This window comes from Drosophila mojavensis, unplaced genomic scaffold (genome assembly GCF_018153725.1).
Source record: "Drosophila mojavensis isolate 15081-1352.22 unplaced genomic scaffold, ASM1815372v1 contig_136, whole genome shotgun sequence".
Classification (NCBI taxonomy): Eukaryota; Metazoa; Arthropoda; class Insecta; order Diptera; family Drosophilidae; genus Drosophila; species Drosophila mojavensis.
The window spans coordinates 29,853,740-29,985,000 of record NW_025318667.1 but is presented as its reverse complement, the minus strand read 5'-3'; the positions used below and the strand labels follow the sequence as shown (position 1 = coordinate 29,985,000).

The 131,261-nt window shown below is 39.7% G+C and overlaps 7 protein-coding genes across 16 annotated transcripts; 2 read left to right on the top strand and 5 right to left on the bottom strand.

The window, feature by feature from the left end:
• Window positions 1-10,866: 10,866 nt before the first annotated feature.
• On the bottom strand, window positions 10,867-65,005 carry LOC6586184 (protein kinase shaggy). 10 transcript variants are annotated; one of them, XM_032733196.2, is made up of 10 exons: window positions 64,763-65,004; window positions 56,932-57,669; window positions 20,406-20,596; window positions 20,235-20,318; window positions 19,163-19,273; window positions 18,849-19,086; window positions 18,592-18,785; window positions 16,732-16,921; window positions 16,224-16,670; window positions 10,867-11,639 (listed from the first exon to the last, which is right to left on the bottom strand). In XM_032733196.2, the coding sequence occupies exons 2-10, from the start codon at window positions 57,014-57,016 to the stop codon at window positions 11,467-11,469; spliced, it is 1,713 nt and encodes a 570-aa protein (XP_032589087.1). In that variant the 5' UTR covers window positions 57,017-57,669; window positions 64,763-65,004; the 3' UTR covers window positions 10,867-11,466. The 10 variants fall into 10 exon arrangements, with proteins under 10 accessions (XP_032589087.1, XP_032589088.1, XP_032589085.1 ...); XM_032733197.2 differs by lacking the exons at window positions 56,932-57,669; window positions 64,763-65,004 and adding exons at window positions 20,875-20,994; window positions 30,401-32,214; XM_044009163.1 differs by lacking the exon at window positions 10,867-11,639 and adding an exon at window positions 15,577-15,956 and having other exon boundaries at window positions 64,763-65,005.
• A 554-nt stretch (window positions 65,006-65,559) lies between these two features.
• LOC6586183 (phosphatidylinositol 4-kinase alpha) lies at window positions 65,560-75,769 on the bottom strand. Its single transcript, XM_002011770.4, has 10 exons — window positions 75,413-75,769; window positions 74,915-75,125; window positions 73,815-74,849; window positions 71,787-72,282; window positions 70,758-71,723; window positions 68,031-69,799; window positions 66,757-67,673; window positions 66,462-66,650; window positions 66,143-66,389; window positions 65,560-66,085 (listed from the first exon to the last, which is right to left on the bottom strand). Exons 1-10 carry the CDS (start codon window positions 75,500-75,502, stop codon window positions 65,700-65,702), a joined length of 6,306 nt encoding a protein of 2,101 aa, XP_002011806.1. The 5' UTR covers window positions 75,503-75,769; the 3' UTR covers window positions 65,560-65,699.
• Window positions 75,770-76,359: 590 nt separating this feature from the next.
• Window positions 76,360-78,380, bottom strand: LOC6586182 (translocon-associated protein subunit alpha). The gene is made up of 3 exons (XM_002011769.4): window positions 78,173-78,380; window positions 77,139-77,858; window positions 76,360-77,066 (listed from the first exon to the last, which is right to left on the bottom strand). The coding sequence occupies exons 1-3, from the start codon at window positions 78,234-78,236 to the stop codon at window positions 76,942-76,944; spliced, it is 909 nt and encodes a 302-aa protein (XP_002011805.1). The 5' UTR covers window positions 78,237-78,380; the 3' UTR covers window positions 76,360-76,941.
• Window positions 78,381-78,889: 509 nt separating this feature from the next.
• Window positions 78,890-79,427, top strand: LOC6586181 (40S ribosomal protein S28). The gene is made up of 2 exons (XM_002011768.4): window positions 78,890-79,204; window positions 79,273-79,427. Exon 1 carries the CDS (start codon window positions 78,976-78,978, stop codon window positions 79,171-79,173), a length of 198 nt encoding a protein of 65 aa, XP_002011804.1. The 5' UTR covers window positions 78,890-78,975; the 3' UTR covers window positions 79,174-79,204; window positions 79,273-79,427.
• LOC6586180 lies at window positions 78,897-80,475 on the bottom strand. Its single transcript, XM_002011767.4, has 3 exons — window positions 80,152-80,475; window positions 80,026-80,097; window positions 78,897-79,961 (listed from the first exon to the last, which is right to left on the bottom strand). Exons 1-3 carry the CDS (start codon window positions 80,325-80,327, stop codon window positions 79,622-79,624), a joined length of 588 nt encoding a protein of 195 aa, XP_002011803.1. The 5' UTR covers window positions 80,328-80,475; the 3' UTR covers window positions 78,897-79,621.
• A 147-nt stretch (window positions 80,476-80,622) lies between these two features.
• On the top strand, window positions 80,623-81,736 carry LOC6586179 (protein CWC15 homolog). The gene is made up of 2 exons (XM_002011766.4): window positions 80,623-80,865; window positions 80,959-81,736. Exons 1-2 carry the CDS (start codon window positions 80,735-80,737, stop codon window positions 81,593-81,595), a joined length of 768 nt encoding a protein of 255 aa, XP_002011802.1. The 5' UTR covers window positions 80,623-80,734; the 3' UTR covers window positions 81,596-81,736.
• Window positions 81,737-99,011: 17,275 nt separating this feature from the next.
• On the bottom strand, window positions 99,012-124,213 carry LOC6586178 (protein lozenge). Its single transcript, XM_032733206.2, has 5 exons — window positions 121,506-124,213; window positions 118,785-119,024; window positions 112,472-112,585; window positions 110,388-110,672; window positions 99,012-100,729 (listed from the first exon to the last, which is right to left on the bottom strand). The coding sequence occupies exons 1-5, from the start codon at window positions 121,894-121,896 to the stop codon at window positions 99,684-99,686; spliced, it is 2,076 nt and encodes a 691-aa protein (XP_032589097.2). The 5' UTR covers window positions 121,897-124,213; the 3' UTR covers window positions 99,012-99,683.
• Between the last annotated feature and the right edge of the window lie 7,048 nt (window positions 124,214-131,261).

Sequence of the window (131,261 nt, the reverse complement as noted above, 5' to 3'; positions counted from 1 at the left end):
TCTTTTATTCAAAATGTCACTTAACCTAGCCGCGTTTCACAAGATTCCACTACGCGCTTAAATTTAAAAGGAACTCTATCACCTTCTCTTCGCGGTCAACCGCTCCTTCTCGCTACTCAATCCCGACCCTCCTCTTCTCGATTCGACTCCCAAAACTCGACTCCAACTGTCTCTTTTCTTGCGCTCGCCCAAAGCGCTCGGCGTCGGCGACGCAACTCTCCGCTCACAACTCTCCACGCAGGGTTGCGCCACCGATCGCCGCTAAATCGTCAGCGCTTTGGGCGGCATTTTCAAATATCAATTCAAATGACAAAATTATATCAAATACTAATTTTTACTTAATTATCACTAACTTAATTCCTAACCGCTACAGCTAAATCTTACCGACTACAAAACTAACCCTAATTAAACCTACTTAATTTACTAACTTAACTCTAAATCTTAATGACTACAAAATAAACTAACTATTTCATAAATTCCGATAACAATTCAATAACAACAAACGTTTCTTCGATTCCAATAAAAATAAACATTTCTTCATTTCAACCCTAAAATAAACATTTCTTCACTCTCTTAATTCCAATTCGCAAATCAACATCTCCTCTCTCTTTCATAAAAAATAAACATTCTTCATTTCAAATAATCGTGAGGCGGTAACTGGGGCGCCGCCTCACAATATAATTCAAAAAATTCTCAAACAAGTCGAAAAAATGCCGAAAAAAATAATAGCACCACTAACCCTTTTCGAGTGAAAATCTGTATTTTTCGCAGATTTGAATATCTTCAAAAGCACTAATTGATGAGATTTGTTGTTTATATATCTATTTTGATTAAAAAATTTTCAGAATTTGTGAAAATTTGCAAAAAAAAAATGGGTCGTGAAGAGCATTACACCACCGAACAACCCAATCTCATCAAAAAGTTGATTTCGGCTCGAAATTCTCACAGGAAAGTTGGTCATTTGATGGGTTGTTCAAATAAAATGATCCCAATGCATTAATACATTTAAAAAATTGATGAAAAGCGCGGATTTCGTTGAGTTCTGACCCAAAATCATGTCACTCGACTCATTTACGAGAGTAAAAGGATCCCTTTAAGTCGGCTACTCAACTGAAAAAAGACCTAAACATATCAGCAATGAACCAAACAGTACGGAAATATTTAAGACATCTTTTAGGGCTAGAATAATGAATAAGATATGGCGGATGCATCTGCGTCCCTGCGGACATGGCGAGTCGGGTAAAGCTGAATGTTCTACAGCTTAGAACAAAAACTCAAGACCTAACGAATAAATTGATTTGTATGGATCGAGCGGTTGTACAGCGCCTGGCCGCAACGTTATTACTTGATTTCTTGGAATGCCGAAAATAAGGAGGCGTCACATACATATCTTCTAACAAACAATAATTTGCATATTGAAGTTTATGGAATTAAAAGTTTCAACTTTATGATATATTATAATATTATTATTTGGACTTTCCCACTCGTACAATTTCCTAGGCAACCATTTTCAAAGGTTTCCCGGTTCAGTTGAGTTTAGTGGTAACTAAAGAATATTAATATAGGTCTTTGGACTGTGTGTAGGCCACTCCAAATACGACTTCTTGTTTGGGATACCCACTTCATCCACACCATCTGGTAGGTGGGTCGTAAAACCTCCACCATATATGTATATGTATATGTCCACTTGTCCGCATCGACAAATTAAGATGATTCCACGTCTGTTCCGATACCACAAAAATAAAACACATTTTATACTCATTTAGTTTTGTAATGTTTATTGTTTTTTATTTTTTAAATAATGTTCTTTTTGTGTTTTCATGTTGTTGATTTTCTTTTTGGTTTTTTTTTTTTTTTTTTTTTTTTTTTTTTTTTTTTTTTTTTTTTTTTGCATTTAGTTTTAGATTTTGTGTTTAAATTTAAATGTTCATGTTAAGCGAAACGCTGAAATTGTTGTTCATATATAATTTCGTAGCTTATCGTAATTTATCATTTTTATTTTTATTTTTCATTTATGTTTATTTTAATTTTGGGGAAGGGATTTACTTAATTTTTTTTGCACTTTGAAAACTTTTTTTATAATTATAAATTAAATTAAGTTGCTTGTTCCATATTTTTAGACAGTGTGTGTGTGTGTGTGTAACTGTTATTTTTTTGTTATTATTATTATTATTATTATAATTTCTTTTGTGTTTGTTGCGAATATTATTGACTAAAAGAAGTTTTATAGATTTTCGCTTAGTTCAACATCCTGTTGAAATGTATATCTTCCCTTTCATAAAGCACACAGAATGCAGTTATGTATGTGTTCAAAAAACAAACAAAAAATGTGGAATTTAGGAATACATACATATATCTAATACATACAATTATAAGTATTTTAGTACGTTCTAGTACATATGCTCAAGCGAAGAGAAAACATTTGTTTGCGTTTGCTACTGGAGCCAGAGTCCGGGGTAAAGAAACAGCATGGGGATATTTCGTACTCTATGTATATATATATATATATATATATATATATTATTTTATATTTATTTTTATATATATATACATATTTATGCATATACTCGTAGGCATTCTCTGGGGACTGTACGTGCTAGTTGTATAGTAATTGCTTTGATCGTTCTAATTATGGTCCAAGGCGCGCGTTCCTTGAGCTGTACGAAAGTTACGTGAGTTTTTGGAATTTTGCGAATATACCACACCTATCGCTTCTTACCGTTTTTTATCATTTTTTTTTATTGTTCTTGTGTTTTGGGTGATTAATTAATTAAAATTAATTTATATATATATTCAATTGCAGCTAAACGTTGATTAATTTTACAATTTATGCATTGTTTTCCTTTTCCTTTTTTGTTGTTTATTTGAGATTCGGTTTTTTTTTAAATTTATATTTTATTTTTTAATTAATTTTAATTTATGTTAATGGGTGGCGTCGCTCGCTAAAAGCGTTTTTATGATATTCCTTTTTGTTTTTGTTTTTAAATAATTATTTTCACTATAATAAAAAACATATATATATATATATATTTGTGTGTGTATGTGTGTGTGTGTGTATATATGTGTGTGTGTTTGTTGTTTGTTTAAATCGACTATTATGCTATGCTTGTTTGTTTATTTTTCTTTTTTTCTTTTCCTTTTTGCTTACAGATGTTCTTGATTTGATCATTATAATCGTATTAAAATGCTAAAGTTGGACTGAAGAACGGTACTAAATAGTTATATAAAGGGCTCTTGGGGCTAATAGGATATCGGAGCTCGGCCAGGGGATTGTTTTACAGTTATTATATTCTATCTTCCGAATGTTTTATTTTTAAAGTATCTCTTAAACGTTTTGCACACATACCCGAAAAGTATTCAGATTGTTGTTGTTGCTGTTGCTTTGAACAACAGCAATAACAATGAAATTAATATTTTCGTTTTCCTTTCTTTGATTTGTTTTTTTGTTCTGCTGTTCTGTTAATCTATAAATATCGTTTACAAGTTTTTTTTTTAGTGGGACAAAAAATTTTTGATTTATTTCACTAAGTTTTCTCATTTGTTTTTTGCTTATAATTTATTACGTTCGCAAATTTTTGTTTGTTTTTGTTTTTCATTTTTTATTTTATTATTTACTATAATGCATAAATTTGTTGTAACACTATTTTGTTTCGTGTGTATGTTTTAATTTATGATATATATATATATATATATATATATATATAAGTTAACACAATCGACCAGCAAAACATAAATGTTCAGATTGATCACGCGCCGTCAGCATGAATGTAGCCGTTCCCAGCGGATATTGCACAACAGCAGCAGTGGCTCCAACGCGCAACAATGTTGTTGCCCGAAGTAATGCGATGCCTCGCGTAAATATGCAATGTCAGCATAATCAGGGTTTAGGGCTAGCTTTGGATATAAGAATTTATGTCACTGTACTTTAGTTGATTTTTGATAATAAAGAACGTCGGTCGTCGCCACGGGATTATTGAAGTCTACTCATTTTGTGCAACACCGCACACTAACATCTAACAACTACAGCAAAAAAGCTTAATTGGCGCCCAACGTGGGGCGAACCCAAAAAAAAAAAAAAAAAAAAAACGAAATTAAAACTTCGATTAAAACAAGCATTCAGTGAGATAAATACCCCACAAGTGCAAAAAAAAAACAGCAAGACAACTAAAACGCATAACCAAAACGAAAAAAGAAAAAAAGAAAGCAGCATTAGACGAAGCAGTACGCAGCGAAGACACCCACCACGAAGCGGCTCATCAGCGAAGAAACACACAACATACAGTCTACTAACATAATATAAGAACATGTGAGTAGAGTGTTCATTGCAAAAAAGAAATTAAGGAGTAAAAACAAATAAAAATACAATTTCAACCTTTAAATATTAATTATTAATAACAAAAAACGCAGCACGCAAAATTCCCTGTCTTTACTTGCCCTATGAGTGATAGTGAAATACAAGATTTAATAACAAATTTTCGAAAAATTTACAACACAGAAAATTTAAAAAATGGCTTTGAATTCAGATCAATTAAAAGCTATAGTAGAAGGCGCAGTCGCAAGCGCTTTAGCTGCTCAAAAAGATAGCTTTGATAGAAAATTAAACGAAATTGAACAACGTATAAATTCAGTACAGGTTAGCGCACCCGAGGTAGAAACTTTCAAGGAGGCAGAAATCAAAATAGGTGTTATTTGCAACGAAACCCTTGACATCATGAAGTCCCTCCCGGACTTTGAAGGAAAAAGCGAAACTTATGTATCTTGGAGAAAGGCTGCGCATATCGCATACAAGGTATATGAGAAATACGATGGTAGCTCAAAGCATTATCAAGCTTTGGGAATATTAAGAAACAAAATTAAGAACGCTGCTGATATGGTACTCTCTTCTTTCGACACTCCTCTAAATTTTAAGGCCATTATAAATCGGTTAGATTTCACGTACTCCGACAAACGACCGATATACTTAATTGAACAGGAGATGTCAACACTCCGCCAAGGAAATTTGACACTACTGCAGTACTACGACGAGGTAGAAAAGAAACTGACTTTACTTATAAATAAGACAATCATGACCTACGACACCACCGTTGCCTCTTCGCTAAATGAGAAATATAGAGCAGACGCCCTGCGAGTATTCATCTCAGGAACCAGGAAGGCCTTAAGTGATGTCCTATTCTCAGCTAGACCAATTGATCTTCCCTCTGCATTGGCATTGGCTCAAGAAGTTGAGTCAAATCATGAACGTTATATGTTCGCCACAAATTTCGCCCGCAGTATAGAAGAAAAAGCGCAGAAGATCGAACAAAGACAGCAAGTCAGAGACAAGACTCTAGCTCAAGACCCAAAACACAACCAACCAGGAAAAAGCCCACACTACAAAAGACCAGAATTCTCACCACGACAAGAACAGGTAGAACCAATGGACGTTGACTCATCTTCTCGCTTCAGACAGGCTACGCAACACCAACAAAACGCGACCTTCTCGAAACAGACTCAGTGGCCAAATCAACAACGACGCACTCAATACGAAAACTACAATAACCAGGGACAGGCAAACAAACGACCAAACAGCGGTAGCGCACGGTTCACAGGACCGAAACAGCAAAGAGTTAACCACCTAGGAACAGAAGATACAGAATACGAGCAGGACAATAGCGAATACCAAGCGATCGCAGAAACCGAGACAGAAGACGTTGACAATGAATTGGACGAATACGACCAGGTCAATTTTTTAGGAATAAATCCCTGCTCCCGTTCATAGAGAGAACGATAGCAGGGAAAACCATAAAGTTGCTAATAGATACCGGAGCCTCAAAGAATTACGTGAGACCATTAAAAGAACTAAAAATATTACGCCGGTAGAAAAACCCTTTCGATTAAAATCAATCCATGGCCACAACGTAGTTGACAAGAAATGCATAATGCACCTTTTAATACCAAGACAACATTTTTCTTATTACCAAACCTCACGACATTCGATGGTATAATCGGACTTGACCTACTAAACCAAACCAACGTTTTATTAGACTTCAAAAATAAGAAACTAACAACAAACTATGGTTCTGAGACCATTAACTTTCTAAAATGCCCAGCCGTAAATTTCACAAGTGTCAAAGAAATAGAAGCCCCTCAGGCTATAACAACGGAATTTCAAACAATGCTCAAAGCCCGAGCAGGAGTATTTGCGGAACCAAATGAAGCGCTTCCGTATAATACAAATGTCATTGCAACTATTAGAACAGAGGACGAGAATCCCATTTATTCAAAATTATATCCATACCCAATGGGCGTATCAGAATTCGTAAACACAGAAACTCAAGATCTGTTAGAAAACGGTATAATACGTCCGTCCCAGTCACCATACAATAACCCCGTGTGGGTTGTAGATAAAAAAAGGTACCGACGAGCAGGGAAGAAAAAAAGAAACGTTTAGTTATAGACTTCAGAAAACTAAACAAAAAGACAATAGATGACAAATACCCCATTCCCAATATAGCCTCCATTTTATCCAACTTAGGCACAGCAAAGTACTTTACAACACTAGATTTAAAATCCGGATTCCACCAGATTTTACTTGCCGAAAAAGATAGAGAAAAAACAGCCTTTTCTGTAGGAAGCGGAAAGTATGAGTTCTGCAGGCTCCCTTTTGGCTTGAAAAATGCACCTAGTATTTTTCAGAGAGCCATTGACGATGTGCTCAGAGAGCAAATTGGAAAATCTTGTTATGTTTACGTAGACGACGTAATCATTTTTTCTGAAAATATGGAAAGCCATGTCAAGCATATCGCCTGGGTCCTAGATAAACTATACGAGGCCAACATGAGAGTTTCACCAGAAAAGTCGCACTTTTTCAAAGAAAGTGTAGAATACCTAGGTTTCGTAGTCTCAAGTAATGGTATAAAAGACATGTCCAAGTAAAGTTGAAGCGATTCGTAACTATGAAGTACCAACAACTTTGTTTAACGTCAGATCATTCCTTGGGTTGGCAAGCTACTATAGGTGTTTCATCAAGGACTTCGCGTCTATAGCAAAACCTATAAGCGACATCTTAAAAGGCCAAAATGGCAAAGTGAGCGCCGGACAATCCAAAAAAATTCCAGTAAAATTTGACGAGAGTCAACATGCGGCATTCGAGAAGCTAAAAGAGGTTCTTGCATCCGAAAATGTAATGTTGCTCTACCCTGACTACAAGAAGCCGTTTGATTTAACAACGGACGCTTCATCCTCTGGTCTTGGGGCAGTTCTGTCACAAGGTGGAAAACCAATCACCATGATATCAAGAACATTAAAGGATAGAGAGCTTATCTTTGCAACAAATGAGAGGGAACTACTTGCAATAGTTTGGGCTTTAAAAAACCTCCGAAATTATCTATATGGGGTAAAAAATTTAAATATCTTTACGGACCATCAGCCTCTGACGTTTGCAGTATCCGACCGAAACCCGAACGCAAAAATCAGGCGTTGGAAAGCTTTTATAGATGAATATAACGCAAACATCTATTACAAGCCAGGGAAGGAGAACTACGTTGCGGACGCACTGTCACGGCATAATATTCATGCCCTAGAGGACGATGTACAGTCAGACAGAGCCACAATTCACAGCGAAATATCGCTCACATACACCATAGACACAACAGACAAACCAATCAACTGTTTCCAAAACCAAATTATAATAGAAGAAAATAATATAGCCTCTGATCGTACAGTTATCCTATTTGGTAAGAAAATCCGACATACAATTCATTTCTCAAACAGAGACTCGTTAATCAAAAGAGTTTGCGATGTAGTCAAAAAAGATGTCGTAAATGCAATCCATTGCGAGTTACCAATATTAGCATTCATACAACATAAACTAATAGAAACTTTTCCAACAACAACATTTCGATATACAAAGTACATAGTAAATGACATTTTTGATAAAAACGAACAGAAAGAAATAATTGCAACAGAACACAATCGGGCTCACAGAGCAGCCCAAGAAAATGTGAAGCAGATTTTACAAGACTATTTTTTTCCGAAAATGACAAAATTAACGAACGAAGTTGTTTCAAATTGTAAAATTTGTAAAACAGCTAAGTACAATCGTCACCCACAAAAACAAATACTTGGAGAAACACCCATACCTTCCTATGTGGGCGAAATACTACACATAGACATATACTCAACCAATAAAAAATACTTCCTTACGTGCATAGATAAATTTTCAAAATTTGCAATTGTTCAACCCATCGCTTCAAGGACAATAATTGACATACAATCAGCAATTTTACAACTTGTAAATTTTTACCGGCATACCAAGACGATCTATTGCGATAACGAGCCCTCCATAAAGTCCGAAACAATAAAATCTCTGCTAAACAATCAATATAACATTCAAATCGTAAATGCCCCACCACTCCATAGTACATCAAACGGACAAGTCGAGAGATTCCATAGCACCCTCGGTGACATTGCAAGATGCCTAACAGCTCAAAGGAAAATTACTGACACTGTTGAAACGATACTTCAAGCAACTATCGAATATAACAATACAATTCACTCAGTAACGGACAAACGACCAATCGATATAATCCACTCATCCTCCCCAGAACTCGAAATAGAGATAGGAAATAAAATTCAAAAGGCACAACAACTCCTAACAAATAGAGTAAACGAAACAAGACACAATAGACAATTCCAAATAGGCGACACAGTTTTGGAAAAAACAAACAGACGCTTAGGGAACAAACTGACACCACTATACAACGAAGGCAAAATTGACGCAGACTTGGGGACAACAGTCTTAATAAAAGGGAGGGTGGTCCATAAGGACAATCTAAGATAGGCAAAACATTAAATTCCCTTTTTTATCTTTTTAGGATTTGGACTATACTTCTTTTTGCTACAACGATAACAGCGAAATTGACTGACTATACTAACATGGACTACATACCGATCTTGGACGGATACGTAACCATTTGGACGGATTTCCAATACTTGAAGCACTCAACCAACCTTACCCTATACTCAGAAATAGTAAAAAATACGAAAGAATTAGCAAACCATTTCCCCCGATCACATATGAGAATGTTATTAGACGCAGACATACAACATATAGAAACATTAATAGCTACAGTAAATGTCCACCATAGACATGCTAGGAGTATCAATATGCTAGGCACCGTTCTAAAGGTCGTAGCTGGCACGCCAGACCATGATGATTTCGAGAAACTAAAATTTACACAGAATGAACTTGTAGAGTCAGAAAATAGGCAGATAACCATAAACACAAAAATGCAGGAACAAATTAATAAGCTAACTGACACCGTAAACCTCCTAGTAAAAAACACAAAAGTAAAACAAGTAGACACAGAGCATTTATATGAAACGCTGCTAACAAGAAATAGAATAATTATCTCAGAGTTAAAAACCTTAATACTATCAGTAACACTTGCAAAGGTTGGAATTGTAAACCCCTCCATTTTGGATTCCACTGATTTAAAAAACATTGTTAATGAACACTCTATAAATATCACTATTACTGACTTAATGGAAGTATCTCAAATTAAAGTTTTGTTAAGCGAAAATTTTCTACATTTCATTATAAGATATCCTAAGCCTAGCATAGTATGTAAAAAATTAACCGTATACCCTGTCCAACACAACGGCATCATAATAAATTTCGCCGAAGACTACAATTTAGCTGACTGTGGAAATCATGTAATATCAATAGGAAATTGTAGTACAGCCCTCACAATAACGTTCTGCAAGAAGTCACCCTACACAACATGCGCTCAACAGCTACACTCAGGTGACACCGCACATTGTTCAACTCGGCCCAGCCACCTCGAACCTCTAACCATAGTCGACGATGGAGTAATCATCATCAACGACGGAGCAGCTACAGTCAACGAGCAGATGGTAAAAGGGACGTTCCTCCTTACCTTTGACGACAAGATAAAGGTAAACAACACCGTATACCAAAACCAAAAAAACTACGTGAGGAAATCCCCGGGACCAGCGGTATCTGCGCTCTTAAATATAACAGACCACCAAGAGATACCAAGCCTGCCATACCTGCAGAAGATAAGCATAAAAAATCTGCGGGATATTGCTCAACTAGAGGAAGGGCTAGTAAGAAGGCCAATAGTATCTGGGCTAACCGTGGCCATCCTTTTACTCTCCTGCTACGCTTCGATGAAACTCTATCAAAGACATCAGAGGAACAAACGTCAACGTGATCTTCAAACATTAATTAACAGTTTCAAGAAAGCCGAGGACGTCATTCATCTAAGTGGGGGAGGAGTTAACACAATCGACCAGCAAAACATAAATGTTCAGATTGATCACGCGCCGTCAGCATGAATGTAGCCGTTCCCAGCGGATATTGCACAACAGCAGCAGTGGCTCCAACGCGCAACAATGTTGTTGCCCGAAGTAATGCGATGCCTCGCGTAAATATGCAATGTCAGCATAATCAGGGTTTAGGGCTAGCTTTGGATATAAGAATTTATGTCACTGTACTTTAGTTGATTTTTGATAATAAAGAACGTCGGTCGTCGCCACGGGATTATTGAAGTCTACTCATTTTGTGCAACACCGCACACTAACATCTAACAACTACAGCAAAAAAGCTTAATTTATATATATATATATATATATATATATATATATATATATATATATATATATATATATATATATATATATATATATATGTATATATATTAACATATTATATTTGTATTCCTTTCATTTTTAATAATACATATTTATTATATATACGTTTAGTTAGGCATTTGCTTTGTGTTTTCTTTAATTTTTGTGGAGTTTTTGGGTTTTATTTTATTTTTTTGTTTGTTAAAGATTATGCTAAATTTTTGGTTTTTGTATTTTTGTTTCGCCCAATGTACAAGCCATCATATACGCATACAACATACATACAGACATACCTGCATGCAATCACGCACACACAACCACACACGCATAAGCACGTGTGATCCAGGAGATGAAAGCAAAGAAACGCTTGTGGTTTAAGGAAGCTTGCGATAGATCACAGTGGAATGCATGAATACGTACATACATACATGCATATATATATACATATATTCATATGTATGTTTATAAGCTGCACGCATGCAAGTGTTCAGTGCTTCTGCTAGCCATACATGTATTATGTATGTATGTATGTACATATTCATAAATATTTAATTCAATCCTTTGCGTGTTGAATGAATAATTTTTGCAGGTCTTATATGGATGTATGTACCAATGCACATGTGTGTGTGCGTATGTGTGCATGTGTGCAAGTGTGTATACGTGTGAAGTTGAAAATTAAATAATTTTGAATTTACTTAAACCCCCAATTTTCATAAGGGCTAACGAACAAAAATGTTAATAACAGTTTACTGTAAACAACATTTACATTAATGAAGAGCCGCCGACGCCGCCGTCACCGTCGCTGCTACCTGTGCTGCTGCTGCTAGTGCGCTAACCCGATGTGCCGGCTGACGCGGTCAACGCCTGTTCAGGCTCTGCTGCTGCGTCGTTGCCGCCACTACCGCTGCCGTTGCTGCTGCCACCACCACCACCCTCGTCACCTGCAGCGCTAGCCTCGGCGTCGCCGTTGCCGCTGCTGTTAAAGGCGCTATTCGACTGTGAATCTGTGAAATTCGTTGGCAAAAAAAAAATACAAAAGTAGACAAAATGTATTGCTGTAAATTGCTGTTGTTGTTCTTGTTGCCGACGCTGTTATTAACAGCTGCCAATTACAGGATAAACACTATGGAACGGGAAATACTTATATGAAAATACGTTAGGTAACACAGAGAGGAGAAAGATAAAATGAAAGAGCATTAAGAACGAGCATATATGGATGTTCACAAGCATGCAAAATTCGGCGCCTGCACGGCATGGAACCAGATACCAACCAACCGACCGACCGACCGGGTGGTCAACCACCCAACCACACACACCCACTAGCAACAACAAGAACGAATAAAATGTACAAATCAAATGAAGAAAAATAAGGTGAGTTCATTTATATGGTTTTTTTTCTGTTTTTTTTTTTTTTTTTTTAATTTTTATTATTTTTTTTTTATATTTGTTTTTGTGTTTGTTTTTGTCTGTTTCAGCATTTTTGTAATTTTGCTCAGTGTTCTCCCATATTCTTTTATGATCATCATCATAATTATTATCATTATTATCATTATCATTATTATTATTTCATTTAATTTATATTTATTAACAAATTTCCTTTTTCTTGTTCTTTTTTGTCTATGCATTTAACCATGGATATTGTTGGCTTTACATTTGTTATACATGTATACATAACGGTTTGTGTGTGTCTCTATATGTATGTTGCTGTTATTTTATTCAAATTAATATTAACTTTTTACTTTTTAATGCTGCAGCTCTTCTACTTCTTATTTGTGTATGTGTGTATGTGCCTAAAGTACTAGGAAATTTAACTTGTTTGTGTGTACGGCTTTCAATTGATGTATGTATGCATACTATATTTATTAATTATAATTAGTTTAAAGTAGCTTTTCGTAAACTATTTTAATAAATATACGTTTTTTACATTTCGCACTTGAATTTAATAATTGTTCAGGATACAAAAAAAAAATGGTAGCTATATGAAATTAGTTAAGCTGGTTATCGATATTTTTATCGTTATCGGTATTGGTATCATTGTTTTCTGCTTCTGTTCAATCTTGCAACTAATTGTCATCTTATATTTCAACTCAAATATCGGATATATCTATATAGGAATAGATAGTACACATATATGTAATGTATTATTATTATGTATTTTTATCTACATATTGCAACTAAACCAGCGATACGAGTACAGTCATATATAGTGTTTTTTTATGTATGTATGCAACAATATATGTGAGTGTGAGTGTATCTCAATATTATTTTCTAAAGCATATACAAACACATCTACACCTGAGTTGGCCAAAAGTCTACATTCAAGCGCCCAATTCTGGTGAGTCTATAAACCAATCAGGAAATTTCCCTAAATCAGAATCTGCATTTCAATCTAAATTTAGTCACGAATATACAAATGTTAGGAAATTCAAACTCCGAATTCGTACTAGATCTACACTCCATATATTTATTTGATATTTTAGACTCAATTTGGATTTTTTTTCAGTACGCATATTGCATCTAGACTCATTGCATTGCATCGCCTTGCACTTGGAAGAGACCATTGTCCGCCTCATAAATAACGTATTCTGCCAACTGTTCTCATCGATAATATTTTTAATATATTTTGGATTTAATAAAAATTAAATTTTTACATAAAAATGTTTATTTATGCTGTATTTGTGTAATATGTTTATTTAATTTTTTTTTTTTTTTTTTTTTTTTAGTAATTTTCTAAATTTAATATACATACATTTATTGTAGAATTGTTAAATATATATATATATATATATATATATATATATATATATATATATATACATTTTTTGTTTTTATTTCACTCAATGCTCGCTGCTTTCTTGTTTTATGTATTACAAAATAAAAATTTTTTAATTAAAATAATTTATTTATTTTATATATACATATATATTTATATATTGTATATATAATGCGATTCACAAAAAAAGGTCATAATTAATTAAATAGTTAGATATTTAGATATATGTATGTATATATTGCAAGGCATTCAATTGCTTGCTTCTTACTTTTGTATATATAGTTGAAATATATATATATATATACCGATTTATATGCAGCCAAAGCTTATTTTAAATTTATTTTCATTTCGATTTCAATCGTTTTAATAGTCATTTTTCAATAGAATCAACAAAATTACTCATCATTATATTGTTCAAATAAATAGTTTTCAGTTGGGTTTTTTTATTATTGTTTTTACTACATATTACCATACTACAAAAAAAAAAAAAATAATAATAATAATAATTAAAACAAAAGAAATGTATGAAATTTTATTGAAATTAAATATGCGATGACTTTCGTTAAGTTTACATATACATATATTATACACTTTATATGTGTATATATATGTACGTGCGTGTGCATGTATGTAGGTGTGTATCGGTGTATAGGTATATGTTCCAGAGACTTGTGGTTTCATTTACCGCTGAAAGGCGTCAGTTTTGTCAGTTGTTCAGTTTTAGCCAGCTGATTTATTAAATTGTTCTTTATTAATTAATTAAAAAAAAAAGGTAATTATAATAATAATAATAATAATAATAAAAACAAGCCATTACATTGGCATTTAGCAATGTCATTGCTATTACAGTTATTACTTTAGTTTTTTTTTCTTTTATTTTAAGATTAAAATAAATTTACTTTTATCTATGTAAAATGTTGCGTTACATTTGTTGTTGTTTTTTTTTTTTTTTTCGTTTTTAGTTTTATTTTATTTCTCTCTTTCTTTTTTTGTTTTGTTTAATTGAAGCTGGTTGTTTCTTTATCTCCTCCATCCTCTTCCGTGTTTATGCATGAGTTTTATGTAAGTGTATTATTTACTATTTTTTTATATGCATTTTCCTTCTCTTCTATTCCTTCTGGTTTTGTATTATTATTTTAATTTAAATGATTTTTTTTTTTTGTTTGTTTGCAAATTGCTTTAAATTAATTATGTAATTAATTTAATATAGTGTGTGTGTATGTGTGTGTGTTTATTTGCGTGGATATATGTATCAATGTATATAATTATATTTAATTTTTGCCAGTTGTGTTTGATTTTTGTTTTGTGTTGTTTTTGTTTTTTTTTTTTAATTTTTAATTTCTCTTATTTTTGTGTTCCCACTCTCTCCAACATGTATGTGTGTGGGTGTATGTGTATATCTATGTGTGTGTGCATAGGTTTCTGTGTACTGTGTTGATTGATTATATAAATATATGCATATATATCATACATATGATATATATAATATAGATATATATTGTACATATATTTGCGTATGTTGCTATTGCCCCTATGAATCTGTAAATAAAATAAAAAAGAAACAAAAAAAAAAACGAAAAATATTTTAATAAAATTCAATGAATTTAAATGATACAAACTTATAACAAAATAAATATATATGAAGCTAGCAACATATGAATACAAAAATATATATGTTTGCAGGTCAATTAAAAAGCTAGCACAGGATATACCAAAGATCGAAGGGAACTAGGATAGAAAATACAAGAGCGAAAATTGAGGACGACTTATATTCGGCGTGCCGAGACACATCTGGGTGTTTACCCCAATTCGAAGGAACTTAATAAATTTCAAGTTGAATACAAAATATTTTGAATGAAACACTGCTATGAAAGGTATAGAGAAAACAAGATAGAAGCATGCAAAGTTGACATACATAGAAGCAGACAATGGACTTGGGAGAGGGCGAGATAGAGAGAGATGTCTAAAAATGGATTGTTCGCTCAATCTATGTACTCTGCTATATTGATATATGTGTAATATCCAACTTGCGCTCTATTAATAGACCTCAAGCATAACTAGGAATGAAGCTATCTCCATGCTCATGATAAAAGCAAAATAGAAATGAGAGCTCAAGTTGGAAGTCAATGAAAATAAATGTCAAGCCTGGAGGGCACTCGCTCAGCGGATAAATTGAGATATAACTACTTTAATTCAGAACATCTTCGTTGGATTTAAATTTTGCATTTGGATTTTGGATTTCACTGGATAGCGAATGAAATGTCTCTGTTAGCCAAAGTCGAGCCGAAATGAATTCGAATTTCAACGTTTTTTGGTTAATGCAGCAGTGGTTTGAGTCAATACTGTGTTGCAATACGGTCTCGCATCGAATCGAAGCTTCGATGCAGCCGGCTGCCATACATGTCTGGAATGGGGGTTTCGATATGGTATTGTCTGGTTTGAATTTGATCTTGAGAGGCTTCAGCTGAATGTGAACGGTTCTTGCGTTGGCTCCTCGTCAAGTTTGCTAAATGGAACGATTTAATGAATTTGGGCAAACGATTCTCAGCTAAAAGCAAGCAAACCGAGATTAACACAGAGAGATGAAGATAGAGATATAGGGAGGGGAGAGGGAGAGAGAAACATAAGTAGTGATAGGCTGACAGCTCGTTAGATAGATAGAAATATAGATAGATAGATAAATAGATAGAGAGATAGAAAGACTGATTGATCAATAGATAGATGGATAGATTGATAGAGGCTGATCTATTACTTGCAACAGCGACTCGCGACTTGTGACGCGACACGCGGTGCAGCTGGGCACGCGCCTACTCACCTGTTATGTTAGCGCCACCTGCATTGCTTGTGGCAATTGCGCCGGCTGAAGCGGCAGCTGTTGCAGCGCCACCGCCACCGCCGCCGCCGGAGCCAGCTGCAGCCGCATTCGATTGCTGCGCATTAGGGGCGCCTGCAGCAGCTGTGACAGTTGTGGGATTGCCACTGTTGTTGCTGCTGCTGTTGTTTCCTTGGACGCCGCCAACGTTAGCGGCGCCACCGGCGCCTGTGCCTGCTGCTGCTGATGCGGGCGCCTGCTGCTGCTGCTGTGACTGCGCGGCGCCATCACCGGACGTGCCACTGCCCGCTGAGGAGACGTTGGTCGAGCCACTGGCCGCAGCGCCGGCCGGTCCTCCAGCCGAGGCGCGATTAGCACTGGCTGCGTGTGCTGCGTTCTGCAGATGCTTTGGCAACAACTGTGGCACTAAGCTAGGCTGTATCGAGAGTTCTGCAACAAAACAGAATGGTCACATATCTGCATATATATTCGCATATCCCAGCGCACTCACCATGCTCTGTGAAGTTGAAAAGTGGCGGCATGTCGCGGCCATTGGGCAAGGTGTGATTGCCCTCCATGCGCAGCTCGTCAAAGAACGGATGTGCACAGGCCTTCAGCGGCGTAATGCGGGCGCTGGGCGTGTACTCGAGCAGCTGCGACACCAAGTTGATAGCTTCTGTCGGAGTGCGTATACGGAAAACCTGTGGAATGGCCAGAATCAAATTAGAATGCAATCATCGGCAGCGGCAGCATCACTCAGCTGTCTTCACTTGGGTAGGGGCAGAGTCAGAACAGGACACGGCATTGAAGGGCGACAAAGCGAAAAATAAATATAAATACAAATATACGGATACACATAGAGATATATACATATCTATCCCCGAGGCGGCAGAAACGTGGGACAGAAGGCGAGGCACGTTTAATGGAAAAACAACAATCAAGGCAAGCCAAGCCAAGTCAAACTGAATCAAATCAAACCAAATCAAATCAAATCAATTTAAATTCAATCAATCAACATGTAAGCCATTTACAAACACTTTTACAAATGCGAGCGCCGCGTATGAACTCAAGCTAAAGCCATATACTATATCGATATATCGATTTGACGTGATTCATGAGATTTGGATTTGCTGTATTTTGTAAACTCTTTCAGACTAAACTCAACTTCATTTTAAGCTTTCAAATGCGAATGTAACAGTTGCGGAACTGTTCTAAATGCTATACACATATATAATTGTTATACAACCTAACTATTATGTAATCATTAGCACACTGTCTTACATCATACAAATCCAGTTTGAATTACACCTAGAACTTATAAGCATTCAATTGTTATACAAGCAAACTGTTATACAATTGTTTGGAAACTCTATTACTGGCCCCATAACCATTATAAATGCTCCATATACTATTGTACAAACAAAGGATAATTCAAATGGTTCTAGAACTGACCGAAACACTAAAATACAACTGTTATACTGGCTAACAAATGTTATATAAACTGTTATACTGCTAAGAAAATGTTTTACAATAGATTATGCAAACGTTTCTTGAAAATGCGCTTAACTAATAAGCATATATATATATATATATACAAGCTAAAACTGTTATACGATAGTTAAGATACTATTGAATAGTAACATTAGCCTAATCCAGTAGTAATAGCGCTTGTCTAGAACTAATTTCACTGGTATACATAGGGGATTTGCATCATCGGATTTGAGTACTTTCAAGCGTCAGACGACAGTTATAGAAGTCATGGAATTTATCTTGTGCGTATGCGCGCGTGTGTGTATGCTTTATATGTGGGCATGGCAGTGCGAATTAAAAAGCTATTGTTTCATCGTAATATTCTTAAGCTGATTGTTTTTGTTTTTTTTTTCTTTTGGTTTTAAATTTCGTTCGCTTTTGTTTCGGCTTACTCTCAATTGTTGTTTCTGGTTTAGGGCGTTTGGAAATTGGGTGCGTTCGAGTAGTGACTGCAACGAATTGTTATGTACACTTCAATAACGATTTAAAACACACACCAGAAAGAGACTGATAGATAGAGCGAGAGAGTGAGTGAGTGAGAGATAGGTTAGCGTTAGTTTGAGAGTGAGAGAGAGATAGAGAGAAAGAGAGAGAGAGAGAGAGAGAGCGAGAGCGAGAGCGAGAGAGGGACACAGATAGACGAGAGATAGAGGAGAGAGATGACATTCTGCCATGACATTCTTTCAGTTAGTGACTGAGCAGAGATTATTTAATAGTTGTGGTACGATTTCAGATCTTTCAATAGTGTCGAGACTGTTTAGAGTGAGCATTGGTCGATTGAGGGAATTAGGATATACTATACAATTTATATATATGTATATATACATCTCGGCCGACTTACTTTCTGCCATGGATGACTTTTAATCTGCGGAAACTTGAATTCCGTGTAGTTTGGATTCATTTCGCGTATTTGTTCTCGTGTCGGTGTGCCCAAAACCTTGATCACCTCAACCAACTGATCGACACCAGAATCACCAGGAAATATGGGCTGTCCCAGTAATAATTCGGCCAGCACGCAGCCAGCGCTCCATACGTCTGGAAGCAATCGGAAATTATGTTAGAGATGATTCGAGTATGAATATAAAACAGATATTTTACCGATTTTAGTTGTATAGTTGATGGCGCCAAATATAAGCTCTGGTGCCCGATAATACCGGGAGCAAATGTACGAAACATTCGGCTCACCGTGCAGCAGCTGCTTGGCACTGCCGAAATCGCACAGCTTGAGTACGGCCGTTTCGGGGTCGAGCAGCAGATTCTGCGGCTTGATATCACGATGGCAAATGCCTAGCGAATGGATATATGCCAAGCTTCTGAACAATTGATACATATAGAGCTGCGATAGTCGACAAACGAGAAGGCAGATCAATTAGTTGATAGTTCTCATAAATGTATATTTCTCAAATACTCACCCGAATAAAATTGATTGGTATCGTTTGCTTGGTTTTGGCATATTGACGTGCCACTTTGTATACAGTTTCTGGTATATATTCGAGGACTAAATTCAAAAATACTTCATCGCGCTGCAAGAGGAATGCCAATACATAAGTATTAATCAAAAGTTTATTGGGGCGTTTTGTTAGTTTTTTATTGTAATGATCAGGCGAGCTCCAAGCTGCAAGCGGCGGAAAAGTTTGTTGACGGTTGCAAAATTTGACATCAGCATGCGAAATGTGATGTTCGAGGATCAACGATGGCGATAACGATGACGACTCTTAGAATCGAGTACTTGCATTTAGCAGCACTACGAATATACGCAAGACATATGTAAATGTATATACATATGTATATATATAGCACCTAGCATCTTAAGGAAAGGTGATTTCTCGATTTCGGGGTAATGTTTGGGTTGAAAGTGCGGCATCCGGGGTCAGGGGTCAGAGGTCAGGGTCAACATGCACACACACACTAATCTCTCAAGCTTCTTCTAGCATGCAAACTTTTGCTGCATCTGCAGATATTCTTAGACAAAGAGAGATAAATATATAGAGCGCGGGAGCAAGAGAGATGGGAACGGATAACCAAATATGTAATATGGAATAGAGAGTCAGAGAGATAGACAGAGATAGATAGATAGATATAGAAAGAGAGACAAAGAGCGATAAGCGCATAAGCGCATAAGAGAGTGAACGTTATGAGCGAATCTTTTGAAGAGTTGTCCTCTCTTCATATTCTTATTCTTGTTCGTTTTCTTCTTGTAGTTGCATTTCTTACGTAATACCTGCGGCTTGAGCACAGCGGCTAAAATGCCCAAATCGATGGGAAATTCGGCCAACTAATATCAATCGTCACGATTCGTTCGACATTTATATGTAATATAATAGAAAGAAAATCAATTGAAATATATCATAATAAAGAACATATATATTTATATATAGGAATCGAAAGCCGCAACAACTCTAGCGCAAATCACAGCTGGGAACCCTCAACTCTGATCGTCGTAAATTCTGTTAGATATCCATAGATGAATGTCATATATATTACCTTTTCACCACTCGAATAGAAAAAGTATAAAAGTTTAACAATATTACAATGCTCCAATCTGCGCATTATTTGCAATTCACGATTCTGCAAAAAAAAAAAACAAAGGTGAAGGTTGAGAGTTAATATATGTATATAAATTTGGGATTCGAGCTCGCAAATCGAGCTACTCACCTTAAATCGTCTGTCTTGTAAAACTTTTTTGATTGCAACCAACTCGCCGGTATCGCAGAGCTTCGCCTGAAAGACGACTCCAAAGCTGCCATTTCCTATGACTTTTGTGTCTGTATAGGAAACTTCTTGAACGCGATCGGTGCCTTGGCCAGGTGTAGCAACGACTGTTGTAATTTTGGAACCATCGCGACCTATGAGAGCAGAGAATAAAATCAAAGAGAGGCATAAGTATGAGACGTAAATATTGTCAGAAAAAAACAAATAAACTTTAAATATATCGTATATATTTCTTATGTATATCTATAACATTATATACAATATCATATTAGCCCCATTTTTTTTGGTATAAACAAGCAATAATTATGCATTCAGTTAAATGCCATCATAAACAAATAGTTAGATATGTATATCGTTTACATAGTAGTCGACAAGACAGTGCCAAGTTGTTGAGAGCAAAGCTCAGTAATACCTATTGTCTCCCAGGCGCCCTCAAGTTTCTCCTTGCTTCTATCAACCTCCTTTGGAATGGACAATGCGACGCTATGCTCGGGCCACAAATCATTCAACTTTCCGATTAATTGTTTCATGCCTGTGGCAGGATTAGATCGAATCGCATCAGTTAAGAGATCGTAGCGTTGAGAGAGAGAGATTGATATATAGACAAATTAAGGGCACAGAGTTCAGCACACGAAATGAAAGAGTGGGTGAGCGATAAGCAAAGCCAAAGTGGGAGTGACAGAGAGGATCGAGAATTTGGAATTGGAGAAGGATTTTAGTCATGCAAAACATGAAAAGTGTAAACATTGGCTCATCTCTCTTCTGTCTCTTCGCCTTTGTCTTCCTCTTGTTGTTCTTTATCATTTGTTATCATGCTCATTTGCATATATTATATATATATATATATATATTTATATTTATATATAGATTATATACGCGCGAAACATTTCAGTTCAGCTGCTAAACGTTTTACGTGATCGCGCAAATTGCGATCGCTTCACCTATATATATATGTAAATGTATATATATATATTATCTATTCATTTGATTTTATTTAATTTATAATTAATTTTGGCATTAGCGCAACTTTCGACGGGCGGCAGCTGCTGTACCGCATTACCAGATCGAGACGAGGCGAGAGAGGATGAGGCGAGGCATCAGCTAAAGGTCAACGGTACTGTGCATGAGATGGGCTCGGCCACAGAGGAATGAAGACTGAGATTGGGATTGGGATTGAGATTTAGATCAAGTTGTGGTGGAGGGGGCGAGCGGGAAAACTATATGCGTTTGTACTTGGATCCTTGTACTGCTTGCCGAGCGAGCCAGAGCTGCGCGTCTGTAGCTTCGGCTTCTTGAGGGCAGCCAACAGCGAAGCCGAGGATGAGGAGGCGGCACCAGTTGCAGCTGGCAGCGATGATGGCAGCGTTGCTTTACCGTTTGCTCGACGCCCCTTGCGGCCGTTGGCGGCCAACGCGGGTGAGGATGACGATGTCGTGGATGACGACGACGACGACGACGACGACGATGAGGTGGCGGAGGAGGACGAGTCCGTCGATGCTGCAGTGCTGTTATCACTGCTGTCGCTGTTCTCGCTGGTTTTGGACTTGGTATCGGAATCGTTGGAGTTGCTTGTCGAGTCGCGCTTCTTGTGCGTCGTCTCCACTTTGGCCATGGACGCGGACGATCGTCTCGCTAGACCCGATGATAACAGCGAACTGTTGCCGCCACTGGCGTTCGGCAGCGAGTGGCGTTTAGTCTTCGATTTCGATTTAGTCTTGCATTGAGGCTTACGCGGCGGCATTGGCGTCCAAGGTCGACTGGTGCTAGCGGCCACAGCCGCGGCGGCCTCATGAGCCGCACGTACAGCCTCAATCTCCGACAGCGGCGCATTGTAATAGTGTCTCGATGCTAAGTTCGAATTCGAGCTCGAATTGTTCAGGTCCTTCGGGTCGCCGGCACTAGTTATGGCCGGGGCGCTGCCGGGAGCCGTCTCCCCAGCCCCGTCCGATTCGCTGGCATCATTGACGGCCCGCTTCTTCCTACGCACAACTCGCACCACCTTGCGCAGGCGACTGGACGCCTGAATCTTATCCACTTTGCTCTCAATGATGGCAGCCTGTGAATCGACTCTACTGTCTCTAGGTCTCGAGTGTGTTCGTGGTTAAAGTTTTATTTATTTATTTATATTTATTTTTTTGTTCACTTTCTTGTTGGTTTTTATTTTTATTTATTTTTTGGTCAGGCTTTGGCCTAGTTGTGTTAACAGTGCGCGCGTGTTTTATTTCTGCCCACTTGACCAACTTTTCTCGCGGACGTCTCGCTTGACGTTTAACGCAGACAATTAATCGAGTCGATCGATTCGATCGATCTTCAAATAGAAATGCTCAGCACATAAAAAAAAAAAAAAAAAAAAATATCAAAATCAGTTGAAACGAAAGCAAAATCAGCAACAACTATCAAATAAATAGCAGAAGCAACAGCAGTAGCAGCAGCAGCAGCAGCAGCAGCAACAGCAACAACAGCAACAATTGTCGGCGTTTTATCTTTTAATCATTTATGCAGCTCTAATCACACACACACACAGAAATATATATGCATATATGTGTATCAAGATATATATATATATATATATATTGAATAGAGTCAGTTCCGATTTGATATATATATATAAATATATATGTATGTATATATATACGTATATGGTCGATCGATACGTTAGCTGCGATCCGGCGATGCGATCGCTCGAACTTCCGTTGCACAATTGGCTTAACGCTGCTTTCTTGTTGGCTCGTAGCAAACTTGGCGAGGACGAGCGACAATGACAACGACAACGACAACGCGTTAATGCCAATCGATGCACGATCTGCCAATTCGCCATCCACCATCCACCATCCACACAGAGTCCACAAACCACGATCCACAGTCCAAACAGCTGATTCACTTTGTGGCTTCGAAGCCGCTGAGCGCCGCACGCACGCGACTGCAATGTGTTTTTTTTCTCTCTTCTTCTTTTTTAATTTTTTTTTTATTTTGGCTCAGGCTCATGAAAATTTCATAATTATTTCATTTTAATTTTCCTTTATTTATTTCTGTTGTTGTTTTTGGCATTGCACATTTAATTGCAGGAAAATTGCGAGCATTGCATAGAGATGCCAAAAGAACATGCGAAGACGATAAGACAGGTAGACTAAGACGGGCAGGCAGGCAAACAGACAGACAGACAGACAGAAAGACAGACGGACAGATGGACGGTAAAAAGGTAGCCCAAAGACTTGGACTCTTACGATTCAGGCGGTGCACCGTAGATGGACCATACCGGGCCGATGGACAGACAACGTTGAGCAGCAGCCAAGCGCAGCCAAGCATGCGACAGATGCGAGCCCCGCCCCTCCCCAGCCCCAGGCTGGTCCACGTTAGCTGACAGCTCAATGTAATGGAGAGAGAAAGAGGGAGAGAGGGGGTGGGATTGGGATTGGGGCATAGATAGAAAGCAGCGCTGCACTCAAAGGATATGCCCAAGAAACCAAAAATGAAAAATAATTTATTTCATTATAATGAATCAATTAAAAAAATAATATCAGCAAAAAAGCAAACACACTAAATCATAATCAAACGAGCATGATCGACACTCAGATACTCTGTAATTCGGAGTCTGATTCGAATAGCATTTAAAGAACTTTTTAGGACTTGCCAAAATGGCAAAATGGTTTGCTTACAAATTTATTGGTTAAACATTTGTTAAGATTAACAATAATAAGCAGGTATGCAATTCAATCACACCCCTTCTATATGCAATTTCAATGGGTATCACAATAAAAAGGAGGCCAAGAAAAATGTGTGCATACATTGCCATTGAAATTGTTTTCTCGGTACGAGGCGCCACCAAAAAACACCACAAATTGGCAAACAAAATACATAGATAGACGATATAGGCGATATATATACATATATATATCTAATGTATGTGAACTATTGTCCATCCAGCATTACTATATCTATGCATTTTCAGTGCACCTTCTGTAATTCAATGTCAAAAACCACAATGTTATAATTTCTTTCTTTGCGTTCCAATAAGGTTCTTCTTATTAGTATTGACTTTTTGTTTTTAAAATATATGCAATTTCATTATATACATATATATATTTGCATGTATTATTAGTTTATGATTGTCGACATTTAAAAGTTCTTGGGAATTTATTTGATGTTTCAAAATCAAATTTTTTTTTTTTTTTTTTATATAGTATTTTAGTATGCCATAAAGTATAAATAGAATCGATTTATGATCAAATGAAGTTCGAAACAACAAAATCGATTTCGATTTGGGTAATAAAAGCATAAAAATAGAAATTCTAAGGCGAGTATTTTTAGATCTCCTACGTCTTATAATCGATGTTGTTTGCCAGTGGGAATATTTACTATATGGATCTAGATATAAGCCATAACATAACTGTGTCAATTTATTGATGATAAATCGAAGTGAATGTTTTTCAACCAAATTGTTTTGATTTATGCGAATAAATAAATCAAATTGTTAACCCAAATATTATATATGTACATATATATAATATGCATGAATATATGCGCACTCCCGTTTTAATGCACTGTAAATATTGTAAAACAACACTTAGACCAATTGGGGGTAGCTGGGCGGCAGACCGGGCGGGCTTGGGGCGTTGTCAAAATAGAAAAACAATTTTTCAAGTCTTTGGTTTTTTTCTTTGGCATTTTGTGGGGCGACGAAAACTAATCGATATACAAACACAGTTGGCAACTAGAACTGCGCTCGCGAGACTCAATGCCGGAGGCAGGCGCTGGGTGCTGGGGTGCTGGGGCACTGGGCGAAGGGGCAGGCATTCGGGCTGTGGGGGTGTGTCGATTAACGGTGCCGGGGGTATCGCATGTGCAATGCAAAAGAAATGAAAGAAAGAAAAAACCGCATGACGCAGCAGAAAGAGAGGAAACCACTTCAAAACACAGGGAATAGGAGGAATATATGTATATATATATAAATAGAAAGACAGAGGGAGAGAGAGGGAAAGAGAGTAATAGCAGCGGAGAAGAGAGAGAGGGAAGTGCTTTCACACACACACTCGGATGGTAATAACGTGTCAGAGCCCCGAAACCGAATACTGTAGAGCTACCATGCACAAGTAGCTATCCCCCTCTGCGCTTCCTCCCCTACTCAGTCACAACCCTTTCTTCTGAATATCGCGCTTCGCATGCCTTAATTCAAACGAAATCAGCACAGCTCAGTTAGCAAAAAGATAGGCAGAGGGAGTGGGATGGAGCGGAGGGGAGTGATGGGACCAGCTTTTAGTCGGAGCTATGAATAACATTTAATATTCCATTTGTTACCACATTTATAGAGAATTTATATTAATTTATTAAATGCTTCAACGAAAAAGACAAAGGATATAATGTGTAGCAGTTAGGATATTGATTATAGACCTTGTAAATATTAGATAAGCAATTCACAGCTATAAATATTTATATATCATATGCTTGCCCAATGTTATTCCCTGGATAATATAGTTTTCACAGAGTCTATATAGAATAGTTCGCTTTACCGATTGAGTAGTGGCAAGTAACCGTTATAAATTTATTTTACAGAGCATTAGTCCAAAAACTGCTGAACAGATTTAAGCGAAAGACTTCAATTGGAAATAGCAAAAATATATGAATATATAATTATATATATATAGTTACTATACATTCATACATTAATTTGTTAGTTTAATCTAGAATTTAATTTACGCTTTAAATACATGATATTTATATTTATGATATAATAGAACGTATTACACTGCCGAATATCAATATTCATCATGTCAACAAATTATATTGGCTTGCGAAATGTGACAGACTAAGTATACACCTTCCTGATCTGAACGACACGATGAGTCACTCGATTGGCATTCATGTCCGACTATCTGTTTGCATACTGTTCCGTCCGTATACGCGCAGAGACCTCGTAAACTAGTAGAGCTAAAGACTTCAAAATACAATTTTTATGAATTACGAGTTTGTCATTCTAATCTTCAGACCACCCCTAACATCGATTAGAACTGAATAAGCTTAAGTTGTTTTTTTTTTTTTTAAATAAATATATAAATCAGGGTATAAAAATATATACAGGGTATATCCTAGTCGACCACTCCCGACTCTAGAGCAAAGTCTTCTTTGTTATTGTTTTTCTTTCAATTAATTTTGAGTTTTTTCTTGCTGTCGTTGTTGCATTGTTGTTACTTATACAAAGCAATTTCTAAGCGCATATGGGATTGCTAGGAGCTGCGTCTTTCGGCTCGTTGTCAGGTGAATGTGAGTGACAGCTGAGTGCGGTTAAAAAACCGACACATTTTTGGCAACTGTATTGAGGAGGGGAGGATTTTTTATATATATTTTTACATATATTATATATTTATATATATATATACATATATATATATTTATATCTATCTGTCTGTGTGTGAGAGGATGAAGGCATGCGGTCAGATCACGAGATGTCTCCACCACGGATAAAAACACTTGGCAATCAAGCCCTACACAGCGGAGTCTCTGCATCTCTCTCAGTCTCTCTTTCAACCCCCACTCTCCCCCAGCAGCTAGCCAACCACACGATCTTGCCCTGGCGCAAGCATTGCATACTTTTAGGTGCAGCGCATAAAACCCACGCCAACGAAGCCCCAAAAGTGTGGGCGAACCAAAGCGATTGCATAAAGCGAGGCACATTTCAAGACGAATGCGAATGCGAATGGCAAAAGCAAATTGAAGCCATTTTTTATTTTTATTTTTTTTATAACCGATCGATAAGAATAAGGGAGCACAGAGAGAGAGAGAGAGAGAGAGAGAGAGAGAGAGACTAAAACAAATTTTTGCAGCTTTTGGCACAGTTGCTTGAACAGAGCAGCAACAGATGTAAAATGACATCGGAACAGTTGGATGCAACGCAACAATCAGAAAAGACTTTGCCAATTTTGGCTACTCTAAAGATAAACGCACAAGCAAACTTAGATTGCCGTTACTTTCGAGTATATATCAAAATCAAAATCTAAATCAATTTCTTTCGAACGTAGATCGCCATGCATATGGAGTAAATTATTTATTAGTCTTATTAATGCAAGTCACCTGATGATGACCTAATCAGTCCCTGTCTGTGTCTACAATACTTATTATTAAATATATTAGTTAAACTGTTATTTGAGCTAAACTTAGCTCGAACCGATAGAAACTTACACAAGTCAAGTCTGAGGTGTTTCGGATGTGGGGGTTATATATAGATGGCAGTCTACTGAGGCTCGCAAAATCATCTGTACTATCAATCCCTCTCTCTCTCACTCACTCGTCAGCCCGCACTCCCTGCTCTTCCCTCAGCTGCTTCCGCTTTTGTCCTCTATCAGTCGGCAACAAGCAGTTGCTGTCGGTGTCCAAGCTGATCGCGTTGTTGTTGCTCTTGGCTATTGAGGTTGTCAGGCCCCCCTCAAATTTAAATCACATCGCAAATATCACCCAAAAACAAAAAACAAATTAAAAAGCCAGCAAAACAAGTTGACAAATGTTTTCAACTTGAGCACGGAGCGGCGAAGGCACAGCAACAGCTGGCAAGAAAAGCGCCAGCAGAGACACGCCTCCAGATACATATACTATATGCAGCTTACTATATATACACATATACTATATACATATCGACATTTCTATATGTACTCAGACTGTTGTTTTGCATTATTGTTGGAATAAGTTTTCGGCGCTCGGCGTTCGGCTTTCGGTTTGTCAACAGCAGCGCGTGATTATAAACGGAGCAACAACAACAACAACAACAACAATTAACAGAACAACAGCGACAAAAATGTTAACGAAACATCTACATATAAAGCGCAGTAGTATATATGGCTATATACAAATAATAATCATCATCTTTCGCGACTTGACTCGCTAAACTGATAACCTGAGCACACAGCACTCGTGTCATCCCCTTATCACTCAGAATCTGAAGAGCAACAACAACAGCCACAACAGTAGCTATATAAGTACGTACCGTCGTTATACAAAAGTCAGCTGTTATAAGAGTCTATCTCGCAAGCAATATACATGTCTCGAAAGTTTATATCAATAGACAAGTCTTTCAAATCGTATCACTTCACATATTTACATCTGAATACATATATCCAAATTCTATATTTACTATATAACACTTTAACATTTTATCCATCAATATTTCATGTCTATCAAATATCTCAATTTCCCATATACCCAATTCGGTATTATCTAAAATATATTCTATCTGATTTAGAGCACCTACTCTAAGTAAGTGTTATATAGTGATCAACTGTTATATATGTCTATGTATATTGGCACGGGTCTATCAACTGTTTCGATTTTTCATGAATATTCCAACTTCTTTTATTATATAAAACATCGAATGTTATTTGGAATACGGATTCAATATACTTTCAAGTGTCATACAACGATCAGCTGTTATACATATACCACTTATCATGCACTTCAGTCAGTTCATATAAATAACTGGTTATCAATTAATCCCACGACGATTCTTAATCTAATTAATATATATATTGTGTGGAATATAATCTAACGACGGGACGATAGCAACCAACCAAATAAAACTTAACAGTTTTTAACATATATCCATTATAGACCTGCTGTACAATAAAGCCTGCAACCTCGTGAAGTTCTCTTATATTTATATGCTGTTATACAAGAAAAGTTCATAGCTACAATCATGTCTAAGATAAGGCTTATAATTGCCGTTAAAGTGTATGTTCCATTGCTTGCTTTAATTCCACTTTATACCCCCGTAATGTCTCCCATTTGTTCACCTGAGCATAATAATGCATAGCAATTAACTCATAGCGTTCCATGTTTCATTCACATTCAAAATGCTTTAAAATCCCATCTCAGTTCATTGCGCCATTAACTTTAATGTAATACTTGACATTTAGTTCAGATTTTCAGGCCCATTATAGATTATTTCTACGTATGTATAACATTTCTAATATATATGTATCTACATAGAAATAATTTACAATGAGTCTGAAAATCTGAACTGTTATATCTCATTTATGCTACATCCCACTGATCCAATTCAGTCCATTCTATTTAATTTTAATCCATGTTACATCACTTATTCTACTAAACGAAAGCTTACTCTCGTAGGATCTCTTCTTCTTAAAGGCAATGACTTTTCAAGAAGGAAAAAAAAAACCAAGAAAAAGTGAAAATCATCAGCTGGCATAAGTCAACGCTGTCGCCTTATCAACCAGGGAGTCCAGCAACAAAGACTAATGATAGCAACACTTTGTGGATTTATTTTTCAAACTAGGGCGTGGCACTGGCTAGGGCAGTGTCGCTTTCACTTATCAGCCGCCCGACAAAAGCCCCAGAGAAATAAAAATAATAAAAAATACAGGGCAAAGCGATGATTTTTCACCCAAGTGAAACGACTGGAATGGATCAGTATAACATGTAGCGCTGAAATGTATTTATCATTTATCGGAATGCTATCGAGTGCAAAGTGCAGAGCATCAATCAAAGAGATTCAGAAGGGACAGGGACAGAAACAACTGAAGAGACAATCGAAACAAGATCCATACATACATATATAAAGTATATTAGCTAGACACAATGTTCGAAGGAAATTTGTGTCTATTGAGGTACTTCAGTTGGTCTCCTTTGCATTACTTAAAATCCCCATTTAAATAGCTTACCAGATAGCATTTTACACGCTAGATTACGTTGAAATTAACAAAACTTACCTAGAAAGAGAAAGAAAGAGAGAGACGGAATTAAGATGAGTGTGAACAAAGCTGAATCTATAAAATGATATCATGGATATAGAAAAAATGGGTAAGCAAGCTCTTTGAATATACATTTTATACGGATTGGCAAAGACAATTGCGTTTGCTTTGAAAAACGATAAAACGATAACGATAGCGATAACGATATCGATACCTGTCGAAGGCCGATTACTATCGTGTATTTACCTAGTATGTGCTTGAACTTTTGCACCACTTTGGTCCAACTAACGCAGGATTGTGTTCTAGCCAGCTTTACAGTCTTTACATTCTCGAAACAGTCGGCGCCATCGTCGTGGTGGAGCGCTGTTTCCGCCTCGGCGCCGGTCTCAATCTCATCGTCGTCCTCATCCCCGTAGCCAGCGTCGTCCGCCGAGCCAATAGACTTCATGTTGCTCCTGATGTTGGCATCATAATGATTATCATGGCTATGACTGCGAACGCGCATCTTAACCAAGCCAACATCGGCATCGTCATCATCGTCATCGACGTGGCCACTCGCATCGGGATGGGGATCCGACATCTGTTTGTTGACCGCTAAACGATTTCTATCACAGTGATTGGTTGTTATTGTTGTTGTTGTAAGTGTGTGGTCTTTGGTGTCAAGGCCGCTGGCCGCCAGATTGGAGGCCACCGTTGTGTTGCGCTTCTTGCGCTGCTCCTCGCGCTCCCGCTTGAGGAGCGCCTTCTGTTGCTTGGCGAGGCGCTGCTTCTGTTTGCGCGCGAACTTCTCGCGCAGCTTCGGACTGCCGAACTCGTCCAGATAGTACATGGTGTCCTGCAGGCCATCCTTGCGATTGATCAGCTTGGCATCAATGTGCGGATCCTCGTTGATCTTGAGCAGCGGAAAGAAGATGCGTCCATCCGTGCCCAGGCTGCGCGCATCTCGCCGCTTAGCCGCCGCAGCGGCAACGGTCAGGGGCGCCAGCTCAAGCGGCAGCTCTTCCTCGGCCTTCACCTTGGCCGCTATCTCGGCCTTCAGGCGCTGCTGCTCCTCGTCCTCGTGCGCGCCAATGTTGATAATGATGCCCGACTGCGTGTCGTCCTCGTCCCCATCGACAGCGACGCCATCGTCCTCATCATCATCCTCCACCTCCTCTAGATCATGCTCGTCATCGTCACGATCGTCACCAATGTCCACCTCTTCGATGCGATCCTCCACATCGAAGCCTTGTGTACTGTTCGTGCTCTTATATTTAATGCGTCGCAGCGCATTGCTAGAGCCGCTGCCGCCACCGACGCCAACGTGGCTCAATTCGAGCGCCGATGCGGCGCGCGTGCGTCCAGCGACAGCTGCTACCTGTAGCTGCTCATTTCCGCTGCTGCTGCCCAGCGATTCGCTGCTGCTGTTCGACTGGCCGCCGCCCGCGCCGCTCGAGTTGCCCTCGCCGACGCGCTGCTCGATGCCGCTGTCCTGGCTAAGCAGCAGCTGTTGTTGCTGCTGCTGCTGTTGCTGCTGCTGCTGCTGCCTGTGCTGCTGCTGTTGCCGCTTCCATTTTGGCTGCGATCCGTGAAGGCTGAGTGAGCCGCTGCTGCTGCGCACCGGCAGCTGTTGCAACTGCAGCAGCGTCGCCTGCGAGCTACTGCAGAGCTGCTTCTGAGAGGCGCTCGTCACGATGACACCGCTGTCCGCTGAGCCAGTCGACGTCTGAGTTAAGAAACGTTCGCTCAATGGAATTTTAATTGGTGCACTTATAATATTAGAGTTGCTGTTGCTGCTGCTGTTGCTATTGCTGCTGCTGCTGTTGGCGAGCACCGCAGTGGCGGTTGGTGCTGCTGCTTTCGTTGCTGTTGTTGCCATCAGGTTTTCAATGTCTTCTGTTTTGGTACTTGTGTGTCTTATTTCTCTTAAACAACAAAGTCTTGCTCACACATAGAAAAACAAATATGTACTCGTCTATTGCCTATCTCTGCGTCTTCGGTCTGATTTGTTTAGGTTCTTTCACTTTTTGTTTTAATTTATTCTACGCACTGACAACTCGGTTGCATCAGAGTCACATTGCCTGCTCAATAAAATGCAATTTATATATTTTTTTGTTTAATGCTTTATTTTTATTGTTGCTTTGTTTTTATTGTTGAGAAAGAAAGAAAGAGGGAGATGGAAATATAAATGGCAAAACATTTTCGCATATCCCATTTATTTTCGTGTACTTTTCATTTTTGTTTGCTTCTATTTTTAGAAAGAAAAAAAAGCTTGTGAAAAACAGATATTTTCTTGAAAACAACTTTCGTTCGCCTGCGCCACGCAATAAAAACAAAACACCATAAAAAAAAATTACACACACACGCACGTGAAGAAAAACGAAATGTTTTCGAAAGATATTTTAAAAAATAAAAAACAAAAATGAAGAAAATCACATATTTCAAATTACACGCAGTTGTTGAATCTGCTATTATTATTAGTTGATATTTATTTATTATTTATCTGTATTATTATTATTGTTATTGTTAGCGCAATTTGCAAAGAGACTCAATTGGCACACACATGTGCGGGCGCTCTTGGGGTCGCGATTGAACTGAAACTGAAACAGAAACTGAAATTGAATTTCCAAATTATCAACAGCGCCAACAGTAGAAGCGTCGCTGCTGGCGCCGCTGACTGACGCATATGAAATACGCTCACTCGCACACACACACACACACATGGGCAGACACACTCGCACGCTCGCACACATGCGACGCAACGTACAACAATGAAACTGCGAAGAGAGCAGCAGAAAACAAAAAGAGAGCGAATGCCAGGCGCGAGCACAAAGTACAAAGCACACAGAGCAAAAGCGAAAGTCATTAAGTTTTATTGTGTGAGCAGCAGCAGTGGCGTCGTTTGAGAGGAATGCGGAATGAAACACACTGTACGCTAGTTACTTGCTAAGAAGCAGCAGCGACAGCGACAGCGGCAGTGGGCAGTGACAGGCGATTATTTTAACCTGCAGCCTTTTAAATGGAGCGAAACAATGGGAAATTCACACACACCCATGCACACACATAGGCCAACATTCTGTTCTTACTCTAATCTTATCATGGGTACGACCCGAAAACTGTGCAGCTAATCAGAGTATGAAGAAAGAATGGAGAATTTGAAGCTTTGGGCTTCTCTTTGAAGCTCTTTGCTGCTGCTGTTGTTGTTGCAGTTTGCTTCTGCTGTTGCTGCTTGCTTGCTACTTTTTTATTTTATTTTATTTTTTTTTGCAAAGCGGAGGTGTTAAATCAAACAGTAAAGTAGAATGTGTATGGCACATGGAGCTAAGTGAGTATCGAATGAAGCGAACAACATGAGAAACGAAACACATAAGCGGACTTGTGTCTATGTGGGGGGAGGAGGGTGCTCATAAAACGATTAAGCTTGAGGGATTTGTGGCGGGGTCTTTAAGGGGTTACAACTTATTAAATATGTACATATAGTAAAAAATGCGCTCGATTGTACAAAACAACAACAACAACAATAACAATAACAACGACAATGGTCATAAAAGGTATTGCCAGAAGGCAATTTTTAGTTGCTTGCGTTGCTCAAGTGCAAACAGTGGAAAATTTTCGAGTTGCCTTCGTGACGGTCGCTATTCGTTGTTGTTGTCGCTGCTGCTGCTATTGTTATTCTTAGGTTGTGTCCACTTGCCATGAACTAGGTCCTAGCACGCAAAAACATTGTTGACAAAGCACAAAGGACAAAGGATACGCAGGTTGGTCGGGAGCACACAGCTCGTTAGTCGTTAGCGACGCATTAGCGCAAATTAAAGGAGTGTCGTCGTAGCAAAACAAAATGGGAATGAAATGAACACAACGGCATAGCGGACTGTGGGCTGTGGACTGTGGGCGAAGCAATCATTCCGTCCGATCCACTTCAAGTCATATCGGATGACAAAGTTTGTTTTCAATGGGGTTCATTAGAGTTTATGTGCGCCCCTGTCTATATTCATATTCTAATTTGATACACTCGAAATAGTTATATTAGTTTACTAATTGTGATTTCTCAACTCTGGGGTCACACGGCACGGCAACACTTTGCAGCACCACTCAGAAACTGGTTAAATTCAAACTTTCTCCGTTAGTCGCTGCTGCTGCTCCAAATCATTTTTCTGGCCCCTCGACTTGGACAGCTAACTTTTGACCACCTGTTCAGCTGTCTAGCTGTCTACCTGTCTGTCCATTAGAATACCAGACCACTTAGACCAACTGACTTCATTGACATTTGTCTTAATTGTCTAATGACATGTTCTTCTTCTTGAACTAGTTTTCTCCTCTTAAGTTTGACGTTGTGCGCATTTAAGGGCAAGTAAATATATAGATATATATATAGATATATCGACTGAACAATACAATAAACACTAATCCTTTCCTAAGCTAACGCACACACAAATGCGCAGAGGTATCCCTATTACCTTTATAATTTATTTAACAACCACAACAGAACTTGGCCCTGACGCAGTTGGCCTTCTTTGAACTAACACGTGTCCACAGAAAGCTTCGCCCCTCGACATTTTTAGAAATCAAATACAATTTACATGGCAAATGAGTTGAAACATTGTTGGTAAGGTTAAAAACTTTGGGACTTGAACTTGCATGTCGATAATTCAACGGCCAACGTCAGCCATTTAATAGTGGGGCCCACCATTTGCCAAGCACACGCGAGTAGAATGCAAGGCAAAGAGACGGGGAGAGGGGGACAGGGGTGGAGGAGGAGAGGGCGAATAGGTGCTACCCCCCAGCCCAACGGATAAAAATAGAATTGAGAAGTGGACACAAACAAGGGTTGTGAACAGCTGGGGTTGTTCTTTCACCCAATGCCCATATTAATATCGATCCTTGAGAAGAGGCAACATGGGAGTTAAGACATTGGCAGAGTATATCGACTGTATAGAGTGGGAGAATCACTTATATATAATGGTATATAATAGTATATACCTTTTCATAGATATATCCAACAAAATTCTTCAAATCTTTCAATGATATTCACAATAGCCAATCACGTGTTTACCTTGCTCAAACGCATTTGCCAGGTAATCCATTTCATTCCTTTATAAAATAGAACTTTATCAGAATTTGAATGTCTTTCCTCTCCTTTCTTTGTTGCATTTCAAGAAGAATAAAGCAATACGAAATCGCTTTGCCTGGATTGACAGACAGCCCAGTTGATTCCGGTGCGTGTTAGAAAAGAAAACCAATTAACTGGTCAGCAGGTGTGGCCAGTTGGATTCGAAATGGGCTTGCACGGATCGCTCTGTCAATAGGTAATTGGTTTTAAATGCCAGCGACGCTACCAAATGCAATTATTGATATTTTGACAGCTACAGTTATTATTGTCTTCCATTCATATATTATATATGTGTGCACAAATACACATTTATAATTATTTGTTTTCGTTCGGCGGACATTAGGCAACACGAACTGAATTTCTGATAAGACAAAGTTTACATTTCAGCAATTAGGCGACGATTAGTTTCTATTCCCATTCCATTCCAACTGTTCCATTCCCAGTTATAGACTACATTGCAATTTTAGCAGCTCCATTCCCCCTTCCCTGTTCAAATTTAGACCGTTCCCACTTATAGATTCTCCAATCTGATGGCCCTAATCTAATTTAAGCAGTTTACATTCATAGAGTATATACTCATATCTATTATCCAATTTTGAGAGTTCCATTTCCATTTTTATTTTCATTTATAGATTCCTCTTTTTTATGCTCGCTACTAAATTTATCTGTTCCATTCACACTTGAATATTCCTTTTTAAGTTTACTATCGAACTTCAGCTGTTCCATTCCCATTTATTTTTATACATATTTTTTCTATGGACTATATATATTTCTTATGGTTCATTCCACTCCCATTTCTAGAGTCCGTTTGATTGCATTCCATTCTATATCCAATTTCAATAGTTTCCTTTCCATTTTCATTGCCATTCCTGCATTCCGTTCATAATGGCAATTAACCAATTCCAACCGTTCCTTGTCTTGTCAATCATCTCTGTACTTGTCTGAACTGTTTCTGCTTATTCTTCTGTTTTTCCACCGTTCTTTTGTGTTCCATTGTTTTCGAGTCTTCGACAAATAGACGTAAAGCCCCACATACAAATAACGAAAATCTCTAGAGGCGCTTTCTTTGCTTGTTGTCACTGTTGTTGTTGTTGTTTTTGTTGTTGTTATTGCTGTTGTTGTCACAAATGAAATGCAAATATTTCACGTCACTTTGTGTCGTCTTATTTTTCTTTCTCTCTCTCTCTCTCTCTTCGTCGCTATGTATATATTGCAATAGCACCTTTTACTTTCATGCGCTCACTGCTGAAATTGCCACATTTAACCCACAGATGGCGCCAGTCCCGCATGAGCAGGCTAGACTAAGTACGCCAGATAATTCCAGAATTTCCAGTTTATACTGCATTCAGATTAAAGTTTCATATGAATTGTAAATGATAGACTGACAGATATCCTGTGAGCCCTTTGATTGCCAAGCAATTTGTAGAACTTTCTTAAAAGATTATCCCAATTACAAAGTATACATATGTACATATATAAATATGCATATAAGCGCATTTATAGCTCAGTCGTACAGATAAAGACAAGAGACAAAAAACATCTATAATCAAAGCAAGGGAAATACTTCTTTATTTGCCTTTGTTAGCAAATTAACTGGTTAAACTATCTCCTTTGAATCTAATTGTGCATGCAAAATGCTGTGAGATGTTTTAAGAAAATTGAGCTTTTCGACTTCTATGAATGTTGATACTATACACATAAAAATCAATAGACAATGGAATATTGAAACAAAGCAATGCAAAGTCTAACTAAATAGTAGATGCTGGCGAATGCGAGAAAATCTGAACACAATCTACAGACTGCATAATATATGTACAATATATATAATGTTTGACCATCTAGACTTTATATACAATAATATAGCTCTAGTAAAATGCATGTGCACTATAAGTGGGTGATAAATGCAGCGGCAAAGCTGCTGATCTGAAAAGGCAAACACGCGATTAGTGGACTACATTCTGTCAGTCAGTCGGTCAGTCAGTCTGTCAATCACGCACATAGTGTGTGTGTATTGTTATGTTCCAAATAGCAACAAGTACGACACAGACCCGAAGAAGCAGCAGCGACAGCTGTAGAAACTGCGTCTTAGACATCCGAAATGCGATAATTTGTAGTTGAAACTCAATTGTATTAAGCAAATATACTACATATATACATACATACGCACATATATTTTCTATATAAACATTGCTAATTATGTTAATTATTTAACCCAATTTGCTGGGAATGTGATATGAATGCAAAGCACTTTACCAATAATGCCATTTCAACTAATTGCAAGCTGCAACAGAAAATGCCATTGAAACGAATGGAAATTGAACTGAATGGAACGAATGGAAACTGTTTAATGAGCAAACGAAAATGCCATTACGGAATGCAATGCTACACTAGTGGCAATGGAACGCGATGCCTAGAAAATGGAAGGGAAAGTCAAGGGCTAAGCCACGGATAAATTAATAAATAAATATAGATATTATATATTAAAATATAGGAAAAGCAGCACTTAAAAAAGTATATGTCGGGTGTTACCGACTGCGCAATACTCATTATTCACGGCCTAACTGCTGTCAGATCCAATCCACGCCCCCAATTCCAAATCTCAAGTCGTTAACTACTATGGTTTCTGCTTTGCCACGCCCCTCGTGGCTGGATCGGGAAAACCTTGGCACTTAAGCAGTTCTAGTAAAGCGGACATTGCACAACACCAATATACTCAGTTACGCAAAAGAGGGGAGAAATATAACAAGAAATTTGTTTTTGCTTTTCCCACTCAATAATTAATTGATTTAAAATTCAATTAAACGCAAAGTCTATGGCAGGTGAAAGTGAGTGCAGGTAATTGAAATTAAACAGCAATTAAAACATGAAATCTAATTGATTCAAAGCAACTATCAAGAATGCAATTAACTTGACATTGAATCCGAAATCTAATCACATTATTGATGTGGACTCGATATGATTTGCTGCGGGTGCTCCATTACCGTTCCATATGCCAGCGTTCCATGTACGCGCTGGCCAATCAAGTTGAAGGCCCAAATCTTATCAAGTTACGCTCAAATGCAAAAATTGTTAAATTTATCAACAACAACAAAACATTTTTTTATTATTTATTTATTCATATCGCTCGCTTAAGTATTTTCTCGTGTTGCAGGAAACTGTGAAAAACTAATCCGAGCGAGTTGCCTTTGCGCGCCTATCTATATGACGATCATATAACAATTATATTGAGGATGTTACAGATAGCTCGAGGAGAGCAGACAGCGGAGCACTCCCGACTGGGCAATGCTCTGCTTTTCAGTCCAGTGATCGACCTCAGACGAAATTCCCCACCCATTGTTTACATGAATGTTCTCGCCAGGCACGATAATCAATATGCCTCCCACATGCTCTACAGGGTATTTTACTTAATGTTCTGCTACATTTCGACTTTAACACCTGTTGACAAGATGCTGCCTTACAATTATTGCTTCGCTTCCCCCGCGTGCTTCTTCTTGTTCGCATTATTGTTGATTTACATGATTGGCAAAGACAAAACAGTAAACAAAAACAGCGACGTCCGCTGTAAACAACAACAACAATAATCGCTGAACATGATAATTACAATATATACATATTCATATATAGCAGATAGAAGGCGACATTTATGTGTGCTTCACGCATACACTGAGAGAAAGGACAGCAAACAACAGCTGACAAACAGAATAAATTCCAAAATCTTAGTCAGCTGCCAAGCCAGTTTTAGATTATATACTATATAATTTAAGCACATATATATTCATATTATTTCTCACTATGTAAGCGCTTGTTGTTGTTTATGCCAAACACGAATTCCTATCAACAATTAATTCATATCAACTCTGTGGTCTGACTCAAGCACACGCCCACAACAACATGTGCGAGAAGAGAGTCTCGGTAAGTCTAACAGATAAAAACCCAAAAGAATCTATTTGAATAATTTATAGAATTTGTTTACATACATGATTATATTTTATATAGCTATACAGCTAACTGCAATGGTAAGAAATGTTTTTATATGGGGAAATCATAACATTTATAATAATAGATCAACCCGGATGCAACTGCTTTATCTGATAAATCTGTTTAATATATGGATATACTATAAATACATAAATAAACATATATAATATATAGATATATTTTTCTTGTTTATATAGATAAAATAATCATATCATAATGTTTCAATAGTAGAAAAACACAGCTAATATACTCTTTTCACTACAAGTAAAAAAAAGAAAGACGCGCAAACATTTACGCTTTTTAACCATTCTAAACGGTTCATAAAAATCTAATTTCATAATTGAAAACACTTTTTTCAACATTTGCATTTAGCAATTTGAAGCCGCATGCATTGTTAGCCAAGCAATGCCGGTTAACAACGCTTGGCTTATTAATGAAGCAAATTACTAAGCATCCCCCAACAACAATCACAACAACAGCAAGACATTAAAAATAAAACCGTTTATTCATGATTCATCTGGAGTGCAAAAACTGTGGCTGTTGATTGAACCTGATTTGTTGCTTTGCTTCGCTTCAAAAATTGTTGACCCAAAATTAATGACGACAACAACAATAATAAAAACAGCATAATAATAATAACAACAATAGCAACAAACATCCCATCTAAAATGATTTTTGTGGCCTTTCCCACTTGGCCGCTGAGTTAAATTTGTGCTGATGAATTTGTTCGCGTCGCAAGTCGAGTTATTAATTGCATCAGCCAATTCGAAGGCACACTTAGGCACACCAACACACACACATAAGTGTCGCGTGTGGCAATGAAACAATGTTAACAGCACCAATTGAGCAAACTAACCATAATAATCGAGCGAGCGAGAGAGCAGTAATAGAGAGAGAGAGAGAGAGAGAGAGAGAAATAGCAAGTGCGAGAGCACTCTGATATCGATCTCAAAAACGTTTTACACAGAAAGAAGAAAAAAACCCACTTTCAATTGGTTTTTCTTCGCGAAAAATTCATTTCATTTGCTTTTTGGTCCATAAACCAATTCCGAGCAACGCCAGCCCCAGCCTCAGCCCGCCACAATTGATATGTATTTTTATTTATAGTTTTGCGTGCCAGCACCAGCCCCATCGCACCCACGCCCCTGCACTGCCCCACTGGCCACAGTGCGTGAATGACTGGGCCATGCGTCATCAGCATCGCGCCCCAAAAACGAAACTAAATTCGAAAAAAAAACCAAGAGGCAAAAACCCCCAACAAGAAAAAAATTGCCGACACTGAAACATTGCTTTGCTGCTCTCCCCACACACACACACACACACACTAACGCACAGACATACTCTTAACTTCGTCACTGTTCGGCGCTCTACCCCCGAGCGCTCTCGCTCTCTCTGCTGCTCGCCTGCTGCTGCTGCTGCTGCCCACTGACGCAATGCGTGGCAGCGTTTACGTCAACCGGCGTCAACACGTCGCAACGCCGACTGCGGCAGCGCAGTCGACTTTGAAGTTAAAGTTTCTTCAAAGTTAACAGAAGCCAGCGCCAGTGTCCCGTTACAAAGGTCAAAACACACGCACTGTGAAGCCATAGAGTCGAGCTAACGGAGAGCGAGTAACAGAGAGACTGAGAGAGAAAGAGAGAGAGAGAGAGAGAGAGAGAATGCATTCGAAATGCTGATAAGATGCAAGCAATGACGACGCTGAACATAAAGCAACTCTTTCTGATTAAGACTTTAGCTGTCTGCTTGAAACAAAACATACATACATATTGATGTACATATGTATATGTACAAATACATGTTTGATAAGGTCACGCTGAATCGGAATGTTTGCTTAGTGATGTGAATTCCACCTTTATTCTCTGTTTACAAATTAACAACGGCATTTATATAGATGCGTGTACATATAGATATTTATATTGGAAATTTTCTACGCTCTTCCTTGAGTCGAACAATAGTTAAATGTTAAATAAGTCAATATATTCAATATTTAACAACAAATTATTAAATCAAGTATAATTACTTGCAATAACAAATATGAAGATCATTTAGCACAGCATTCACAGTTCAAGGCAAATGTAGCAATTCCAATTAGACTTATGGCAAGTGTTTCACATACAAACAATTTCCAATTGGTTTGCATACACCGCCAAACTAAACAAAGTGCGTCGAATTGGAATTCGCATAGCGGCATGGGCGCTTCCAATTAGATTGTGTGTAACACTTAATTGGACTTAATATTGCCAATTAGCTTTCAAGCAGATTTCCTTGAAATGAAATACTTGAACGAAATTTCTGTCTCGGCTTCTTGCATTTGATAAGATAACCGCGGACAGACCCACTTTTTCCAGTTCCACTTGAGTTGCGCAATGCCCAATTGCGCTGCCCCGTCGTACAGGTGGGTGGACGCCGGGCTGATTGGCAGTGTCTACCTGGAAGTTTGCATTTTGGAAGGTGCGAGCACGTGACCCGCTGCCATTTATTAAGAGAGACCCGCCAAGTGGCAGCTGCTAATTCGTTGGGCAAATTATGGTACTCGATATATATTTTGTGGTTTGCCCTGGAACTGCATTGATCGGCCTAAAGATTCACAGATTAAGTCGAGCAAACAGACCGATATTTGAGAGCTGAGCGGAAAATAATGTTTACTTTCGACGTATCAATAACAAAGTGCTAACTGATGGAGGGGGGCTGAGACTTTGAACTGTGCTGAACTGAAGTGGACTGCGCTGGCATGGAATGAAATTGAGTGGAACGAAACAAACAGTGGAAAATTTTATGGCCACATCCTTTGTGAATGCTGACTAATGAATAATTCCAATAGAGAAGATAAGCAATGCAAATTCTGCACAAATGGAGCTGCCATTCGTTTCCACTGCCAGTACGCATAACATGTTCAAAACAAAATGCTTTGTTTATTCCGAATATACAGCCGCCCCACACCTCCTGATTTTCTCGCGTGGCCACTGCTAATTGAATTTGCACGTCAGAGCGGAGACAGAGACAGCGAGAGCTGTTTGCCATTAGAGATGTGCTAATTTGGCTGCTTTGATGAGCAAGGGACTGCATGATTGCAAATAGCTCCCGCTGGCCGTCTCACTCATGGCAAAGATATTTGCATGTTCCACTGTTGTTCCGTTTCGTTCCGTTTCGTTTCGCCTTATTGATCTGTGCAGCGGACTGGAAAGTTTTACTTTGGCCCGATGATCATGTGACACAACAAGGTTCCACGCGCCGCCAATTAAACCTACCAATCCACCAACCCACCAACCCACCTACCCACCTGCCCACCTACTCACCTACCTATCTACCACTCCGTCCATTTATGTTAAAAATAGACCAGACCAGGCGATAATTGCGTGCGATAGGTGTAATAAATATGGATACAAATATCTATTTTTAGCTCAATTGCTGCGCGCTTTTTGTGGTTGATCGAAGGCTGGAACCCCAAAAACCGAGCCACCAAACCGGACTAGCTAAAGTTCAAGGTAAATGCTTTTTTCTTTTATTATACCTGATAGACCTAGTTAACATTCAAGAACGATTTGGGCGGCCATAACTGACTACACCATATTTGCTCAGATAAATTTATTAGCTGTAGAAATGCAAGATTTTTACATGGCCATTCGAGCAAATCGTGACAATTTTAAGGCCAGTCTAAGCACCTTCAATGGCTTTCTCATTTATAAATCCAATACACTCTCTTCAGCTGGTGAACGACTTAAACCCATAACAAATAAGGGTTTGGATAGGGGTAGGCGGAGCTGTAGTGGCTTCAAATATCTAGATGCATATCTCTTGTTCAATTAGAGGCGTAAAAAACATGCAAAGCTTTTGTCGACTCGATAACTGTTTGATGTATAGCCTTAACTGAAAAAAAGAAGCAACAACAACAATAAAGAGCCACAAAAGTAGTCAAAGCAAAGGCATTTAAAAGGCATCGCTCAGATATATCGGCTTTTGTTTTATGTTTAAAACCCGAATAAAAATAAAAAGAAAATATATAATAAATAAAAAGAAAAAATAAAAAACTATATTAAATTTCTTTGGCATTCATTTAGAGATTTCCTAGAATATGTGAATTTCCGCACAATAATATACAATAATATACTATATAGTATATAGAAAAGAGAGCAATAATCTCTTCGAATTTTCTTTCGAATGGAAAACAGTGCTATTGCTGCTACAAAGAGTAATTGCTGTAAAATATCTGGCCATTTATAGATCGTCTTATAAAACCAGTTAAATGCAATCGGCCATAAATCATGCCAATTGGCTATGCCGCTAACGTGTTTCGTTACCAATTTGGATGCAACAAAACAAAGAAATTCCACAAATTGCAAACATTTTCAGCATTAGACTTGCTTTTCAAAACTGAACTTGAGCATGAATTTGGCATAAAAGAGCTTAAATGCAATTCCCAATGATAAGCAGGGAGTGCAATGTAATGATATGGCAATACAAGGACGGGCGGAATGCATGGAATGGAATGGAATGGAAATGCACGTGCTCAAGCCCAACGAACCTCTGTTTCCCTTTCTTTATTGTTTTTAATAGCAAATGGAAGCGAGCGTACGTCGCAGGAGCAAAATGACAAAGGCGATGTCGACACACGCCGGAAAATGTCATTAAAAAGACAAATTCCTGCACCGTTGTTCTCGGCGTTAACGCGAAACGTGTGTTTACTTTTTTTAATTTAATTCATTTTATTATTGTCGCTGCACTTGTTGTTGCTGTTGTTGTTGTTGTTGTTTTTGCCGTTTTAAGCTACTGACCGTTTTTGCTTTTTTTTATTTTTTTTTTTTTGCTCGGAAACGAATGGTTTCTGGTTTCGAAAACTGCGCAGCTCTAAAAATGGGCGTGAGAAATCGCAGCAACTCGAAAGTCGTTCGCTTATGAGCGTCATCATTAGCGTCATTATGCCATAAATACAACAACAATACAAATACCTGCATAAATAAGCACACACACACAAGCACATACTCAACCATGCACAGAGAGAGAGAGAGAGAGAGAGAGAGGGAGTGAATATTTTTTTAAAACGCTGCACAAGCAACGAAGGACGCGAAGGGCATACAAACCCCATGGCACCTAGCGGAACGCGTGGAAAATGAAACGATTGAACATTCGCACAGCGCAAGAATGCGTAAACGAATTGCGAAATGCATTTTGAGAGAACGAAAGAGAGCGAGGGAGAGCGTGCACAGCTAAAAGCCCATCACAAGCTTTTAGGCAAGCTTTTAATTTTTCTGCTGATCGGCTTTTTTCATTGTTGTTGTTGTTGCTGCTGTTGTTGCCTTGAACCATTGGCACATTTAACGCGTGGGTGTGCGCGCGCGTCTAAAGAGAGCAAAAGAACGGACAAATTAATTCGCCGTGATAGGGATGAGCGCGTGCCGCACATGTGCTAAAGCGAGCACGAAAAACCATTTCAAGTTAATTTTAGACATACATAAATAGAAAAAATAAATGTTGCATATTATTGGCTCAAGTCGTGCCGATGATTCTCTGACCGGTTCGCCCCATTCGTGGCACAACACAATTCGTGTCTCCATTGCAAACGTAATGCAAATTTTTGGTATATTAGAAAATCAACAACAAAATGTAAAAGCATAAAAATAGCAACAGACGCCGTAGCTCTTGCTGTTGTTGTTGTATGCAAACATTTCTTCGTCTGTGCTATTTAAAAAAAAAAAAAAAGTAAAGCGAAAGAGCGCGCAAAAGCAACAGCAACAACAACAACAAACAAGACGTTGACTGACTTGACTTCTGCTTTGGTGCCGCTGCTGTTAGTATTGGGAAGGGGCACGGCCGGCAGCGGCAACGCCGGCACCACGATGGGGCCCCAGTTCATGCGAATTTTTTTTGGGAATTTTCCACTGGCAACGCGACAGCAACAACATGAATAATTCACTTTTGGCCCAAGGCATGCGCTCGCCCGTCTTGTGCTGTCCGTGTGTACGTGCGTGACTGCATGCGTGCTCGTGTGTGTGTGCCCAAGTGTTGGTGCGTGCATATGTATGTGTATGCACGTGTGTGTGTGTAAATATTTCAACATTGTCGCCAATACAAAATTGCATGCACATACAGGGGCTGGCCGATTGTATGATTCGCCGCAGCCCCCTCCCTCGCCGGGCGTTCTTAAGCGGCGTTTGCCACAGCAGCAGCGCAGCATAGCAGATCAGATCAGATAGAGGAAGCGAAACGATAGGAGGGAAAGGGACAGGCAAAAGCATTTCAACGATTGACTTGCTAGCAAAAGCCGCCCAATTAGCGCGCAGGCGCAGCGCGCAACAACAACAATTACAACTACAAGTACAACAACAGTAATGTGAAACGAAACTGGTTTGAAGACGCGCTCTGCTGCTGCTGCCGCCCCCTCCCCTTCGTTGCTGCTGCTCTTTTTGGGATGTCAAAGACGAAGAAGGCGAACAGAGCGAGACGCTAACTTTTTGCTCACTTGTTGCGTGGCGTGTGAGCGAGAGAGAGGAAGCGAGAAAGAGCAAGAAATATTGCAAACTTTTCCATTGATGATATTTTTATAGAGCCAATTCAGCCGAATGCGATTGTTCAGATATTTCATTGATGAGCAAAGCCTCTTCTACACATACCCACAAACATTATTCCAGAGCCCAACATCAATAACTCTTACTTTATAGAAATTGAAGGAAAAGAAAAAGAAACACCTACACACATACACACTCACTTTTCAGTTTTTGAGTACAACTTCATAGAACTTTCGAGTAATTAGTTTCAACACAAACTTAAAAAAAAAAAAAATAAAAAAAAAAACAATTTTATCTGCTGCAAATCTCTATCGAAAATGCTTATGTACCATTATAAATATTTCATATTTCTTTCTCTTTCTTTTTTTTTCATATTTTATTATAAACATTGTATATGTATGCACATACATGTATGTTGATATATTTATATACTCTATTTATTCATCATATTATATATTTATTACACTGCACCACATAATAATCAATAACCATAAAAAAATTAATATTAGATAGTCAATTCATGTGTGCGTTAATAATTAACGCTGCTGTTGTTTCATTTGAAGTATTTTTTTTTTTCGTTTTCGTTTTATTTTCTCATTGAGTTTTGTTGCTTTTTATGCATGTATTTTAAAGATTTGCGCGCTTTGTGGTCGCCAGCTCGTTTGCGGGAAAGAGACAAGAAACGCAGACGTACGTAACGAAGCGAAATAAGCGAAATGCGCGAAGACGACGACGAAAACGAAAATGACGAAGACACACGAGACGAGACAAAAATACGTATACGCCTGTTCGGTAGATTCAACGCGAGTGAACTAAAAACGTTGCCGCTTGGAGCCACCAGACGGCGGTGGCGGTTGCGGCAAAACGCAGCTACGACGACGACAGCGCAGTCGGCGGCGACGTCGCGACGCCAGCACTACCAACAAACATTTACACATACGTATACATACATGCGCACACAGGCACAGAAACAGATATGTATGTGGGTATGCGTGTGTGCGTTTGGTTAATTCACATTTGCTTTTTTCGCCCTGGAGCATTGAACGTTGCGAAGAACCGCAAGTTGATCCAAACACACAGCGCATAGCGCTAGCTAAAAGAGAGTTCGCGCACTAAAGAGAGTTGCTCGAGAGAGCGATAGTGCGCGCCGCACAGAAAGAAATAGAGAGCGCTAGAAATTCTTGTTGCGTTGTGGGGGCCATCAGCCGGCGGCATACCTGCTCTTGGTTTTATTGTGTGTTTGTGAATGTGTGTGTGTGTTCGCGCGATTGCTCGGCTGCGTGTAAATGGGTGACTTGCGATTTGCCCATAGTGTATTTGATTAAATGACGTCGTAGTGCTGCGCACTTACATGCGTAATACATAACACATAACACATTGCTCCTGCAATGTGCTCACAACAATGCCAAGGACTTGTCTGAGTTGAGCGAAGCGTAAGTGTCAACAGCAGAGGGCCGGCGAATTTTCAAGCAGCGCCTAAAAGTATGCGACAGCAAAAGAAAAGCAATGCAGATAAGCTTTAAGTTTTTTTTTTTAATTTCTTCATTTTCTTATACTCCTTCGAAGAGTGAAAAGAGTATATTGGCTTAACACAATTTCGAACGTCTGGCCCTCTTAGCGGATCAAAATTGGCTACTATTGAAGCTATATTCGTTGATGGCCTAATTGTATGCAATGTGGCCGTGACAAACCGGTTAAAACTGCATCTTCTACAGTTTTACGGTTAGATTTTATACATCTAAATAATTACAAGATTCATAAACCTTTAGATTTACATACAAATCTATAGATATACAAACATTTATATATCTATAGATTTATACATGCACATCAATTCTTATCTTCTGGGAGAGTGGCAACTGGAAAAGAGCTATATATCTTCAAAAGCTTCAGAAGGAGGCGCGGCAGACCCCACAAAATATATATATTCTTAATCAGGACGACGAACTGAGTTGATCTAGTCATATTAGTCTGTCTGCAGCTAAAGAGCAGTCGCTGCTGGCTGCGCAGTAAGCAGAGCGTGTGCATATGCGTGCGTGAGTATGTATGTATGTGTATATGTGCATATGCTTATGTATGTGTGGAGTCGAGCAGTCTCTTTCTTAGACTAAATATACACATTTATTGAGTGTGTTTCATTTACAATTTTTTTGGAGTATGAGCAAGTGTTGAGCAGTCGGTAACGCCCGACTGCAAGGTTCTTATTTATCATTTCACTACAAGTTACTTTTTATCCTTGCATTAGATAACAAAATTTATCGATAAGCCACGAGAGAGGTGTGTTTTCACTGTTGCGTGATATTCGGTAATATGTTTTTCCAGGGTCTCAAGTAAGTTTTATAAGTAACCAGAAGTTCCGTTGCATTTACACAGAGCAGATGTTTTGTTATAATCTAACAAAAGTGAGATTTACATTTGTTTTCATTCACAATCTTTCCGTTATCCGTTAACGGTATTTCTGCAAGGGATTACATTTCAATTGAATCAAATTGAGCTTAAATTAAGTATTAGCCCTATTATTATACAGTATAATAATAGTAATTTAATTTAAGTTCATCGAGCACTTATAGATGCATTACAATTTATGTATACGTAGGTGGGGATATAGATTAAAGTATATACTAAGTTTGCTTGCTTACCCATAACCGGACATAATTTAGTTTATAAATATATGTATATCGATAAATACAATTATTTTTTGTCAACTTACCTAGAAAGAAAAGAGAAGAAATAGTATTATATACGGATCTAGCAAATTATTCAGATTATATATATGTATGTATATATATATATATATGTATATATATATATATATGAATGATAGGGATGCAGTTAGTTTGCGGCCAAACTAACCGGAGGTGGACTGCACAAAATGCTTATCGTATGCCTTGGCGGAAGTCTGTCTACTAACTCCGCCGATGGATTTAGCTGGGTTTGTACTGCCGAATTTCATGGGACCTCCCTCGCGGGCGGCGCCCTTCAGCTTCGCCGACCGATTGTTGGCCGTTTTGGTTAATTAGACTGCGGACGCTATTTTAGAACAACGACGATAAGATTTTCCCGATTTGGCTTGTTGGAATTTCCACCAAAGACGCCCCCCCGACACGTTAAGTTCAATTTAACAAATTTCATCAACGGGGACGACGGAAAAGAACTATTTAATCAATACAAATTTTGACACATAAAGTATGACATGCTCACTTTAGAGACTCTACTATATATGACCCTACATATACATGTGTGTATATGCTAATGTAATTTGGATGTGTATAAGTTTTTCAAATCTCGATATCTGTTCACTCAAATTTCAAACTTAGAGCGATACATAATTTCCTATGCTAAAATGGACACTGTCAGTGTCTACTCTAATCAGATCAATAGTGCTTGCTCCACATCTAACAATGGCTATGATATATCACACATACACATAATATATGTTTAATTGTTTATTTCTATGCTTAGCAAAATTTGTATTCTACGTAACATCGTAGGGAACTTTATTCTGTTTCTTTTATAACCTGAAGCCATTATCGAAAATAAGTTATTTAATTATACATGTATCTCCCACACCTTTAGAGCTAGAGTCTTCAAACTTTAAATATAGACTTATATGTATTATATAGAATTTCGATTTTTGTAAAAATTTACCCTTCACCCCGATAACCACCCCACATCACAATATTTGTAAAAGCCGTATTTCAAATACTAGAGACTTGTGCTTTAGCAAATGCACGTATTATAATAATTCAACCACAATCTTAAAGTTTCAAGAAGAAAGTATATCCACAAGAAAAGTTATTAAACAATTAAGTTCCCATATCAGTTCCTCGAAGGGTTCAGGGGATCTCGTTGGCGAGCAGTCTCGACCAGAGCATTAGGTAAAACGACAAACATGCATAGATCTGAAATATATTCTAGTCGTATATTCCCAATAAAAGTACTAACAATTAGAGTGGTAATACTATGGAACTTTTCTGTTGGACATTCTGAATTAGAGGTAGGGTACTTTTATACAGGGTATATTTTAGTCATACATTTTATAGTTTGCGTACGAGGGTCATTTTCAGTCAGATTTTTCCAATTAAAATATTCAAGATGGTGTATTTGCAGGGTATTGAGATGGAAAGAGAAATTTTGTTGTATTACCAGCTAGAGTTACACATTTTTACAGACCATTAAAGGAAAGTATTAGACCCTAACTGTTATTACCCCATTACAAAGTACAAGGTATACCTCTCATTTTATCTTTACTCGAAGGTCAGTTGACTCTTGGATGGGTTTGATCGGTCGGCCAATGTCCCCAGTTTGTTTTCGTCTGTTCACAGGACATTCGCATTTTTTCAACATAATTTATTTAATTTGTTTCTTTAATTCTTATAAATTTCAATGACGAGATTCATAAATTAGGGCATGAATTTGGCTTGCAGCCAATTGGACTCACAATTGGAGCAAATGAACGCTTTTTAGGGGCCGCCATTTAGTCAACAGCAACAAAAATAAATGCATAAATAAGTATAAATTAAATATTTATGAAAAAGAAAATTGCAATAGAAAATATAAATAGAAACCAAACAAGTAAGAAAGCTCTAGTCGAGACTGCTCGACTACGAGATCCCCTGAATCCTTCAAGCAACTGCTATTTCGATAATTCTTCGCGTCATTCTGTTTACACAAGAAACAACATGCACATACATACGCAAACACAGCTGCAGCTCGGGCTTACTGCGGCAACCTTATTTAATAACTTTTCTTGTGGATGGACTATCTTCATGAAACTTTTAGATCGTGATTATAACAGCAACAAGCACAGTTCCTAGTATTTGAATTAAGCCTTTTACAAATTTAAGGGGGAGGTGGGGGTAAATTTGAACAAAAACTCAGTTCTATAAAGTATATATGAAATACATTTAAAATTTGGCGACTCTAGCTCCAAAGATTTAGCAGATATAATTAAAAAACGTATTTTCAATGTTTTTTTTTTATTATAGATAACAAAATAAAGGGATGAACTATCGATTTGTAGAGAAAAACTCGATATCCGCACTCTATATACGGACATTTAAAAAAACAATTTAAAGTCTCTGACTCTTATATCTCCTGAGATCGGCTTGCTCATTCGGACGGCCGGACAGGGTAATATCGACTGAGCTCATCGCCCTGATCAAGAATATATATATATTTTATGGGGTCTGCCGGGCCTCCTTCCGTCTGTTACATACATTTTAACAAAACCATTATACCCTAATTTCCCATTTTCAATGGGTTCAGGCTATACAAATGTAATTATATTTACACTTGCCATTTAGTGCCAATATACCCCTCTTTTAAAGCTCTCCAAGGCGAATTATAAATGTTATACACTAACGGCATTCTTTGATTGCATTGTGCCGCTTGCGTTAACGTTCGGCATGCGCCCCCCGTTTGCCGTTTGCCTGTCTGTCCGTCTATGTGGGTCATTATCTTGTTTACGTCAATAAGACGCAGCCGCAGATGCTGGCAGCGACATTGCGTCTCTGCAACGCAACACAACGCACGATCCCATCAAACAAAGAAAAAATAGAGCGCGAAGTAGCTCACCCGCACAAGCATTGCAAAAAGCACATGTTTATATACATACAGCAGAGACATAAATAAATATACAAACACACACATACATTTCAAAGTTCATAGCTCCAAATTGAATGAGTAAGCCAAATGCCGGACAGAAGGGGTCGATTGTGAGAGAGCTTCCTGCAAAGCTTATGCATCCGCACACATACATACAGACATGTACATGTCTATAAATGTAATAGAGTTGCTTCGTTGAGCAAATGCAAAGGGATCAGCAAGAGCACAAAAGAGAACGTCAATTTAACCACCATATGCTCTTTATGTAAGGGAGGACAAACAAAACCGAAGGTGAATAAAAAAAAATTGCGGATTAAGAGAGCACCCACATAATCTACTGTTATTGCACTCTAATTCCTGTACAATTGTGTATGTACACTCCGAAAAATACAAGAACGGATCATTCCTCAAAATAATATGCTTGATGTATGAAAAATAATGCCTGAAACTTAATAGGTTATTTGGCCAAATATATGGTCACCCGACAATTTTACTGTTGCTGTGTTCTCTCTAAGCATTAAGAGCTTAATCGCTTGCGTGTAAAATATTATTAAGGCGCTCACCTGCGCGCACATTAATAAATATATATCTAAATTCTCACACACATAGCAAATATATTTAAATTTAATTGATTTGGTTCGTTATTATGCGCGTGACCTCTCTCCGCTCTCATAAGTAATCATCAAATGGAAAGAGAGTGTGAGAGAGAGAGAGAGGGAGAGAGAGGGAGAGTGAGAGCAATTTAGTGCGAACAATAGACAAAGAGAGGCAGCTAGATCATGAGAATACAAACTTCAACAGGTAAAAATGCACAAGTTCTCCTCTCTCTGTCTCTCTTTCTCTGCGAGTAAGTGCGATTTGAGCGAGTTGTAATTGATACAATACAAGAGTAATAGTTTCATTTCTTTTTGTAATTTACACCTTATAACATATGTATATATTCTTAGCACATATTGTATATTATGATAGTTTTAGCTTTTGCTTTAGTTTTCTTTTTGTTTACCTTCAAGTAGTGAACCGCGGTTGATCAACATGCTCGTCACCTTCAGCAGCCAACAGTAAAAGCGAAAAAAGAGAAAAACGCTGTGCAGCGCCGCCACTGCTGCGCTTTTGTTTTCGCAGAGAGCACGTTGCGACGACCGTGGTGAGAGAGTATTCGAGGTTCGAGCTTGAGTGCGCCTAATGTCGACGTTGACCTTACTTGAAGATTGCTCTTCTACTAATTCTCCTTCTTATTATTATTATTATTTTTGTTGTTGTCAAATTGGTGTTGGGCACAGCAGCCTAAGAACTTTCTTTGCAGGGGGTGGCAGCGGGTAGCCGGAGCAGCAGCAATAATTTTAAATGCTGCCAACGCTGCTGTCAGCGCAGTAATCGCTTACTAACTGCACACAAAACAAAAAATAAAATAAAAATAAAAATAAAAAAACAACACACACAAACACAGACGAGAGACGGAGAACTTTTATAGCTAGACGCGAAACCGAGAACAACGGCGACTACACTAGAGTGCAATGAGTGGAAATTTAAAGGAATATATCGCACTCATTGGGCGCTGGCACTTTAGGCGTTCTGCTGCGCTTTTCACATACGAAAATGTTCTTTACATTTTTCTGTGAAACTTTTTTTAAAGCGCAGCGAAATAGATGTACACGGCACGCACACTTGCGCAATTATATATATAAATATATATGTACAGGCACCCAAAAAATTAAACAAAATTCAAGAAACTATATCAAGCAATGCGAACAACAGTGAAAATGTAAAGTGAAGTTGGTTGCGCGCGTTTTTGCGTTGTTCTCAGAGTTACTTCGACGAATTTCGTGCTACTGAAAGCCAGAGCGAAATAAACACGAGCAACGACAATTCAACTCATCACACAACTGTATGCATTGGCCGCAGCAGCGGCAGCGGCAGCAGCACAAGCGAATGTTGCGGCGAAAAACCAAACAGTCAGTCGATAGCGACATCGCTCTGTGAGAGCATAACAACGACCGAAACACCGACCGACCGACCGACCAACGGGCGGGCGAACAGTGGGAGACAAAGAGAACGCTGCTAAGCGGCAGGTCGTGTGAGGTGAAACTGTCGAGGGTGAGTGTATATGGGTATCCGTGTGTCTGTATCTGTGTGCGAATTCGCTGTGCTGGCATGCGCGTCACACTCGCCATGCGGCGGCGGTGGCAACGGCGACGTAAGCGGCAGCGAGCAAGCTTCGTACATACCTGTGTAAGAGCGTGTGCATGTGTGTGTCTGTGGCTGTGTGCGCGTAAGCGAGCCACTGATGGAAAAAGCAAAAATGAACATGAAAAATAAAATACTTTTAGGTGCGCAACAGACAAAACAGCGGCACCCGACCGTCACAACCGCTGCGTGCCATCACCTCTACGTACAGTGGGGTCGCGGTAGCTTACGTGACCGGCACGGCACGGCCACTGCATTGCGCCACTGTGCCGCACCGCAAAGCAAGTTTGCAATCCGTAACCCATAAGAGAGGGTGAGAGAACAAAATTTGAGAGCGAATGTGGTGAGTAAGCGAGGCCTCTCGCGTGTGTATGTCATGTGTGCTAGGCATGCATCTGTATGTGTGAGTGTGAAATCGATTGAACTCGCTGGCGCTGCAGAAAATGAATATTCTGACAGCTGCTGCTGTGGGCGCGCTGCTAGTGGATCTGCACGGCAGTATAAGACGTAGGGTGTTTGGGATTGTGTGCAATCGTGGAAACGCTATTCGCTAGTCAATTTTTGCAGCTCCCGATGCTGATTAAAGTCTATTTACTATGGCATTGTCTATGCGGTGGGGGGTTGCCACACAAATTCTTCGCACCTAACACGAAAAGAGAAACGTGTGCTGAAGGAAAGTCAAATTAATACATTTAGAAACTATATATTTATGTATGTGTATATGTATATATTGTATATAATAGCATTGGGTGACATTCAATATTTTGATTAACTAATCTGTGAATTGGATTGAGAAACCCTCGTTGGGGCTTCAGAAAAAAAAAGAACATTGATAGCTGAATACAGTCGATTACACAGATTAGAGCTCGCGACTTATTTCGAAATCTAATTGCAAAACTTTGTACAGATATATTTGTTGTATATACAGATGTACATACATATGTATATGTATGTACACACACACGTGCATAGCTGCAAATGTGTGCAGGGAAATGCAACAACGTAAATGTTGACAGCAAAAGCAACAACACCAACAACAACAACAAATGCTGAGATACCGAATGAACGCGTGACTCTCTCACACTTGTAGCCTCTTGCTATACCCTTCCCCTCCGCCCCTCTTTCTATGGCTACCTTTCTATTAAATATACAAGATGTATTTCAATTTAATCGGATCAAATCGTGCCCTGTGATTTTCGAGCCATATGAATAACTGAACCCGCCTTTGTCATGCCGATAATACAGCACGTCAAAGGGGTTAACATTTCTCAGGAACTGCAATCACCGGAAAGAACTGCACACAAACAAGTGATAACATACAAAGACCTTTCAATTTTTGATAACGCTGCGCTTTACTATGATAAAACAAGTAAGAAGGCTCCAGTCCTCTAAGCTGATTTTTACTCATTCTGCACTTCCTTTATGCACACATGCATACACACGCATACACGCAGATCTAAAAGCCTAACTAGCTAATTTTCCATAAACTGTTTAAAGATTTATTTCCCTTGGGAAAATTTAAAGTACAAACAAAAATGCGAAGAATAATCAATGATCAATTTTTTGTATTTGTTTACTTTTTTGTGAGTTTTTGGTTACTTGCAGTTTTATGATAGTCGCAATAAATTTAAGAAAAATAAATCGTGCAGTGCTGTCTAAATAAGCTTCATTCCCACAAATTCCCCCACGTATTTAAGTCTCTTCTTTCTCATTTGTATATGTATGTATATGTATATGAATATGTATATGTATATGTATATGATATATGATATAAGATAAATACACATTTTGGAGCAGGCGGCTGAAATCAACAAAAATTGATGACTCTATCAAAAGGCATGTAGATATATCACCAGAATATCTTGTTTGAAGCTTAATGTTGTCATTTTTCGTCATCATATTTCTTTGTGTTGTTGTATATGGTTCGAGCATGAGAGCAAAGTCTTATCAATATAGGATTTCAGTAAAAAGCTCCAAAGCTCAAATTTGATTATAAATATTTCGTATTTGTTTCGTATTTTGGCATTGCGTGATGCTTCTATTTGTTCCTATATATGTTGATATATACTTCTATAAACTTGAATATAAATCTTAAAGAAACCCTTGTTGAAAATCAAATTTTATATATAATATATATAAATATATATATAAACTAAATCTATAAACCAAATACAATTAAACTTCTTAAGTTTTTTATGTTATTGAAATATGTATTACATTGCATATGTTTCTAAAAACTATACTAAATAACACTAGAACAAATAATTATTTCTGTTCTGTAATGAACATATGGAAATTTTTCAAAGTTAATTCATAAGCTTCAAAATGCTTTGTAAGAGTTCCTTAACTACAGCAAACATTTAAATAACTAACACAGGCTAATTTGAAATATGTGAAGTATGCGTGAAAATATAAGAATCAAAATATAATTGAAATATGAAATAGGAAATAATTATGTTACATGTTATATGCAAACGTAATACATATAACCAGATCAGTTCAATATAAGGACAAAATGTTAAGCATAAGGCATGCCAGCTATAAGAAAATAAATAACTTGATCAAGCAAGAAAGCTCTAGCCCGACTACGAGATCCCCTGATCCCCCTTAATAATTATTCACACATGCACACACACACACGCACACACACAGACATACGCACGCACGCATAAACACGCATTGGCTTCAGTGGTGAGTTAATTGTTTAATAACTGTTTTTGTGGATTAACTATCTTCATGAAACTTTAGGATTATGAATATAAAATAGATATGCATGTATTTGTCAAGGTCTCTAGTATTTGAAATATGGCTTTTACTATTATGTGGGTGAGGCGTTAATATATGTAGGTATGGGGGGTAAATCTTGACAAAAATTGAAATTCTATAAAGTACATATAAATATATATTTAAAATTTGGCGACTCTAACTTTAAAGATGAAGCAAATATAAATTTATTACTGGTTTTCGATGTTTTTAATCGATAAGAAAATTACGGGGCAAGTTATCGTTTTTAAAAGCAAAACTCGATATGCACGTGGTATACACGGACGTAGGATCAAGAATATATATACTTTGTGGGGTCTGCAATACTTTTAACAAAAGCATTATACCCTGATTTCCCATTTTCAATGGGTTTAGGGTATAAAAACAATAAATTCCGTTCAGATATACTATATATATAGATGTACAGGTAGAGGTAGAGGTCAGGCAATGCCAGGTAATTTATGTTTCTCAGATTTGACAGTTTGAATGTTTATTTATCCATCCATCTCTGACACTGAACGCGTAATTGGATTTTGGCTTAAGTCTGGACGCATTATGCATACACGTAGCAAAGGTTATTGGGTTATTCTTATATATATATATAAATATATGGGGGATATTTATATATATGTTATGGATCGTTATGTACTTACTGCAGGTTTTGACGCCGCCTAGCACCAGACTTGGTGACTGTTTGTTGCCCTCGGCAAAGGAGGAGGTGCGTGGACGACCGCTCATGGTGAGGTTGCTGCTCCCTCTCTCTCTCTCTCGCGCGCGTTCACTGCCTCACAATCTCTCTCTCTATCTCAGACAGTTGCTGCTAATATCTCCACCACGCTAACTATGTTTTGATTTGTATTATTTTGTGGCAGTTCTCTTCCTCTTCTTCGCTTTCCACAATACAATAGAAAATTGTTTTATTTGCTGTCAAGTTTTCTTGTTGAATAAGTTTTCCTTTGGGCCAACACGAAGGACGAGGTGCGCCAGTTGGAAGCGCGTATCGTAAATAGTTACAAAAAAAAAAAAAAATAATACAACACACTCGATTCGTTTTTACAGCTGCTTATTTGTTATGTATATATATATATGTATATATATATATATACATATATGTATATACATATATGTATATAAATGTATATATATAGTTTTGTTGTTTTAACTTATGTGTTTTTGTTTATTGTTTTGATATCAGCTTTACGGTTTCCTCTCTTGCTTTTTTAGTTGTTCATTTACAAATGTTAGTTCACTTTGTTTATCTGCTGCTTTCGCTCACTGGATGGTGGTTGTGTTGGCCAAATTTTCGGCTGGCTGGCGCACGCTTCTTTTGTTGGTAACACACACAGACACAACACACTCGTCAATACGATTAAATTGTAACTGTCAAACGGCTGCAAGCAATCAATAAAGAATTGAAAATATTATTAACAATGCCAAGTACACACGCACACATATATGTATATATATATATGTATATATTTGTAGCATATATACAGCATCCATATGTGAAACGAGAAGAACGAAGGAAAAGAAAATCATCAAATAACCACAAAAAAGTTTATATTTAAATCAATTTATATTATACGGCACTCGCGTCACGTGTTTTTTGTCAGCTGTATAATCTCTCGCTCTCTCTCTCTCTCTTTCTATCTGTCAGAATATCCCCTTGACTCTGGCGCTGTTACTATTGCAGTCCACTGTTACTGTTACTGTTAGCGTGATTCGTTGTTGCTGTTGTTTGCTGTCAGGTTCTCTCTTCTACACTGTCAAACACACACTCGCGCGCACACACGCACAGACACGCGGATACTTATGCAAAATCGGCGCTTGCCTTCTTCGTTTTCTACTTTGCTCATGTTTCAATGCCACGCGTCATACGTTGTTTACTGTTGTTGCCATTGTGACGACTGCTTTGCAGAATTGCACAAGACTTCACACACAGACACTGACACTGACGCACATGCACACATCGCTATACACATACACCACAGGCTCCGCTATAGTTAGACTATTTTGTTGTTGTTGCTGTTTTTCTGCTGATTGCTTCTTATTATTGGCAGCGCTTCAACTTTACTGCAATCAAAAGAAGGAAGCGGCAAAAGGAATAGAACCTAAGCAGAGAACCTAAAGCGAGGCAAAAACAATGCTGCTGGTGCTCTGCTGCGGCTAGTTTTCTTATTTTTTATTTTGTTGGCTGTCACGAAAATAAATTGCTAGCACTAAAACACAAACACACAACTGACAGACTGACACACACAAACATACAAACGTCAAATGCACACTTACTATCTCTCTCTTGCACAAGAGTGAACAATATTCGCATTTTGTTTTTGTTTTTTGGTCAGTTCGCTTGCACTAAGCGGATCGGGCGTGGCTGTGCTAAATAGCCTTCCTGATTGACCCCGTTTCAAAAGGCCGCCGCTGACAGCTGACGCCGGCAAGTCTCTTACAGCAGCAGCAGCAGCAGCAGCGGCGTCAGCAGAGCCCACTGCGCCACTGCGTATGCTATAAAATGAGAAAAGTGCACGAACAGATTCAATTTACCTCTAAGCTTGCTCAGGCCCTGTGTGTGCGTGTGTGTGACGGACGGACAGAAAGACAAATTGGGGCGAGCAATTGAGTGCCTTTGCTAATTGCCAGCCAGAGTAGTGCATTAAATGCATACATGAGGGAGAGTGAGAGGGACAGGCAGAGGAACGAGCGAAAGAGCGAGCGGGAAACTAGCTTTGCTGGCAATGACACCATTTTAAATTAACTAGAGCACCAACAATGCGCTAAAGTGGGAGAGTGAAGGGGGAGGTAAGTCACCGAAAAATTTATGACTTGCCGACACACACACACACACACACAGAGGTCAACTTCAATATATTTGATCAGAAATACATAAAACAAACAACGGTATTGCAAGCCGTTGGCATTGCTGGATAACTGACTCGGGTTTTGTATGTGTAGGTTAGTGCTTAAATGTGTCATTGTGTGTCTGTGTGCGTGTGTGTGCGTCGTCAGCCGTAAGAATGATGGCGTTGCTCGCTGTGGCACCGTAGCCAAAGACAACGTCGTCTTCACTGTATTGCGGCAGCCATTTGACCCATAAAACAAAGCCAATGTGTGTGTATGTGTGTGTGTGTGTGTTTATGTATGTGCGCGTAGGCGTGTATATATATGCATTGGTAAGTCAACAATAGTGTCATCGCAACGCTGCCACCGTCATGAGCTCATTTTCATTAGGACTTGAAATGGCTGCCAGACAATTAGAACATTTCATTCAGTTTTATTTTCTCTAAGTGTATTTCTTTAGTATGCTTTAGTTAGCATAATGCTGCGATATGCTAATATTCCAATTCCAGTTCATGTCAAAACACAGATCGATTGCTGACCGGCTCGGCTGCTCTGGCGCCAAAATAAAATCGATGCGCTAAATGAGATGGCCAACGAGCAGATAAACCGATAGATAATGCGAAGAGCTGGGTAAGAAGGGTCGACGACAGCGCCAGCTGCATAGACGTACTCTGAAAAGTATGCTATGCCCCTACTGAATAAATACTTGCAGGCTGCCAAAGCCAATCCATAAATCCATCAAGGTTAAAAGCGACATGGACAGAATTTTGGCTACTGCAGAGAGAGAGACTAAAAGAGCACTAGAGAGCGAGAGAGAGACAGAGGGAGAGGAGGCAGCAGAGATAGACTGTGTGTATATATTTGCGTTTATATGTGGCAGTTCGATTTGCTGTAGTTGCTTAATTGAATTTAGACGCAGCCAATATATAAAAACAAATAATAAAAACACACAGAACTGCCCTTTCCCCCATTTAGCCTGTTCTCTTCTCTGCTCAATTTACTTTCTGCTTTTTTTTTTTGTTTTGTTTTTTTGTTTTTTTTGTTTTTTGTTTAAGAGAGCGGCTAAACGTGGGTGGTTGGAGTAACGCCTCTGCACGCGGTTCATATTCTCATCTTCCTCTTCCCCCTACTCTGTCTCTTTCTCTCTTCTGTTGCTCTTAGCACGTATTTTCAGTCGTCTTATTTATTGACACACGCGCGAAACGAAAAACATTTTACATGCCATTTAAAAATGGACGAACATTTTCATGCCACCATAAGGAAAATCTGATGCTGCCTCTGCCCAGCGCCGAAAAGTAAGCTATGAATTATGACTACATTACATTTGTCAGTAGAAGTAATGCTGCCTCCATCAGGGATTAAGAGCAAACTTTTTACAACACTTACACGCTCGCATGGCGTTTAGTAGGTGATGAGTATTTACTCTAACAGTGTTGAAAAGTGGGTCAAACTTCTTAGCTTGCATCTCTATATATTTCATTTTTACAACAAAGCAAGTAAATATATGAACGTCTACATATATTTACATCCATAGGTTAGTGTTGGAAAATGGTAAATTTAATAATGTTATATATCACAAACACTACAAATTGATGGTCATTTCTACCTTTTCTTTGAATTTAACTGAAGGGCGTTTTACTTGTCAGAGAATACATTCTCTATAGTAAAAGATATGCGAATAAATGGGAAAACTAAATAGAAATCTATCGTATCTTTGTGAAACAGTTAAAAAAAATTGCCACATATCATAGCCTTGGCGCTAACTGACAAGTATCAAGTGTGTCGAATTTTGAACCCTATGTTTTGCTGTTTTCCCTTGCTTGGGCAGGGGGCAACAAGAAGCTTTGCGGTTTCTATCAGTAGATATCAAACACCAAATAGCTCCCGATAAGCGAGGGAACGCACAATTTAAATGGCGACTTAATATTTCGTGCGATTGCCAACAGCTGATCGCTGTTTCGAAGAGAGGGAGAGAGCAAAACAAAGCGAGAGAGAATTCTATATCTAGGTAACACTTGTCGTTGGGCCTACATATAATGAAAAACAAAATATATTTGTTATAGATTAAATCCATTGCAAATTGGAAAGGGTATAATGGTTTTGTTAAAAGTATGTAACAGGTAGAAGGGGTTTGGTAGACCCTAATTTTAAATACATATGGACTCGCATTTATTTTTAGCAAATTTCGATTACACATATTACAGTTATTTTCGAAAAGTTTTAGTAAGCCCACACTGCAGACCATGTGTGCTTATGCGTGTGTCTGTATGTGTGAGCAAGCGTTGTTTCTTTAGTAAGCAGAAAAGTAGCGCACAATTATCAAAATATCAGTTTATCGAAGAATTGAGGAGATCTTCTAGTTGAGCAGGCCCGACTAGAGCTTTTTTCTCGTTTAATATTATAGTTAACGAGTGAATATGAGAATCACGCAACGACAATGTCGAATTACCTGCCTCAAAAGTTTTTTTAATAGGTTGGACATTAAATATATAAATTATCATGTCGAAGCAAATCGAAGTCCTGAAATTGTATTCGAAACTTTAAATATAAATTATCATAGCTAAATCGTGCTTTAAATTGGATTTAAATACATTTTCATGGATATTGTAGTATCATATACTAAATACTATCTAATTACTAATCTTCCAGTTAAACTCTAAAGAGCTACAGTCAGACCAAAATTGGGAACTTTAAAATAAGTAAATATTAGGATATTGGGAATGTTAAGAAGAAAGCTACAATTTAAGAGCTATCGATAGTCAAATGATTATTACATATTTAGATTTCCAACTTGTATGGGAATATGCATTCGCTTACAAGGTTCTATGATGTCCCACCCCAACGAGCCTAGCTTTTACCTCGCAAAGTTAAAGCAATTGAACGAAAAGTTTGCTGAGCAGCAGCTCTTGTGCGCCGCTTCGACTAATACCGCAAATATTTTGGCACCATACATTTACACCTGGGCATACGCATATGAAATGCACCAATTATGTAAGCAGCAGCGGCTGACTAACTGGCTCACAAATCGAGCAACCACAACAATAAGCGCTAAATTTCACAAGCACTTTTCACATCGATAAGGAAAAAATATATCTATATATACAATCAACTGCGATAGTTTCCACTGCGGGCTGTGACTGACGACGTTCGTCCGAATGATTAACACGAAAAGCACGCGCAGCACAGGACGCCAGCGTCAAGGCGGCGGCGTCAGCGTTGACTGAGCGCTTGAATTTTATATTCGGCGTTGGCTGCTGCCGTCGCTGCTGCAGCCAGGCAGAGGCAGCCCACATCTGCCCACATCCCTAGGCTGAGTGACCAATTGGCAGTGCTGCAATGTACGCAACTAGTGCTGCTTTACAACACTGACGACGTGGAGTCCAATCGATTTGAAGGAAACTATGAAAATGCCGAACAAAAATTCTACTTACAAACATACGCACACATATGTATATAGGGTACAAGCAGAAGATCCAAAGCAGGCTGTTCCGTTGAATAATCGATAAAAGTTTGCGGCGTGCAAATGTGTACAAAGTATCGGAATGTCACGCGCAGGCGAAGGACAACGCAGGCGTAAAAGTGTTGCCAACCTACTCATATTGCAAACACACAAGCACGCACACATATACAGGCAGATTGAGCGACGAACGTGCATGGAAACAGCTGTAGCTGGACGAAAAATTGCAAATGGTAAAAAAAGCAGAAGAAAATGTTTTCAGAACGACGCCGTTGTCAAGCAGCGGGCCACTCACTATCACTCTCTCACTCGCACTCTCCCACTCGCAATTGATTTAGCTCATGCTCTCGTGCACACGTGCACAGTAAGCTGACAACTCTAGATTACATTGCCCGCGTGCATGCATGTGCATGTGCTTAGCTGTAACTGTGCTTGTGTGTGCATCTCGCTAGCTAACTGCACTTTGCAACACAATGACTGACGGACAGCAATAAATTCGCTCCGAATTCGTTTCATTTAATTGAAATCCCTTTGACCGACCCAGCGTATTCGCCGCATGCTGCACAGTGGGTCACAAACACGCGAGCATTGAATAACCTTGAACTTTGCCCAAAAATTCAGATTGGCCAAGTCACATATTTATACAAATACACACTACAGTATACACAGAAATTAATTAAAAAACAGAAACGAGCTAATTAGCGTAATGTCACCGATGTTTATATACACCAAAATGTTTAGTTCTGGCAGTAAACAAGATAAATATTGTATCACAATTGATTCATGTTATTCCCTCAATTCATAATTCTACTTCGCTTCATGTGCAGTCCGAATGCATGTCAATAAAAAAATAAATAAGTGTGTGTGAGCGTGTGTGTGGCTCATTTTCGTGTGTTTCACAATTCATTCTATCGGCATAACACTTGCCGCCGCTGCGCACAGTGGGCCACATATAGTCAATGTTTGGTTAATTTTGACTTAATAATTCTCTTTTCATCTACGTAAAAAAAAAAAAAACACTCAACAAAAAGAAAAAAATATGACTGCTCAATAATAAATTTGTTATTGCATATAATATATAAGTATATAGTAGTATATTAAATGGCACAAACGCATAATACCGCACGCTCACGAACACTGTCTCACACTCACGCACGCACGCTGATTAAGGCACTTGTTAGTTCTCAAAGAGCGAAGCAAGGATGAGACGGCGCAACGGTAAAGGGGTTGCTTGTGTAACGCAATTTTTTCTTTTGCATTAGTAAGAATGTATGTGTCATGTGTCATGTGTGTGTGAGTGTGTGTGTGTGTACTACTTTGAATGTTTTATTCAACTCGCTGCTCACTGACCACAAAAACAAAAAAAAATCAAATAAATAGAAGAGAAGAGAAAAATTCGTTGCTAGAATTGCTTATTATTTATGTACGATATATGTACATGCATAGTACGTCTGTGCATGTATAGGATGTATAACTTTTCTTTCGTTTTTGCGCTGCTATCATTTCTTTCTTTTCTTTTTCACATACATATTTCTTCACTGCTTTCTTTCAGCTACTGCTGTTGCGGCCGCTGCCGCCACCGCCGCCTCACGCACACGGCTACACACACGCTCTAACACATTCAAGCAAACACATACACACACAAACACATTCTCGCACACACATACACACATATAGAGAGCGCGACCCGCTGTCTTTTTTCGTTTCGTTTCGTCTTTCGCTATACACCTTGCTTCCGTATATACTTTTTATTCGTTGTATCGTAGTAAAAAAAAAGAATCGCTGTTTGTACAACAGATATTGTACAAGATTTTCATATGTATGTTAGTGGCACTTTAACACCGATTTTCGTCTATTTTTTGCAGTTTTTCTTAATGAATGACACTTTTCGCTCGGTTTTGCTTCAATTAATAGTTTCTTTTTCTCCTTTTTTTATTCGCTTTATTCGCTCTACCTATGCGCTGCTGCTTCTTCACGCGCAACACTTCTCGCTGCTATTGCCATTAGGTTTTGCTTTATTTTCGTACATTTCATTTGCGTTTGCTTCGTTTTCGTTCTAATTACTTTCGCTCTTCTCACACACACACGTTGCTTGTCAGTTTCATGTTATGTTGCAGTTGTGTATTTGTAACTTTTGGGCCAGAACTTGAGAAATATTGTATATTATGCGTACGGTTTTTATCGACTACCTTTTTATGCCATTTTAATATGGCGGCCGTGTATGTATTGTGCACAAAACGTCGCTACTGCTTGGGCTGCTGCTGCTGCTTCTACAACAACCACAGCGAGCCAACACTACTTACACTTTCACTAAACGAAAAATAATATGCGCCGCGCGTACCACGTTCACGTTCGTTCGTGTATGAGAAGCAACTAAACGACGAATGAAGTGCCAAAACGGACGAATGATAATGAAAAGAACATTGCACGATAATTATTCGATATTGTAGGCGTACTTTTAGCTTCTTCGCTGCTATTCTATCTGGCTGTCAGTCCGTGTGCTTCTTCTTTTGGATGTAACGCTTTCCAACACTAAGCACGAAGCAACTGTGCCTTAACATAATTCGATAACACCTCTGCCAAGTATGTGAGTCGCTCTGTAAAGCTACATGAACAGACCTAAATCGAAGCGCGAGATTCAAATTACACAGAACAAAAATTTTTTAACGCAATTTGAATTTAATTTTTTTTTTTTTCTCCGAAACGTGGAGAAAATGTATGTGGATATTACAATTACACAGTGGTTATGATTACAAGTAGTTAATTAAGTATGTTCTGTATATGGAAATATATTGGCCAACTCGCAAATATGGGGCCATTGTTTTATCGTTAGTATCGTATATAAGTAGTATATATGTATGTTTGTTTGTATACGTATATATGTAGGTAACAAATACATTGTACAACATATTGCCCTATAATTGATTTAGTATGCATCGTAAAATCTTCGAAAAATTTAACAGCTATTAAATACAAAACAGAAACGCAAAGGACATAAAATATAATAATAGTATACATAAAAAACAATAATATTATTATAATAATACAGCATTTGGCTAACATGAAATCCCACAAAAGTCCCAAAAATACCAAATCCCAAAATCCGAAATTCGTCCCACCAATCCACTAATAGGGTATCTGATTCTGATAGTACTGGATCATATCGTAGGTACGCGTACGGAAGTTCTGATACGAGTTACGTATGACAGCCAACATGTGGGCGGCCGCCTCCTTGTTGTTTTTGGTGGCCACGAAGCGTTGCTTCAACAGATTGATCGTTTGGCCCCGGAAGCAAGGCAGCCCAGTGTCGAGCATTAGCGAGACCAGCGACACGATCGCATCCTGATAGGGCCGCACAGCCAGGAAGGCCTGCACGCACAGCTCACAGAACCACTTAAAGGCCGGCGCCTCCATTTTGCCACCCATGATCATGACCATCTCGTCAGTCAGCTTCATGTCAGGCTCAAAGCCAATGTTGCCGCCGGGCGACGACTCAAACATGAAGCCGAAATCTATGGCAAGAATTACATGAATATAGAAGCAAAGAAATCATTTCTATATATATTTACCTATGTGGATGATGTGACCATCCTTGTCGATCATGATGTTGCCATTATGACGATCCTTGATCTGCAGCAGATAGCCAACTAACGAATAAGCAGCCATGGACTTCACGAAGTTGGCTCGCGCTGCCTGAAACTCTTTGGAGCTCTCATCGCCATACTGATGTTGGAAGTACTCGGATAGACCGGAGTCGGTTTGCCTGCCCAGCTGATCGCGCGACTTCGCATTGGGCACGCACTCTATGACGCCGCACTGCAAATAGAAATATAAATATCAATCTCTGCCTCTCTCTTTCTCTCTCTCTCCTTCTCGACTTAGACTTACGCCTGGTGCTGTGGCCACAACGCGATAGGGGAACAGGAATAGATCCAGGCCAACTTGCTGAAAGATGTTCTTGAATATGGTGATCACCTGCAGGGCCAGCATGTCCTGGCGCACGTCGTCGCCCACTTTGAAGATGGCCGCCTGCCACGATTCCACGCCGAGCTTCATCTGGGCATCCTCCTGCGAGTTCTGCGCATGCATAAGACAGAGAGTACACAATCAAGTGAGTGTGAGCGGTAGGCAAGGGCAAGCAAGCAAGAATGAAAGAGAGCGAGATAGTGATATAATGACTCACCGGATTATTGGACACCTCCATGGCGCGAGTCTCTAGCTCGGTAATGCCACAGCGATAGACGCGGAAACGGGCCAAATACGGCGCTTTGGCAGCACTCTGCATGGGCGTGCCGCTGCTGTACTCAATGTCCAGCACCATCGCCTCCGGATTGGATGGCAAATAGCAGCCAGATTGCACCTTGATCCGACTGAGTGCCGCCAGGCACGCGTTCTTCCGCTCGCTGCCCTTGGGATAAGAGCGAATCTCTCCGGAGACGGCCGTAATTTTGCCAAAGAAATCAAATTCGCGCTCATAGAAGCGCTTTGCGGCGCCCGAGAAGGAGGCAATGATGTTCTGCGAAAGCATATCCAGTGCCTCGTACAAGTTGGGATCGCGATGCTGCTGATCCTCGTCCATGTACATGTTCGTCTGCATGTTCCAAATCAGCTGATGGGCCACAATCTGCGAGCGCTTCGATATGTTCTTGATGAACTCAACCACATAGCCCATCGTGTCGTGGCGCAGCGCCTGCACCAGCTGCGGTATATATGGAAGCACCGATTCAGCTGGATATGAACTCAACGTCTTCACCGCATACTGGGCAGTCAGCGGATGCGACGGATACTGCCGCGAGAAGTAGGACAGCGCTTGTATGGGCGTCACCGGCGACCAGGACAGTATGTAGACCAGGTCGGGACTCTCCTGGAGCAGGTTCTTGGTGGTGCACAGATACTTGAGCGCCTCGGGTATGTGGCACACGGCGATCGGGTCGGAGCAGACCAACCGCGACACCTCCTCGTCAATGGTCTCCGCGTTCTTGATGCGCTGCGGCAAAAACACGGCCAGAGCTGGATTGTAGCACCAAGCCAAGCGCGCATAGTCCCGCCAGACATTTGGCTTGTATGGGCGATTTCGCCACTCCGTGATCTGTTCCTCGCCTGCGAATGAATAGTAATAGGTAAATGAGATAAAGATGGATATCAAGATTAAAACATATTTCAAATAAGTCTGGCAGGAGAACTCGTTGTTGTAGTAGCTACAGTCAGTGCAACATTTACGAATGCCATGGGAAGGAAAGGAGTGAGTACGCAAACGAAACGAAATAAAGCAGTTGAATTGACGAATATGGTACGAAAAGAGATGACGGACAAAATTAAGAGCGAAAGAGACAAAACATACACAGAAAGACCAATATTTCATGGTACATAGTTAGAGTACATTAGAGAGAAAGAGAGAGAGAGAGAGAGGAAGGAATATGCATAATGACCATAATAAGATCTTTATGTAGTATTTACCTGGCACTATCAGATCGGTTAGGCTGTTCGGATTATACCAGGTGATCAGAAACTCCAGCTCGACGGCCAGCAGCTCGAGTATTAGATTGCGCTTCTTCATGTAGTCCTTGTCGTAGGAGTCCTTCTGATACTGCAGCCGTTTCGAGCGGTTCGAGCGCTTCGACAAAGTCGACGTCGAGTGCGGAATGGTGTTGTACCATCCACCTGTGTTGCCCGTGGCGCTCATGGAGCGCGCATAGTCGGCGCCGCCGCTGATAAGTGATGCGGTCTCCGGGTTGTTGCGCACGGCTAGCATCTGGGTGGAGCTGACCGAGGTGCTGGTAATGTCATAGTCGCCCACCTCCGAGGTAACCAGATGCTTCTTCTCGCTGCGCATCGTCTGCCAGAACTTGAGCAAGATCAGGATGTCCTCCAGCAGCTGCTCCCGGCTCTGGTTGGGGCACGTGGGCGGGCCGCAGAAGTAGTCGAGGGCGTTGGAGTAGATGCGCTCGCGCAAGATGTTGCGCGCCAATGACTTGGGTATCGTATTGCCTTGGAGCAGGGAGAGGCCGCACTGCAGCAGCTTGAACCGGCAGCCGACGGTAGCCACTTGGCGATTCTGCCGGCTGCTCTTCAGTATGGGCAGGCAGCGATGCAGCAGCAGGCAGAACATCTCCACCTTGTCGCGATTGCAGTACTTGGCCGTGTCCACCATCTCGGAGAGCAGCTGCAGCCAGATCAGGTGCGGCGCTATCAAGATGGGCTTGCTCACCAGCTTGCAGCCCTCGTAGGCGGCCAGCGGATGGGTGATCTCCACCTCCCAGGCGAACAGGCCCAAGCGCTTCTCGAATGTCGTCTGCCAGGCGCTCACCATTTCCTGTATGAAGCACAGCTCTAGATCCTGCCGTGCCGTCAGCACCCACTGCCAGCACTCGACGGCCGTCTCCATGGCGGACTCCGTGAAGAGCTCCAGCTGCGAGCTGGCCACCGCGTGCAGCAGCTTGCGATCGACCTCTGCACAGATGATGAGGTAGGCGGTGGCTCGCCAAAGCGCGCCGCGATGCCTAGCATCGCTCTTCTCGGCGCAGGCGCCCCACACGTCGCTGACCAGACGATCGGCCAGCCCCACCTTGTCCTGCTCGCTCAGCACGGAGAGCAGGCCGCTGATTTCGCCGGCGTACTTGCTGCGTAGGCAGAGCACGGACACAAAGCGCGGTGTGTCCGAGTTGACGCAGCTGGGCCGCTTGCTGAGCGTGCTCAGCGTATTGCCCGGGTGCAGAGTGCTGCTGTTCACCACCGAGTCAAATGCCAGTGCCAGGCCACTGTGGTGGGCTAGCACGGGCGTGGGTATCTGGTTGGGATACTCCTGCAGGTGGGAGCGCGTGGAGCGCGGCGCCCACTTCATCGCCTCGTTCACAATGCCCTGACAACGGTCCGCGAAGTCCTTCAGCCGCAGCTCCCGCGCCGGCAGCGAGTCCATCAGCTGCAGCGTGTACGGCGTCGAAACGACCCGCAACGTCGGCGTCTCCTCGTTGGGGTCCAGTGACAGCGAGTAGGCCAACAGCTGCAAGATGTCCAGCATGCACCACAGCACGCGACGATTCCACAGCAGATGTGGAAAGCGATCCACCAGCTGCGAGAGATATTGATCCGCCACCAGCTGGATCTGCTTGTGTATGTGATTGAAGTAGACCAACAGCAGCGTGGCCTGCGACTCCAGCACCTTCTCCCTGATCTCGTCGTGGGCGTACAGCACATTACGGAACTTCTCGAAGACCTGGTCCGCCACACTAGAAACGGGCATTATTTACATTACTCACGAAATTTTTAGGGTAACTATCAGATCGGGAGTGACTGACTTGGAGATGCACCTTGCACAAGCCATATAGGGAAGCTATTAATCTGGTTACATTTAGTCTAACTTTGATAAGACACATGTCTTTCATACTCATTCGCGAGAGCAAAATGAGCATATTGGTTTGTGCAAAGTCCGTTTCGGCGGATAGTCCGTCAGTCCGAGTGTTCGCATGAATGCAAGCCCTATTACCAGTATTCAAGTCAGGGAAATTTGGAATATACCCTTTTGTATACCCTAGCCTAAAAAACTGCTAAGGTTTACTTAAGACGTCCACTCGCTACGTCGCAATGCGGCAAATGCTACTTACGGTGTTTTTGAAACCCGGTTAACTAAACAGTTACAGACTTCTTCCCACTTGATCTACTTTGGACAGAATAAAGCTTAGCATTAAAAATCTAAAACATTCAAAAATTTAGTATCCATCACGTATTTAAAAATCAGATGTTTTAGCTCTTTAAGCTGTTATGTGAGCTCTTCATTTGGGTTAGGCAAATCATTGGACGGAAAGAAAGATGTCTGATATAGCTCATCTTATCGTTCATATCAAGAATATGTCTAGCCTGTTCTTGTACTCGTACTTTCATTCTAAATGAGCAAGTTAAATTATGATAAGACCTTAACAATCTTGAAGTATAGTTTGGAGTAGACTCTGCTAGACCTTACCAGAAAGATCAGAAAGTAGCAAGATACAAATTGATTAATCTTCACACAATTAGAATACGCTACAAGTTAATTGATTGCTAATTTAAAATCCCATTTAGCCAAAGCAATGTTTCTCAAAGAGGGCATTAGGAGATCGACTAGCAAGCCAGAATCTAATCTACTCCTCTCATACTCCAAATGCAAACCGACTCCGTATAATGTAGTGTAGTTGTTTTGTATCGCCTTACCACTTGACGCACTGCCAAATGCCGGTTTTGTCCTTTTGCAGCGCCGTGTCGCAGAGGTAGCTCAGGATGGGCTCCAGACTGGGTTCGTCCGCGTTCTCAACGCGCAGCATCTCCAGCCAATAGACGCTGAGCAGGTACGTGCACTGGGCAAAGCTAAGCTTGTTTATGGAAGCAGCCACATTGTCGGAGGAGTTCTCCAGCAGCATCAGGATCTGGCTGCGCAGCTCGTTGACCGAGTCGCTCTTGATGGCCAGCGTATAGTTAAGCTCGCGCATATCCGATTTGTGGGCCGTCTGGGAGATGAGCAGCGGCGACTTGGCAGCGATCTGCTGCACGCCCTGATACCAATCAGCTGGCCATAGGCGAGCGTTTGTGAAGCCCATGACCACGCAGTAGGCCCAGAAGTCTCTGAAGAGCTTATGCAAGCGTTGGCGCGGATTCTTAATGGGTGGCAGACGGCGCATGAGCACAGCAATGACCGGTATAAGCATGCCTAGATTGCCGGCACGCGAGCTCGCCTTCTGGGCACCCGGCGTATTGTCATACGAGCGCTCGCCGTCGAGTCCAATCTGGACAAATAGCTCCAGCAGCTTGCCCAGCAGCTCCAGCATCTCTGAGTCGCCCTGTATGTTGGCCGCAATGTTGCCCAGCGCGTTGACCACAGCATCGGAGACATGGTGGTACTGCTTGCGGTGCTCCGGGTCGGAGGTGTATGCCTGCGAGGCCGACTGCACCGTGACGCGCGAGAACATCTTCATGATCTCATCGAAGATGTGCGGCTCGCACTGCGATATGATCATGCAGCCCAGCTGATCGACGATCAGCGCATTCTGCTCCGACGGCACCTTGCAGAAGCGCTGTATGAAGAACTGCAATATGTTCTGTGTGGTCTTCGAGGTGTCCTTAAGCGCCACAGCCACATGGCCCAGCATTACAATGATGTTTAGGCTGACTAGCGTCGATTCGCTAAAGAAGTAGAACAGATTAGCTTGGAAATGCTTTCCTTATATATGTTTATAGTGATACTACCTCTCGTGCTTCTCTGCCGTGAAGAGACGATTTGATACGTTTGCCACCAGAGCGGGAACACAGAACTGGTCGAGCGTGTGGGCTGCTCGCAGAGCAATCGACAGATTCTCGATGGCAGCATCACGCAGTGCCTCGAATGCCGCGTAGCCGCTGCGCCCAGTGCCCGTCTGCTTCTGATTGTCGCCGAAGATGTCGACAATCGAGCGCGAATCGGAGTGCTGCACAACGATTTTGAAGGGAGTCAGCTCCTTCTCCTTCTTCTGCAACGCCATCGTCTGCATGGCGTGCGCGTGCAGCTTGCCCAGTATCGGACTGGGATCGACGAGGAAGTCGCGCAAATATGATATCGAAGTGCCAGCAATGTTGGGAAACTTCTGCGCCAGCTTGCCCAGGCCCTCCAAGCAGACCATCAACAGGGGCATGTGGTCCATGACGATCTTGTGACTGAGCACCAGATTCAGCTTCTGTGACAAGCGCCCGCACAGTTTGTCCGCCTCTGTGGGTGTGCGTGAAAGGCAGATGGGCAAAAAACGTTATAAATAAATAGGAACAAACAATGGAATTGCAGAATATATAAACGTAAACAACGAGAACAACCTCAACGAGTGGGAGAGTAGAGGAGCAGCATCATGCAATGAACAAATGATCTTTCCGGAATCATCTTGCGATCCCTTTCAAATTATATGATACTCGTGTGCATGCCGTGAGAGCCGACGGGCACGAACACAAAGATTACAAAATAATAAAAAAAAAGTAACATGAAAAGAAAACAAATTAGTTGGAACTGTTGAGGAAGCGGGCGGGGCGAAGGTGGCGGATGGGGCAGATGGAGGATGGGACAGGAACAGCTCCTGACCTTTTTTCAATAAAAAATGCAAGCCATTTTGCAAGGACGGCACGTTATAGTCGACGTCAACTGTAAAAATATTCCGTATCGGAACTCAAAAGAAAGCAACTAAAGAAATCAAATTTATCCTCGGAGCACCGAAGCCACATAAATAGCCCTAACAGTGTGATAATATAAAGTCAATTAATAAAATAAATAATCATAATTAAAATGAAAAACTTTGCAGTATATGGATAAAACATGCGCTGTCTGGACCTATGCGAAAAAAATATTATTGGATGTTATATCTTTTCATTTCCATATCTCCCCTTGTTTCGATCGAATATGTCGCCCATGTTTTAGTAGTAGAATCTAGTGTATATAATAACCTACCTTGTATACTGAGCTAGTGTCTACAGATTTCTTGTATATATATCCTTAAAGACATCGTACATCGTATTCATTCTTAGGCTAACCTATCGATTGAGCTTTGAGTGCTTGCAAGCTAAACAATCTATACAGAAGCTACACTTTAAGATAGCGTAGATCTGGGAAAATATGTCATACAATGATATCTTTCCTGAATGTAAGTCTAAAGATTTTAGACTCTTTAGGATTTCAATTATAAAATTAACGAAGATCTGAGTAATAAAAGTGAAACCTACAATCTACAGAGAATTTTGAAACCATAATTATCATAGAGATCATAATTTCTGTAAGGTCTTAATTGTAAAGGCAGCAAACCCTTTAGATTAATTATGATGCTGTAAAAAACAAAGATTTCTGATTCTATGATCTTAAATTTAAGGATAAGCAAAATTTTAGACTCTATATCTGAATTAGAAAAGTTGCAAAGATTCACATAGATGCGCTTTGTGTCAAGTATTGAACTATACAACATATATACATACTGCATTATATATTGCATTATATATATATAGCCACTTTTGCCTGCATGCCTATCGTGTCTTTTCTAGTTGTGCTGTCTTCGCCCTGTTGCCAATTTGTCTTTGATTTTCAAATATGGAGAATTGTTGCTCAGCTTTGGGACTTGTGAGAATTGAAAAGAGATTAAAGTTTGATCTAAGCGCAAATTGAATTCAGACCAACCGCACACAGATACTCTCTCATCACCTGTCCAAGTATTAGATAATAAATATCGCAGTAGAAATCATAAGTCAGTGCTGAGCTAGCTAACGTACCCGTCTCGTCTCGTATGGCCCAAACGAGGAGGTCCACGCAGGCTGCGTTGGCCATCACGTTGATCTTGTACTTGTTGACGACGGCGATACCGTTCTCTTCGCGACGCTCGCGTTCCTGGTCCTGTTGCTTGTTTTGCAGCTCCGTTTGGCCATTAAGGAACAGCCGCTTGACGAACTCCTGCACGTCCTTGGTGAAGGGCGTGGGCAGGTCGATCTGATGCTGCAACAGCTCGCGCAGCAGTGTGACTAGCACCAGATTCAGCATCTCAGAGAAGCTCTTATAGCAGTTGCCATTCTTCAAGTGCATCGAGAATATATCGCTGCCCAGCTCATCCAGATACTCGAGCGTATCTTTGGTTAACAGTTTCTTGGACACGGCAAAGATGGTCTGCAAATGCTGTATGGGAAACGGCGGCACGCGGTACAGCGGCTTTGGGCCGCTCTTGCCAGGCGATTCGCACAGGTTGACACGCATGTGTGGGAACTGATTGAAGCTGGAGCCGTAGCGCGTGAAGAAGTGCGTGCGAGGATCGTAGGGCACCGAGAAGTAGCTCTGCAGCGACGGCTTCTGTTTGCTCACCGCTGAACGCATGCGACTCTCATCGCCCGGGGCGCTATTGTGGGCCAGGCTGCCCGACATCGACCGAGGTATGATGGGCCGAAACTGGGTACTCGCCAGGCGTTCGCTGCTGCTGAATGAGCCACTGCTGCCAGCGCTGCTGGCGCTGACTCGCTGCGTGGGCAGCTGCTCGGGCGGAAATATGCGACACAGCAACGGCGGATTGTTGCTGGCATAGCGGCCCATCGAGCGAGCCAAGCCAAAGAGCAGCGGAACCGTCGCATTGCACAGCACCAAGGGCGACGGCGTGGAGTTGCTAGAATCCTTGCTGGGCTTCACAATGTTGGCGAGCGTGCCCAGTGTTTCGACCTGGTTCAGTATGATCTCCTCCCGCAGCTCCGGGCATTTGGCTGCTATGTCAGATAGCAGTGTGTTCAAGCAGAAGCTGAACTTCTCTGCTGCGGGTATGCGCACACCTGTACATGATATGATGGTCATCAGTGGATTAAATATCATTTGGGGAATATTGAGTTGCACTTACGCTCCACTTTACTGTGGCGTTCATCGTGTATTCTTGCCTTGGGCAGGCTCTTGGCCAGACGCAGCAGATACGGCACTATCTGTGACTCATGCTGGCAGCCGCCTTCCAGGAAGTAAATGCCCAATGCGATGACTGCATCTTGTGCTCTGGAGTCCAGGCAAAAGACGCCAGATGCATTCTCTTGCGGGCAGTAGCGGAACAGGGTCTGCACCTAAGGTGGCAAACGAGATTTTAGAGATTGACAGCTGCAGTCAGTCAATGATGACACACTTAAAAACATAAATCATCACCCTCCCTTCCCCCGCGTGCTTTAGATCTCCTCTATGGGCTCTGAGGCACGTCATCACTATACGCATGTCTGTTGCGCCCAAGGTCAACTTTAGTTGCGCGAAAATTCGATTTCCAATTTGCGGCCAGTACGCCCCCACCCCCACCCGCCCTTCGCATTCCATCAAACAGACATTGTCAACAGCTAGCAACACCCCCAACTGCACCGACCTTGTCCCATGGGGTGGGCTGTATGCCAGCCAGTACGCGCGCTAGGCAGAGCACAGTCCGCTGATAAGTATACTTGTCCGAGGCGGTCATCTTTACGCCTCTGTCAAATATTAGATGGCCTCCAACTCGGCGACTGCAGAACGTCGACGTGACGGTCTATGTTGGCGGCGACCGCGACTTTGAGTCGCCCGGTGGCGTAAATGCACGTAATCGATTATGGATACAACGGACGCACTGTTTGTATACTTCGTTTCGTTTATGATGAGTTTAATTTGTTTAAATATTGCTCTTTATACGTTCGTCATCGTCAATCGTTCGAAATCTTTATTGTTTTGCTATCGAAAGTATCGAGTACTGTGCGCATCTATCGAAAGTATCATCTGCTAGTGTTGTTTGCGAACGAGTAATTTTTGCAATTCCCACATAGTCTGACTTAACAGATAATAGTATGTAAACTAACAGCCGTTTCCGCTCCACACTTGAGGAACTCCTCCGCATAACCGACCAAAAAATACAAAATGTAAATATAAGGATATTTATAAGCAAGGAATTTAAATTAATGAATGGCTTTTTAATTTAAAAATACTATTATATAATCTGTAATACTTACAGAATATTTTTAGTTTTTTTTATAACTACCTTTGCCGGTTATAGGAGCTCACTTCAAAAGAGTCTCATAACAGCAATGTAACATTATTTTTAGCAAACTCTTAAATGAAAAATATTTTAATTAAACTATTTTAATCTTGCCTATTCAGACACAAATTAAACAGTTTAATTAACATATATATATTTGAGGATTTTTGTGTATTCATTTTTGAATTATTTTTCTTTACTGTGCTTAGGAAAAGGTGTTTTGATTTTGTGTGATCGACGTGTAGAAATATAACATTGTCCGTTAGGAGCTCAGGGCTTTTCATCTCCTTTGTGACAAATAAAACAACAGATTCAAAGTACATTTAATTTATTTATAACTTCTCACATTTTTCATTTATTTTTGGGAAAAGCTCCGCTTTACGTTTGTTGTGCTCTGCCCATATGCAGACAGACAAAAGTTCAATAAACATTGACTTCTCAATTAACGCAAGAAAATAATAATGCCTATTTCGTTTATCGCATAATTGATAATTGAAAGTTTTCGCACGCGTCCAGGGATCTTCAACAAACGAAGACAATTATACGGCGCGGCATAAAGTTAGGACCTTTTTTTATAAAGAGTATGTTATGGAGCAGTGGCAGTTCGAATCGAAGAAATAATAGATAAAGTAAATTACAATAAAAAAAAACCAATTCACTAACTTTTAGAATCATTGGAAATTGGGTCAGCACGGTCCCTTAGCTGTCACCTCGTCGTACTTTGCGAGTTAAACACTAACAATCTCTACATTGTCAATTGCGATTGACCGACAAAAAAAAAGTATTAAACATAATATTAGACTGCGAGCAGATGTTGAGGGTGTTCTTCTATGAATGTATGCGTATGTGGGTGTGTGTTGTGTGTAGATGCAGCTTGGCAGGCTGTGCAGTCTTTAGTCGTCGCCCGCGGAGCGTTTCACCTTGCGCTGCTTGGGGCTCTGTTGGTTTGCCTTGGGACTGGCCTGTTTGCCTGGCTTGGGCGATGTTTTCGGCGTCTTTGACTTGGGAGGAGATTTCTCTGTGTGGAGGGAGCATAGTCAGATGATAAGCTACATATTGTATAAGGCATATATCTAGATGCGACACTTACGTAGCGCACGGAGTGTCTCCTGGGGCACCCAGTCGTAGTCGATGTTGCTGTCGTTAGCAGTGCCGGTCTCGATGACCTTCTTGGCGGCGGCACGCTTGCGCTTGCCGGAACTGCCCAGCAGGTACTGTTGGCCGATGACCAGCAGCAGGACCACGATGCCAGCGAGCAACACGTACAGGAAGAAAGTCTCGCCATCCAAGCCCTCGTCGACCTCAGAGATCAGCACAGTCTCATTGAAGACAGCTTCGTTGTATTGGATGCCGTTGGCGTCGCGGTAGGCCAGAGCAATGTTCAGGCCAAAGGGACGGCCAGCAAACTGATCGGATGGCATGAATGTGTAGGAGACGGTCGACTCGATGCCTGGCTTCACTTCGCGGTTGTACGCCACTGCGGAGAAGTTCTGGATGAAGTAGTTGTAGTCCATGGGGTAGCGGAAAGACGCCTCCACCGACTCAATGATGAACTCTTCCTTGCCGTTGTTGGTGAAACCAATTAGGAACTCGACAGGCTTGCCACCGGGCAGATCCAGCTGCTGGCCAGGTGTGTGCAGTGGTTTCGTGAACAACAGATAGGTATCCGCATTGGGTGAGGTGCTGGTGCTGCCGCTATCCGCGTCATCATCCGCCTCAGCATCCTCACCAGTCACGGCGCCCTCCTCGCTCTCCACATCCACTAGATCATCCTCAACAGCCTCGGCTGCATAGGCACCAAGTTTGTTTGCTGCAACAAAAACAACAACAACAACATTGCAATATACGAACGCACAACATGAATGAGAGTAAGACCGAGTCATTTCAGCGGTGCCAACTCAACAGTTTTCTCTCGCGCACAGGAACAGCAGCAGCAGTAGTAGCCACAATACTTAGAATAAAGGAGGAAATATGAAAATTTCATAAAAAAAAAGTGCATACAAAGAGTTTTACCTACTCTTAACTTATCAATTGGCTGTAGCCAAATGCCACGTAGCTGCCACTGCCGCGGCCACCTCTCTGCTGCTGCTGTCGGCAAATACATCAATTAAATGCAATACTTACGGGCACTGAACGTGCAAATGATGGTGGGCAAAACGAGCAGCAGAAAGAACATTAGGTTCTTCATATTGATTGAATTTTGTGTCTATCACTGATGAGTTTCGAATGTACGAAAAAAAAATAAAGACAGCAATGAAATCGCACCGTTGAACAACTAGCAGCCGACGCGTATGAGCGAAACTAACCGAATGGGGGACCAGCAACAATGCGCGCAGCCGAAGTAACACGAATTGTGCCGACTTTCACTTGTCAAATGTCTACGTGGTGCCGCGTCAAATGACAGATTAGAGTTGCCACGGCTCGTCACAAAGTGCTGGCAAGTAGTGCAAATACCCACTTAAATGTGTTTTGCTTATTTTTTATCAATTAAACTTGCCTTTTGAAATTCAAATAAATGCTACTGTTTAACTGTCTTTCTCAGTTTTCAACTGAAAATTGTTCTTTATTTTGCCCTTTGACAATACTGCGTTTAGTGGCAGCAGTGTTAAGAAAAACAATCTGTCAAATGTCCAAATTGAGTATTTTTTTTTATTTATATCGCAAATCGTGAGATTATATTAATTGTATTATTTAAATCAAATATTTATTAGCTGCGTTAGTAGCCCAATAAGGAGCAAAATGCGAATACACACAATTTTACAATTCTACAATGCCAATCTTGTCAAAGCAACACTGTGGCTTAGCGCGGCCACCTTCACGTTGTCAAAACGAGAAGCAGCCAACTTCCTTTTCGTTTGCGTCTGTCAATTGAAACGCAACTCGCACGTGAATTCTCTACAGAAACTCGCTGAAATTACACAGAAAACATGGACAAACCAGTTGTTTGGGCTCGCGTCATGAAAGTTCTTGGCCGCACCGGCTCCCAGGGCCAGTGTACCCAAGTCAAAGTGGAGTTCCTTGGAGAACAGAACCGTCAAATCATCCGTAACGTGAAGGGACCAGTCCGTGAGGGTGATATCTTGACGCTGCTCGAATCTGAACGCGAAGCAAGACGTCTACGCTAAGAGTGCAACTCGCTTGGGATTTGTTTGGAATGTGAGTAAAGCTGGATACCCAATAAATCGCTTAAATATTGAAAGATCGATTTTTCGTTCTCGTTTTAGGTGTTGTTTTGCTTTTGCCAATTTCTTGGAGGAAATTATTATGAGAAAAAAATTATGATATGAAAACCATAAACAACATACAGACAGAATCACACAACACCAAATTACAAATGTTTTGAATAAATTTCAAGTATTGCAGTGCTTAAAAAAAAGAATCCAATGCTTATATTTTTTTGTTTTTGTTTTGTGATCTTGTGACCATCATCGAGCCGCGACAAGGAGCAGGAAACTACCGCGCGAATCGGCATAGAAATTGATTTGTTGAAGACGATAGATTGTATGATATTAGATTAGACGTTTATTTTGTTTAAATAAATTATGTGGTGCTGTTTAGCAATAGCATCGTCCATCAATTAATCGGAGGCAAAAGCTCAGAACGTCGATCGGCTTCGGCCAAGCCCAAACAAATGCTAGCTTTGTAGTGTGCAGTCACCTCAAGATCGCGTTTAAACTGTTTGACTGTTGTGGTATCGACGAGCCCAGGCAGTAGTGCACGTGAATCCAACTCCAAGAACTTGACCTGCGTTTGTAATACTCTCAATGTTTGTGCTAACCAAGCGTTCCATTTGGCTAGTGAACAGCAACGCAGCTCGTCCGTCTGGTTGAGCTCAGATTGCAGAGCTTGGTATTCACGTTCGAAGTCTGCCACATGAATAGAGACCTCAGAAACGGCTTCCTGTAGTTGCTTTCTGAAAATATATGAACTCCAACAGTTTGGCTTTTCCTTGGCATTATTAAGGGTTCAGAACTAACATGCAGTGGTATATGGGTTGGTATGCGTCATGGCAGGCTGAGAGTAGGGTGGCGGCAGCAGCTTCCTTTATGCTGCGGAAATTTCATGTCAATTAATACGCAAAGGTAGACAAGCGGCATCTTTACCCAGCAAGCAAACGGTGCCGTTGACTCAGTTCCCAAATGCGATCTGCTTGGACGATTAGCTGTGATGTTTGAGAGCACAATGTGGTGTAATAATGACGAATAAGAGCTGTGGCGCTCAGCAATGAATCGCCCAATTGCGTTTTATAATATTTATACCGCTGGGGCTCCAGTGGCATGTTTACTTTTTTTGTGAAATTTCGCGTGGTTTCGCATAAGTTTCTGGCAACGCTGAATCAAGGGAACTGCCATCTTGTTAGCTATCGATAGTTTTGGATTCGATTATTTGTAATGCTTTTCACCAGAAGACGTAGATTTTACCAAGAACACTCTTACATTTTACAACATATTTTATGACCGTTATTATAATACTAATAAATTAAGCAGTCTATTTATGTTGGTGGCAAATATAACGATTAACTGGAAATCACGTCTGGTTACTCAGCCTATCGATAGAAATTAGTTATCGAAACTCAACACTAACGCAGCTGATACGCATCAAAATAGGAACAAATTAATAGAAGTCACTGAATTAGAATTGTTTTAAATAAAGTTTGTTTTCTTTTGGATAAATTAGAGATTTAAAATGACTACAGCAGCGCGCCCAACATTTGATCCAGCGCGAGGTGGCTCTGGACGTGGTGAAAAAGATTTGAGCGCACTTAGCAAACAGTATTCGAGTCGCGATTTGCCTGGGCATACCAAACTTAAATACAGGTACGCATAAACATACATACGTACACACGTTGATATAAAAATAAAATTAAACGTTTGCCACATAAATATGTTAACATAATAAACATTTTGCAGAGAAATTGGTCAAGGAACCAGCGAGGAGATACGCAATCGTGATTTTCGCAAGGAACTCGAGGAACGGGAGCGCGATTTACGTTCTGGCAACAGCTCGAACAAGGCGCTGCCCTCCATTGTGCGCAAGGCTATTGAGGCGAACAATGCAAGTGGGAGCAGCGCAAGCAAACGTACCAAATTAGACAGCCTGTCGCAGCAGCAGCTACATCAGCAGCAGCAGCAACAACATGCTGCCAATCTCGATGCAGACGAGCCACTGGACAATGACAGCTCGGATTCCGAAAGCGATTCGGACGATGATGATGCGGCCCTGCTAGCCGAGTTGCAGAAGATCAAACAGGAACGCTTGCAAGAGGCGGCACGCCGTGAAGCTGAAAAGAAACAAGAGGACGAACGCATTCGCATGGAGAACATTCTATCGGGCAATCCACTAATTAACTATGAGCCCGGCACAGCGGCATCAGCTGCTGGACGCACCTCCGGCAACGGCGGCGATCTGAAAATAAAGCGTCGTTGGGACGACGATGTTGTCTTCAAAAACTGCGCACGCTCGGCTCCAGAAAAGAAAACTCACTTCGTTAACGACGCTCTGCGCTCGGACTTCCACAAAAAGTTTATGGACAAGTACATTAAGTAGATAAGATACCAGATTAAGATGATCTATGTAAGCAGTTGAGTTCTACTGCCCAACCAACATATTTGTAATAGTTTTATACAACCTAACTTTTTTTTTTTGTTTGTGCTCTTCAAATTAATAAATTAAACCAAACAACTGGAACAGCAGTCGTTAGTGTGGCTAGCAAGACGCAGCGCTGCTGGTTTGACCCATTGCCCATTGGCTCCTGAGTGCGAAGGGCATGGAACCTTAACCAAAGTGTGAAACCGCAAAAAACATCAGTAGCAGCAACAGCAGCAGCAGCAGCAGCAGCAGCAGCAGCAGCAGCGGCAGCAGCATTAAAATGGCAAAGTCCAAAGAAGTTTCGATGCGAAACCTGAGGCATTCAGGCTACGTGTGCAGCAGCAACGGCAGCGCAGCGGCAGCATGATGAACTTGCCAGGGCCAGGGCAATTGTCGCTGCTGATGAGGCACGAAGCAAAATCAATTTGGCAAAGGAGCAAGCAGAAAGCGCATAATAACTTGGCCAATTACGCGCCAGATCGGATTGCCAACGTCAGCCAGCAAACATGTTGATGGCCATGCAAATCATCATCTGCTGCAACGCCTCTTAATGCAACGCACGCGGCCAGTGCAATCTGAACTTCGCCTTTGACAAACCAGCGCACGTCCCATTCCCGGGTTCCCGAACTGCCCGGGACCTTCGCCAACTGAGCGCGACCCGTGGACTACCTAAAGTTGCCGAACGCTCAATTTTACGCTAATTCGATCAAAATCAAACAAAATTAGCCCAGACAATTCAGCAATGATCATCATGATGACACTGCTCAACAAAATCAAGTTGGATTGCGTTTTTTTTTTTTTTTAATTCTACTTACATAGATAACAAAGTATTATTTAAGTAAAATTAAAATAAATATGCATAATTTACTTTTGCATTTGTATGCAACCTATACATACTTATGTACATATGTATATGTTACAGTTATTTCAATTTTCCTATCCCGGCGTAATCGAGTAAGCCCTTGTGTAGGAATATTTGAAAAAAAAAAAAAAAAAGAAAATCAGAAACCAGTTTTTAGGTGAAGATAAAGGTAAAAATACATGCATATATATACATACATACAGAAATACATATTCATACATAGCTACACTGCTTTTCATAGGTTAGACTTGTTCAAGAATTACTCTATAAAAGCTTATTGTAACATCAAGACGAAGATTACTTACACTGCTTCGGAACTGTTGACATACATATGTATGTTTTAAGGATTTAGAGTCATTCGAAAACAAGTACTAAATTCCAGTAAAACAACAATTTTGTCAGATTGAAATTTGTATACTTGATGAATTGAATAACCGAGGATTTTCTATTTTATTATTTTCTTTTCCAAATAGCAGTTGTAAAGTGAATTTCAAAGAGAGTACTGGAGCCTCAATATTATCCTCAAAATTCATCATACATACGATCATATCAAGTATATGTTCACCACTGTAATCATTAAGATTTTGGTTCATCATTATCATCATCATCATCATCATCATCATCATCAAGCAGCAGCAAAAGGAAAATGTTGCTGATTGTTATTATTACACTGACTGCTTCTGTCTTTTGCTTTGGCTTTGGCTTTGGCTTTAGCTTGGGGTCAGGCCCATAGATATGATGGGCTGGGGGACTCCACTTGGAATGCATACAGACACACATACCTACATACATATACAGACATACAGATGTACATATCGAGAGCAGGCAGAATAATTTATTTCCTGTTTTTGCATTATGTTTTCCCATTATTTGTTCCATTCATCCAGACAGAGGCAATCTGCAAATGCACTTTTCGGTAGTCGCTGCCACGCTAAATTATGTCCATTCCGCCCGCTGGCCATGGCCAATCAATTGCCACACATTTTACAACTCTGTGTAACTAGCAAACAAGAACAACAACAACAACAACAACAATGAGAGCAACAATGAGAGCAACATCAACAGAAGCGATAAAAAATGGCGACTGGCCAACGGAAATGGGCATCGTGGTCGCAAGTGACAAACATGCAGCGGTTAAAGAGGCCAGCACACGGCTGACCACCAAACAAAGACCACGAACATATGTTTCTGGCTTTATGAAGCATTCCAAAAGCGCACCACTCAACCGCCCAGCCGCGGAGCCACCCACCTCTCGCAGCCATTCAGCAACTGAAGATGAACAACCAAAGTCCCACGCCCACGCCCACGCCCACGCTGCAGCTTTCCAATTTGGCTAGATTCTGGCTCAAGGCGTTTATTACGTACAATTGAATTTTAAATAAAGTTGAATATCGAAAAAATCTAAATTTAATTTATAAATATATTCGTATTATACTATACGAATATTTTATGTTAAATATACATAAATTACAATTTCATTTAGCTTAACATGGGCTGAAAAGGGACAACCCCATTATACAGGGTATGCTGCTAATATCAAAGAGTAAACCAAATCACTAACCATGTCTATATGACTGATTGACCATTTCTCAAGCGTTGCAAAAATCGAAACTTTTGTGGAAGCTATTGGCTAAATGGATGAATGAATTTGATAAAGAATTCTTAGGAGAGCCCGATTCTAAAAAAAAATATGTTAGCAAAAAGTACTAGGTGTACACTTAGAGGCCTTAAATGGAAAACTCTGTAATGAATGAAACCCTATCAATAAATGTTTTTCCATTGAAAAAAAAAAAAAAAAAAAAAAGATTAGGATTGATGATGAGAGGCTAAAAATTTCTACATTTAGATTTATTTATAATATTTCGGATACCTGCTCAAAATCTAATAATTAATAATAATAATTTCTTACACTATTTGTATATCATACTATAGGAGAGTTTCTATAGAAAGCCTTTAACAGTTTACCAATTATCTGGTTGAGTACGATTCCAAAGTGAATTTAAAAGGCAAAAAATAACCAAAAATAAATTTGTAAATATTAAAATTTTAATACAAATGGGTCAGGTTATGGTTAAAACTTTTTGGTGCTCCATTTGGTCGACATAAAAATAAGTTAACAAACGGAATCACCCACACATACACACACACACATGGATTGTTGCTTTAAAATTTTATAAAATGCAAATTTCACTCAGCTGTTACTGTTGCTGTTGCTATTGCATTGGATGCTGTGCACTTTATAGATCTGGGCTCTGGGGCTAGGGCTGCGGCGGGGGTGGTTGAACTGACAGCTTGACTACTGGTGCAACTGATGTTGCATAATTTAGTTGACCAATTTACACTGGAAACCGTTTGCTGCTGAGTGCAACCGGAAACACATGCATCGCCGTCCGCCCAAACGGCCTGTGGAAGACACCGACCCCACCCGCCCTCCTCTCCATCCGCAAGTGCCCCACCAGCCCAGCACCCTCCACGCGTTTTTTCACTGCTGTCGTTGTTGTTGGCTACTCTGGGCTGTATTTACTCAAATGGGTATAACGAATTTAGGTTAAGCATGCAGAGGAATAGGAGAGTTCCCGAGTCGAACTGTACATCTAATTGTAGTTCTACTTGATATCAAATCAACTTGTCTGCCTGTTTCACGCATAACATTGAAGTCTTTGCTTTGATTTTGGTTTTGTTTTTCAAGGTTGTCCCTTTACAGATCTGTCATTGGTCTCTCCTACTCATATGCATCTCAGATATTATTTCACTTGTTGTTCAATAGCTGTATTGTCGTACTCTGTAATACATAATATGTGGAGTGTATTGGTTCCCTAGAATGCTAAGTTTCTCCTCACTAGTTGAAGCTATAAATTTTAAAGCAAGCCAAGCTTTCTATATTGGAAGCTTTCAAATGTGTAGGTACTTGAATAATAATATGATATTGATAATATCGTCAAGAATATACAAGCTCTGTGGTCGATTATGCTAAAACTAAATTTACTTAGATATATACCTCATATTGGACATAAATAACACTGAACAGAGTATCACGTAGTCTATACTACCTTGCTTAGGTTATGCACTTGCATTGAGTCTAGGATGAGGAACTTATGTTAGGCCACGTTATACTCTGTGTATACATATGCAAGCAATATGGGGTAGTTACTAACTGCATTAAATCCTTATTATACACTTGCCTAAACTCGACTACAGGGTATTGACCAATCAAACCTATGCGCCTGCTAGACCTTGATTTGCTCTTAGTTGCAGCTTCTGCTGTTGTTGCTGCTGCTGCTGCTGCTGCTGCTGCTGCCGTTGTTTTTGGGGTCACCTGCAGTTGACATATTTACTCGTTATGGCCATTTGTAAATCGTCTCCACTGATGGCAGACGCGCAGCGGGAATCTCTTCGTCTACTTTAAACGGTCTGGCGATGCTGATGAGTTCGCAAAGGTCCTGCGGTAGGAGCAAGGCTGCTGGCAGATGGCCAAAGCTGACCAATCAAGTGGGACAATCAACCCGAGTTCGATTCTCTCGATTCCGGAGCACGTTAAATACAAAATCTAATATGTTTGGTAGGCTAAATATACATATATAGACATATACAATTGGAGAATCTATTTTTTTGTTTAGCACTTTTCCTGAATAAAATGCCCTTATGTATCATGAAGTTCACTTTAGTTACAAGTTTTGAATTTTAGCCCAACGCTTCGTTTAGTAATGAATTGACTTTTGATTAATTGAGCTTCGTTTATTTGTGGTGAGGGGCCGGGCAGGGCAGGCGGGGTAAGGCAGTGTAGTTGTAGCAAATCAGCTCTGCTGCGTTTAAATAAATAAATTAAAAATGATTTTATTATGCGGTTGTAAGCACGAAATGAATCAACTTGATGTACCAAAATAGAGTTTCCTTTGTAGTTTATATTACTAAGTGTTCCATATCGGAACCCACTTCCACACACACACACACGCACGCACACACTCATGCACTTACCCATGCGCATGTATTGCACTGCCCGCATATGCCAATCAAGCTTACGTGTGTGTAGGGGGAGGGGGAATGGGGTGTACGGGTAGAGGGAGAGGGAAAAGGGAAGATCGACGGCAACTTGTCGTAGGCTACCGGAGCTAACTAATTCCCACTTCCAGGTAATTTGATTAAAAATCGAATTTTGCATACGCAAACCGTAAAAATAGCAAAGCCTAAATTGTAGCGTCGACTAATGCTAATTCGTCCAGACTCTGCCTATTGGCCAGTCGCAACAGGTGGGGCAGCCGTAGAATCGGTGCGCAAATTGGTTGCATTTGGATGTGTTGGCAAATTGCAGGTTCGGCGGCTAGTAGACAAAAACTAAAAGCTCATTTGCAGTTACTTCCGCTGCTAAATGAAAATGCATTTCCTGGCTGGAAGAGGCGTTTAAGTTGCCGCCATTATGGAAAGGGATGGAAGTGGACCGCCGTACCATTGGAGCACCAGCCGACTCCATTGGCATTGGCATTGGCATTGGGATTCCATGTGACGCTGTCGTATGACATTTTTATGCAAAATGTTGCGACATCTGTAAATGATTTGGTGCCATTAGAAGAAGAATACATGCTCGGATCTGAGTTAGAACTTGAACTCCAACCTCGTCCGTGCTGTATCCCAGTGGTCTAACTACTTCCCACGACCATCCTCCATACTGTTGCACTTCCGGCCATTGGCCATCGGCCACTAGCAGAAGTCACCAAATGTTGCTACAACACCCGAACAGAGCCAGAGCCAGAGCCAGAGCCATAGCCGGAGGCAGAGCCTTAGACTCCAACTGAGACAGTGCAGTGAGTCAGTGAAGCGACGTTGGCCAGGCACAGGCCGCAAAATGTTTTCCGTACGCATTTTCTTGTCTGCCGTAGTTTGCAATCAATTGGGTCCAAACACCGACTGTCTAATGCCCTTTATTGCATTACAATGAGCCCTAAGCTAATCAGTTCTTAGCGATTTCATTTCGCTAATCCTTTATACTTGTGCCTTGCATACTCCGTCTAACATCATCATCATCCATTGATGCTTTAAATATCACAATTATATGTGCATAATACAAATGAAGTGGGTTAGTCGGACAACCCTTAACAATGCCTTGCAAAAGGGTGCAAAGTGGCACCAGCTACAGAGGCATGATACCTAGGACGCGACTGTGAGCTGGGACCTGGGTCCTGGGACCTGTTACCGAGCCGTGCCTGGTTGGGTTGGCATCAAGCCATTTAGAGTGAGAAATTGACCATTAAAACAGACAGCTACATATGTTGACAAATGCAACGCGCTGCGAGGCCCCCAGCATCTATCGGTTTGGGGGGCGGGGCCCTTTCTTAGTTCGAAGTTGGGGCTAACAAGCCATACCGCACCGTACGGAACGGAATCGAGCAGCAGCCACAACAAGTGGACTACGCAGTGAATCTTTTGTTCTGTGCCCCAAAACGCCGTTTTACGGAAATCTTACATGCGAGGGTTGCCCAACTGTTCCGTGAGTATTGCTATTCTTAAGCTCAACTTTATGTAAGCAGAAGTTGTTTCTATAATATACATGCATATAAAGTTAATAAGCATTAGCCGCTAGCACGACTATCAAGCTGTCCTTCTGCCTGTCCTTATTTTAAGCAACTTCTGTTTCATAGAATCATTTGAATCTATCTGGCAAGTTTTTACAGGCAGAGATACGTATTTTTGTAGATCCGACATTCATAAAATAAATGTAATTTAAGTTTAACTAAAATGGCTTTGTTTTTCAATTTACAAGTATGTATTAAATAATATTTTGATTTTGATTTGTTTTTGTAAGACAAATTCACTTTTTGGTATGGAATTTTTGTGGCTAATAAATATTACATTGTGATTTACATTTTTGTGTACTTTATGGTTAAGTATGTGTGTAAGTATTTGTGTGGCTGTCTAACCATGCATGGATTAAATCTGAAGTGTTTATAAAACACACGTAGAGTATATCCTAGTCATTCACTTTCCAGTAAATCACGCAGACTTGCTGAGCAAATGACTATAACTATGAGGCTACTAATAAATAGATTTGAACAGAGCTGCTGCTCGTTGTTTATTTAACATATTATTATTATAAGTATTTGAATTACCACCCACAATTGAAAGATGTTCGATTTGGCATATGAAAAAGTTAAGGGCAGCCCTCGTTGAAACGCATGTCCGCTGCTGTTCCCTGCTGCTGTTCGTTGTGTGTGCCCATTGAGCACCCAGGAGCTGTGGGCTTCGGTGGCTGGGGCACAGGTCCCTGGACCGTTGCCTTTGACTCGATTTTCCAAATGTTGCAATTCTCATTGCGATAATCAAATTGTAGGCTTCTTGTCTGAGCCAGCCATCTAGCCAGCTAGCCGGTTACCGGTTACCGAGCCAAGTGGTCGGTCGATGGGAGCAGTGCACATCCGGTGCGTGGCAATGTGACAGCACTGACGCTGAGCAATGGCCAGAGTCCTTTGTCCCATGTCCTGGCGGGCCAAAGTGCGACTGCCATGCGTATCTATTATGTAAGCCAATAAATAGAGGTAGTTAAGAGCCTTGCGGTTTTCAGCATGCATTTCAATTTGAAAAATGCCTTCAGTCAGTTGGTCAGGTTGCATCGATTTCGTCTTCCTCCCCCCTCGCCACGAACGAATCGTATTTGCCAGTCGTTAGTTCGGCGAATTCGCACGCTTCTACTAAAGTCGAGTGGGTAAAAAACCTAAAGCAAAAGCAACGACTTCGACTTTGATTGCGAATGCAGCGAACCGGGCCAAAAGTTGTGCAAACATAAACGCGCATCGGCGAGCTCCCCTCCGTTCACTTTTATATTTCCCCAGCTGTGAAAACGTAATCGAAAAGCCCCCATGATTCACAATACCGGTTTTGGTTGTTGGTCTCTCGACGTTCAGCTACGCCCCACTCATGCACATCTGCATCTATCTATTGAGATTGGGCACAAAATCAGCCGAAACAAGTGCAGTCCCATTCACTTGGGTATGGGCATGGGCATGGGCATGGGCAGAGGTATGGGCATGAGCAGAGGCCTTGCGGTCGCCTGTAATATCCTGTGCTAATTGTTAATCTGTCAACTTCTAGGCATAGAGCCAGTGCCAGTGGCCTGGTCTTCCATTTCCGTCAGCAACTATGCTAAACGGGCATTAAAGCTCAAGGCGGCAAATCTTTGGAGTTCCCAGTTGGCGGCAGCAAGCGCTTCTGCATACTAATTAAGTCCAAGTTCAGGTTCAGGGCAGCTGTTTGGCTTGGTTTACGTGCGACCATTGGCGTGGCAACGGCACGAGATACGCACAACTCACCCACACACCCACACACACACACACACATTGCCTTTTTAACCAACGAGATTACCACGAAATTGTCATATCGCCAAGCGTAGTGCTGATGATGATTCACTGCATCCATTCATTCATCCATCCACACGCTGTCTATTGTTTTTGCCCAGCAGCACGTCGCTGCTACGACGGCCCAAAGCCCCATATGACATCGTATGACTGTATCAGTATTGCTATTCAATGGGCTATCCAAATTTATTAGCTCGAACTTCTTCACGAGCGCAAATGAGCATATTAGTCTGTACGTGGACTAAGTGGGGCAATACTTTTGGTATTATTATGCTCATTGACAATTCAAATTTTGAGCTTATTGAATTACGGTAAAAGAGGTTGGACAAGGAGTGCCTAATAAAGACTCTCATATGTGTATCTAGATAGGTTCCTTTGTTTATTCGTCTGTACGAAAGTTATGCCATATAATATGTATATTCTTTTAAATTTCAAGTTAAAGATTCAGTTTTTATTATCTGAGCTCATTGAAAATGGGAAATCAGGGTATAATGTTTTTTTTTTTTTTTCTATGACTTATCTTATATAACAATTATCAATAAAACCGAGCTGACATATTTACATATTTACCATGGCAATTAAAAAAGGTTGTATAAAGAAGATGTGCCAAAAAATTGAAGAAATTAATAAAAACAGTATTCAATGAAAATGTACAGTTAAGTTATATTAATGGGATATAATTCATTAAGTTTTCAATTATGTCAATGTCAGCGAGCTTTGCGATATATATAACGCAGAGGTTTCCTAGTCTACAAATGATAGAGACATGAAATTTTATGTTTTACAGTAAGAGTTTAGCGTATCTCTTTTCAATAACTCATCCTGGGACGAATGCAACGATTATATTATATTATATTTATATATTTTAGATACCACATAAAAAAAGCGCAGAATGCTTAGAATGTCAGGTTTCAAGGGATCTTCTAATCGGGCAGTTTCGACTAGGGTACTCTTACTTATTAAATATAATAGATATATAACCGACATTCAGTTAATTAGCAATGAAAAGTTAGAAGCCAGAATCATCTGTGCCAGGGCATCGAAGCTTCGAGTATACGATATTGACAATTTGTTTTTACGATATTGACAGTTAGATCATTCGTCACATTACTGTTTATTATTGCATTTACAGCCGAGGGTTCGCACAATGCAATTGACGAACGGTATCTGGCGTAAGATTGAAGCGATTTGAATATGCAATAAAATGCTATTCACAATAACTCAACACTCGCAATTCGAATTTGAAAGCCGTATCAATAATATAACTTTCGTCTCTCTCTCTCTCTCTCTCTCTCTCTGTCTTACTGCTTCTCTTTCTCTGACGCGTTTTAGGGTCAGTGTGATATTCACTTTCGCAATTTGCGAAATTTCTGTTAGTGAATAACAACTAAAGCTTTGGGCGATACCTGACTAGAAGATACCCTTATACTCATTGCTGATATAATATACTTTAGAACCGATATAATATTCCTTATTTCTGGTTTTTGGATTATAGATTTACCTTAAATTATATTCTCTACTTTGACTTGTAGAGCAGGCCCACCAGAAAAGCCTATTAGCTCTAACCGTACATCTATAGGAAATATATGAATATATCGATATCATACATATTGTTGGGTATAGCATATACATGTATATATCGAGAAAGCTGTCGGTAGTTAAAGAAACTACTGCAATGCTGGCAAATAAGCACCAGACAGACACAAACGCTTAATGGCTGCTAAAAATATCTCTCCGGGTATCTCCAAAGACCTGTCGACATTCCCTCTCAGCAAATATACCTACCCATTGGTGCACACATTCAGTAGTGGGTATAGCTCATCAAAATGAACTGCAAGCGACAAATTAATTTGTACCACTTTTTTATGCATTTTATTGAACTTGCCACGCAGGCATGTGCATGTGCAGTGCATATTGTAGTATATTTAATAAGTAATTACCAACAACAACAACAACAGCAACGGCAATCGCAACAACAACAACACAAAGCGCATGCGGTTGCTGCCAACAACAGCGACAGCACAAACTGGTGTTAAAATAATAATCAAAAGGCTAATAAAATAGCTGTAATGATGTGGGTGCCGCACCACCAGCAGCAGCAGCAGCAGCAGCAGCAGCAGCAGCAGCAGCAACAGCAACAACCACAGCAGAAACAACAACGACAACAATAACAACAGTAAGAGGACACTAATCACTAATCACCAATCACTCAACGCGAACAGTTTGAAAAGGCAATGAACTGCAACCGCTAATCAAAGCTCGCAGGTAAAACACAAAAAAAAAAAAAAAACAGAAGCTCTCTCTGCTCTCTCGACCAGTTACCCTGACCTTCGATGTCTAGCATAAATAGGCTGAAACCTTCCCCGAATGACCTGACACAGACCTGAGCAAAATCTGTGTCGAGTCAATATTCTTTTTTTCCTGCATTATTATATTTGAAGTTTTGTTTTTAGCTCAATTAAAGTTATATTAAGCTAGAGCTAAACACAGTTGCCAAATTATCCGTCCATTGCATTGGGGAAATCATAAACCAATTTCAGATATTTCAATAAGTTTTTATATTTATTTCATACTTACTTATACTTTAATTCATACGGATTGCAATTTAACATTTTCCTTCTGTTCATTTTACTAATTATTCCTTAAGAGATCTCAAAGTTTTTGAAACAAAAGATTATTCAACATTAAGTTTATTCAACAAGTAAATTCTCATAATATTGCCCACACTGAAGCGCAGTCGCTGCTAACTGCGCAGTTAGCAGAGCGCGTGCTTATGCGTGCGTGTGGATGCATATGTATGTATGTGTGCATAAAAGAAGTGCAGAATGATTAGAATATCAGCTGGCAGGGTTCAGGGTATCTCCTAGTCGAGTAGTCTCGACTAGAGCACTCTTACTTGTTCTATTTAAATTCTTATAATTTATAATTTCTAACATTTTTATACACATTTCCATAACTCGATCTATTTATATAAAACGTGTACACTTTTTGCAAGATTATATGATTTTATTCATTACACGGCTCAACACAGGTAATTTGAGCATCTTCACCTTCTGCCCTGCAAACTAAAGCATGTCGACTTAGCTATTCAACACTAAATGTTCTAAAAGTGCTTGAGCTTGGAATATATACAATACATGTTGAATTCTTTGGACTTTTTATTCACTCTAAGCCACTGGATGGCTGAATGGAACTAAATAATGTTCTTAGTTTTCGTTTGATTGGTCTCTCTTTCTCATGAAACTTCCGATCGGCAGTCGATGGCACACGCCACTCCAATATTTATTAGACGGACTGATACTGTAGCAACTTTTTGTAGCCACTCGCTGTCTGCGTTTGATGCACGTTTGACACATGACAACACATTAGCCGTATCCTGGCGCAGCCCCTTAGCCCCCTCGGTCCCTTTGGCGAGCGCTGGCTACGCCACTTTGCCACCTGATTTTGCTCAGGCCAAGCCTTGGATTTGGATTTGACGTATAATTTCCTTGCTTTTTGCTTGAAAATTAGTCAAAAATTTACATACGAAATCGAATGCGCTGGCTGGCCAGGTGTTGCATTTTTTGCTTAGACCAAAGCCAGCCAAGCCAAAGCAGACCTCAGACTTCAATCCTGTGGTGATTTGTCAGTGGCAATCAATGGTCAAATGATCGTTTTATATGCGTGCCGTCTCACCTCTGACAGCCAAATTGTTGCGGCGCACACAACAAAGCCAAACACAAAAGCTGAGCTGCTTAGCTGGGTATGTCAGGCGTGCGTATACCCTGTACCCAGTTGCTATCAATTGAATTTGAGCTATCTTTCTTTGCCCATAGAATGCATAGGAGTTTTTTAGTCTGATCTTATCTACATATACATATACATATACACACATATATTAAAATTTGAAAATTATGCTTAAGTTCTCTTGTGGAGAAAGTGATATCTTCGAATAATCTTCTAATACCCTGTAAGTACTAATCTAATTGGGTAACTCTCGTTGTAAGAAATACCTATTCAGAAATAAAGAAGATTTCATCTTTGAGCATTCACATCGTATAGTTTCTTTATATGGACTTCCATAAAAGGCCACGTAAATCAAAATATGTGTATATCTGTATATTTTGAAATTTCTTCTGTACAGCATAAATTATTTTAGAAATAATAAAAAAGAAACTTTGGTCATGGATGCTGAGTAAATAAACTGATCCAAAATGCAACTGACTAATATCGATGCTTAGTCATAAAAATTCAAAAAACTTTAAATATTACTCATACGCAGCGTACTCAACAGGAACCCAGTTGGCCGATGTCTTAATCGGCCTCTTAATAAGTTTACATTAGCATACAAAATTAAAAAAATATATATATTTATTAATTTATATATATATATATTATGTAGATAATATACATATATAATCTACGTATATACATACTTTGACACGTATATGCAGACTTATTGATAAATACGTCAGCGATGATAACGACGTCAGAGTCAAACGGCTGCTGTGAAACCAGTTTAATTCACTTATTTAATATGGCTAATGTAAATATAAATAAATAAATATATATATATATATGTATACATATATATAATACATATCAATCGAGTGCTGCTTTATGGCTCTATGGTCGCATTGCACACGTATTCACAATTATTATTATTGTCAGTCTGATGGAAGGCAGCTTGTGCTGAGGCATATCTGAGCGACATCAGGGCCTGGCCTTCTGGCTTGCGGCTGCTGTTCAACAAACTGGCCAAAAAGCGACTGATCCAGTGTGAATCATGCTCAGTTTCATGTGAAGCTTGCGCGGTGTTCGACTGCTGAATAAGCGCTTAATGACACACTCGTCAACTGCGAGAAACGCGCTCTCACTCTCTGTCTCTGTGCGTGCCTCTCTCTCTCTCACACGCTCTCTTCTAAGAGACTGGCGAATTGGCCAGAGTCTGCTGTTTCTGCATTGCTGGCTGCTGACGTACGATTTGTGTGTTGTATCTGATCAGCTGCTTGTCAAATGGGAAATTTCGTGTTGCTTTTTATCATATATTCGAATATATAGATTAATTAGTTTGTTGGCATTTAAATTTGTATATATGTATATGTATATAAGTAAGTCTTTATTTATTATAAATATTTTACTTCTCACTTCACGAATTGGTGCCACGTTTTATACGAGAGTAGCCAGCATATATTTAAAGTAGTTTAAACGGGTATCTTAGTCTATATATACTGTTAGAGTCTATGTGTTTTTCCAAATGCTAATATATTCAAGGAATATTGTATCTCACTTTACGCATCTGTAATACATTTTGTATATATTCCTTAAAACAGCACAAGTCTTAAGTTAACTTAAGATTTCTTTAAACTTCAACTCCAAACTGTTACTGAATATGGTATACAAAGTTGTAAATGCTAAAATTTACTGTAGGCCGAAAGAAAAAAACATTGCTAAACTCACAAATATGCACAAATGTACAAGCTGCGTTAGCAGTCAATATTTATCTTCTATTCTTCTTAATTTATGTATGTATCAAAGCAACAGAATTGGCAATATTTATTTTACATATGCATGTATGTACATATTCATTCTACATAGGTAAATACAAAATGTATATCTGAAAATTCATAAAATGCACAAGTATAATAATAGTATAATTACAAATATGATATATTGATATTGATAATATATATGTACATTAATATAATATTACTATATCTACTAAAATTTGTATATACTATAATATATTTTTACAAATATTAATATGCATTTCTGTCTATCATATAGTCTGTCCAAGACCACAAATTGTCATACAGATTCGACTTAATTCCGTTGGAACAGTTTAACAGCCTAATGCGCTGTGCATGTGTGTGTGTGTGTGTGTAACTATATTGGGGTTCACAGAGAGATAAACTGTCTGCTAGTTGGTCATTTTTGGCTAGTTTTATTTTCAATCAGCTGATTACGCGCACTCTCAACTTCCTTATTGGACTACGCTATAGAGGCGAAATGTATGCGGCTGGGTGTGCGTATGCGTGTGTGTGTCTGTGTGTGCTTGTTGATAATCCTTTTGATACGCATCAACCCCCGACTGCTGCAACATCTCTCCCTCTCCCTCTCGCATTCTCTCTTGCTTCCTCATTAGCGCTGACTCTCTTGCATCGCTCTCTTAGTCAGCGCAAGCTGACATGAATTAAGCTGGACGCTCTCTTTGGTGGGTGGCAACGTAGCAGCCAACACTCGCTGCTGGGCCTTTTGTAGGTGTTTTAAAGATATTTGTTGTTGTTGCTTTTTCTTTCTTGTTTGCTTTTTCTCTGTTTCTTTTTGTTTGCACTGCTGAGCACTTTTGTGGGTGGAGCTTCAATTTTGTCTGTGCTCTGCTGCTCGTTGTTGTTGGTTCTTATTTTAGTTATTTTTTATTTTTTTGTCTGGCAGCATTTTATTTGTTTGGTTTTGTTCCTCTGTTTCGTTGTTGTTAAATGCGCGCACTCCACGCATAATATTTTACATCACCTCGTTGTGGACTCATTGTGTCGATTGTGAAAGCTTCTGTTACAGGGGAATGTATTGCGTGAGTCAGAGCGAGATAGAGCACAAAGTATTACAAACGTTCAGGACTCATTTCAAATGGACTAAAAGAGATAAAATCGCGTACTATATATGTATAGTTATGTATATACATAAACGGAAGCTTGAAGTCAATAATGAAAGTTTTGTCTATGTTTTTATATGTCTACGACTACAATACGCTTGGATTTTGACTTTGTCTTGCTTATTCAGTTAAAACTTATTTTAATTTTTTTATTTTTTTTTATTCATTTTAATATTGACTTATATATCTGTATATAAACACATATTATTTTTGTATATTTAATGTAAATTATGTAATGCCATCAATCGCTTAGTGCTCAGTGTATTTCCCAGTCGGGCATTCCCAATTAGATCACTTTAAGCTGTTTTTATACGAGATTTTACCCAGTATATTTCGCAATTACCTGCAATTTTCTAGAGGAAATAGTTTCTATATTTATCTATACGCGTCTCATTTCCTCTCTATATACATTTTAAAAGTTTGTTATACTTAATCTCTAATACTTTTTATCTGATCTTGCAACTTGTTTGGAAATACATTAAGCCCATTCTTTAATTATTGATCAAATTCATTTCCAATAATTTATAATAATATATAATATATAACAAATTACATTCAGTTTTCAACGGAATGGGCTAGCATTTAGTTTTATATACGTATTTTGTGGGTTTTTGGTGAAACTAGTGAGAGTTAGAGAAGTTATAACATAAATTGATTTTGCTTGACAAATAAATAGTTTTAGGCAAAACTCTAGGATTTACAAAATTGACTCATATTTATAAAAATATTATGCATTGTTATTTTATTAAGATAATGTGAAAATATTATCATATAATATTGTTGTCTGCATACAGTTTTCGGATGAAATTCTCCTGATTAATTTAAATAGATATTAGCCAAAAATGACTGTACATAAATCTTACTGATGAATTTTTGGAGAGTCTGACTCACAGTGTGTATTACAGTTGAGTCTCCTTGATATTCGTGTTCATAACACTATGGATGCTCAGAATTTGTGTTTGGAGTCTATTTTTAAAACTACGAAAATTTAAATATAATAAAATGTTAATTAAAAAAAAAAAATAAAAATAAATAAATAAAATAAAAATAAATAAATGAATTAATATTAATAAAATAATATACATGAATTAATATTAGAGAAAGCTTTTCAAAAGTGTCAACTTGATTTGTTACTTCCTAAGTCCAGCAAATTTATGGCTTATTCTAATCGCGAATTCCAGTCCTGAATTCCAGAAACTATGCTGACTCAAAAAACCTGGCTCTTGCTTTATGGACATCAATATGCGTTATGCTGCGAGTTGTGTTCAAAATTGTGACGGGACCACCCAGTCAGAGACCATATTACTTAAATAATACGGTAGCTGGCTAGCTAGCTGGCAATGAGACCGCACAAGTTTCGAGCTAAGCTCAGCTCAGCTGACTGGCCGAGACACTGGCTAACTGACTAACTGACTGGTTGGCTGGCAATGCTTGTAGCAAAGTCGTAGGCCCAGCTGAAAGTTAATTAGCCACTGCGAACAATAGCCTAGTGTCTGAGCCTGGACTTGGAGCATTCGAGCCACTTCGTATGGTAATTCAAGTCGCACATCATAAACTGCTGACAAAGTTCTGCGCTGGGCCTTGAGTCGCTGCCACCGCAAGCTGATTGAATGTACTCGGGCACTCGTATAAGCGACAAGCGATGAAACTGACGATCAGCCAGATCATTTACGTGCACGTTCTAAAAACCTGGAGCCAAACGCCTGAGCTACGGTCCGAGTCGAGCCGAGCCAAGCCGAGACTAGGGCTGAGGCTGAGGCTGCTGCCCGCCTGCAGCTGCAACAGAATCTTGAGCCAGGCGTGTGTCAGGCTTCTTGTTGTCTGCTTGCCCCTTTTCGGGGGCGCATGCTTCGGTCGTTCGATCGCTCGATCGCTCGATTGTCGTTCGTCGGCATCTTTAACGCTCGGCTTACTTTCTTTGCCGGCAGTCAGACCAGGCAGCCAGGCCGTCAGGCAGCGAGCGAGCAAGCAAGCACTACCTGGTATTGGGCATTTCGCACTGTCTAGAGTTTCCTCAGTTTCTTAATCCGATATAGGGGGGCTTCGCATAGTTTTGACGCCGACAATGGCATTGCCTTTTGCAATTTAACAATTGACTGCACTGGCTTGATTTGCAGCTCAGCTTTTGTTGCATTTGGCACAAACAGCCTACACATATATGAGAAGGGGGCACGTGAGGAGGGGGGCTATGATTTTGCATCTTTCGGATGTAGCAACCGCGGCGGGGTGTTCAATTTATTTATGCTATGGCAAAACCGCAGAAACACAGAGAAGAAAAAAAAAACATTGCACGACCCATGATGATCCATGGAGCTGGAGTTAGGGAGCTTAGCCAAGCAAGGGAATTGTAGTTGGTAGCCCAAATCTAAGTGGCTAAGAGTGTGTCTGCGGATGTCTGTATATGTGTGTGTGTGTGTGTTTCGCTCTGGCTTGAATCATAATTTATTAACACTCACTCTTAAGGCTTCGTATAAAATTCATGATTTTCGCAATTGTTGCTGATGTTTTTTTTTATTACTAACTATTGTTGTTGTTTAATGTATGTGCATAATTAACGGTAGTTATTGTTGTATTTTTACCTCTTTGTTTTCCTTGTTTTCCATTCGAGTGTGGTTAGGTTTTCTGCTTTGTTTTTCTCTCTGGCCCCACCATGAGACATGAGAGGGGGCCTGGCTCTTGGATCATTGCTTAATAAATTGTGTTTTCTTTCTCTCATTTATTTTATTTTAAATAAATACGATAACTTTATTAATAGTCTTCCATCGTTGCTTCGGCGTCACTTAAACAAAATAACAAAAATCGCATCAGACATTTTCCTGCCACATGACGCAACTAATCTACACTTAATACTAAAAAAAAAAAAAAATTACTTAAGATTTTAGTTGTACATACTAAGTATTCAATATAAACGTTTAATGTGCCATACCAATACATACAATTATTATTTATTTATTTATATGGAAACTATTTACAGTTCTTATCGATATATGTTTAAAAAAAAAAAAAAAATTGATTAATTTTATATTTGATATTCGAATATGTTCAGACGATTTCTGCATCGTGCTAAATTTCATAGGCAAGATAAAAACATAAAGAAGAAGAAGAGTAGAAAATATACACGCAGAAATTGCATTTTCATTTTGGTTTTCAGTTCAGTTCTATGTGCAGAAAGGCGCGTGTTCTTTGGAGTGGCCCTGCCATCAGATCGGGTCAATAGGGACGCCAGACTTGCGTCATATCGCCGACATCCTCTTCGCGTGCCGCCTCATTGCTAACATCGCTTGGATGCTGCTGTTGCTGCTGGTGCTGCTGCTGCTGCTGTTGCTGGTGCTGTGCCTCGAGCTGCCGCTGCGCCTCGAGCTGCTGCTGCTGCTGCTGCTGCTGCTGATGATGATGATGATGCAAATGATAATTATTCTGGCTGGCGCCCTCGGCCGCCTGCTCGGCAATGGCAACGGCTGCCTGCTGATCCTGTTCGCCGAGCGAAACGCCGCCGCTGAGGCCAGTGCCCAGGCCAATCTCGATGCTCGAGCGATTGCTGGCCAGCGAGCTGATCGTCAGCTGTTGGTCCGTGGCCAGGTACTGTTCCAGCTTCTCGCTGCTGTGCAAGTGCAGATGTATCTGGTTCTGGTTGACCGTTGAGTAGAGTTGTGGATATAGCACGACAGGTGGTGGCGGCGCCGTGGCATGGCCAGCCGCTCCGCCGTATTGGGCCGCCGTTGCTGAGCAACTGCCGTATTGGTAGTTGTTGTAGCCATTCGACCAGGCCGCCGCATTGTTGTACGCCGTGGGCGTCGCTCCGTAGCTGGCGTTGAGCGTCTCTAGATCTGACTTGGAGCTGGTGCCACAGTAGCCACTGGCCGCGGCCGTCTGATACGGATCGGCGGAGAAGCCGTGCATCTCGGGAAGCACCGTCGATATGTGGTAGTTGGCCGCGTCCAGCGTGGTTGTCTCATAGCCGCTCATGGCGCTGCTATAGTGGTTCATGGCCGACGCCGTCCCCACCGGCACCGGCACTGGCACCGGAGCAGCAGCCGGAGGCGGAGGTGGGGGTGGAAGCGCCACCTGATGCTGCAGGTGGTGATGGTGGTGCGCCGCGTGGCTATGCGAATGCGAGTGCGAGTGCGAGTGTGAGTGCGAGTGGGTGTGGTGGGCATGATGATAGGGCACGCCCACTCCGACGCCCACCGGATACGCGATGTTAGCACCGGAGCTGGCCGAGCCTGTCCACTCAGCGGCGCCTATCAGATCGGTTTCTGCAAGAGAAATAGTTGGTTAGCAGCGAGCTGAGCAAGTTGGCAGAAAGCCAATTTATTAGCGAGCCCCCATCTGGAGAACGTTCCCCACTCCCCACGCGATCCCCATGTCCCGGCGCACAGCTGCACTTGTCACAAACATGCGTGGGCGTGGCTGGCGACAGGCGGAATGGATAATTGAAAAATAATTTCATATACGTCGACGCGGCGCGACCCACGTGTGTGTGCGTCCTTCACCCCTGGCGACATGGCCAAGGGGTTAACAAATTGGCAGAGCAAAAGAAAATTCCAAGGCATGCCCAGGGCAACTAGGACAAAAGCAGCGGGTGGTCGCCACCCATCCCCTGCTTCGCTGCCATCCTGCTATCCGGCCCCCTGCCTCCTGCCTCCTGCCTCATCAGTGATATTTGACACAACGTCGCGCGCATATTTTGATTAATTACGTAAGCCAGCGGGCCCAGCAAAAGGAAAAGAAACAGAACTTTAAGTATCCCATGAGCCAGCTCAGCCAGCCAAAGAAGCTGGGCCAAATATGCCTTTTAATTAATCAAATTCATTAGGAACAGGGCACGAGTCCGTGAGCAGCGCCAGCCCGTGCTAAGTCAACTATTCGCAATTATTACCTGCCTAATCTACTAATACAATGAAAGCAAATAATTCCACTAATTACACCTGACAACAACAACAAGCCAGAACCTTGCTTAAAGCCAAAACACAAGGCTTGCTTGAGCTGCCCATATTTGGGATTCCGTTATCTAACACAATATATACATATCTGTCTATATATCTATGTATATTATATGTATATTTTATCAAATATTTAGACGATTACTTGTATGCTAATTGGATTTGTTGTACATATACGATTTATATAATTTTGTAGAAGAAATTGTAAATCTAAGTGAATCTAGGTGAATCTAATTAAATATATGTATGTCAATCTTTCTTCTATATGAGTTTATTATCTATGACGATCTATGTCGTCAGTTCTAATAATTGATTAACCCAAACAATACTACCTAAGTACACAGATGGCATAGAGATTGACGGATTGTTATGAGATGGAATTACATATTCGTCACTATATACCTACTACTACTACCTTAAACTTTTATCCCGGTCTGTTATATATGAGCATATAGTATATTAACTTACAACAAGTCAGTAATATCTTAAATATAATAAGAGCTTTAATTTTGAAATTTTGACTTTATTTTAATTGATATTAGCTTCAAATTGTTATACCCTGAACCCATTTTCAATGGGAAATCAGGGTATAATGGTTTTGTTGAAATGTATGTAACAGGCAGAAGGAGGCTTGGCAGACCCCACAAAGTATATATATTCTTGATCAGGGCGATGAGCTGAGTCGATTTGGCCCTGTCCGTCTGTCTGTCCGTCTGTCCGTCCGTCCGTATGTATGAACGCGTCGATCTCAGAAGATATAAGAGCTAGAGACTTGAATTTTTTTCCTAGGTCCGTGTATATCACGCGCATATCAAGTTTTTCTTTATATATCGATAACTACTCCCGATATTTTATTATCGATGAAAAACCTTATCGTAAGCTAGTTATTTAATTATATCTCCTACACCTTTAGAGCTAGAGCTTCCAAATTTTAAATGTAGACTTATTTGTATTTTATATAATTTCGATTTTTGTTGTAATTTATCCCCCACCCCTATATCCACCCTTTCACCCTCACCTTTGTAAAAGGCGTATTTCAAGTACTAGAGACGTGTGCTTTGGAATGTATATACATTTTCATCATATAATTACGCCCTGAAACTTTCATTAAGATTGTACGTATAGAAATTAAATTATTCAACAAATAAATTCTTATAATGTTACCCACACTACAGCGCAGTTAGCAGAGCGCGTTCTAATACGTGCGTGTGTATGTATGTGTGTCGAAAAGAAGTGCAGACTGATTAGAATATCAGATTAGAGGGTTCAGGTTATCTCCTAGTCGAGCAGTCTCGACTAGAGTCTTCTTACTTGTTTTTATCACGGTTTGCGTAGCACTACTGTTCTCTATGTACATGAACTGCTGGTTTGAAATATAAAATCATGTTTTGTATAAATACTTAATGCTGTAATGTAGTAAAAGTATTTGTGTTTATTTGATAAATAATTGATTTGAGCAATTATATTTGATTTCATTCATTTGACCTGTTGAAGGGCCACTCGCAATCTTGGGCCCATTTGCAATTTGCAATCTTCGTGTCATTCCCATTCCCATTGCCGACTTCTGTGCAGTTGATGTGTGTATTTTGACCTAAATGGCGCGGGGGGAGTGGGCCAAGAAAATTGCATACGAGAAACTTTTCACCCGGCACTTATCACATTTTATTGTTTCAATTAAGGCGCAAATTGCATTGCTGGCACAAAAGCCGAGGCAATCAGAGGGCCCAACCCAACTACCGCAACGGCTCGTCGGGGAGATGCAATGAAGCGAAACTGTCTGGGACGCATAACGAATAATGACTTTGGCTAAGGACAAGCTGCCCTCACCCAGGCCTCTCGGCCAGGCACGTGCAGAAAAGCTAGTGCCACGGGAAGGGGCAAGTGGCACGGGGTAAATAGCAAGGGGCAAGTATACGCATTTTACGCTATTTGCCCCTTGGTTGAAGCCTCCATTAATGTCACTTGCATTGAGTATAATTGCGCCCTCGCTGTGTATACGCAATGCAATTTGATTGGCCTTCTATATGATAGGCACGCGTGGAGAAATTCATATACTACAATATTATAATATGAGTACCTAATTTACATATAATCAAATGTGTCAAATGTTTCGAATAGATTCTACTCCTAAGACATTAGAAAATATGCTTTTCTATGGGCATAGATATATCCACTAGAAGATATCCTGGTTCTTTTTCAAGCGGCGTTGGGATTATTTATAATATTTATTTTTTTTTTTTTAAACATGCAATGGCGATGGCGTGCAACAATATGGACATTTCAGAAAACAATATGTTATATATTTATTTATATAAATAGCTCTCTTTAGCAGTTATTTCTACTGGCTTTCACGAAAGGAAAAGTTCAACACTTAATATCTGAGTCTTAAGCTATTTTAGTCTAATAACAGACGGAAGTGAACTTATGCAAAACTCATAGATAGTATGTATGTATGAGTTTATCAGGGCTATGGTATATTCTAGTCTGTATATAATTTTGGGCAATGTCCTTCTTGCCGTATGCGTATGAACGCACTTTTTTCGGCACTATTGAAGATAGAGAAAGTTGGAACACACACTCGTGTATATCTAGCTAGAAATCATATTAGTTGAAGACCTAGAAAGCTTAAATTTGGTATGTAGAATCGTGTTGACCATCAAGATCAGCAAGGTATGGCAGATATATGTATCTACGCCAATTGGGGGCGTGGCATATGGGATATTTTGCACGTTCGATTTGCCACTACGGGCCATGGCGAATATATGTCCGCCCACAGGGGGCGTGGCAAACCGCAAAAGTTTAGAAACAATTTTTTTAGAAGCTTCAAATTTAGATAGTTGAGTTACTAGTAACCTTTTCTATCGATGAAACAAAAGTAATTGTTACGCCTCTTTAGGGGCGTGGCATATCGAAAAATACCCTGCAATTTTCACATTTTTTGAGCGAAAGCATCAAACGTTTGCAGCATTAGAGCTAAAATTGCTGATGGGATGATGTGTATTATTATGATGAATGAGTATTCTGCAGTTGGTAATATCCAACTGTGCCGTTCTTACTTGTTATACCCTGAACCCATTTTCAATGGGAAATCAGGGTATAATGGTTTTGTTGAAATGTATGTAACAGGGAGAAGGAGGCGTGGCAGACCCCACAAAGTATATATATTCTTGATCAGGGTGACGAGCTGAGTTGATTTGGCCCTGTCCGTCTGTCTGTCCGTCTGTCCGTCTGTCCGTCCGTCCGTCTGTCCGTCTGTCCGTATGTATGAACGCGTCGATTTCAGAAGATATAAGAGCTAGAGACTTCAAATTTTTTTTAAATGTCCGTAATTACAGCGCGCATATCAAGTTTATCATTAAAAATCGATAACTCATCTCGATCTTTTTTTATCGATAAAAAACCTTATCGAAACCCAGTTATAAAATTATATCTTCTACACCTTTATTGCTAGAGTCTCCAAATTTTTAATGTATGCTTATATGCAATTTATACAATTTCGGTTTTTGTTAAAATTTACCCCCCACCTCTGTGCTTTGGCAATTACATGCATATTCATGTTATAATCATAATCTAAAAGTTTCATGAAGATCGTACGTCATAGTAAGCGCACACTGCAGCCCATGCGTGTTTATGCGTGGTTGCTTGTATGTGTATGTGTGTGTGTATGTGTGTGTGTGTATGCGTTTGTGTCTGTATGCGTGTGTGTGTGTATGTGTGTCTGTATGCGTGTGTGTGTATGTATACCTGTGTGTGCGTACGTGCGTGTGGGTGTGTGTGTGTGCGTGTTTTTTGTGTAAGCTGAAAGTCGCGAAAAAGTATTGAAATATCTATTGCTCCAAGGGTTCAGGGGATCTCGTAGTCGAGCAGTCTCGACTAGAGCTTTCTTACTTGTTTTAAATTGATGTGTTTGTGAAATATTTTAATAAGTTGACTTCATGTGATTAAATATTATCTTTAGATTAAAATCGATCAAAATATGCCCTGATCCTTGCTTATTTAGCTCCACTGCTATATAACCGTTTCCTTTAGGGAATTTGTCGATGAGAGTTATTTTCATCATTTGAATTGAAAGTTTGAGTTTATAATAAATCATATGACTTCTATTGACCAGGCTTACTCATTTAGCAGTTTTCCTCTTAAAAGCCCATAGCAGGTCTACATTGAAAGAGTTTCGTTTGCTTCAATATTAATTTAAGATATTAACATGTTCTCTCGGTACTTGCAGCCAAAGCTATTCGCCGAGGCGTAAGTTGCGCAAATCAATGAGTAATTCGTTTGGCTGGCCGGATATCTGCGATTTTCTTTGGTCATATTCTTCATATCCGCTTCGAGTGCAATCAAGCATAAGGAAGTGCCAGAGGAAGAGGAAAGGGAAGAAGAAGAGACTCGGCGAGCTGATTATAAAACCACAGTTGGCCAATAATCGCCGTCAGCAGGGCATTGGGCAGCAGTTAAAGCTCCGGCCCAGGGCTCGGGCTCGGATTGGCAGCGACCCCGTTTCAGGTTCTCACAGCTTTCGTTTGTCAGCGCCATCTTGTAGCTCATTAAGGAGCAGACAAGAGAAGAGCTGAGCAGAGCATAGCTTCCCGACACGAAACACAAGTGCCTAGCGACCAGCGACCAGCGAGCAGCGACCAGCTACCCGCCAGGTGGTGGCTAAGTGCCATTGCTGTTAATTAAAGTGGCTCCACGGCACTGCTTAGTCTCCTCTTCGGGCTTCGGGCAAAATGGCGGATGGTAAAAAAAGCAAAAAAAAAAAAAAAAAAAAAAAGAAAAAAAAAAAAAGTGCCAGCAACTTTGCTGTGCAATGTTGTTGTAAACAACAAACGGCACGAAACGGAAGTGAATTTGCGGTTTGGGTCCGGGCTTGGGTTTGTGTTTGGGTTTGGGTTTTGGTGGCGAACCAACTTGGCCACAGTTGGCGTTTTATGGGCCAAAAAGATTTCATTTCAATGTGCGATGGTTGACATTTTTGTTGTTTTTGCATGCGTTGCTCTCGTTGTTGCTGTTGCTCTTTCGCCTTTACTGTTACCCAGCCCACAATACACGGCACGCATTTCTGGATGTGCATCTTACAGTTTGCAGTTTGCAGTTTGCAATTTGCATTTTAATGTTGGATGTTGTTAATGTTGATGTTTGTGTTGGTGTTGGTGTTGGTGTTGGTGTTGGTGTTAGTGTTGGTGTTGCCTCGGCCATAGCCAACAGCTGCGCAACCGCATTTGGATTGATTTGTGGCTTGGGCACACACACTCAGTAAAAACTAAAATAAAGTTTTAAAAATGTTCCAAATAAGTGCTAAACTCCAGCATGCCGCTCGACCCATCGATCTGGAAATCCAAACAGATGTGCATTTACATACATCATACATATTCCACGCATACTGCCAGCATCAAGAACACAAAAATGCCAAGCATGAAGCCATTCAATTGCTTTAAACTAAATAAACTGTACGCACAAGCACACACGAAGGCCCCAGTTGCCTTCCAAAAGTGCTTCATTTTTATTTCGAAGTTAGTTTTAATTTTATATTCATTTTAATCGCTAAGAAATAAAATAAATAAGAAATGGTTTGTAAATCGCAACATAGCCGACTTGGAATGTCCCTATCTGTTGCGGTTCTATTCAAAAAGATAATTTCCGAATGGGTTGCCACTACGTATAGTTTATATATTATATACGTACATATGTGAACTATCATGAACTGATAACATGTTTTGAGTACTATATATATACTATATATAGATAAGCTCATGCCAGGAGTAGGGCGATGAGCACTAAATACAGGACAATAACATTTAATGATAATACTAATATTAACATTATGTGCAATATATGTATATTATTATTAACGACATGTTATTATTAAAGTAACTATAAATTGTGTGTGTGTTTTTTTTTATTTGTGTATAATTGTTTGTACTTATGTTAAATATAAAACGTTGATATACACCTCTATGAAAATGACATACTCCCATTTATTTTATGCAAGATGAATTTAAAATTTCTTTTCGATACCTCATCATGATATTATCGAAAAAATCTTGTTTTCTTTAATTTTAACCATTTGAGCATTCCAGGATCCTGACAAACTACAATATTTTTCATTTCGATTCCGTAGATTTTCATTTCTAAGTACCTCTCTAATTTATCTCAAAATAAAAAAAAAATTAATTCGATGACTTAAAAGAAACTTGAACCTTCATGCACGGAAGGCTACACGTAAAATTATTTTCAAAAATGAATTTCCATAATGAAGAGGGTAGCTTGAATAACTGTCATAGCCGCTAAATAAGCTGTCTGTCTGTGTGAGTTATGTGTGTCTATATATGTGTCTATATATACATATGTATGCATGTAGGGTTAGACTAAAACAGCTTTACAACTGGGTACAGGGTATCTGCCAGTCGGGCACTTTCGGCTAAAGTATCTTTCGTTCGACACCTAAGGTGCTGTTGAGATTCTTTACAAATTAAAAATTACACATACATATGTTTACCCCAATTTGGGCCCAACAAATATTACGCCCTTTTAGAGGCGTGATCTACCAAAAGTAATTGTAGCATCAACATTATGCTAACAACTAAGCTGCTCATATCTCGATTTCCTCCCCTGGAGGGCGTGGCAAGAATAAAACTACACAGCTATACCAGAGTTTTAAACTTAAGATCGTCAAAATCCAGGGATTCTTCGCCGGTAGACCTATAATTATTGGTTCGGGGAAAATCAATAAATATCTACTTAGGTGGACATTTTAAAGGTACGTACTGAGCGACTGCAAAAATCTAACGTATTTATATTTGTGTATATCATAAAAGTGTATACATATATATACATATATAGTTATATACGTATATAGCTAAAAGTCCCATATCATTTGTGATTATCGATTAAAATTCTAAGGCCAGTTTAAACAATAATAATTCATCATTTGAGTTTCGTTTCATTTCGTGGAATTTCCCGCTGATTTCCGTTAACAAGAAAAAAAAACTGCGATTTTAGCCAAGTTATTATTATGCGTAAATTAACAATTTAAGCGCCACATTAAAATATTAATGGCGTAGCCTTTTAACAGTAACAAAAGTCAGAATGTACATATATTTATCTACATACATATATGTATATGTATATTTATACGTGTTTATGCATATATGTATGTATGTATGCTGGTATATGTGCATATTGTATACATCAACCACGAAACGTTGGCCAAAAACGCGCTGTGGGATTTTTAATCTACGTTTGGGGCATTTCCGGTTTTGGCTTATTTTAGCAAGCAAACATAACGAAATCGATTGCACTGCCAAATGCCCCACGAATGCTGTTGTTGTTATTATTGTTGTCGTCAGCATTGGTTGTTATTGTTATTTTCGACAATTAACAGGCAACAACGACGACGGCGATATCGATGTGTCACTTTATTCGCATCGTACATACATATTTATTGTAATTGGGCAGTTCGATGCCGCGTCTCGACTCGATTCTCTTTTGGTGGCATACAAAATGCAAAATGAAAAAAAAAAAAAAATCATAAATTAATTAGCATAAGCAACACTTAGTCGCCGTATCAGAGTTTCTGTTTCACATTCGTCTAGGTTCGAACTAGCCCCTGACTCATACCACAGTGACTCAGCCCTCCATACCCATAACCAGTGCCGGTCCAGTCCCCAGTCCCGAGCGCCCCAGCTTCTCAGCTTCCCGCTCTGTGAGCCAGTTGCTCAACTTCTGTTAAATAGCAATAATTTTGCCTCATTTTAAGTTGTTGCGACCCAGAGTGGAATTAACGTATATTTACATACCCTGTGCACTCTGATCTATAACATCTTGGCACACATACACAACCACATACATAGACAAGCACATACATATGTATTGTATATGCCTTAAGCTTTACCTAGTTCGCAACATCTTTGACGGCTTGCCTTTGTATTAATCTATACATGGCATACATATAGCCAGCATTATGAACGGTTGCCTATTTCTCTGACTATAGAGGCTTGCTCCGCTCCGATTCCAGCTGTTTCATATGCAAATCTTATCTGCTATAGTATGCAATTTATCAATAACTTGTCGCGGTTTCATTTACAGCGATAGTCTATTTAAAGCTTTTTCTGTAGCTCATAAAATCAAGTATCTATAGGTGCGAACATTATATTCTTAGTTGTGGCAAAGAGATCAGCATTATGTATCGATATATAGCTTAGAGCTTTATATATAATTTTAATCGACACCTTACGTCAGTCTGCGTCTCTATTAGAGGAAAGAATACACTTTTGAATCTAATTATCGATAATTCAATAGTATCGATAATCGTTGATGATTTAAATGAAACCAGACACCAGAGCAGATAGAGTTGTTTTCCAACTAATTATTATAATAAGTTCTCGTCGCTGAGTACAAGGTATTTGACTAGTCGAGCTGGGCTGGGTAATACCTGCGCACTATATACATAGTATAAAGCTCAATCTGAATTCTCTGGCACAGACTCAAGATTCTAAATGGAAGTACTATTATAACATAGTTATATTCTATGTAGTGAAGGCACGACAATGCAAGGTATGGCGAGACGAGGCCCCAGCGACAATGATCGATATCAACGGGGTTGAACTATTTTTAAGTTTTGTGGAGGAAAATAAATAAATTAGCGGCATTATGTTAAGAGATAAGTAATAAATACTAAAAATAAATCGAGACTGCGATTGCGTCTGCGAGCGGCCGTTCGTTAACTCAATTAAAACGTTTAGGCCGCCTGGTGCCAGTCGAATCGACCGAATTCTTGATCATCTAATAAAGTGCACGCACACACACACACGCACACATACACATACGCACGCAGACAACACAGTTACACATTGTCACGGAAGCAAATGCAGTCAGCATTAAGACTCGTTAGGTTCATTAAAAAGAAATTCTTTGAGAGTGGAAACTTGGTTTGGGGAGTGGGTCAGCTCTTTGGGTCTATATTATGTCTTACCTTGAATTTGTGGTGCGTTAGGCTTGTAGCCCTGGCAATCCGAATTTATTGTACTATTTGACGATGAGTAATTGCTACCCAATTGCTGGGCAATGCTCGCGTTTGTGGTCAGCGCGTTGCCAGCCGATGCAACCGACACCGCTGCAGCCGCCGCTGCCGTTGTAGCAGCCGCAACCTTTGCCGAGTGTCGCAGCGTTTCCAGTTCGTGAAATGTTTTCGGGAAGCCGTCGATGAATGGTCGCTGGCCCAGGCCGAGAGCACGGTACTGCGGACCGCCTGTTGGACCTGCACAATATGGCAAAAGAATTTGCATGTGTTATATATATTGGTATTTGAAGTATGGTACGATATATGTATGGGATTAGTAATTCATAACAGTTCCAGTTAGCTGAGCAAATTTTAAGATCTGTCATCTCATTGAGGTCACAAGATTTACTCTGGCATTGCTTTGGGTCAAGTCAAGTCCAGACGAGGTAAGAAATAATTGCTAGGGATATCTTCCAGCTGATTAAGTTTATAAGTTAGCACGAAAATCTATCGATCATCATAACTACCGAAGATCAGCGATGTCTGCGAATACTTCACACCTTCACAGCACTTCAGTTAACAACAATGTTGCAGACTATGCTTCGCGACATCACCACCAGTCGTCGTTAGCACCTTTAGGACATAGGGCTAGTTTAGGCAGTAAGAAGTTATGCTCCTAGTTTATGTGATATTTGAACATAAATCGCGCTGCTCGCTATGCCACATTCAAAGTTGACTTTCAAAGTTTACTCTTGACATGAGACTTCGCATTCATAATTTATATTTCGATTGTCAAGTCGCTCCGCCTGTCAGTCTAGCTGATAGATCTTAAAGTCTGTAGTACGCTAGCCTGGAGTAGAGTATGAAATATATGAGAGCTAAAGACATAGCACATAAAATGACTATTTTAACTATATGAACGACTGCTCTGCGTGAAATCGATGACAAAACTATATCGAGTTTTATTTATTTGAGCACAGCTCATATGTCTTGTCGTTAGCTACATTAGGGCTTCTAGAGGAAATTTTGGTATTTTCCTTAATAAGAAGTGTCAAAACTTTACTATATTTTTATAAAAATTGATTAATTTAATTAGGCTAACTGCTAAAACTGTTAGAATTCCCAAATGATTTCTATATATTATTAATGAGAGATACTTGCAGCTATCTGCAGAGCACCTTAAAGCCATTTACTGATTCATCCTTATTGTACTACTACCGCCTAACTTCTCATTCCACCCTCGCTCGATCGTTCGTATGGAATGAACACATACTCAAGGTAAAGCCGCAGCATATTTTATAATGCATATACTTAAGTTAACTCGTATGTAGAGTACGTATTGCCAGTGAAGACCTAAAAATGCATTAACAAAAAAATTAATATTAAAATAAGAAAAAATTAATTCATACTCGTATATGCATTACACAAAACTAAAGAGAGAGAGAGAGAGACAGAGAAAAAACACATACTCAATACGACATCGTTGCCGCCTTTGCAAAAAGGTTTTTCTTTGAAAACCGCAATTTTTTCAGAAACCGTAGGAAGCAATGCAGCTCAGTTCAGTTCAGTTCAGTTCAGTTGAGTTGAGTTGAGTCGAGTTCAGATGACTTGAGTTAAGATATACATACGTACGTACGTAGGTACGTTTATCTGCCTGTCCATCTGTGTGTTGGTAAACCGGCTGCACTTTTCAAACACCTTCCAAAAAAAAGAAGGTCGTCGAAACAAAATGGCGGCGCTCACTTTACAAGATCTCGCATTGCGAGCAATTTTCAAGTCAAAATCTGACGCAAATATTTTGACGGCATGCAACAGAAGGCAGAAGCCTGAGGCCAGAAGACTGAAGGTAATCTCTCGACTTCCACGAGGATTATGAGTGATTAGCATTGTGTGCAATTGGCCGATATGGCTTATGCCAGTTACATCAATTAGACACTTGTCTAATGCGGCCTAAGACCCAATGCTAACCTAAAACCCAGCGTGTGACCTGAGCCCGTCCCGCCTGTGCGGCCTGTGCGGCTTGTGCTTATGTTTCAGTTAGATTCCGTGCTACTTACTTGTCTTGGAGCGCGGCTCCCGGGGACCGTCCACTGTCACTTTGATGGCTTTGGCATAGGTGGCAACTTGTGGCGGGCTTGTTGCAACGGTAATTGTTAGCGTAAAGCTCTTTCCTGTAACATTGGGAAGGGCGAAAGAGAAACATTGGGTATTAAAAGTCGTATATTGATTTACGAGACAGCTAATTGGCTACCGAATCAATTTCCAGCTCCTCCCAAAAAGTATTTAGAATGGTCTGCTGTCGACTGCCCTCGATGCACTATAAGCCCTTGCAATTCCCAACTACGTTGGCCACTTGTTAAAGGATCTTCGAGTTTGGATAATATTTTGAAAGATTTCTTAGAAACGCTAATATAATCGAATTGTAAATATTACATATACATACATATATAGGTTGTAAATACTAAGTTCAGAAAAGTTCTATACAGTGTGATTTTCGAGATACTTGTAGTTTACCACATATGAGTTCAGATCAACTTTATATAAAGCTCTATGGCTTACTATATCATATATATGAAATATTTTTGGAATTTATGGGGCTTTCTATTTCTTTGCTTTTTTCCCCAAATAATTATGTTGTCATATATGCCATATATCATGTTTATAAATAAATATCTAAGTAGAAAATGCCTATTTCTTAGTCTAAACATTTAAATTATTGTAAGATACCATTAACAAACAAAAAATCATCTGTACTTTTAACAAAGCGTGAAATAAATTGAAATCAAGAAATTTTTAGAATTTCGATTGATATCTTTCTCTGCACTCGAATGTATAGTTAAGTCGATATCTATATCCATATACGTATCTGTCACTGGAAAAGGGTATATCTGCATCGGCTTGCTTATCTCATCCTTAGCACTTTAAGCTAACTCTTTTTTTTTTTTTTGTATGACGCAATTTGTTTGAGCTCGACATAAATTTTGTTGATCCTTCGTTGATGGCCACCTCCAAGCGTTTGTCCCGCACCGCATTTATGGCAACAAACAAACAACAACAACAAGAACAACAACAAGCAAACGCCATAAAATTGTTGAAACCTGTCGGCTGGGCGCGCGAAACGGGGCAACATTGTGCTCTTTGAATGGGCTTGACCATGTTTACACTATTTATGGTCGAAGCGGGTGTCGCGACGCGCCGCATCGCGCCGCATCGTCTGCTCTAATGGTAAGCGGTGCACGCTGCACACTGAACGGTGATAAGTTTATCGATTTGCCAACCGCAGTCTGTAATCGATTATCGGGCGCGGGAGTCTGTTCGACTCTCGACTGACTATGGCATACGCATTAATTGCCGTTTTTGCTGCACGCTCTGACTGTCAATTTAATAAATGCATTCCCCCATGTGTATGCCCTGCACCCGTTGTGCAAAAAGGGTATATTGGTTTTGTGCATATGTGTGAAGTAAGCCTGCCGAACCAGGCGTGGCATGCCCTAGCAATCTTGGCACCGGATCAATAAGATCTATCTATTTATCTGTCTAACGCTCTCTATATACAGCTAGAGACTTAAAGCATGATATCTTTTATCCAGATCGATTAAAACAACATCCTAGATACATAAGTTAAGTTAAGTTTAGTAGCATAATGTTGTTAAGTCTCTTCTCTAGTTCATACTTTGTCGAAACTGCAGTACATATACCACTGGAGATTTGTGCAGGATGCAGGGTATTTGCCAGCCAGGGCATTTCAACTAGAGCACTCTGACTTGTTGTCGGTGGTTAATGAACAGATATTTGCAGTGCGTGACGAGAGGGGGCTGCAGACTGAAAGCCGCACAGGTAGCCAGTTTATGCACACATTCATACTATATATTTAAATAGCCACTAAAGCAACATTGTTTTTACTTTGTTGCTGCACAGCCAAAAGCTAGCGGGTGAGAGGAGAGAGTCGAATTCGGTACCGTAGACAGAGCCAAAATCAATCCTTCCTGGCAACCGCAAAACCTCAGTCGCAACCATTGCAATAGTCCCCGCCCGCCTGGCATGGGGCTAGTGGGAGAATGCATTGCGCACCCACGCGGCAGCAACGCAAGGCAGGTCAGAGGCTGGCAGTAGGTCTGGTACTTGCACTTGGACAACTCGACAAAATGATATTTAATTAAGGACAGTTTAGCCAACGAGCTGGACATACCTAAGCCCAGAGATATTTAAGTTCATTAACCCAACTCTGTTTGTTTGTATAACTCTTCACGCATTCCGCATAAACTGTGCTCATCAGTTAGAAAGCGTTTGTCCTCGACCAGTCCGACTCGCCGCTCTCGACTGTCGATTCTCGACTCTCCAATCACTGAGCTCCACTCTCGACTCCCTGTCATTTAGATCTATTGGCGTGCTACGTGGTCGTTGACGCTGGCTTCAAATGTCTTCATTAGCTCGAGTTGAGCTTGCGTTTGAAAGTCAAATCTATCGCAATAAGAAGCCAAATTAATCAAACTGCTCCAAAAAAAGAAACAAAAACCAAAAACATAATGACACGAAACCCCGAAGAAAAAATAAATAAAATTCAAACTGAATACCAAAACTTTTAAAGAGACTCCTAGACATTTTGGTTTTGCTTGCTCTTTGGTTGTCATTATTCAATGGAGCGCACCGACGCATTTGTGTTACCTGGCACAGGTTGGGAGCAGGAGGCAAAGGCAGAAGGCGGTCTAAACTGGAGCAGTGAAGCCAAGGCAATCAGCCGCAACTCAACAAGCGCACACGCGTCTGCCTTTTGTTGTACGGATAAAATATGGCACTACTTATGACCGCTAAAGACCCAATGTAAATGATAATACATAATACTAATAATAAAAATAATAATAATAATAGCAATGATAGAAATTATAATGAGCAGCCGCTCTCGACTCTCGACACTCTCAGCTCCGATCGTGAGGAAAACAAAGCATGCAACAACCTAAATGAGTTATCAACATCAGCCCCAGCTGAACAATGGCCAGCCAAACAACTCAGCGCATCAGAGCCAAATTTCTAGTAATTGGTAAAGACGATCAATTTAAAAATGGAGCCAGTCCCAGCCGTGTACAAGTCTGACTATTTATGTCTCCACATATGCGAAACACTGACTCTACTCTGGTAACTCTAGTATGTTTCAGTTCGTTGCGACAGGCTTTCATTTTACTACATATTATTTACTACTATTATTACTACGGATATAGAATGTTTGCTCCAATTTTCATCAGTTGGCTTTTTCTTGCATTTTATTTCAGTTACACTTGCTCACTTCAAGTCAAATGAGTATATTGATTTTAAATACCGCCGAGTTCCGATAATTCGACTTACACAGAAATTCAAATTATCGAGATTTATCGAGAACGATTTTTTTTTTTTGATTTAGTGACACACTCGATTTTAGCGGGGTACAAATTATCAAGACTCGACTGTATATTGTTTCTAGTAGTAATATAATTGCTTCTAGCTTTAAATCTTTAAATGATTGGGACTATAAAACTTTGTATATTTGTCAATTGTCATGATGTCCTGGATGAAAATAATAATAATTCTAAAAATTTGATTTTTCATGTATTTTACTGCAGTTTATTCATTGTATACTTATTTCCAAATTTATTATATTTTATGTACATATAACAATTTATCAGTTGGTCTATATGATCTAGTCACCTGTTACGTGTTACCTAGGTTTGAAATTCAACAGTTTAACTAGGAAATATACTTCAATAGTTTAATATTTTATGTCATTTGTAGTCCCTTTGGCTATTTAAACATGTCTTTTCATGATTTTTTTTGGCTGTAAGTCTTAAACTAATCAGCATGTAGATATAAATTTTTATCTAAAATATTAAATTTCGGTTATTTTCTCGCTATTCAGTTTCTGCTTCATCCCCAAAGAATAAAGTTGCTGCTGTACGATGATAATATTGTACTAGTATTAGTATTATATGCATATATATATATGTATTGTATAGAATCCAACTATCAAGTCTATAGCCCTAACAACGGTTCATGCCATATCATTCATCGTGCTTAGTTTTCAATAGATACACTCATTTAATATCCATATTATTATTAGTATCCATATAATTGACATAGGCCGAAGCTACAAACGGTCATGGTATATTTTAACTATCTACATTCACTATATATAATTATTAAGGCAGAGAGACCAACAAGCCAACATATTCTTCAGTTCTTCAGTGAACGAGAGTAATGTTCGGATTGAAGATATAACATGGCTAATATCATGAAGACGTCGAACGATTTGTTAATAAACTTTAAGCTTATGCAAAACTTTTTCATAGAGACTTATTAAGGCAATTCTAGAACAGCATCGAGGAGGAGTTGGCATTCCTTGAACGAATCGCAGCTTCATTTGTCTTTCTTTTTTATTCAACCTTTTAATTAACGAAACACAGAGGAAACTTATGGGACTTAGCGAGGAATCGCTGCGGCGCGTGTCGTTCATTTGCCGTTTTTAATCCTTTCGGTTGTTTGTCCTTTGATATTAGATTAGGGCTGATAAGAGATGGCCGGACGGATAGGCGGTCTAATAAAGGCCAAAAACAATTGCCAGATTACCAGATTGCGATCAAACAGTTGTTGGCCAAATATTGAAAACCATTTAAAGGGAGGGTACAACAAAAAAAGTTAAATAAATCTATGACGCGTGACAATGTCAGGCTTGCTCGAAAAGCTGTATTTAAAAATATGTATATATATGATATAGACACATATATATTTATATATGTGTGTATATAAACAAGCGCTCACACACTTTGAATGTTGTTTGTTTGCTGGACGAAATGAGCTTTGTCATTTAATCAGAAAACACCGCATGATGTCCTGGCTCGCCATTTACATAGCTCTCTCGCTCTGGCACTCGTTGTATTGGCCATGGGGGCGTTGGGCGTTGGGCGTTGGGTTCGGCTATTAAATGAACGACACTGGGGCTGTCGTTGACAATTTGGTCAGCGCTTACATTCTTACATCATTAGCTTGTTATTTGCATGCCTGTTGCCGTCGTCGTTGTCGCTGCTCGGCTGTTGTGGCAGTAATTATTAGCTGCCCCTTGCGGCACGAGCCGTCAATTGGCAGGCATGCAGGCTGCCTGCCTGGCCGTCTGTCCGTCTGTCCGTCTGGCAGGCAGTCAGGCAGGCAACAGTTGCAGCTAATTAGCCAACTGCTGCTGCTGCTGCTGCTGCTTCTGCTTCTGCAAAATTCTATGCAATGGGACTCTGAAGTACCAGCTCATGACCATATCCCTATGTATTATAATGTTGGGTTCAAATCGATTATAACATTGCGTGACGCCCAAAGAACAGCTTCAGCTCAGCTCGGCTCAGCGCAGCTCAGCTCAAGGTATTCATGTGAGCAAGCCGACTGCAGCTAAATTCGCGAACTGTCGACCCGAGTTGTTGTCGTTGTTGTCGAGTTGTTGCATGTTGCCCCGGGGCCAGCGCAAACTGCAGCAAGAGCAGCAGCAGCAACAGCACGATCAGCAGCCTAATGTGACGACTGGACATTGATCCTTGCTGCGTGTTAGGGCCCATTCACAATAATCACAAAGCTGAAGCTAAAGCCAGAAACGCATTGTGCAACGGATGCCCCAAACTTAACTCGCTCAATCAAAGCACTTCCGCTCTCAGCAACAACTTCCGTTCTTTGGCCAAAATTCGGATTCTTGAATAAGAAATTTGCTCAACGTTGCCAGACGAAACGACTGCAAGTCGAAGAGTCTTTCTTGAATTAAAAGGACGAAGCTTTATTTTTATTTTTTGCCATTTTTTCGAGTTAAGATAGATGAAAACAATAAAAAATTATTGGCTTATATGTCCAAAAGAACTAGAAATTAATCTTATCAGATGTGACCTGATGTGAATGAATCATTATTTGGGTGTCAGTCAACTTTCTTGAATACATTTGAAAAAGTCTGCTCTATATTGTAGAATGCATAGATAATCATGGGGTTCCAAGTTTTCATCAATCTATCTGAATGAAACTTCCACTGCACTAAGCAATATATTGTCTATTATGTAAGTAGTTGACTCAAGTTGAAGTGCAGCTGGCATATTTATGTTCCATATAAAATATCGTAATATTTGGAATATATTCGCTTGGTCATTTTCCTCCCTGATCTCTGCTTTACAAAGTGAAGCTAAAGACTTAACATTTGGCACATATACTGTTGTGTATTTCATTGTAGTGTCGAATAATCTGCCCATGTATATTCCAGTAATAAAATATATCAATTTTGAGGTATATACGCAGAAGCGCACCTCTGAGACTTGGTAAATGGAGACCCCTCTACGTATGTATATCTGTCTCGCTCTACGCATCTACATATTTGGAACTCACCTCGACCACTGCGTCCGACGAAGCGCAGATCGTTGAACTTGGCCACGCCGTTCTTCATCTGGGCTGTGTAGTTGCGGAGCTCGGCACAGCAATTCTCGTCGTTGCCCGCCCGGATGGTCACATAGGTGCCATCGCCGACGTCCGCCAGGGCGACCACTTTAAAGGCCAGCGGCAGAGTTTTATTCGAGCGCCAGTGAGAGGGCAGGGCGGAGCAGAGGAAGTACGGATTGCTGGTGCGCACTGCAATGCAGAACGATAAATAAAATTAAATCAAATCGAAATTGCAAAATAAAATCAGAAAAAAGCAATAAACAAAAATGTATAATCAATTTATGGATTCATTTATAATTTCTCCAAAATATGGTGAATAATTGATAGTTATTTGGCGGCAGCATTTGACCATCAATCATTTCCATCTGCATTAACCGTTCCACCATGGCGCTTCATAATTAATTAGTGGGTGGTCAGTGCCAAAGACACCGTCAGTTGCCAGTTAACAGTTGGCACTTGCCAACTGCCCCATTGTGGGGCAACATCTGACAGTCAGTCAATCAACGCGGAAGGTCACCAGGCATCTAGTTGCTGATTTCTAAAAATCATTTCTGAATTTAATTTTCAATTTCAAGCAGCATATATGTAGACATATATAAAGTAGTCTATAGTAACAGTGGTATATGCAAACATACATATAAGATAGTTTATCAAATATCGCAACTTGATATTCCATTCAAGCCGAAAGTTTCAGTTAGCACTGTTTTGCCTCGCAGGTTTGTACTAATTTTATATGAACTCTGAGTTTTAAGTAAATAAATATTCTATAGTAATGTCATCCTTTCATACTTCAGAGCTTCAGCTTTATCCTGCTATTGTTTGATATTCATGTTTACATATAAATAATTGTATTTATGCTCGAGAATGTCTGTGTTACATCTTGCTGTAAGTTTATGTGTATATATTCCTTAATATGCATTTTAGAACTACAAACTAGATATATATACATGTGCATACATATGCAGATACACAGATACACACATACACACATATATCCATACACAAACACGCATAAGTTTAGATATATGCAAAATAATTTCGTGCTCGTAAATCGCACAAAATCGTAAATTCTACAGTTTTATAGTTCCATAAATTTCACTTAAATGTGCGCCCAATACAGCATATATTTTACACCAACTATTTGAATTTGCAAACAAAAATTCTCTGTTCTCTACAGATTAATAAGACAAATAATATTTAATAATATAATTTAAATGAATAATATTTAATAATATTGCGAGATAAATAATATACTGCGCGATATCATCTACAGTCGACTCTCGGTATTTCGAAATTCAAGAGACTCTTAAAATATTTCGAATTGTCGAGTGTTTAACCATATGAGTACGAATTACCGCGTCTTAGCAATGATTTTTAGTTCGAATTACTGAGTGATAACTTTGAATTAATGAGTGGTTCGAAATAACGCCAGTTTGAAAAAACAAGAGTCGACTGTATTTAGTGAATTACAAAATATAAATTATATTACAAAATTTTGTTGTGGTAAAGAAAACTTCAAAACTAGTGGTAGCTATTCACTCTTAATTAGAGTCAAGATTACAGGGTATCTGTCTCTACAGTACCTGTTGGCTAACAACACAATAATTACGGGTATGATATAAGCAATATCTAATACCTACATACTGGTACAAGGTATCTGATAGTTAACATGTATTAGTTAGAGCACATCATATCATATCATCACATCAATTTGTTTATCAGCTAGCTATCCTTCTACGTTCCCAAATTTGTCATAATCAAGGTGCTGAAGAGCATAAACACAAAAGCAAAAGAAAGAGAAGAAGCTATCGACCAAAAATGCATCCAAGTCTTATAGGGAACAGGGTAATCTTTCACTAAATTCCACGCAGGATGATTTTCTCAAGCTCTGAGATTTCATATGGGTCATTGATACGATCAGGCATATATGGATTTCAGTGAAATGTTCTACCAAAGACGAGCGCCTAAAGTAGAAGACGAAGAGAAAGAAGTAAAATAAGAGCAGCAGAAAAAAGAGCAGCCAAGACTCGTGCGTTGATATCAATAACAATTATTGATATCAATTTACTCGTCACCGAACATTGATATACATTAAAGCCCTAAAAGTTTTCGATATCTTATGAATGTCATCCTGGCCACGCGCTAAAGCATCGAAAGCAAACTGTGCAGTATAAGCAAATCCGGATTTGTAATTTTCGAACTACATATATATAATATAATATACAGATATATAATATAATATATCAAATAGTTTTCACCAACTGAATATTAAAACGATTAGTATCCAACTTATTTTCTTATAGATTGGAAATAAATATATCTAATAATTCTATTAGAATTTTTAAATGAGAGAAATCTATTAAAAGCCGAATTAGATTTATTTTCCTTTGAAAAGTATCAAGAACATCGGACAAAATAAATTCGAGCTTATTAATATGCTTTCTATAACTATATAGAAAAAAGTTTTCTTTTTTTGTTAGAACTAGAAAGATCTAAAAGCGAAAATACCAATTGATCTTTAATGAAAATATCAACGAAGTCGAACTAAATAATTTAATTTATATTTATGACAATATAGAGCAAAAGTCGAAGTCAATATCCGTACACTCTGTGTTTACATATTGTATTTCTTTTTCTTTATAATATATATAAATTTGGTATGATGCATACCCAATTCGCCGGGATATTCCTGTTGTCGTTCGAGCACAAATCGCTCCATCCATAACAAATCCTGATGTACTGCATTGTTGCTGTTGTTGTTGTTGTTGCGACTGTTAGTATTGTTATTATTATTATTGTTGTTGCTACTGTTGTTGTTGTTGTTGTTGATATTTATTTTATTGCCACTGCCACTGTTGGCACTGTTGGCGGTGCCATTGCTGGCGCCACCTGTTGGCGAACTGCTGCCGACACTGGCACTGCTCGACGGCAACACCTCGCACATGATCGCCGCAGCGGCTGAGCCACCAGCGGTGGCAGCAGCAACAGCCGTATTGGCGCTCTTATATTCCGCTGGCGCTGACCAGCCCGTACCCGTTGGCGATGCTGATGATGTGACCATTGCCGACCGATTGCCGCCGTCGATGGTGCTGCTGCTGCTGCTGCTGCTGACGGGTGCCACAGCCGGGATAGCTCCTGTTTCGATTGCAATTGCGCCCGTATAGTAGCTGTTGAAGTCGCTGACGATCGTCGTTGTTGTTGCTGAGTTGCTGTTGCCGCCTCGCTGGGCAAATGGAAATGCATTCGGTGTGGGCGTCAACAACTGAATCAAAATCAAAATCCAAATCAAATCAACAATTATTGCTGTTGTATTTTCCTTTTTTTTTTTTTTTTTTTTTTTTTTTTGCGGCGCCAATTTGTCGAACGACAAGTGATTTGTGCGGGCTTCGCTCTCACTATATAAAGATTTGTGTTTTTTTTCAATTTCAGTTTATGTTGCTGTTGCTGTTATCACTGTGGATCGATAACTGATGCCTCAAGCAGTTGCAGCAGCTGATGGTTGTTGTTGTTCTTGCTGTTGTTGTTCTTCTCTATTTTGATTGACTTAATAATCAGGCAAAACAAAAAATTAGTCACAAATTAACACTCGATGACTTAATGACGACTATTGTTGATCTTGCTGTTGTTACTGTTGATGATGTTGTTGCTGCTGCTGCTGCTGCTGCTTGCTGATTCTGCTGCTGTTTGGATGTTTAGCTCTTGACTTCCATGGCTATTGCAACATTAGGCACACACAGATAAACACACACATACATGCGTAGATCATAATCAATTCATTACATTCATTTGCGACTACATTTTCGCGCTTTTTCTTTTTTGTGCTGTGTCATTTGACAACAGCAACAACAAGAGCATTGTTTTTACTCTCCTATTTCTTTCTAATTGGAACAACAGTATCACTTGGTTTACCAACAACTGTTTCCGTTAAAAGTATCAGAAACTTTTTATTTTTTAAATGTTTATTGCTATTTTGATTTCAAATTTTATTTGATTAACGTGTTTATTAATTTTTTGTTTGTTTTTATTTTTTATTTCGAATCTAAAGTTTCTGTTTGGCGCCTTTTTTTTAGCCTAATTCATATTGCAACAATAATAATTATATTAATAGTAATAATTAATAAATCATTACACTTCCACACACGCACACACACTCACACACACAATGGCAAATTCGTAAAGCGCCATGTGCAGTTGGTTTTTTGCTATTTGATTTGATTGCCAACAAACAAAATATGTAAAAAAAAAAAGAAACAGGTGCGTCCGCGTGTCGAACTAAATTGTTACTGACACCTAACGTGGCCACCAGCGGCGAGTTAACCTATAGAACAGCCGCCAGCCGAGCCGAGCACAAAATTCACTCATCGTCATCACTATCGGCGCGACGGCAGCAACAGTAAACCGCCGCCGCAACACCCTGTCCGCTGCCGCGCTGCTGCTGTCGCTGCTGCTGCTGCTGCTATGATAAGCTGTGAACATTAATTCCAACGGCTCTCTTGCTCTTGCGCTCTTTAACTGCGTGCTGCCTGCACTCTGCGCTCTTATTCAGCAATTGCCTTTTCAACGGCTGAGCTCGTTTCACTCTCTCGCCGTTGCGTCTGCGTCGGCGTTGAGCGCTAGCCAATCGGCATGCGGTTGCCAGTGCATTGTGCGCAGACCGTTATGTCTTAAACGCATTGTGATTGGCTAGACGCAGTGTTCATGTGTGTGCCTGTGTGCGCCTGTGATTGTGCTTTGTAGGTCACGGTGGTTCAGGCAAGTGTTTGCTTTTTTTCCGTGGAGCCCATTGCCGTCTGTCATTGGGTGGAGCCCAATTTATTTGCTTCTGTGCGGCCAATTGGCCTCGGCCGCTCTTTTGAATACTCTTTGCCCTTAGCTTGTTTTGTTTTCTCCAAGCTCTTGCTTTCTCTCTCTCTCTCTCGTTCTCTTGCTTTTCTATCTCTCTCGTTGTCAGTCTCTATATCTTTCTCTTAGGTGCCCTATCAATGCTTATTTTTGTTGTTTTATACTAAGTAAACAGTTCTTGTGCTCGTATTTATGTTAATTTTTGTTATGTATTTATTTTTTTAAGGCAAAACGATAGTTGTTATCAAACTCCAGATTGGGCTGTGCGGCTATCATAATTATCATAAATGCCACATGAATATCTACAACTAAATATTTAATGTAGTAGTTATAATTTACGTACCAGCCGATCGAAGTGGCATTCGCATTTGCATTGACTAATTGCTCTTACTTGACAATTTTCTTACGAAGGCCCGCTTACAGAGCAGTCAGTGCGAAGTACCCGCACTTATGCAGGAATGACGATGGTTGACTCAACTCGAGTTCCATAGGTATTCATGCAGCTTGTTGCATCCACACACACACACGCACATAAGTACTAGAAAGTTAATCAAATATTTCTCTTAGCTCTAACTGTTATTGTTGCTGTTAACCACACAACTTATCACATATACATATATAAATATTTTTACAATATATTCACATAGCTCAAGTTGGCATTTTCATATTCAAGTACATCCATACATATATATCTATGTATATACATACATGTGTACACTAATATTCTCATTGGATTATTATTATTTCGCTACTGTGGGAAACTTTTGGCTTATCAGTCGAAACAAAAAAGAAATAATTACTTATGAAGATAACATGGTATAGTCGGCTAGGGTCTACCCTGGAAATTAAGACACTTTATGTGTGGAAGTGGTAGGATAACCGTAAATAGCCCATAGTACTATAACGAAATTTCAGTTTATATTTTAATAAAGTTTATATACAGAAATATATTTAGTATGAGCTACAGAATGAACTCTTTCAATGAATACAGGGTATTCACATACATTTTATACGATATGTGAAAGAGCACTCGCTCTTATCACATTATATGTGGACATTTGAAGGTCAAGCAACATGCTTAACATTTATTCCCACATTATTCAGATAAAAGCAAGTAAGAAAGCTCTAGACGAGACTGCTCGGCTACGAGATCCGCTGATCTCTTCTAGGAACTGATATTTCAATAAATCTAACTCCATTTCAACGTACACAAGAAACAGCACATAGGCACACACACACATTGGGTGCAGTGTGGGCTCCCTATGGGAGCTTAATTGCTTAGTAGCTTTGTATGCCTTGAACCCATTGAAAATGGAAGATATACTCTATAAATAGAGCTTCAAATTTTAAATATAAGTACATAATAAATAAAAATAAAATAAATAAGTAAATAAACATGACACTCGAATTATTAAATTAAACGCTTGGCCAAAAGGCAAACAAGAACTGATGAATTTGCTTTGCATTCTTTGCGAATTTTATTTAAATTATTATAATTTCGTCTGCTTATTATATTCAGCTGCATTTTAATGATTTTAGAGTTATTATGCAAGCTGACATAACTAACAGTTAAACAGTTTAATCCAATGAGAAATAATTTCCATATTTAGAATGTTCCCAAGTGTAGCAACACGTATATGCATATTATACTTGGGTAAAAGCAGCTCATTGAGGTAAAAAGAGCGAGTAATCTTTTTTGTGAAGTGAGCCAACTCACTTATTTGGCTCACTCACTGATAGCTTATGAGCCGATAGTGATCGCAAGCAAAAGGAACCAAAATGAGCGAGTGAGCGAAATGGAGCTAGTGAGCCAAAATGAGGAGCAAGTATAGCTATAGCTATAGTTTTGAATGTCAAATATTCTATAGAGTATGTAAACATAACATCAACAGGCGTGGGCTTTCGGTTTTCTACGTTGGCATGCGAGCATTCTAGCATATTCTAGGAATACAAATTGTTAGTGAATTCTATTGTATTGCCTTTTAATTGTATTTGTATTTTCAGCCACTGCTTTACATTTTCTGTTTGACGTGTGGCGCAGTGCAGTTGTTATTCCCTTTTCGCTACCACGATTCAAAGCAGTGCACCCCTGCTCGAGTCGATGCACGAGTTCTGCCGAGTTCTCCATTATTTTTGAAAAACATTCTATTAACTTTCAACCTTATCGAAGGGCTTTTGAAACTCCTTACTTTTTCTGCATTTATAGCCACATAAACACATGAATTATTAGGGGTTCAGGGAAAAAGTCGAGCTTCTGTAATATATACATAAAACCTTGCTGAAAACTGTGGCTCTAAATTTGTGAGAGATATAATTTTATAGCTGATTTTCATTTAGGATGCTTGCGATAACAAAAAATTGCATATATACGATCGCGTGGTATATACGGACTAACAAAATATATACATATATATAAAGAATCTAGCTCTTATATTTTCTGAAGCCGACTACATTTTAACTAAACCATTTTCCCTGATTTCCCATTTAAGCACTGATAAATACTGCGCAAATAATTGTAATCTGAAGGTCTGGTTTATGCATATGTACATATGTGTATCGATTAAAGATTAACGCATTTGAGTTAACGCCCGATTCTTGTGTGGTTTTTATACCTTCAACCCATTGAAAATGTGAAAGCAGGGTGTAATGGTTTTGTTAAAGTCTACATATGCAAAATGCATAAAAAAGCGTGGCAGACCCAATAAAGTGTATATATTATCTTGATTAGGCAGACGAGCTGAGTCAAATTAAGCCCCATCAGTCTGTGCTTTTCCGTATGCTGGAACGCGTTTGCCTCATTTTTATTTGTTATTACCACTTCATTTTGTTATGTTCAACTGCTCGCTGTCTCTAGTGTAGGCAAAGCAGTAGCAGTAGCTTAATATAGTTTCCGGTAGATGGCGCTAAGGGTGCAGTTCTTGTAGCTTTATCGTAGTGTATTCCAACACCATATAGCGGCTAATTCCCCTGCGCAAAATGCTGAAACATCACGAACTGCGATAGCTATCGTTAAAAAGCGGCATCGATTTGCAGGGTTGCTCTGAGCGATTGCGCAGAGTAGCTTACAAAAGATGCCATATTGAGTAAATCAACAATTGTCTTCCGTTTCCCGACAGAGACAGTTGTCGGCTTTGGTTAGGGCCGGCAGAATAGTTTTTTCTATATATTTAAATCTTTATGTTATAAATAAATCACTTGTTTAATTTTGTAAATATAATTACTATATGCTTAATTACTTCATAACGCATTTATACTGTGACAACTATCAACAACACTTAATATCCATATTTTGTTTTTATTATATGTACATTATTATTGGATTCTTCGTATTTTTAAAAAGTAGTACATATCATTTAACTATCTATTCATATACATATGCATATATTTTTTTATTCAACATATTCATGCTTATATATACAAAAAATATTAAAAATTAAAAAAAAAAAAAAAAAAAAAGTGGGTATGAAATGTGATGATAATTGCCAAGGACTGCGCCGCTATTCAGTGTCTGTCAATTCTTCATGATTTCAATTGTAGCGTAACTGCCAAATGAGCCTATATTACCTACGGCAGTGATTTCGGCAATAAAGGGTATAGCTTGACGCATTCTGGCATTTTTATACTCATTCACGAAAGTGAATTAGTATATTGGGTTTGCAATGTCCGTCTTGCTGTCCGTCCGTCTGTCCGTATGAACGCAATCTATTTCGGCGCTATTGAAGCTAGAGACTTGAAATTTGGAAAACATACACGTGTATATCTCCGATCTATAAAGTGTTAAAATTTTCCCGATCCGCCCACTAGGGGCGTGGAAAATCGGAAAATGCATTTTCCGATATACCAGAAATCTTGTTTGTTGAAGAGCTAGAAAGCTGAAATTTAATATGTAGGTCCGCGTCGACCACCCTAGATCACGAGCTATGGCGGATATTTCTCCGCCCATTGGGGTCGTGGCAAATAGGGTAAAACTGTATCCCCAAGAGTTTTACAGCTAGAGCGCTGAAATTTTGCACGTCAGCTAATGTTATGATTCTATAAAGTCTAAAGTAGTGTTGGATAAACGTTGCTCAATTTGGTGAACGTGTTCACTTGTTCTTTTTTCGAAATGAGTCGACTCGCTCACTTTCCTCAGTTGCTTATTCACATTGCTCAGTTGCTCACTGTTCATGAACAGCTCAAAGCTTCTTCACACAACAGACATACGTTATGTTCCATTTTAAATCTTTTTTTTTTATGATTTTTATAAGTCTTGTACTTAAAACTAATTTAACAAAACAAACCAAAAACTTTATTCATAGATTTGATTCCCTTCGTTGGGAGTATTTATGTTCTATAAAACTTGTTCTTAAAACTAAATTGGAAAATAAAAAACAAAAAGTTAAAGAAATTCCCTTCATTGGGAATATTAGTTTTCTCGTTAAATAAAAATACTATTATTTAGGCACATACATAAAATTTACATGTTATTATGTAAAATCATAAGATTTTCCACTCTTCAGCTAAATATTTATCCATTTCTCGAATACCAACAGCAATTGTATTTGTGGGGTGGCTTACTTGTTGGAACTTATTGTCGTACTCGTTCCAGATGTCGTCTTTGTCAGTAGAACCCAATTCTTCAGCTGGGACACCTTCATTCAGTGCGACAACGGTGCGCATTTTTGTCAGTTTTTTTTTTTTATGTCAGAAACCGCGTTTTGAAAGGCTTCTGTTGATTTAAATACTCGTCCTTTAAATCTTGGATCCAGAATGGTGCTTTCTGCGTACAAAACATTTGTTTCCACCTCTCTGAGTCTGCCATTCATTTCAAAAATGAGCGTCTCGACAACCTCCTGCAAACCCAACTAAGACAATTATCTTTGATAGCGTCACGTTTTTTTCCGCGCAGATCTCTTCCGTTAGTTGATAGAAGGGCTGTAAAATTGGAAGTACACCTTCTATCAAACTCCAGTCTTCTGGGGACAAAATAAGGTCCGTCCGTGTGGAGAGGGCTGCCACAACTGCCTCTTTCAACATCGACAGTCGTTGAAACATTTTGAAGGTGGAATTCCACCTTGTGGGCACATCCTGCGTGAGTTTCAGTTGTGGCAAGTTAAACATAGCCCTGATGAGCTACGGTTAAAGTACTCTGCGATAGCTTTTACTTTCGTGCGCACACTGCTGATTTTCTCCAAAGCCTTTTGAACAATGATGTTTAGAGAGTGCGCAAAACACCTCACCTGTTTCCAATTGCCCAATTTTATAGCACCAACAATGTTGTGGGCATTGTCCGAAGCTACAGCCATTACTTTATTTTGTAACTCCCACTTGCCAACAATTTTTTGAAGAAAACCAAAAAGGTTTACTGAAGTGTGTGACTCTTCAAAGGCCTCGCAAGCAATGGTGTGTGATTGTAGCACTGTTGTATCCTGATTTATGTAGTGCACAGTTACTGCTATATAGCTCTCATTGCTGAGTGATGTCCAGCCGTCTGTTGTTAGACATACCGCAGTGGCCATTCGCAAATTGTCCAAAATTTGTCCCAAATGTTCATCACGAACTTTTGGTATCAAAGAGGTGGTTAACGTCTTTCTTGTGGGAAGCTTATACCCTGGAGCGTGACAGACATCATCAATAAGCTTTTTGAATTCTGTCTCTTCAACCAATCGCAAAGTGTGATGATCCTTGGCGATCATTTTCACAAGCTAGCGGTCAATGTGTTCTGCTTTTCCATCTGACAACGGTTTATGTACAAAATTTGTAGTTTTTGGTTGAGGGTTTTGTACAACAACCGTTATCTCCTCGCTCTGTCGAACAACGGGCTCCATAGCTGTAGGGTGTTTGCTTTTAAGGTGCCGGCTCAAATTGCTCTGCGATTTCCAGCTAAGGGTGCATTTGCAATATTTGCATTTGGCCTGTTGACTCCCTATGTCCTCAAAATGATCCCAAATCTCACTGTGTTTCCGGATTAGCGACATAATGAATTTTTAAAAGCGAAACAAAAATTGGCGCAAACACGAAAATGTGAGATTGAAGACAATAAAAAACGGAAGAACGCAAAATGAGCTAACAGTACGTAAAAATGAGCAAAGCCAACAAAAGTGAGTGTTGAAAAACAGCTGAGCAAAAGAGCATGTGAGCAAAAAGAGCAAGTTAACAATAGTGAGCAAGTGAGCAAAAAAGAACAAGTGAGCAATAAAGAACAAGTGAGCAATAAAGAACAAGTGAGCAAAAAAGAGCAAATGAGTAATAAAGAACAATTCGAGAGGAACATGTTCAGTTGCTCAGTTTAGTGAACAACTCTTTTTTGTTCACTCACTCATGAGCAACCCAACACTAGTCTAAAGACAAATTATAAGTCTACGCCCATTAGGGGCGTGGCAAATCGGATCTGAAGATATAGTGATTTTTAAAATTTTCGTATATATACTCGGGCTGATCACCCAAGACCAAAAAGTTTTGTCGGATATATGTCCGCTCACAGGGGGCGTGGCAAACCGCAAAAGTTGATATCTTCTAAAGTATAATAGCTAGAAGCTTCTAATTCAGATAGTTAAGTTACCAGTAACCTCCTCTATCGATGACCCAAACATAATTTTTACGCCTCTTAAGGGGCGTGGCATATCGAAAAATACCCTGTAATTTTCACATTTTTTGAGGGTAAGCATTCAAACTTTGCAGTTAGGGTACCGTTATCACGTTCTAAGAACTGACCAAAAATGAGGTGTCTACGCCCAGTAGGGCCGTGGCAAATCCTGAAAAGCTGTATTTTCTACAGTGTTAGAGCGAAACTTAACTACTAAATTGCTGATAGGATGTGAATGAGTATTCGGCAGTCGGTAACGCCCGACTGCAACGTTCTTACTTGTTAAATAGTACATAAGTTTGAATTTTATGACCAGCATAAATTTTTTTAGTCCGCTTAGTAAATTCCGAATGCACAATTAGATACTTTGTATAATAATTAATTAATATAAAAGTTAATAAGATTATGGATAGATCGAAACATAACATGAAAACACTAACATGCATGAGCAAGGCAAACCCTTTCAAAAGTTCGATATACTCTCTAAAGGGAAAGGGCAGAGAGAGAGAGGGAGAATAAGAAAAAATAAGTGCGCAATTAGGCTTCATATTAAAATGCGGGCTTTCATTCGGTTAAATTTTGTATTCCTATTTAGGTCTTATTTATTCTTATTATATTAAATTTGAAGCCTGCTGTAACATTTGTTTGATTGTTACATTGCCCCTACTAATCTAATTAGCTGCTTTACGTAAATTTTTAGCTTGATTAGCTCTGTAATACCATATACTATAAGGGTACATGTCATAACGCCCAGTGTCATAAGGCCCATGGGCGCTAAGACACACATTTTTGCGACATAAAGCCCACGGGCGCAATGACACTTTTAAATGTGACATAAAGCACGCCGGACTTTATTTCACTTTTTTACGGGCGTTATGACACGATTAAAGGGCTTTAAAAAATATGAAAACAAAACAATTACATTTTTAAAATATTTCATTGAAAAATTTTAATGTGATTCTCAACTATTTGTCTACAATATGGGCAGAGCAATAAAGAGTTAGCAGTTCGATTTTGTA

Excerpts from the sequence above, each read along its gene's own strand:
- LOC6586184 (XM_032733197.2), bottom strand. The coding sequence starts at position 32,012 with ATGGCAACAACAGCAACGAAAGCAGCAGCACCAACCGCCACTGCGGTG. Across the intron at positions 19,274-20,234 it reads TCTATTCGAGTGGTGAAAAG|CGCGATGAAGTATTTTTGAA; the intron begins GTAATATATATG and ends TTCCTCTTGCAG. Across the intron at positions 11,640-16,223 it reads AGGTGGCGCTAACATAACAG|ATTCACAGTCGAATAGCGCC; the intron begins GTGAGTAGGCGC and ends CGAATTTCACAG.
- LOC6586183 (XM_002011770.4), bottom strand. The coding sequence starts at position 75,502 with ATGACCGCCTCGGACAAGTATACTTATCAGCGGACTGTGCTCTGCCTA. Across the intron at positions 67,674-68,030 it reads AACCGATCTGATAGTGCCAG|GCGAGGAACAGATCACGGAG; the intron begins GTAAATACTACA and ends ATTCATTCGCAG. Across the intron at positions 66,086-66,142 it reads TGGTCACATCATCCACATAG|ATTTCGGCTTCATGTTTGAG; the intron begins GTAAATATATAT and ends TTCTTGCCATAG.
- LOC6586182 (XM_002011769.4), bottom strand. The coding sequence starts at position 78,236 with ATGAAGAACCTAATGTTCTTTCTGCTGCTCGTTTTGCCCACCATCATT. Across the intron at positions 77,859-78,172 it reads CATTTGCACGTTCAGTGCCC|CAAACAAACTTGGTGCCTAT; the intron begins GTAAGTATTGCA and ends TTTTTGTTGCAG. Across the intron at positions 77,067-77,138 it reads GGAGACACTCCGTGCGCTAC|AGAAATCTCCTCCCAAGTCA; the intron begins GTAAGTGTCGCA and ends CCCTCCACACAG.
- LOC6586181 (XM_002011768.4), top strand. The coding sequence starts at position 78,976 with ATGGACAAACCAGTTGTTTGGGCTCGCGTCATGAAAGTTCTTGGCCGC.
- LOC6586180 (XM_002011767.4), bottom strand. The coding sequence starts at position 80,327 with ATGCCACTGGAGCCCCAGCGGTATAAATATTATAAAACGCAATTGGGC. Across the intron at positions 80,098-80,151 it reads CGGCACCGTTTGCTTGCTGG|CATAAAGGAAGCTGCTGCCG; the intron begins GTAAAGATGCCG and ends AAATTTCCGCAG. Across the intron at positions 79,962-80,025 it reads CAACCCATATACCACTGCAT|AAAGCAACTACAGGAAGCCG; the intron begins GTTAGTTCTGAA and ends ATATATTTTCAG.
- LOC6586179 (XM_002011766.4), top strand. The coding sequence starts at position 80,735 with ATGACTACAGCAGCGCGCCCAACATTTGATCCAGCGCGAGGTGGCTCT. Across the intron at positions 80,866-80,958 it reads CATACCAAACTTAAATACAG|AGAAATTGGTCAAGGAACCA; the intron begins GTACGCATAAAC and ends AACATTTTGCAG.
- LOC6586178 (XM_032733206.2), bottom strand. The coding sequence starts at position 121,896 with ATGGTCACATCATCAGCATCGCCAACGGGTACGGGCTGGTCAGCGCCA. Across the intron at positions 119,025-121,505 it reads GGAATATCCCGGCGAATTGG|TGCGCACCAGCAATCCGTAC; the intron begins GTATGCATCATA and ends TCTGCATTGCAG. Across the intron at positions 100,730-110,387 it reads TAACGCACCACAAATTCAAG|AAACCGATCTGATAGGCGCC; the intron begins GTAAGACATAAT and ends TTTCTCTTGCAG.